A 144,179-nucleotide genomic window follows, 5' to 3' on the forward strand; every position below is an offset into this window, starting at 1 on the left:
AGTCGGGTTGACCTACGCTTCCTGCACTGAGTTCGCTTGTGTGCCTGCAAAAATATCCAACGGGGAACAGGAGTTCCCCAGTAGACCCTCCAACAATCAAGTTAAAAGAGAGGAGATTGATAGTGTGGAGGTGGGGAGAGAATAAAAATAGAGAGCTTAACCTTTGATGTGTCTTGGAAGCCTCCTTATATCCTTTGTCCATCATTTCCTTGTCTACTTCGACTTGTCGTGTTGGCCGAAAGTCTATGCTCTAGCTTGCATTGTTCACGGTGAGGCTGCCGTTCTGATGTGAAGGGGTTATCGCATTTAATGCTACAGGAGCCTCATTAATGGCTGATATGTGATGCAATAACTCTGCAGGATCTTTGTCTGCTTACGTGGCTAGTTCCCTTCTTGACAAGTGTTTAGATGCCATTGGTTCCTGGTGCAGCGTTGGGTTTTCAATGTTGTTGGGCTTTAGTGTTTGAATCGTGAATTGGGCTCTAAGTGGTGGGCCAAAAGCTTTTGTGGGCCTACCAATGTCATTATCCAAAGTCATGAGATTTGGCAGCAAAATTTAGGCTGATAAATTTTGTGAAAAGGCCAAATGTCTGGACTTCCAATTTTGTTAAAAAAAAAATTAATGACGACAAATTTTGTGAAAATGCCAAAAGAATGGACTTACAACTTTTTGTTGCAAAACTTACGTTAATAAATTTTGTGAAAACACCTAACATATAAATTTAGTTTGAAAAATGTTAGGTTTCATAAAAAATGATTTGTGAGGATAGTCATGAAAGAATCTTTATCCTTATATTACATATCGTATATGTAATAAAAAACAATTCATAATCATCCTCATGAAATATTTTTCATAATGCCAAACATAATTGCTTAAAGAAAGAAGACTCTAACAACACCACTACTGGCTCAGTTCTTGATTGCATGTAATATTATTACTTCATGTCCTATTTAAATAATAATGCAACTATTTATTTTCTAATAATAATAATAACTATTATTATCAAACCAAGAAATATTCTCACTACTTGGCATTGCCATATGACAAACTTCAAAGAAGGCATTTGAGAGGCCATAACATAATAAATAATTTGATGAAATTAGGCATTTTTTAGTGGCATCACTCCCTCGACTACGGGGCAAGTGTAACACCCTTCATAACTAGGGCCCCAAAATTGTTCAACATATTAGAGACAGCACACCAAAGGCCATCAGAGTCTTTACTATATAGTGTTCATCCAAATGAATCTCGAAATAGACATGCATAATAGATTCATTTTTTTTTTTTCGAAGTTGCAATTGGTTATATACAAGTATATTAATTTGTTCCCATGAAGTGCAATTCCAATTCTGAACAAATACTAGCTAAAGTGAGATAAAATTAACTAAGTCTTAGTGTTCGGCCCAATGCCAAACCCGCACCAGTAGAGGAGCTAAGGGCTCGGCCCAATGACCAAACACTTTCTCTAAAGTAAGGCAATCAAGGTAGCGGCCTAGTGCTAGGCCCACTCCGAAACGAATCAAGCAACATGTTGGACAACCACTCCGAAGTGGGCCAAGAAACATATTAGACCTCCTGGTTGGGTAAGCAACCACTCCGAAGTGGGTCGAGCAACATGTTGGACCACCTGGTTGGACAGACAACCACTCAAAAGTGGGCCAACTTAGAGAAGACCAATTCACCGAATATTGTTCTTGAAGCTCGCAAGAGACAAACAACTCTGCTTCTCTCCCTCTGTCTGAGCAGAATGTGGAGACATAGAAGTGCAAAAGGACAAGGCACACACATGACAGACCTGTATCTGAGTGTCAGGTAGAGTGGTCGTCCTCCTCCAATGAGAGACGACCACTAATAAGACAAACAAGACAGATCTGCACCCGAGTGTCAGGCGGAGTGTCCTTTTTCAATGGGAGATGACCACGAATAAGACACATTGGACAATGGCGGAGAAAGAAGGTCTTGGAGGACAAGCAACCTTCTCCTATAAAATTTGAGCACTATTCACTCTCAAGGGATCCGAAATCCACGCGCTTAACATATACACACTCTTTGTATTCTCTCTTCTTCCTTTCCCTTAGTCCTTGAGTTTACCATTGGAAGGGTTTCCGACCAAACCCTGGTCGGACAGCCTCACCGTTTGTTACTCTGTGCAGATATTCAATTCCCGAAGCACGCTGTTCATCCACGAAGTTCAACCTTTCTTCATAGTGCAGAAATCACCCTTGTACAATTGGCGCCGCCTATAGGAAATGTTCTCTAATTATTTCGTGATGAACTCCAACGATAGGAATTGAAGGTACTTTGTCATTTAGGATTGGAGAGAAGACTCTAGGAACGGAGAGAACCAAGTAAAAAGGTCTAGCTCTCCCTACTGGGAACGACAACCTGAGGACTATGACAGTCTGACCCTTGATACAGCGGAGCGACGTCACATCGTCGTCTTTCAATCGTCTCAACGTCTGTTTGTTGAGGACCACCGTGATTGCATCATCGACTTGTTGAGTTTGGAGATTGAGGAGCTTCGTGCTTAACTGAGAAAACAAATGATGCCTCCGGCGGAGCCAAGGAAGTTCGGAAAAGGGTCATCACAGCAAATAAGGCACGCTTCACTTCTGCTTCCATAAAAAGAACGGTCCATCCACAGTTCTATTCGTGGAAAATGTAGCCGGTCGATATCAATATGCAGCAAAAGGGCCAGTAGCAGTACAAACTATCCCAGAACGAAGAATCTCTGAGAAGACTCTCGCAAGAGGCAAAAGACCATCAGTCATCACTCGGTAGTCCCTCATTCTACGCACTGAGCAATCGCATGACTTGAGGACATGGTTGAGCAACAACAAGGGGTACGATTGACGGTTGAACAAAGTGGTGGAATAGTGGCTAGATAGGGAAAATGAGTATCTAGATTGGTCTATTCGCTAGATGGAGCATTGTGCTCCGAACTGACTAGTCATTTTCCCACTCTACCTTGAGATTGAAGCTGTGGAAGCTCTCTTGAAGTACAGTCCGTCGAAATTCATCCTCTATAATGGGTAACAGGGTTCTTAATCCATGCCCTAGCCCTAGCCCTAGCCCTTTGGTCTCGAACAGGGCGCCAAGTGGTATAGCTTGGTGGAATTTGTGCCAAGTATCGTTACTTGAAAGCATGGTCCATGGTAACAACTTGCACTCAACAAAGAGCCAATTTACACTCTTCGATGAGTTTCTTGTTCATGTGTTGTACATATTTCACTCGACAATTGAGCAAGAATGAGTTACAGGTCTTACCCTATGCCCTAGCCCGAAAGCTCGACCCTTTAGTCGGAGTAGGGCGCCAAGTGGTATAGCTTGGTGGAAGTTGTGCTAAGTATCGTTACTTGAAAGCATGGTCCATGATAATAACTTGCGCTTTATAAAGAGCCAAGCTACATTCTCCTATAAGTAAAACTTGCCCAAAATTTTCTAAGGCACAAAGTCTAGTCTGTTCGAATAGACGGTCTGCTCGGCCTCGGAGCTTCTGCTCAACTGGGGGCATGCAAAGTTCTTTCCTCAAAATTTTTCTTAAGGCACGAAGCCTGGTCTGACCGATCAGACGCCCCGTTCGCCCTTAAAGCTTCTGCTCGACCAAAGGCATGGAAAGTTCTTTTCTCAATATTTTTTGAAGGCATGAAGCTTGGTCTGACCGATCAGACGCCCCGTACAGTCTTAGAGCCTCTGATTGGATAGGGGGTATAAAAAGCTCTCTCTTCAAAAAATTTCTAAGGCATGAAGCTTAGTTTGATTGATCAGACGCCTCACTCAATCTCGGAGCCTATGCTCGGTCGGGGGCATGGAAAGTTTTTTTTTAAAATTTTTCTAAGGCACAATGCCTGGCCTGTCTGATCAGATGCCCCGCTTGCCCTCAGAGCCTCTGTTTGGCTGAAGAGCACGGAGCCTAATTTGACTGAGCAAACAACCCTTGTTGCCAAGAATCTTCTGCTCGGCCGGAGCCAAGACAACTGACTTTAGCTAAGGCTAAACGGACAATCTTGCAAGGTTCCCCTATTATTGCTCTACCAGAAGAGTAACTCGACTTTTCAAAGGCATTAGATGAAGTTTGATCGAATAACCAACGATGTAGGGCTACATCCTTGATGCTCGGTTTGAGGGCAAACAACATAAACACAAAGAAATTAAAAGTGCAAGTTACAACTCTAACACTTGGAAAATTTCAAAAATACTTAATTAACTTAAAGTTTCATTACAAAAAAAAGGAGCTCGACTTAGTGAAGGTGATACGAAGCGGAAGAGCTACAAAGAGAGATAAACAACAGAAGTTGGTAGGACGCCCAATGCTTGAGCAAAACAACTGAGGTTGGTTGGACACCCAATGCCCACTCTGAAGCGTGCCAAGCAATGGGGGTTGGTTGGACTCTAACACCCACTTCGAAGTAGGCCGAGCAACAGAAGTTGGTTAAACGACCAATGCTTAGGCTGAGTAACAGAAGTTTGTCAGATGGCTGAGCAACAGAAGTTGGTTAGACGCACAACGCTTGGGCCGAGCAACAGAGGTTGGTTGGACACCTAGCGCCCACTTCGAAGTAGGCCAAGTAACAAAAGTTAGTCGGACGCCCAATGCTTGGATAGAGCAACAGAGGTTGGTTGGACGCCCAACGCCTATTCTGAAGCACGCCAAGCAATGGAGGTCGGTTGGACTCTGAACGCCCACTTCGAAGTAGGTCGAGTAGTAGAAGTTGGTTAGACGCCCAACGGTTCGGTCAAGTAACAAAAGTTGGTTAGACGCCCAACGTTTGGGCTGAGTAATAGAAGTTGGTAAGACGCCCAATGGTTGGGCCAAGCAACAAAAGTTGGTTAGATGCCCAACGCTTGGGCTGAGCAACAGAGGTTGGTTGCACATCTAGCGCCCACTCCGAAGTGGGCCGAGCAGCAAAAGTTAGTTGGATGCCCAATGCTTAGATAGAGCAACAGAGGTTGGTTGCACACCCAACGCCCACTACGAAGTGGGCTGACCAAAAAAGTTAGTTGAACACCCAATGCTTGGACAAAGCAATAGAGGTTGGTTGGACGCCCAACGCCCACTCTAAAGCATGCCAAGCAATGGAGGTTGGTTGGACTCTGAATGCTCACTTCGAAGTAGACCAAGCAGTAGAAGTTGGTCAGACGGCCAACGTTTGGACCGAGCAGCAGAAGTTAGTCAGACGCCCAACGCTTGTGTGGACTCGTCTTTTTTCGCGGCCCCTTTCGGAAGGTTTGAAAAGAAGGCCTCACAGTTCGGATTCCCACGATTCTGAATCTAGTTTCACAAGTGCAACGTGAAACTAATAAATACCAAAAAGGCAAAATCTAGCAAATCTTTTTGAAAAATTGATTTTAAATCAAATAATGCCAAAATTGGACTGCTTTGCTAGATATAGAGTAGCCACCTAAATATTTTTTATTTTAGGAAAATTTAGGAAACCCTGACTCGTGCCAAAGGCTACGTGTCCGTTATCACCAAAGTTGCCTCGGCTCGAGAACTTGGATACGAAGGGGGAAGGTCATGAATTGAGCACCCCCGCTCGCCCGATCAAAAAATCAGCCTCTACTAATCATGATATGATTTTTTTATAAACATTATGTGTTCTTATTCCGGTTATTAAACTAGCTTTACTATGTGATGCGCACAAGCAAATATAGACTAGTTGCTCAATTTAGAACAATCCAACTCATGTTTGTTTGCGAAAAATGATTTGAATTTGCCACCTTAAGTGGGCTTAAAGAGCGCAGATTTGCCACCAAACATAGTGGGCTTAAAACATGATTTGCCACTCAACAAAGTGGGCTTAAAACTCACATTCGTTGAATTGTTCCAATTCAAACAACAAGCCTTCATCCACAGGCATTCATGTAGTTTAGCATTTAAGCACATAGCCTTATGGTAAGAATGCTAATCATGGCAACATTCACACTTATGCAAGTATGCTAAATCGTAAAAACTCACCTAGTACTGCAAGCTAGGAAAACATGAGTTAGTGAAATATACATGATTCCTACCTATAGAAGATACCTAATGCAACACATGCAATATGTAATTTAATAGGCTCGGCTACTAATATGGCATATGAAGCAATTTTGATAACATGCGATTAAACACGTATTCAAAGAATTATTGAAATGACAATGTAGTTTGAATGATACGCCGAGTCTCGGTGCATGCAATACAAATGAATGGATACAAGCATGCGATATGCTAAGTTGAAATATGTCCCTAATCTAAAGATTGAAAGCGATAAATAAAAGGGAGAAAGACGTGGAATTGGAAGACATACACACACGCCCGCACACTTGTTACAACATTACGCCCTCGCGAAGGAGGGTCCGAATAAACTAGAGCTAAGCTAATCTAATTAAGCTAATTAGACTAAATATTACAAATCAAATGAATAACTAGCTAAGCAAATTAAACCAAGCTTGTAAAACATTAAACTATGCTACCATTGCTCCGCCTCGCGAAGTGGAAGGTGCATATGCTCGGTTTTGGCCCGAAAGGACCTCCATTTTGCTCTTGAAAGTCTCTGTTTGCAGGTTGAGCATTTCCAGAACCTTTTTGCTCCACCTTATCAAATCTTTGCTAAGGTTTACATCAGTGGCCTGCCGGCCATGGATGGCTGCTTCTGGCCATCTGCCGACCAGGGAGGTGTCCTGCCGGCCAAAAATGATACACTGCTAGCCATAAATGGTGGCCTGCCGGCCACTGATGCACTGGGTCATCATACTGTAACATAGTATAAACAAAGCAAAAGAGGGTTTTTCCAAGGATTTGTTTGTACTGTATCCCTCCTTATCATCTCAATATCTCAAAAGAATGACATATTTGGATCAAAAAATACCAATCAAGCAAGTTCATTGCATGATGGCCAAAGATCCAAGTTGTACAATTTCGATAAATGCACAAATATGACCGACAAGACCACCACCGTATCATGCATGATTGAGGGCAATGGAGACCTAGGAAAGTAGCACATTTCATCAGTTTTGAGTATGAAATGTCCCATTTTCCTTGTGTTCAAATTAACGTCCGATTTGAACACATGCAATGCAACATAAAGACATGCTTATCTTGCCTCTTTTACTTGTCAGTTCTGTTTACTCATTTTAATTACCAAGTCATCCTTTAATCAATTTGTCCATTGGTGAGTGTCCTCTAAAGTGAATGAAGTGTCAACCAAGGGATAGTGTAAGGCAAGAGAGAGATCATGCCTTTGATAATGAACCCTCAAAGAGGATTAAACCATTGAGCATGACCTCAATCTCAAGTTTAAAGGATCCTAAGTTTGAAACAACCCTCTAAAGCAAATGAAAGAATGAAACAAAGAGAGAGGTTGTAGAGATTTATATGTTGAAATTGAGTTATAAAAACACTAAAAACATGCAGCCAAGTCACACCAATGATGTTTAAAGCCTTAAAACAACAAGCTAGTGCAAGGATTTACGCTACAACTACACAAAACAAAGTTCAAATGAACTAAACAGCCCAAAATAGAGCTAAAGCGGGCTATTTTAGCAGCTAAAACATGCTGGACTTGAGCTAGAAAAACATGCTAACATGTAAGGCTAACTAAGCATGCAAACAAGACACAAGGAGGAGAGGCTAACCTCTCCAATTTTGGACATCAAAATGAGATTTTTGCCATTGAAAAACCTCTAAAATTCAGTGGTTAAAAAGCCCAAAAAAGTTGGTTTGAAAGTGATGATCAAAGGTACAAAAAGATTTATAAACTAAGAAACAAGAAAGGTGAACCACTCCCTAACTAAAAAATGGCTCAAACCACCATTTTTAAGCCACAAAAACAGAGCTTTTTATAGTTCAAAACCAGCCCAAAAAATAATTGAAAAAGATAGAAAAACAATTATTGAAAACAAGATAACAAGATTAGTATTCTATCTCTTGAAGCAAAGAACACTTTAGGCACAAGTTCAAGCCAAAACCACCTTCAAGAGCTCCAAGAAGGCCCCAAGTAACCTTAGCTCAAAGGTGAGAGGATTTGGCTTAGGAGATGTAGGCAAAAGTGTAGAGAAACTAGGCAAACACACACAATTTTGCAAGAGAGAGAGAGAGAAATCTAGAGAGAGAGAAAATTTTTATGTCTTCAATTTTTCTAACCCCTACACATGAGAGAGAGGGGTCCTATATATAGAAAACACAAATTTCCCTCACAAACATCCAGCTACACACGTGTAGGAAGATGCATGAATTTGTGCAAACAGCTGGCATAACATATTACAAAATATCTGCAGCAAACAATGGTGGTCGGCCGGCCATCAATAGTGGCTGGCAAGGCTTCATTGATGACAGGCAATGCACATCAATGGCCGGCAAAAGAGAAGTAGTGGCCGACAGCCTCCAAGGATGGCCGGCAGGCCATCAGGAACTTCAGGCTGAAAAGACCCAAGCATGGTCCAAAGATGAGACAAAATGGATGCAGGGTTTGAAATACTCAAAGCTGTGGCATTCTGCTAGATACTTCGAGTGTTCGACAATCAAACAGACTCATCATCGGATGTACCTGTAAGAACATCCAAGTCTTAAAGAGTTGTAAAAAATGGGGTGTCTATAGCCTGGTCCAAACAACAGAAGTTGGTCGGATGCCCAATGCCTAGGCCGAGAAATAGAGGTTAGTTGGACGTCTAGCGCCCACTCCGAAGTGGGCTGAGTAACAAAAGTTAGTAGAATGCCCAATAGTTGGGCAGAGCAACAGAGGTTGGTTGGATGCCCAATGCCCTACTCTGAAGTGCACCAAGCAATGGAGGTTGGTTGAACTCTAAATGCCCATTTCGAAGTAAGCCGAGCAACAAAAGTTGGTTAGATGCCTAACGCCTGGACCGAGCAGCAGAAGTTGGTCAGACGCCCAATGCCTGGGCCGAGCAACAGAAATTAGTCAGACACCCAACACATGGGCTGAGCAATAGACGTTTATTGGACGCCTAGCGCCCACTTCGATGTGGGCCGAGCAACAGAAGTTGGTCAGAAACCCCATGTTCGCTTTGAAATGTGTCGAGCAACGGAGATTGATTAGACGTCTAACACCCATTCAGAAGTGGACCGAGCAACAGAGGTTGGTTAGACGTCTAACATCCATTCCAAAATGGACCAAGCAAAGGAAGTGGGACAAAATTAGCTAAGGCAAAACCAACTTTTAGAGCTCAAGTGAACAACCAAAAAATTAACAACAGACAAAGTGGAAATGCAATGTTCTACCAAACAATTACACTACAAACAACTTGCAAAGTCAGAAGTGCAATGGCCAACCGAACGACCAACAATACCGAAGTCTATATTTTTGAAATCAGAACCAGAGAAAAACGAGGAACAACAAGCAAAGGTCGGAGGTGTGCTGTACCTGACGAGAGTCAATATTATTGAAGTCGATACCAAGACTATAACACAACTATATGCTAGACAACTCTCAAGATCAAAGGTGTTATGGATAACAGTAGCTTGGTGGTAGAGCAACCAAAATAAAAAAAATACAAACTCGAAAGGCCAAATTGTTAGGGCCACCAAATAACTAGAAGACAGACAAACTCACAACGCCAAAGTTGTTAGGGCCGACCAAGCAACTTGGTGATCAAAAACAAAAATTATGCAAACAAGCTGCTATAGCCAACTAACTAAGTGAGGGACAATTCGCAAGCCGAAGGTAAAATGACCGACCAAAATATGAAGAAACAAGCTGAACAAATAGACATGCTAATCACATCCAAACAAAAAAATAGTGTGTGATCCGCATGACCGAACAGTGTTAGCAAGCTATGCTTCGAGACCGAACAGAGTGGAGGGGCAGGACTTAGCCGACCAAGCATTAAGACCAACACTAATTTATCTCCTACAGGTGGGACCAAGCAAAAAGATAGCCAATATGTCTTTCAAATTAGAACAAGGCTATGATAAGGCACACTTGGCTTACTTTGAAGCGCCGCTAAGTTGCTTGGCCCAGTTGACGAACATTGCCAAAAATATATATATATATATATATTATTCTGCATATATATTTTCAAGTTAAGCAACAATGCTCGGCCGATCAAGAAAGCACCAATGATGCACATGTTTAGCTTGGAGGCACCACCAAGCTACGGAATACTGAGCAAAAACCAAGATAGACCCAACACAAACATTTTGAGCTGAACAATAATTTTGAATCCAACACGCGAAACTCAAATCAAGTTGTGACCAACCGACCTTCAAAGCTGGTGACGGAATTGGCTTCCACTTCGCTAAAGGTAAGCACAAGCCAGAGGGGCAAATAAAGTGGGATAAAATTAACTAAGTCTTGGTGTTCGGCCCAATGCCAGACCCGCACCAGTAAAGGTGCTAAGGGTTCGGCCCAATGACCAAACACTTGCTTTAAAGTAAGGCAATCAAGGTAGCAGCCTAGTGTCAGGCCCACTCCGAAACGGACCGAGCAACATTTTGGACAATCACTCCGAAGTGGGACAAGTAACATATTAGACCTCCTGGTTGGGCAGGCAACCACTCCGAAGTAGGCCGAGCAACATGTTGGACCACCTAGTTGGACAGACAACCACACCAAAATGGGCCAACTTAGAGAAGGCCAATTCACCGAATATCTTTCTTGAAGCTTGCAAGAGACAAATAACTCTGCTTCTCTCCCTTTGTCTGAACAGAATGTGGAGACATGGAAGTGCAGAAGGACAAGGCGCACACATGACAGACCGTCCTCTTCCAATGGGAGACGACCACAAATAAGACACATTGGACAGTAGCAGAGAGAGAAGGTCTTGGAGGACAAACAACCTTTTCCTATAAAAGGTGAGCACTATTCACTCTCAAGGGATCCGAAATCCACACACTTAACATATACACACTCTTTGTATTCTCTCTTGTTCCTTTCCCTTAGTCCCTGACTTTACCATCGGAGGGGTTTCTGACCAAACCCAGGTCGGGTAGCCTCACTATTTGTTACTCTGTGTAAATCTTCAATTCCCAAAGCACGTTGTTCATCCATGAAGTTCAACCCTTCTTCATAGTGCGGAAATCACCCTCGCACACTAGCTATCCAACAATACTATGTTGCTATTTGGTAACATACAATTTTTTACTTTATTATTTACAAAAATAGACAAATTTATAGTTATTTTTAGTAAAAAAAAAACCCAAAAAAAAAAAAAAATTGAAATGCACATGTATTTCAAAAACTTGTTTCAAAAACACCAAACAAATTGTTAATTATAGTTTTTAATGTTTTTATAAACATAAATGTTACTGAAACGGTACCTGCTAACCTTACTATCATTAGTTGTGTTGTATTGGTTGGACCAAGCAAGCAACCAGGCACTGCTTTACCCGAACTCGTTCTTGCCGCGATAGACAACAACTGCACACGATCTAAAAGTTACTGAAACGGTATTCATATGCAAAAATCCACCCCACTGACCATTTGCAATCAAAATTGGGTATGGGCTGGTCCAAGGTGCCCATTATAATCATGACTAATTATAAATTCAATAGGGTCCCCAGTAGCATTGTAAACAAGGCAAAGTGTGGAGATTCCAGTACCCCATTCCTTTTTCATGTTCTCCACATATTGTCTAGCATTAGCATCTTTATTCTCTGAATTTTTCAAATTGAGAGCCACACGAGCACTATTTCTTATCTGCATACTTTGGCATTCCCTTTAAAGTTTCATTAGTAATGGGATTGCCAAATACACCATATCGCGATGGCCAATTCCTACACACACATGGTTATACTTCATTTTGAAGATGTTTTTAGATAAGGAATGTGGGTGTTGATTTCCGACCACACTGCCAAAAAGGAACTCAGCAAGAGAGCACATGCAGAATGCATTACGCTCGAACAACCTATCACAGAAAGATAAGACTCCGGTGGTGGTTCGTCCACTCGAGGGCACTCCGACGATCAAATCAATACTCAGTTATCTCTCAAAGATAGCAAATAGTGCTTAACTCATGAGCCAGAATGCAAAAAATGTACCTTAGACCCTCAATGGTGCCTTACTTTTATAGCCAGCACTAACCTGATCCTTGTAGAAGCCTAGCTTCAATGGACTTTGGCTCAATGCTTATCTTGGATTCCTACCTAGATAGAGATAAACCTCTTTAAGAGCTTTATCTTTATCCAAATTGAGGTCCTCCCCCATTCTAGGACTCTTGTTCCTTATCCGCTGATCTCGGATTCCGATATCTCCGCAGATAATCTCGGCTTAGCCGAGATCACCTCGGCAACATGACCAAGACACGTGGCACCTCGGTTGTCACTTCGGTGCCACCTTGGCTACATGTTGTCATTCACAAAATATGTCCCCACAACTGCCCCCTAATGTGAACCTAAGTTTCACTTATATTCACATTAAGCACGTATAATCTTTCGCCGAAGTCAGATTCAAACAAAGACTAGCCGAGGTTATCAACCTTGGTTTCTCTGTTAATCTAACTGAAATGTACTTAGTTCCATTCCAAGTTTAATTCTGCCAACATAGCAAGTCTAATTTCAATTCAACTTAGTTCAACTCTATTATATGTAAGTATAATTCAACTCTGCCATATAATAAGTCTAAGTTATTCATCATGTTTCAATCAGAAACATCTCCAACTTAGTTCAACTCTATTATATGCAAGTAGAATTCAACTCTGTCATATAATAAGTCTAAGTTATTCGTCATGTTTCAATTAGAAACATCGCCAACTTAGTTCAACTTTATTATATACAAAGTATAATTCAACTCTGTCATATAATAAGTCTAAGTTATTCGTCATGTTTCAATTAAAAACATCGCTAAAGGACGGGTCAGTCCTATCACAAAAATTTCAAATTCTTAAAAAATTAGGCTAAAAATTTTATTACTACCTCGGCTAAGAAAATTATGACATAAATTTTGAAAAACAAAAAAGTCTAATGATAGAAAAACTTTAAGTTGCAAGTGTTCTAGGGTCTTGGCAACTCTTTGTCTTCACTGTCCTCAAGCCGATATGCCTAATTGCCGGCGACCGAAATGATTCTATAAGGCCCCTCCCAATTTGGGCCCAGCTTTCCCTCCCTAGGATCCTTCTTGTTGCTGACCACTTTTCTTAGCACCAGGTCCCCAACTTTTAACTATCTTGGGTTAACCTTTTTATTATAAGCCCTAGCAAGTTGTTGCCGACATGCCCCCAGTCGAATTGCTGCTCTTTTCCTTTTCTCCTTAAGTAGGTTTAGATCTCGGGTCAGGAATGCCTCGTTAGTTCCATTCTCTACTCCTTGGGTTCTGATCCCTAGGATGCCAACTTCCGATGGGATAACTGCTTCTATGCCATAAGCCATGGCAAATGGGGATTCCCCAATTGATCTTCTCAACGTAGTTCGATATGTCTAGAGTACATTGGGCAACTCTTCTACCCACTTTCCCTTTGTTACTTCTAGCCTCTTCTTGATCCTATCCAAGATAGTCTTGTTGGATGCTTCTGCCTGATCATTACTCTGAGGGAAACTTGGAATGGAGTAATAGTTCTTGATTTTGTACTTTGCACAGAAGCTTTTGATTAGCTTACTGTCAAATTGTGTACCATTGTCTGCAATTATTGCCCTTGGGATCCCAAACCTGGTGATGATGTTCTTCCATATGAAATTCTTCACACCAGTGTCCTAAATCTTCGCAAGGGGTTCAACTTCTACCTACTTTATGAAATAGTCAGTTGCTACCAGCAGGAACTTCCTTTGTCCAGTTGCTTGGGGTAGTTATCCAACAAGATCCATGCCCTATTGGGCAAATGGCCAAAGGCTAGACACTGGGTTCAAATCTGCTACTGGTTGATGTATCAATAGTACGAACCTTTGACACTTTTCACACTTTCTGACATAGGCTTCAGCATCCTTCTGCATGTAGGGCCACCAGTTCCCCTGAGTAATGGCCCTATGAGCAAGTGATCTGCTCCCAGCATGTCTTCCACATACTCCTTCATGTATTTCATACAAGAAGTCTTCAACTTGTGAGGGATGCACACATCTCAGAAGGGGACCAGTAAAACACTTTCTATAGAGATGTCCTTCTGCTGTCATATTAAACCTAGCCGACTTTAGTCTGGTCTTGTGTGCTTCTTTGCGATCATTTGGCAGCTTCTCATTTCTAAGGAACATTACTATTGCATCCATCCAACTTGGACTCATCTCCATACACATTGCTTCATACTCTGTGATCAGTGGTTCCACACTTGGACTTGACAAATAATCAACCATTATTGTCCTTGCCTCCCCTGATTTCATTGCACTAGCCAGGTTAGCTAAGGCATCGGCATGACTGTTGTCATCTCAGCTAACTTGCTATAGTCGACAGTCTTGAAACAAAGCTAACAATCTAACAACCTCTTTGACATAGGTTATCATTATTTTATCTCGGGCTGCATACTTGCCTGTTGCCTGGTTTACAATGAGCTGGGAGTCACATAATACTACCATCTCGTCGGTTTTCATTGCTGCTGCCAATTTCAATCTTGCGATTAGTGCTTAATATTCTGCTTCATTGTTTGACGCTTTGAACTCCAAACGATTAGACTGCTCTAACATTCGTCCATCTGGAGATACCAACACCACTATTGCCCCCATTCCCTGACGATTTGAACTCCCATCAACAAATAGGCAGAATGAGTCGCCGATGTAGATATCGCAAGGCTTGAGTTTTTCTTCTTTCTTCTGATTTGCTGTGGGATTTTTCATTCCTAGCTAGGTCTCTTCTTGTTCCCCTAGACATCCTAAGTTGTTGCTCATTGGAGCTCGATGTGGGATGACGCCTGGTGTGAACTTGGCCACGAAGTCGGCCAAAACCTGGCCTTTGATTGCTGGTTTGGGTCTAAACTCTAAATCGTATTGGCCCAATACCACTGCCCATCTAGCTACCCTGCCTGTTAGATCTCCTTACTGTAGCAGGGACTTCAAGGGATGCTCAGTCAATACCACAATCTTGTGGGCTTGGAAATAATGGTTCAACTTCTTGGAGGCCATCATTAAGGCCAATGTTAATTTCTCCAGGGGAAAATACCTGGTCTGTGCGCTTGCTAGGGTTTTACTCACATAGTATACTGCCCTTTGTTCTCCCTTTTTTTATCTAATTATCACTGCACTCACTGCATGCTCTGAAACCGCCAAGTACAAGAATAGCTCCTCTCTAGGTACTAGATTTGGGAGAACTAGAGCTATGGTCAGGTATCTTTTCAAGTCGGCCAAGGCGGCTTCGTATTCTTCTGTCCACAAGAAATCTGTGGCCTTTTTCAACAGACTGAAAAATGGTTTACACTTATCTGAACTTTTGTTTATAAATCTATTCAGGGCTACGACCCTTTCAGTCAACATCTGCACTTGTTTTGCCGACGTTGGCTTTTCAAATCTAGGATGGCCTTGATTTGATCTGGGCTTGCCTCAATGCCCCTTCTGGTAACCAAGTACCTCAAGAACTTACCAGACCCAACTCCAAATGCACATTTTGAAGCATTAAGCCGGAGTTGATATGTTCTAAGGATGTCATAAACTGCCTTCAAGTCGACCAGATGATCCTCAGGTTCTTTGGTCTTCACGACCATGTCGTCAATGTATACTTCCACTGTTTTGCCAATCTGATGTCTGAACATCTTGATCACTAACCTTTGGTACGTTGCTCTTGCATTTTTCAACCTGAAATGAATCACTCTGTAGCAACACAACGTTTTTGGGGTGATAAATGCATTCTTCTCCTCATCATGGGGGGTACATTGTTATCTGATGGTATCCCCTGTAAGCGTCCAGGAAGCTCATCCTTCCATGCCCTGAAGTGGCATCCACTAATTGATCAATCTTGGGCAGTGGGAAACTATCATTGGGACAAGCCTTATTCAGGCTAGTAAAGTCCATGCAGACCCTCCACTTCCCATTCTACTTTTTCACAACCACAGTGTTGGACTGCCAAATAGGGTAGTTTACTTCGCGAATGGTTCTGGCTTTTAACAATTTGTTCACTTCTTCTTCAACTGCCTCCACATGGACCAACGTCGGCCTCCTCGCTCACTGAATGACGGGTTTAGCCGACCTGTCTATGTTCAGTTTGTGACATGTAACCTTAGGGTCAATGCTAGCCATCTCGTATAGTGTCCAGGCACACACCTCTATGTTTGCTCGCAAGAATGTTTCTAACTCCCTCTTCTCCTTCTCAGCTAATCTTGAGCCGAAGAGGAAGAAGCACTCTTCATCCCCTTGCTGGACTAGAATTTTCTTCAAGGCTTCCTCGCTTTTGTCAGCTGGCCCTTTGCCAGGACCTCTATGTCTTCGTCCTCAATCTCTACTATTTCTGCCTCTCGCACGTTGCAGGTGGATTTCATTGCTGCCATGAAGCAATTCTTTGCTTGCACTTGATCCCCTCTGACCTCCTCAATTCCATGTTCTGTTGGAAACCGTAACAGCTGGTGCAACGTTGAGGGAACAGCCCTCATTGCGTGTAACCATGGCCTCCCCAAGATAACATTTTAAGGGGGAGAGGGTGTTAATTACTGTGAACTCTGTACTTACCTTCTTGGTGCCTGCCTGCACCTCCAAACTTATTGCTCCCAGGGGCCATGTCGACATTCCGTTGAAGCTGACCATTGGACTGTTGGATTGCTCCAGATCATCTTGGTGAATGTCGAGCTCCTTGTAATATCTGGCATATATGATGTCACAAGAACAGTCTTGGTCAATCGGAATGCACCTTACCTGGCATTCTCCAATCTTAAGGGATATCACCAGAGCATCGTTGTGTGGATGCTGCACCATGTCTAGGTCGGCTTCAGTGAAGGACACTATTAGTCCCTGGTACTCGTCTGCTCTAGGCCTTTTTTGCTGGACCTGACACACATGCTATAAGTGTTTCACCCTCTGAGTCTCCCCACATACCTTGTTCTTATTAACCTTCGAGTGAATAACATTGATCACTCGAGGTCCGTCTACTTGCGGTTGTGGTGCTGGTAGAGGTGGTGCTGCTGGTGCTTGGGGCAACCTTGCTTATTTTTCCCTTGTCCTGGCCTCATCTACCAGGTCCCTTAAGTGACCTTATCTTACCAGATCTTCCAGATGTGTCTTTAGGGCTCTGCACTCCTGAGTCAGGTCTCCATCCTCATTATGGTAGGCACAGTGCTTCCTAAGGCTTCTTCTCATAAATTCGCCAGGGATCTTCTCTGGTGCTCTATAGTAAGGCTGATTCTTGATCCTTTCTAAGACTTTGTAAACTAGGATCCGGAACACTGTGGTGACTGCTTGTGCAGCCCTCAGTCCTGTTTCTTATCTGTTATATCCAGTATTACCTCCGCTTCGCTTCGGCGAGTCGTTTATCTTCCCCTATTTCAACGTCTTTGTCCCTAGTGTGTCTTCTTCGGCTCTCGCATATTTCTCGATCCTAGCCATGAGTTCCTCCATACTTTTTGGCAGCATCTTTGCCAGTGACTTTCGAAACATGCAGTCATTGTTCAAGCCGTTCTTAAAATATACGGCTGCTAACTCTTGGTTGCACCTAGGTTTTCGGTTAAAAACCTGATAATACCTTTGGGCATAAGCCCTGAGGCTTTCATCCTCACCAATTCTCAAAGCCATCAGGGAGTCTACTCTCAATGGCTGTAGTTTGTTTGTAACAAACCTAGCCACAAACATCTCTGCCAGGCCTTCCCAACTTTTCACAATTCCTTTCGGCAACTTGTGAAACCAATCTAATGTGATTTCTCCAAAGGATGAGGGGAACACCTTGCAAAGCAACGGTTCGTTCCCGGTATATAGTGCCATTGAGTTCAGATATAAACCGATGTGAAGGTTAGGATCGGACTTACCATTGTATATTTGGAATCTTGGCATGTAGAACCTTTTCGGGGCCTCAAACTTATCTAGCTCTACTGAGAACGGCGTTCTCGGCTTGACCGGAGATGTGACCTCGGCATCTTGTCACTTCCTCTAGAGGTAGTCCCTCAAATCCTCCTTAGTCCGTCTAAGAGCTCGACTGTCAACGGATTTTAGCCTTTTTGGTGCGCTACTCCCGGTGTTGTTATGAGTCCTCTTGGACCTTCCTCAATTCGTCGTGTCAAAACAAAGCTTCTTCCCCTGAACATGCCAATGTTCCTTGGCATAAGTTTCCTTGGCACGAGGTGTCTTCTGAGACTCTTCTCTCATTGATTCTCCCCGCCCGACGCCCCGTGAAAGCCGATAAGAATGCTTCTTTGCCCTGTCATGTTGAGGGACTGCAAGGATTGCTTTTTGCCCCCCTTTCTGGGCATCGTTCTTAGCCGCTGGAATTGACGTGTCCTCCAATAGGAACAGTGGCTACATGACGTTGTTTTGCATCATGAAATTGACAACCGATTGTAGGTTTGCCAATTTGTTTGCAATCTCTTTCATCTCGCCGTCCCTCTTCAAGCATCTATCTTTCTATACCTGGAGGTCGCTTTTGTTATAATACTCGTCTCGGCTTGCCTTCTTTGGAATGTCTTCCTCTTGGTCGATGTCCTTTTTCCCGGGATTCTGCTTCTGGGGTTTTTCATTACAAGTCTCTTCCCCTACATTAGGATCGGTGTGTTTGCGACTCCCATTAGGGATGTCGTCTTCAATCTTCTCTTTTTGCCCGTTATTAGCCATCTATTCTCCATACGTTCCCACAGACGGCGCCAAATTGTGGGTGCTAATTTCCGACCACACTGCCAAATAGGAACTCAGCAGGAGAGCACAGACAGAATAGATTGGGCCCGAACAACCTGTCACAGAAAGATAAGACTCCGGCGGTGGTTTGTCCACCTGGGGACACTCCGACGATCGAGTCAGTACTCAGTTATCTCTTAAAGATAGCAAATAGTGCTTAACTCACAAGTCAGAATACAAAAAGTGTACCTTAGACCTACGAGGGTGCCTTACTTTTATAGCCAGCACTAACCTGATCCCTGTAGAAGCCTAGCTTCAATGGACTCTGGCTCAATGCTCATCTCAGCTAGATAGAGATAAAACTCCCTAAGAGCTTTATCTTTATCCAAACTGAGGTCGTCCCCTATTTTAGGACTTTTGTTTTTTATCCGCTCATCTCAGATTCTGATATCTCTGGAGATAATCTCGGCTTTTCCAAGATCACCTCGGCAATATGACCAAGACACGTGGCACCTCGGCTATCACTCCGATGTCACCTTAGTCACGTGTCGTCATTCACAAAATATGTCTCCACAAACAAGTAAAGACAATTCTTTCTTGAAATTAACTTTTTCCTTATTTTTCACATGTTCAACATGACTTGATAGCAATAGTTATTTATCTATATATGGGTCACAGTAGAAGCATTCAGTCTTTTGCAACATCAATTTTTCGAAAACATTCAAATATTGACTCTTAACATGCAGAGGATGATGTGCTTTCCACACCGATACTATATCTCATCAATCAAAACATAATTTAAAGTTGGTTGTTCTACTGATAATAACTCTTTTAGGAGTGGACTATTTTAGTTAATTTTTTAATTTTTATGAAAAAATATTTAAAAAAATAAAAAGAATGATGCAATAATTTGTAATAATTTTTTTTTTTAAAACTTTTTAACTAATGTCTTAAGTCCTCAAACGAAGTTAGGAATTTCTTTAAAAGGATCGAATCTAGGTAACACCTCTAAAATTCAGTGGTTCATGAACTCATATGCACCTAAGAAGGACTCTCTAGAAATAATTAAATCCACTAGCACTTCAATTATAGTTATTTAAAAAAAAAAAAATTAACTTTGAGGTACTGTGAGTACACTACAAGAATTCACACATTTTGCGACCACTTTTGCCGACCAAAAAAATTTTGGTCGCAAAAAAATGACATTTGGCGACAAAATATTAATTAGTCGCGAATGATCATTATTTTTGGTGACCAAATATTATTGGTCGCAGAAGGTTATATTTTGGCGACCAAAAAATGAGTTGGTCACAGAAAGTGGTATACTTTTGCCGACCAACTACAAATTTGGTCGCGGAAGGTCACATATTTTTTGGCGACCAAAAATTTGGTCGCGAAAAACTTATTTTCAGCAACCAAAAAAAATTAGTCGCCAAATTAGTACTTTTAGCGACTAATATTTTAGTCGCCGTTGATTGAGATTTGGCGACTAAAAAAATTTGTCGGCGAAAGAACCTGTTTTTGCGACAAATTTGATCTTTTGGTTGCCAAAAGTTTGGGGGGAAATTTGAAACGTGGGGCGGAAATTGAATTTCAGAAAAAAAAAAATTAAAGCCCTGATCTCCCTTGTCTCTATCTAAAAAAAGCCCTAATCTGTGTCTCTCTATGTTGGCCCGCCCCTCTCTCTTTCTGTGTTCTCTCTCTCAATTGGTGCCCACTCTCTCTAGCTCACCGAAGTCCCTCACCACCATTGCTCACGTCGGTCGCACGTCGCCACCGCTGCAAATCGCCATCGCCAATAATTTTCTACTTTACACTGTTGATGCATCAATCGAACCTAGATTGGGGTAATTTGGGTTAATATGGTGATATGTAATAAGTTTCTCCTAATATTGGATCTCTAGTAATCAATTTCCTTTGTTGAGAAAGAACCCAGATTTGATGTCTCTCTCTCTCTTTCCTTTCTCTCCATCGGCATCAATTTTCTTCCTATGAACAAAGATCAATCGAAAACGACGACATCGATCGCCTCCTTCTCGTCCATTCCGATCTCTCCTCTCTCATTCACCAGGTAACTAATTCGTACTTCTAGAGAGAAATGAGATACCAATTTCATATTTGATCGAACAATGGTTTGGAGGAAATTGATTCACTGAACTGCATCATTCTCTCTCTCCTTCAATTTTGTCACAAACTGCATATATATATATCTGCTACGTGATCAGAAGGAAGACTACAGATAATTAATCTGCATATATATTAATCTGATAGATTTTACGTGATCAGAAGGAAATTGTTTTCATCGAGTTCGACGTCTTTTTCGTGATACAGATGATCAATTGCTTCTCTTTCAACCTCTTGGCCTCTAACCTAGGTAATAAATTCCCACCTGAACAATTTGATCTCTTCTTCTTGAACTTCACAACGATTTCACCTAAATATGTTTGGTTTTGCTATTAAAATCATAAAAAATATTTTATGTTATTAACCTTTTCTCTCTATTATTACGTTGCATTCCATTTCAATTTCAAGTTTAGAGTTTGTATCTATGAAGAATTTATATCTACTTCACTGTGATAGAATTTTCTATGGACTAATTTTCTTGTACGTCTAGTTTCAATTTTTCTGTTGATAAACAATATGGGCACAAATTTGTATGAAAAAGGAATTTCCTTATAAGAAGATGAAAATTTTCTCAGCTTTTTTGTAGGTTGTTTTGTGTTCAAATTGAGTTATGACAAAATGTTAATTATTAATCTTTGCATAAAGGGGGTTTCAATGTTCTTCTTTTTTCCTTTTTTGCTCTGTTCTTTGTTTCTATTGGTATGCTTGAATTTTCCTTGTGGTTAGGCCACTGCTTTTCTATTGGAGGCATGTAGTTATGGTTGAATAGAATACCACCTTTTATTGTTGCTTTAGTCTCCACACCAAAAGCTAATTTAACCTACACACCAACAAATGTGGAGCAGATTACAAATTTTCTCTCCTTAGGCACTTTTTAATGCTTGTTTTCTCTTGGTGATTGGATGAAAAGTTGGTAGGAAAAATTTGTATATGTTGCATATAAATAGAGCGTGGGAAAAGCTTTATACTTAATAGTAAGATTACTAATTTTATTTTTTTCTAAATGAAGATCAAATGTATCTACCTTGGGAAAGATTTGATTCATTTTGAATTCTTTAATTTAGAATTAAAAAGCTTATTTTTATTTGTTAAGAGCAGACAATCCATTTCCTGTCTTTATTTCTATTGTATTATATCTCATCGTATCATATTTAATTTAATTATGCAATATTTAATGTTAAATTTAATAATTATGATAGTCTTTGTTGTATTGTTTATTATATCCTCATTATGGTGTCCTTTCTTAACTTGGTTAGTTATTAGATTGGTTTTTAGAGTTTTTACAACTATTGGACTATAATTCCGAATGTAATTCTTTTCATATTTTTCTACCAATTAAAAAAGAAAAAAAATATTCCATGAACATTCATGATTTGTTCTTTAGATTTCATAAGCATTTTAATGTGATAATGGGGATGCATTTAAGATTCACAGTCACATATAGGCTCCATGAATCACATAGCAGAGATTGATATATACGAGCTTTTTGCTTTCAAACATTGCAAGGGAGGAAGGTTAAGCTTGCTCTTTGTGAAGGTAATTTCTAATCTTTGAATACACAAGCTTGCATTGTTACGGAAATTATCTTTGTGAGTTTTTGGTGTAGGCTACGAATAAGAAATGATTGCTGATATTTGGTACTTTCATGTTATGTTAATTGATTGGATCTTAATTATTATACACCAAGATGACTTGGTAGCGAAAGTAATAAAGTACTATCGATACTTGTATGTGCTGATTGTTAGTTGATATTGATATTTGTGTTTAGATTTTTGGGGGTTGGCTTGAGGAACCATGAACCAAAACAAGAGACAAAAGAGGGACAATTAATCAATAGTCTTTCGAAAACCCACAAGACAAGAGAGAGATATCCCTTTTAAGTTGTAAGAGAATGGGCTGGCTTTGATATGGAATTAATGGTCCCATAGGGGGCAAGGAAGCTCTATTTGAGAACTTTGATGGTTTTGTTGAGGGGACATAAGGCAGAAATTATGGTATTCTATTTTATTTTAGTGTATTCTATTTTAGTGCTTTCGCTTAATAGATATGAATTGCTGTAATAATAATTTAAAAATTGCTCCATCAGCTCATCAGCCTCGATAAGAGATTATTCTATGTACAATTCAGAGTTTGAAGAAAGGGAAAGGTAGGGACAAGGTGCCTTTGGTTTTTAGGAGTGTGGGGGTGTGCATTTGAGTGAGTGAAATTTTTTTAAGGATAATTTGGGTGGCTAGTGATTACTAACCTTGGAACAGAGGAGATAGCTATGAATTTATATTTCAACATTGACTGACCAGAATGCCAGGCATACCTTTACGCTGTGTTTGGTTGGGGGATTTGGGAAGGGAAATGGAAATGAAAGGAAAAGGAGAAAGAATTAATAGAATTCTAAATCCCAACTATGTTTGATTGTGTTGGTTATAAAATAGAATTGATGTCCTAAAAGGTATCCTATTTCTTTATTTATTTCTCACCCCCTTTCTTTTCCCATATATTTTTTATTATAACCAAACATAAATAGGATTACATTTCTCATTCCTTTTCCAAATCCCACCTCAAAAACTCCAACCAAACACAGCATTAGTGGCTCGTGAAACCGCGTATATTCTCTTTTAGTTCATGTTATTTATGTTTTTAGTACTGTCTAAATAATTAAGTAGCTTGTCCTAAATAAATGACTAAGGATTCACACTTGGAGTGGTTCTTCATCTTTTTCCCCTATTTAAATTGACAATTTTTTATTTTTATTATTTTATATATACACCAGCTAAAAAGCAAAACAAAATTGAATACATGCACTCTTATTCTCGTTTGCATTTATGTCCAGAAGAGGAAATTGCAGATGAGTAGAGCCTTTCAATATACTGCAAGCCTGTAGAACTTTACAATATTCTTCAACGTCGTACTGGTAGAAATGTAATGAAAATTTTCCTCTTTTTGTTGTTTGATTTGATATAATTGGAGTTTGGTATATTTTTTACAAGATATGGTCATCATGATTGATGCTAGGCAGTTTGCCAATGTACATCATTGCTCTAGTCCCATGGTCTGGTGTAGTGGTGGTGACAATGTCTTCAATGTTTAGCTAGTGCATTGTTTTTTTGGCCACACAAATTTCATCAACATTCCCCTCAGATATTTGGCTGCAGTGTCTTTTTAATTATGCCATTCATGATGATGGGCTTAACTTTTCAGTTCTTTATCTATTTCTATTGTTATTTTGTATACTTTTTGATTTTATGTTTCTAACTGAAGGCTTATTTTTATGCAGCCATTATTTCTTCAAATATGCTTGCCGTACAAAATACAAGCGAAACACAAAAAGAGGTTAAAGTTCTTAGACCTAACATGACTCTGTTTTTTTGACAATTTTAATTTATTTTTATTTGCTAGTCAGAGAACATTATCTCAAAGTATGTGATATTGGAGTTAAATGAGAAGAGTAAGAAACAATTCCATTTCGATGGCAGGTAAGAATTGGTGTTTTTGCAGACTATTATTTTATAGTAGTCAAGGACAAATTAATTCTGTCATATATATGCTGCTTTCCTTTGTAATATGACATCAACATCGATTGTTAATTACAGCTAGAAAGTGCTGCTAAGAAATTTGGGTTAATACTAGATGTGCTTATCTAGTACTGATGCATTATTTGATTGTTGTTGTGCTGAAGCATGTCTGCATTCCATTAATGTTTTTCAGTGGAGTAAAACTATATTGATGCTCCTACACCATATATGATGGGTCTCCATTCAGGTGTTAACACTACTGGTCTGACAATGGATGGTGTAATTTTTTTTTTTTTTTCTTCTTCTAATTTGAGTCTCTTTTTTGTTCTTTTACTTTTTCTCACAAGTTTTATTGTCTTGAGTGTCCAGTATGTCTCTGTTTATTACCTTTCTCATTATAATTTATCATTGTTAATTTGTAGTTTTGTCTTGAGTATGTCATATTTCTAGGTCTTTCATAATAATTGGTTGGGCAGTTCTGGCAATTCTTTTATCAGTTTCTTAAAAACTCTAAACTTCCTGAGATAACACATTTTATTAGAACTTTAGAAGGATTTGTTGAAGTGGATCTGGACTCTTCTGCTACAATGTGCATTAGAATGGTTCTAAGTTATTTAATCTTCCTAGAAACAGTTGGCCAAATAGTCATTAAGCTGAATCATATATTCTGTATAATTGTTATTATTTTGACAAGAAATGACAAAAATCTATCACAAAGGAGGGAATGAACTGAACTATACAGATAGAGGGAACATGGGGATTCTTTCCTCTAATTGTCATTCCAAAACTTTATCTTGCCATTCTTTGGTCAAATGAACAATAGAATTTTTGTTTCTGAAGGTCTCTTTTTCTTGCAAATTTCTCAGCCTGTAGTTTCAGATAAAAAGAAGAAAAAAAGAAATTTGTTTTTTTTTTTTTTTTTTTTGATAATTAATGTTGTAACATACGAAACTACACACACTCCAATCAATGTGCTTAACATGGTGCATTTGGAGGGTGTAAAATTGTGTCATTTTGAAGACCTACAAATGGATATACATGGATTGAAAGTGATGCACTTTGCACCTTTCGTTTTGGCTCTTCTGGAAGTCTTGTGATTCCTCTCTTAATTTTATTGATTTTAGAAGAGCTTAGTTATTACTTTAAGTTTTGCTTCGTAGACGTCTTGACCAAGCTATGCTGCTATTGTTTGTGTGTATGGCCTATCTGCTACTATCTTGAGGCTTAAATCATGAGGCATTACTGATCTTAATGATGGTTGACTCTGTGGCTGCATAGGTCTACTCTGCTGCCTATTGAACAGAGTTGCTATGTTGCTGATTGCTGATATGTTCAAATACAGTCTTGGTTTTTGCTGTGTTGTAATAATTGCTCAGATATGTTTAGGCTATTCTTGGCATTAGGACTGAGATGTCGGTAAATCTGTCACCAATATTTGAAAGGTGAAAGCTGGGCTTTGCAGATTGGTAGTCTCGCTGAGGTAGGCAGCTGGTCTGTTCTGTCTGTGAAGGTAATCTGGCTCCAGTGTTGCTCCATTGGAATGATCTGTCTGCTCTGTCTGCTCTGCTAGAAGTTGGAAGCTGGTCTGGCTCCACTGTTGCTCCCTTGGAATGTTTATTGCAGATTGTAATAGCCTCATACCTTGTTATTTTCTTTGATTTTTTTGTTCTTTTAATTTTTGGTGAGAGCAAAGTGTAGTTTGAGATTGAATTTTTAGTGATTGTTTTTGCCAAATCATAGATTTTACGTACTATTGAAGGTGTATACATGTTAAATTCTTTGGCTGTGTTGAATGGATTTTGTTCCTTAATTGTGGTACGGAAATTGTGAGCAATTTTTAATTTTTTAAATGTTATTGTTCCTTAATTGTGGTTGGGTTGAATGAATTTTGTTCGATATTGGATTGAATGTTTAAAAACAAAAATTCAATGTTCTGAAGAAAAAAAAAATAGAGAGATTTGGTGACTAAAAAATTGGTCGGCAAATTCTACACTTTTGCGACTAAAATCATTGGTCGGCAATTCCTTACCTTTTGGCGACTAAATTGTTAGTCGGCAACTCCTTGACTTTTGGCGACCAAACTTTTTGGTCGTGGAATGTGACAATTGGCGACTAAGATATTTGGTTGTGAAATGTCACAATTGGCGACCAAATTATTTTGGTCGTCGAATGTCACAATTGACGACCAATTCGACGACCAAATTTTTTGGTCGCGAAATGTGTCAATTGGCGACTAAAATATTTGGTCGGGAAAATATAACTTTTTGCGACCAAAGTGTTTTAGCGACTAAATGAATTAGTCGCGGTAATGATATATTTAGCGACCAAAAATTTAGTCGGCAAATCCGACTTTTTCCGACCAACCAAAATTTTGGTCGCGAATTACTTTTGCTGACTCTCAATTGGCGACCAAAGTAGCGACCAAAAAAATTGGCCGCGGATAACTTTTGCCGACCAAAAATTGGCTTTTAGCGACCAATTTTTTGGTCGGCAAAAGTGTTAATTCTTGTAGTGGTAGTAAGGGCAACCAATACATAGAAATAAACTTGGCAAGCAACTCAAAGACATTTCGAGTATGTTTGGTTTGTTTTTGAGAGAGTAATCTTTAAAAATTATTTTGAGGAAAGAGTTTAGAAATTTTTTTAGTTTGTTTGGTTGTGTATTTTAAAAGTAGTTTTGGAGTTTGACAGTTTTGAATGATTTGATATTTTGTTATAATTGAGTAGATGTGTGTGAGAGAAAAAGTAATTAAGAAGGAGAGAGGAGAGAGAAAAAGTGATTGATTGATAGGTAAGAGAGAGAAAGTGATTTTGAAAATTATTTTGAAAAATTTACAAACCAAATAAATTTTTTAAAATTTTTTTCCCAAAATCATTCTACAAATCCAAACCAAACATACCCTTCTACTTCCTATTACATAGGTGAAATCAATTAACAAACTTATTATCTTATAATAAAGCTAACAAACTTAGTATAATTTTTTTATGTTTATCCATCCCAATATTTATCATGAAATTTTGTTATCACTTTAATTTCCACTTATTTCACATGACTCGAGTACATGCATACATTGATGTATTTGTACTGGTTATACAGTAGAAGCCTGGAACCTTGTACAATACTTTTTTGTATAAGAAAAATTCAAAAGACTCTTGACAGCACATAAAAACATGCATAGGATGAAACTATATGACACACATAAAAGACCAAAAATGTTTCATGCCTCCTTTTCCTCCCATCCCCTTTGACCCCCTCTCTCTTTCATTGGTTACATTTTCTTTTCGTTCTTTTTTTTTTTTCTACTCCTCCAATTACCACCCGCCACGTGTCTGTGGGGAGTTGTGAAAGTGGTGATTAAAGGGGGTCTCTATCATGCCTCATAAATGACAATGACACAAAATATAAACAGACATAGAAATAAATATACAACATAAATTTTTTTTAAAAAAAAACACTATTATCAATAGAGCATTATTATTCCAGATAAAAAATTAAACTCAATTTTTAAGTTCAGTGATTTGAGAATTAATTAGAATATTAAAAGTAACACTCTCTTATATCTTCTGTAATTCTCAACTAATCATATTATTTACACAACATTAAATTAAAAAATGGATCTAGAACTTTAATATCGTTTTCCTTACCAATATTCATAAATATGTTGTAGCGTGAACTTGTGAACCCCAAACTCGTACACAAAAAATTATTTAGAATAATAATACGTAGTTGACATATTAAATTTACATTTAGAATGAAACAGAAGTGTATATTACTTTCTAAATATTCTTTTTGTCAACAAAATTTAGAGAAATTTTATTTTCGCACACCTAATTAACTTAAGGCACACACTTAATGAAATATTAATTTAATGACAATTATATTCTAAATAAAAATGACCACAATCTAGTAACACTCATAATATAATATAGAAAAAAATTATGTACACATTTTTTAAGAATAAAAAAATCTCAATGTACACATTTGATTTAAAAAAAATTAAACTCTAATTTTTTCATTGTTGTCACTTTGCTTGAACTAACAATCCAGTAGAAAACCATGCTCCATTTTGTTCAGTGATGAAGAACACATGGAGGAAGTCTTGAACAAACAATCCAGTCAAAAACCTTGCTCCATTTTGTTCAGTGATGAAGAACAGGGTAAGAAATGCAATTTTTGATTTGGAACCCCATATAACTGACTGGCATTTCAGTGGGGCTAGTGGCCCAATAATCCAATCACAAAAAAGACCAAAAAACAGAAAAACTAGAGGTTCAATAGAGGTCTCCTATGCAAGTTTCCAATGAAGGAAATTTTATTTTAGACCAAAGTTTTTTTCAAGGTCGTGGGTGGGTTAATGTGGAAGTAGGATCAATCAAAAGTATGGAAAAAAGGTTAGTGGTGTGTGTACAATGGTTATAAGTGAATAATGTAATTGTAACTTTAAGTGTGTGGATTGAGAAAATTAATTGATAATCAAATTAATAGGTATGTGTATTGAGAAAAGATTTGCCTTGAGTTAATTAGGTGTGTGGAAATAGAATTTTCCCAAAATTTAGGCTTCGTATGAGAAGTTGGGTTGACTATTTTGCTTTTTGATTATTTTAGCCAATGCTAAAATATTTATTTGAATTGACTTTTTTAACTTTTTTTTGAGAGAAAAAGTAAAATGATTATGATTTAGATGTGACATTTTATTTTGTTGACTTTTTAACCTATTTTATTTTTTTTGTGACTAATTTAGCTAAAAAAACCAACCCAACTCAATCACCAAATGCCACCCTAATATTTAGCATATTGATTAGGATATAAGAGAATACTTACACATAGAAAGTGAGAGAAGGGATGAGACTGGTGACTCTTTAAGACAAAACTTGAAAATAGAACATAGAGAATGATCAATATGTGTAGACCTTTTACTTGACGAATTCAAGAGGGTGTTAAGTCCGGGAATTTTAATAAAATTGAAATTCGAAAAGAGTGATTGTTGAATCAATAATGATATATTTATATTTTATACTCATAAATGCATTTACAATGATGTGATAAGGATAGTAAATCTTTTATTAGTGAGCCTGTAACTAATCAAAAATTAATACTTATCAAATTAAATCATTGTAGATTAATAATAAAGTGGAAACCATTATTGTAGTCTCTGCACAATTGAAATCTTGATGCATTTCTCCAGATAGACAACCCAGAGAGAGACAACAACTTATTGGTTTGTGAGCACCCATGCGTGGTGGTGGTGATGGGTTCTTAAATAAGAGCAGCCCCCTCTTTGGATTCCCACAGTCATGCATGTAGCGAGTTTTTTTCCCTCCTTGCAAGGAGCAAGGATCCTTTAGAGTGATTTTTCTCTAAAGTTTCCTAGAGTGTTACATTGTGTGGTTGAGATTTACTGTCAAGTCACATCAATTTTTCTGATGTGACTTGCCAGTAAATCTCAATCACACATTGTAGTACTCTAGGAAACTTTAGAAAAATTTCACTCTAGAGGATCCTTGGTGCCTTGCAAGATGTGCAAGATGGGCTTGTTACCTATTGACTAGTTGGACCACCATCTTAGAGGTAAAAGTCTTGATTTGGACCAAGTCAAGATTTTAACGGGCCAACTTTAAAATTTGTGAGCCCCTCTTCATCTGGGCCATCAAAATCAACCCTTCCAGCCCATTGCTCCAAAAAATGTGAAAGGAAAGAAGGCCAACACTAAAGTTTGGACTGTGAGATGAGAATTTCTCATTAGATGAGAAAACAATAAAAATAATTATGGTTTCTTACCTTCTTATTTGAATAGAATATGATTAAAAGAGTGATTTTTGTTTTTAATCAAATCTCACAGCTTTTGATGAAAAACAAAACTTAAGTTTGGTATAATTTGACTTTCTCACAATTTCTCTTTATTTTTCACTATTACTCACCTCATTAATCATCCAAATTAAGTGTAAGTCAAATAAAGCATTAGACGATTTTGGCCTTTCTCTTTAAGCTTTCCAGACGATGTTTGGAAAGATTTCAAAAGCACAATCCTTATCTTCTTCTAATGATCTGGCCTTCGAATCTTCAATTTCTTCTTCTACTCTATTCACAACTGTAATAAAAGGTTTTGTGGAGTAAGCAATCTTCTATCTCGATCAAGCCGAGTGTGCTCTTCAAGTTGCAAAAGTTTTGGAAATTAATTTTGAAAGTAGAGAGAAAGTATTAATCAATCATTTCATTGAAATGGGTCGAATGACAAGGCAAAGTTCTCCAAAATTAAGAATTGAAAGAAATAAAAGCTTCTTTTATGGATTGTAAAAGGATTTGGGAGGCCAGAATAGAAACGTATGGTAAAAATCTTGTTACTTCTCGTTGTATTAATGCGTTTTCATTGAAGAATCGAAGCTTTTGTCTCTCTCGAACTGGATTGTTCATGAGATTTGACATAAAATGTAAGAATGCAAAATCTAATTATCTCAAATAATTTTATAAAATAGGACTTCCCACTAGATACCTCTTAAATCTAAACTAAGCAAAAATTATCACATGAATTAGGAACATCACATAGTGGTGTGTCCTTCCAATAGTGTTTTCTAGCTTGTGTACCAAATATTGTTGTTTTTCAAACTATGTAATAAGAATTTAATCTATATTATTTGGAGCACACAACAAATATTATATTTTCACATATAGGATAATTACTCTTACACTTTGTTTGGATTGAGGGATTTAGTAAGACAAGATAAAAATAAAAATAGAAAAAAATAAGGTTTCTTATCAATTGTTTAAATGATTAACAAGTTAAGAAATAATGAAAAATGAAGAGAAATGATGAAAAAGGCAATTCGCCAAAGACTTAAATTTTGTTTTCACAAAAAGTGGTGAGATTTCATGAGAAATCAAAATTATTCTTTACAAAAAATTCATAATACCTAAGCTACCCTTTAAATACAATACAGAAGAGATAAAAAGTTACCCTATCCGTTTCAAAATATCTCTTATTCTATTTTTTATTATTTCAAAATATTAGTCTATTTTCAAAAATCAAGAAATAAAATAATATAAATTTACTATTTTGTCCTTCTTTTAAATTCATTAATAACACAAAAAGTACAACTATGGCAATTGATATTTTTAAAAAAATGTACTATCAAAGGGTAATTTTAAAAAATTAACATTTTAAAAATATAATGATTGAACTATCAAAAAAAACTTATAAATTTCTCAAAAGGAATCATTATTTTGGGACGGAGGAAATACATATATTCTTACCTTCTAAAAAAGATAGAAAAGTTTGGAAACCACACTTACCTACCCAGAATTTTTTGAGAGAGTGATTGTGTGTTGGAGATTAATTTGTGTAATATAAAATCTATGTGAAGTGTGGTGGAGGTTAATTTATGAATTAATAAATTTGAGTTTGTATTGTGGTATTACTCAAGAAAAGATACATAATTCTTGCTGTCCAAACAGGGTGTTAAATTGATTGATCAAAAACAGCGCGAACTTCCCGTGAAATTCTATACCTGCCCACGTGGAGTCAGTTACAAAATCACCAGACATGTCTCTTCCTCATTAACGCATTCCATTTCAGTTTTCATCTTCTACCCACAAATCCCTCTCTCTCTCTCTCTCTCTCTCTCTATTCGGGCTTCTAATATTTTGCGAATTCCTTGGGCAATCTTCAAATGTGGGTACGTCTTCGTCTTCTCAATGGACTCTTGGTTTCTTTGATTTTCATAAATTAGATTAGATAGATAAAAATAAAAAAATTAATAAATAAATAAAAAGAGGTTCTCTAGATCCATTGTTTCCGTAAAGACTATCCTTTTTTCAAGATTGCGTATTGAATCAGATCAGATGCTTTGTTCTTCTGTTGTAAATATGTGTATGTTGCTGTAAATGGGGTTTCCTTTGGTAATCTGAAAAGTTTTGTGCTGTGGATGAACAAGAATTAAGGGCTAATGTTGAATTCTTCTAGAATGTAGTTATCCACTTTGACATGCCATCTCTTTGCTATTTCTTTATTTTGTAACCTTATTCATTCATTCTTATCAAAATTGAATTAATTTGCTTTCCTTCTTTGAAATTGAAGAGAGCCATTAAGTTTCAATGTTGTTTTGTGAAGTATTTTTGAGGAAAAAAATATTGATTTTCTAGTTGTTGATGGGAGCAAAAGGAAAATCCAAAATGTATGATCTATGATTTCCTTGGCATATATAGGACCTATGAAGTATGTATGCGGGTACGGGATATGGGATACGGATACGACGATATAACAAAATTTAAAACAACACGATACATGTACGACTATGATAGGTCGAAAAATAATTTATAATTTTTAGTATTATATATTATACACGACCTCAAAGAATAGTGAAATACCATTCTTTAGTATTTTATATTTTTTTAGTGAAGTACCATTTCCTTGTAATTCCCAAAAGTTCCCAAATTGTTACCATTTCCAAGATGAGCAAAAGAACTCACCAAAGTAGAATTTTAATCCTTGGTATTTAGCCAATTGGTGATCTTCTTATTTCGATTTGAATTTCAAAATAAAAGATCAAAAAATGCAACTAAAGAGAAATTCTATGACCCACTTGAACAAGCCAAATTCACAATTATTACTCTTTAAGAATGCTCATAACCAGTGTTTAAAACTTCGACCACCATTGGTTTTGCCTATTCCCGATACTGCTATCTGCTTCTTTAGCAGGGAGAAGTAAATTTACAATGTGATGGGCCGCTACGATATCACTTTAGACAACAAATTGTTTTAAAAGATTTATTTATTTATCAGTTGTTTGTCCCTTCCAATCTATTTTGTTTCTCAGAAAACTGAGTGTAGGCGTCTGAAAAACTCTTACATCTGCAAGATTTAGTCTTCAAATCTGTAACTTTGGTCTCTTGATCTTCAACCCAAAGTTGCCAAGCAAGGTAAGATTAAAAAAGAAAAAATCATTATTTTTTCAGCTGAATGTAGGTAGATTTTTTTAATGTTCAACTTATTTCTACTCTGTTTTAGGTTAGATTTGTTCAACAAAGATTGGATTCTACTCTCATCTATTCATTTTAGGCCCTGATTCTTGAAATCAAGTGATTATTAAGGTAAATGTTTTTCCTTTATTTCATTAGCATAAGGAATATGAATGAAATTATGGAATTCAGAATGTTTGAATTGATTAGTATATTTAAGTGATTTACAGATTATAATTTTATAAATTTTATAATTTATAGCTTTTATTTTACTTTTTATTTGTATCTCATAATGCATGCTATCAACTTATTATGACATATAACTTTTCGAGGGCCTGCTCATATAACACCTAGCTTATTGATGAATTCAACCTTATATGTTACTTTTGTTAGATCGCTAATAATCCCAAAAGGTCAAGTTGTGTGGAAAGAGGCCCAACAATGCATATTGAGCTCTCTGACACCCTCCTCATGTGCAATCCCGTCTTGCATGTGGAGATGAAAACATCCTAACATGTGGAGAAACAAAATGCAAACAAGGAAACAAATGCATATAGAGAACTTGAACCTAAGACCTTTATTAACTTGTGGTTTGGCACCTTATTAGATAATCACCAGTAGTCCCAAAAATTTAAGACCTTAGGAAAGGGGCCCAACAATCATCACTTTGCTCTCCAATACTGTCACTTGGATTTATCCTTGAAAATGAATTTTCAGTTAGTCTTGATGCATTACTGCAGTATGTACTAAGCATTGTAGTCTATCAGGGTTACTTGCACTTTTTTACCCCTTTACATCATTTTCAAGTATGGCTAGTCAGAGTGTTAATGTAAATCATGTATGATGTATCCACTTCCGACTGTGTCATTTACATGTAAGTTTGTGCACTTTTGTGTTATTTCTTCCCTGAGAAGAACCTAATTGGGTCTGTGATGTGCAGGTCCCCATGGATCATACCAATTCAAAGATTGGAACAGATGCACCACCAAGCAGTACTCCAAACTGGACAATTAACGTTTCAGATGTGAGGAAAATGCTTACTAAAAGTGCACACTAGTTGGTGCTTATAAGTTCTTTTTATTCATAAACTGGACATCAGTGTGAATGACTAAACCACTAGTTGGTGCTTATAAGAACTGCTTTTTATGAACTGGGTATCAGTGTGAATGACTACACTTTTGTCTTTAAATTCCTATATTTGGATATGTTTTTCATCTCTTTAAGAACAACAACAATAATAGTGGTAATGGTAATAATAATTTTATGTCACCAAGATGATGAACACAGAATTTTGGACTTTGTTGAAGTGACTGAGATTCTGTCTTGCGTGAATCTATTATCTGCCCGTTTAACCAGTTTTGATTTCTTTAAATTTTGTTTTGCAAGTGGCAAGAACCATGCCCCATTCAAAATTCAGTTAATGCAATTTGAATGTTTCTTTTCCGTAATCACATTTTCTTAGTGATTACATGTACGTAGCTATTCTTTTACTCTTATTTTTTATTATTTTTTTTATTTCATAGGCAAGAACAGTTAAAGTCAGTAATATCTCACTAGCTACCTCTGAGAAGGATATTAAGGAATTCTTCTCTTTTTCTGGTGATATTCAGTATGTTGAAATGCAAAGGTCAGCTCTCTTGACTTACCCAGTGTTAAATTTCTTGCATAATCAATGCTCAATAAAGTTTGTGGCACGTTCTGCAGGGAAACTGAAACATATCAGCTTGCATATGTTACCTTCAAGGAATCACAGGGAGCAGATACAGCTATGCTTTTGACAGTATGTCAATTGATTTCTATATCAGTCTTGATCCCAAATTTTTTCTTTTAAAATAAAAAGATTTTGGCTGAACGATGCAGTTCTGCACAATGTTGTAGAAATCAAATGTATAGGGAAGGCATGAAACCCTAATGCATGAAACATATGCCTCATATTTTGTAAAATTAGGAAATTTCTAAAATATTCAGTTTAACAAAGACATAGTAAGAAAAATACAAAAAGAAAAGAAAATAACAAAACTTTACTTGCGTAGAAAAAATTCTCAGTTAGGGGCTCACTCCTTGGAAATTTTTTGTCATGTGAACCGCAAGGTCTCACCTGAACAGTTTTTTAAGCCTCCTGATGGGAAGCTTGGATGTGTAAGCTTCCCAATCTTTAGAAATATTTTTTATGCAAATGGGTGTTGTTTCAAAATTTCTATTAACCCTTAGATTTATTTTATATTTTTATATTTTTGGCCTTTTTGATTCAGGGATCCACAATAGCCGATCTTTCAGTCTCTATAACATGGGTTGAGAATTACCAGCTGCCCCCTGATGCTCCTCCGCTAACCCCTGTACGTACCACGACTTTTAAAAATAATACTTTGGTATCTGTTTTTATAATACTGTTCTATCTATTCATTCTGAAAATTTATAGATAATGCGAATGTAAAAGAAGTTGAATGGGCTAATGCCACGTAAATTGGTCATGGACCTACTTACCTGATCCTGAGGCCCACATTGTAGTTTTTTGGAAACCCTAGTCGCTTTACTCCTAGAAGGATATAAAACCAAAGAAAATTATCAGAGAACAAGAAAAAATAATAATGATGGTGACAATAACAACAAAATAAATAACTCTAAAAGAGGGAAATGAATGACATAGGAAAACTTCTCGATGATCAAGGTGTGATATGGTGGTAATTGTACAAGACTGAAAACTCCCCTCCTTAGGCTGTGTTTGCTTGAAGGATTTGTAGAGAGAAAAGAAATAGGAAGGCAAAGTAAATAAAATAGAAATTGTATTTTTGTCACATTTCCCTTATTTTTTCCTTTCCCACCACTAATCCCCACTCAAATCCTAGTTCCAAACACAATCTTAATGTCACAGGTTTGCTAGTTGTTGTTCATGTCTTGATGGTCAAAACCTTCTGCTGATTGCAGCAGCAACCAAAAACGGGTCAAACTCTCTGATGTTTTAATCAGTGAAGAAAACAACCTAGAAAACTTTGAAAGTGATTATATATTTGAAACCAGGTAAACTTATAAGGGGGACACACATGTCCATTACTTGGAAAGACATGAAACACATTATAATTTTGAACAAAATAACTTGGAGGATATATTAATAAAAGAAAAAAAACAATATAGATTTATATGTATTAATCTCTCTTCCTTTAAACATAGGAATTAATATTATATTACATTTTTTTATTATGTTTAAATGGGATATTCATAAATATGTCATGTAATATATATATGAACCTATATATTTTGCATGTGTCCCTCATGTATCATGTTCTTCAGTTTTTGACACATGTTCGTGTTCATGTTCATGTCTGTGGATCTTAGACACCCACCTTTTGGTGATTAAGAGAGGCAACCTTTAAGATAACCCATCTATTTAAAATGTACAGGTACAATTATTACACGTTACACTGGAATGAAACAACAGTATAAAAATAACCTACTTGTATAGATGCATATCAACCTGTGCCTTGTGGATAACTGAAATCATGTATGAACCATTCATCTTTGCGTGTAGCAAAGTAATTGAAATAAAATTGGTCACTATACATGTCCATTTTCTGTTAAACCAATGAAATATGTTATTTGAAATAAATTTAAACATGACCTAAGACATCTGTAGGACCACTATGGTTTTGGTGGCACCTCATCACAATTCACATGTAACGGTAAGACTGAATCACATTGAGCCCCATGCAAATTTTCTTTTAAATGGAAGAAGTTAGATAAGACGAAGAGAAATGTTGTTTTTGTTCTTTATACAAGAACCTCTTTGTGTATGGTTTTTTTTTTTTTTTCTTTTCTTTTGTCTCTTATTTTTCCCTTTAGAAGGAGACAAATTCAAGTCCCAGCGGTTCAACTGTTGAAAAGGCTGAGGATGTGGTGAGCACCATGCTTGCCAAGGGCTTCATCTTAGGAAAGGGTACCCTAAATAAGGCAAAATCTTTTGGTGAGCAGCACCACTTGACAGCAAATGCATCTGCTACAGTTGCTTCCATTGACCGCAAGATGGGGTTTACTGAGAAGATAAGCATAGGAACAGCTGTGGTGAATGAAAAGGTGAGGGAGATGGATGAGAAGTTCCAAGTGACTGAAAAGACGAAATCAGCCTTTGCAGCTGCTGAGCAGAAGGCTAGCAGTGCAGGGACTGCTATGATGAGCAATCCTTACGTATCAACAGGAGCTTCATGGTTTTCAAACGCATTCAGTGTGGTTACAAAGGCAGCTGAGGATGTCAGCACTATGACAAAGGAGAAAGTTGAAAAGGCTGAGGAGGAAAAGAAGGAGATTATTTTCAAGGATAGAGAAGCAATAGTTAACGACTTTGCTCGGGTTCATCTTGATGAGCCCTTGGCGGGAGAGCAGCTTGCAGTGGTTATTGCTAAGTCAGCTGATGACAATAATCCTGCAACCATATGATGCTGCAATCCTTTTTTCTTTTCCCTATAGAAACTTGGATTCCTCAATCTTTTTGCTGTGTATGTGTGATATATGGGGAGCAAACAGGTTTTTTATTTACTTCTCTATGCTCTAATAACACCAAGATTGTGTATATTATATATATAGTATAGTGTTTCTTTTTAGTCATTTTACTTAGAAAAATATTTTCTGACTAGCATTCTTTTGGTCCTATTTGTTTTCCCGGATCTCGTTTCAAATAGAAAAATATTTTCCGACTAGGATTTCTTTCGGTTACTTCTTCTGAATAGGAGTTTGATCTCAAGTCAAGCTTATTCTTTTTGTTCTTGTGCTATTTTCCACCAATGATTTTTATTACCCTGTTCATTATTTCATCTGAAGCTTAGTTCTTGACAGAAAGAGCAGGGTTTGTGTTCTCCATTTTAGACACTGGAGACAAGTAAAGGAAGCAAAGTTGTTGCTTGCTACAATTTCTCCATGGTTTCTTACCGGGATGCTCCGGTTCAAGTCTTACCCTTCCACCATGCAGCTTCCCCTTCCCTCAATTTCCCTCCTATGTATTGTAAAAGATAAATAAATTACCATTTTGAAAGGGTCTGAATTTGATAATCAGGGAAACCTAGCATTTCACATAAAGCTCAACATGCTAATAGTGAAAGAGTATGACATTTGGTACTTTCTTGTCAATTATTCAGCAAGTTTTGAAATCATGAATTTTTATTTTCTTTTTTATTTCCATTTTTTAGTAGTTAAGTCGTATTGTTATGCAGAAATAGAATGGGGGTTAGATGAAAGTTGAGGTCAAGTGGAACAAGAGGTCATCAAGCAAAGTGGAGTTTGAAAGAGTTAAGGTCATGTTTGTTTGGACAAACATGGCATTGAGATTAATAATTCTACAAAATATATAATTTGATATTTGACTGAGAAAATTAAGATCCACACTAATATGCATGATATCTCCATTGTGTAGCTGCGGATTGGGTGGTCTCTGTTGTTCTTGCTTATCAGTGTGGTAGTGTAATGATGGTGGTGTTTGGGAAGTTTGTGTTTTGGTTTTTTATTTTTATTTTTTTACTAAAAGACAAATTGGTTACAAAATAAAAAAAAAAAAACTATCCAAACAAAATATCACATCAAATCCCATAATTATTTCACTTTTTCTCTCACAAAAATCACATTCAACCACAAAAAAATCTAACTATCTTTCCAAACACAAAAAAAAAATTCTTCAATAATGTTCTACAACTAAAAAAACTTATAAAAAGAAACTCACTTCTAAAACATCCATGATATTAGTATGATTTTAGTTTGAAATTTTTTTTTCCTTTTTTAAAAGTAAAAAACCTTTCCATCCAAATAAATTTATTTTTCGTTAATTATGAAAAACATTTTCATTGAACTTTAGTTTCCTATTGCAACAAATGTCAAAAAATATATAAAAACATTCTCTAATATTTTTTGTTCAAATAAACAGATTAATAATGACCGAATCAAAGGGACGACACTACTGGCTGTATTTTAAATAAATTAAGGTATAACTTTATAAAATCTAATTGATAAGAGCCTTAGGTTTTTATATGAATTTACATAATTAAATTAATTCAAATAGTGGTATAGTTTATTGTGGACATAACTAGACACAAGATTATAGACAAATTTTGGGAGGTGATGAGACATAAGATACCTTATCACATTGCAATCATATGTCTGATTTGAATTTGCATACTTAAATTAATTTCCGTTACAGTTTATATATATATATATATATATATATATTTTATTGGGGAACAAGAAAATAATTTTCAGATACTCATGTTGTTCATGATATTAATATTGCTAATATTATTACATTGGTTGAGATTTAGCTTGACTAAAGTGGATGACAATAAGATTGGAATTGTTGGGTTTGCTATATGCTTGGATCCGTATTATTAGACTATTTTTTAACGTCAGAACGCATACAAAAGAAGAACGTAGTTTTAATATTTTCTTTTCATTTTTTTAAGAATGAAGAATCACTTTGCAATCATGAGCCTGCTTACCTCGATCATTCAAATGACAATACACCAACCATATCATTTTGAAAGGAAATTAAGATTTTGCAATGTAAACATTTTACATTTATAATTGGACGATTGTGACTTGTAAGCAAATACCTTATTTAAATAGGGTATTCAATTAAGGGGTTGTAATATGTTTGGTTAATCTTTTAGTCACCAAATCTCTCTTAAAAGGAAAATCTTGGGGTAATACTATTAGAAGTGAAATAGGAGATAAGATTAGAAGTAGAATGGAAGACAAGACAGAAGTGCTTGCCAGGATAAAGTGTAATTTAATTCTCCTTAAGGGCTAATCTAATAACTAATTATTAACTTTCGTAAAACTTCATGGACAAAATTAACAAAATTGAAACGGTAAGGATTGTGATTTGAGTTAATGAAACCTAAATTTCATCAGAATTGTTTATGTTAAGCAATCTTTTGGGTACATAATTTGATTATGAAAAATGTTTGAGACATTTAATTTATCACCCCTAAAGACCATTCTTAATGATGTGTCTGACAAATGTCAAATTTTAATTTGTCTAAAATTCCATCACGTGGGGTCTAATCTCAACACTATATTATTAGAAGTGATAAATTAGATGGATGTAGTATTGTTGAATGGTTAATTGAGTACTATCTTTTGCTGTTAGAGATTTTAATGGTAAAGATGGTGACGACACAAATGAGAGCAAAAAGGTTTTTAATGAAGTTAGGGGTTGTTAAAATGTCAAAAAATAATGACATTACACAAAATGTATATAAAATTAAGGTTAAATTACACTTACTCCTCTTGAAATTTGAAAAAATATTGTTATCTCCATACTTTTAACATAATTACACTCATCTTTCTCAAAATTTTGAGTCACATAATAATTGGGCTATTTTTTCATCAATAATTTATTAGTCGTATGTATTAATGATACCAAATCTTCTATTCTCTGGAATGGTGAAATTCTGGATGGCATTCTTATTGAGCGAGGACTTAGACAAGGTGATCCCCCATCACCCTACTTATTTGTGCTTTGCATGGAAAGGTTATCCAACATGATAAACCTTAAAGTAAGTGAGGGATCATGGCATGGAATCCAAGCTTCTAGGAATAGCCCCCCTCTATCCCATTTGTTTTTCGCTGATGATTTTATTTTGTTTGCTAAAGCTGACCACTCCAACTGTGAAACTGTTATGGATGTCCTTAATGACTTCTGTGAGATCTCTGGTTAGAAAATCAACTATTTGAAATCCAAAATCTTTGTGTTCTCCCAACCTCTCTTCTACCCAAGCTAGGTTCCTAAGTAACCAGTGTGGTATCCCTCTTACTCAAGACCTTGGTAAGTATTTGGGATCTCCACTCCTTCACACAAGGACTAGTAAACATATTTTCAATGAAGTTCTCGAGAAACTGAAGTCTAGATTATTAGGTTGGAAAGCTAAAAATCTCTCCCTTGTAGGTAGGATTACTCTCATTCAGTCAGTTACTCCTACTATCCTTTCCTACAATATGCAAACAATGAAACTCCCTAGGAAAGTTTGTGACGAAATAGACAAATCAATAGGAATTTCCTATGGAGTGATACTGAGAATAAAAGGAAAATACATCTTGTCAATTGGGACAGTGTATGCAAAAGTAAAGAGGATGGTGGCCTTGGAATTAGAAAAACTAGAGAGCAAAATTCAGCCCTCCTCACCAAACTTGAATGGACTTTACTAAGTGATAATAGCAAACTCTGGTGCCAAATCCTTCAATCCAAATATTTTAAAAATCATTTTTTCTTTAGCTGGCCCCAGAAAAAGACTTCATTCTATATCTGGAAGAGTATCTGTCACACTAGAGATACCCTCAGAAATTGTGTTAAGTGGAGAGTAGGCACTGGTGATACCATCTCTTTTTGGAATGACTGGTGGTGTGGAACATAGACATTGGCCAATAATTATAACCCCACTCATGCCAATGATTCAACCAAGGTCAGCAATGTTCTTGATAATGAAGGGAATTGGGACACTGATATCCTTGCCAACCTTGTGAACCAATAGGACCTCCAAGAGATCATAAAGATCAATAGGCCCAGATTTGTGACCTACCCAAATGCCCCCTCCTAGAATGTGTCCACTAGTGGTATTTTTACCACTACCTCTGCTTACAAAGCTATCACTACTGAAGAAGGAGATGGCAGAGATTGGAAATAGATTTAGAAATTGCAATTTCCTCATAAATTAAAGTGTTTCCTCTGACTTATTTTGAAAGGCAGATTACCTACCAAGCACTTGAGGCTTGTAAGAAACATGGAATCATCTGATCTTTGTCCTAGATGTGGGCTGCTTAGTGAGGATATGAGTCACCTCCTCAGAGATTGTCCCACTTCCAAAGCTTTCTGGACTGAAATCACTAATCATATCTGGTGGTAGCAAGAATGTGGTCAACCTTTGTTTGAATGGGTTTCCTCAAATTTGAAAAATAAAATGTTGTTTTGTGTTTTTAAATGGCCCCTCATATTTACTGTCACTCTTTGGCATATTTGGAAGGAGCGTAATTCATTGGTTTTTGAAAACATTTTGGTACCCATTCAAACCAGTCTTAAGAACATAAGGACTTATGTTCAAGGGATTGAACATGCTTTCCACTCCCCTCTCCACCCCAACACTTCTCATCCCAGACTAATCCACTGGTCTTTTCCATATGCAAGTTAACTCAAACTTAACACAGATGGATGCTCTAAAGGTGACCCAGGCCAAGCTAGGTATGGAGGGTTGTTGTAGAATGAAACTGGAACTTGGCTATGGGGATACTATGGTAAACTAGGCCACTGCTCTAGTCTGAAAGCTGAATTATGGGGCATATACAGGGGTTTCACCATCTTCTTTCAAAAAGGCACCATGAATGTGGTAATTGAAACTGATTCTGCCTAAGCTATCACACAACTCCAGGATGGACCAAGCCATAACTCACCTTATAAGGACCTTATTGAAGACACCAAGTTTCTCCTGAAAAAATGCAACTGCTCCATCAACCACTTCTTCCGCGAGGGGAACAGAGTTGCCGACAAACTAGCAAATTTGGAAGTAGCCCAACATGACCATGTGGTAGTCTTAGAAGATCCACCTGAAGAAGTGAGATCTCTAGTCATAGATGACATGACTGGAGTTAGTCTTGTGAGGGACTGACTTCTTGAATTGTAAGGAAACTTTAACTTCTATAGGTTTCTCTTTCATTTGAATCAAAAAAAAAAAAAAAAAATTGTTGTTGTCATCTTTCTTCTTCTTCTTCTTCTTCTTCTTTTTTTTTTTTTTTAATTCATAAAAATATATATTTAATTTTATTTATTTTAGTATTTACTAATCATTAATTTTATCGTTTTAACCTTACTAAAAACAAAATTAGTATAATTATGTTAAATTTATGGGACTAATTATATTTTTCTCATACCTAAGGGAAGGTAAGTATAATTTATCATAAAATTAAATACAAAATCATGTGGTTGTTTTGAAATTTATTATTTTGTAACATAGAGCTCATTAAAATGATATCTAACTTAAAAAAAAAAATCACCACTATATTATTGGAAATTTACCTATAAATCCCAGCTTAAAGAATGGTGATCCGTTTAGTCCCATGGATTTTCTTATAGACTAATTAATCCCATTGATTTTAGAAAGGTAGATTTACTATATTATTGGGTAAATTACACTTGCCTCCCTGGAGGTTTTTGATAATTACAGGGACCTTCCCTGAGGTTTTGAAAATTACACTGACCTCCATTTCTTTAACTGACAATATACAAATACCCCATTTCTATTAAGTTTTCCTTAGACACCGTTAATTTTTACAATGAAATGGCCAAAGTACCCTCTATTTGCTCTTTTTCTTATATCTTTTCCTCCACCAACTATTAATTATTTCCCTTCCCAATTTGCAACTATCCTATCCACTGCTTCCTACTTGTAGTTCAATTTCTAAAGTGAAATTAATGTGTTAATTTTTTTTAATATATTTTTATGATAATATTATGCCTTTTTTTTAATCAAAATGTTACCCAATAATTTGGAATATGGTATAATCTATTATGATTGAGTAACATTTTCATAAAAAATAAAAAAATAAATGGGTGATGCTTATGCAAATAATATTTAATAATAAATCATCATCACACTATCAGAAAATTAGCTAATATTTGCTACAAATTTTTGTAATTTTATCAAAAAAAAAAAATAATAAAAAATAAATACAAAATAAAATGGGTAATGCTTATGCAAATTATGATACTTATGGTGCTAATTATCACAAATGTCATAACTAAAAAAAAAAAAAATTGGTTATAATCAAACACAATATAAGGTATAATCAAATACATTTTCGATCATAACTAAAATAATAATCATAATAGGTAACCAACACTATAATGAGTCATAACCAAATTATCACTAACACCAAACGTCATAACTTGGGCATATGATACACACCCCAAACTGGTGTGCATATTATAGATTTTTCCTAATAAAATACATATAATATACACATTTTTCGTATTTTTTTACCATTTTCATATATATATATATATATGGCAAAATTCTAACAGTCTACAAAATATGAGCATACAATTTCTTTCACCCAAAATCACCAGACCCACTATAAAAATTTGATCAATTCAATTCTCATTTTTTAATTTCTTATTCATTTAATTGAGGTTTATCATTCCAAATTTTTTTATTTCTTTATTCAATCAAACATTCATGCTCTATCAAAAACACTAAACCCAAATCACTACAAGAATTTACACATTTTGCGACCACTTTTGCCGACCAAAAAAATTTTGGTCGCAAAAAAATTCCATTTGCCGACCAAAAATAAATTTCGTAGCTAAAAATTCAGATTATTACCGACTAAAATTTTTGGTCGCAAATAAGTAATTTTTGGCGACCAAATTACACTATTTGTCGCCAAAAATCTGGGCGGAGAATGACATTTAAAAGGGAGCTGTGTATGCTACTTTAGCGACTAAAAAATTTTGGTCACTGATACCAAAACGACGTCGTTTTGGTATCAAAATTCATTACCCGACCATCAGTTTGGTAGGGGATAAATTTACTAATTCAAACACACAATGAAAAAATGCTATTTATGCGCCTCTTTCACTCCTCAGACGAATTCGATCAAACCTCATTCGCGCCAATCACCTCACTTTACCATCAACCTTGCCGTCCTCCGTTAGCGCCTCCCTACCATCTGCGCCTCCGTCCCTCTTCGCCATTTCTGTTTCGTCTTGGGGATTTCTGATTCATCTAGGTATTTTTTTCAACTTATAATAGTTTCTCTCTGTTTATATATCTGTGTCTCATTTTTTCTCTTTGATTCCTCATACTCGTCTTGTTCTACAATCTCTCACCCACCAGGGCCCTCACCATCGCGATTTGTCGGAGCATCTTCAACTCGCCCTAAAAATCAATTTCAGGTATAAATCCTCTGTATCACTCTCATGAACTCAGTCTCTGCCTGTGTCTCCCTCTCACTGTCAATGTTTGTGTTGATGTTTGGTACTGGGATATGTCGATTATAAGATTTCGTGTTGTTGTTTGTGAACTCCCCCAATCTGTGATGTTGTAGTGTTTTTTTGCTCCTATTTCTTTAAGTATCCCTGTTTAAAATATACCTAATGAGAATATAATTTTTTGGGTGCTTTTGTAAGTTATTTGTAATTTGATTTCAGAACAAATTAGTTGGTTAATAGGATTTATTCCTGAGATTTTTTAAGTACCCTTAAATGAGGCACAGGCTGTACAAGGACTTACTGTATATACCATCCTTTAGAAGTTGGAGTTGAATTTTTAAGAAGAGACAGGGTAGCACATCTTATTTTAGCCAAGTTGGACTTACCATATATGCTCATCATTTTTCAGTTTGAAGTTTCTTTTCCCATTGTGCTAGCAAGTTCACAGTCATGTTTACTCTTAAGGGAAACGATAATGGTCTAAGTAATACCGTGGATCCGATTTTTTTTCATACCATGGGATGTTCGATAGATTTATATATATTATGAAATTACAGTACTATGTTTAGTAAGAGTTGGGATGGAGGAAAGTTAATCCGACGAGTACTCATGCGAAATTAATTATGCCAAGGCCCTGAGAAATTTAACCCATGGTTTTGAGGGAGTATTAATCTGTCCGCACAACTAATCCCCTTATTGTTGAATCAAATGTGAGACATTACAAAATTATGAGACAAATCCTAAACATATGGGGTCTCATGTTTTTTAGTTTAATACCCTAATCCTGACACAATCATGTCGAAAAGGGTAGAATATGTATATGTTTATCTTTCATCTTCAATGTTGATATGTACAAGATGTTTTGAAGCTTTAAGTTTTCAGCCCTTGAACTACTTATCAAGTTTTTATATTGTTCATCCTATGATTGCTAAGAAAGGCTTGCAAATTGTTTTATAAATTTGCAAAGAAATTTTTACGTAGGAAACAAAAAATGAAAACAATATAAAAGCAATGAGACTTGTCAAACTTCAATAACAACAAAATAAAAATGATAAATTACGAGCAAGTAGTCCTTGTAGTTTGCTCTCTGTAGTTTTAATTGACTGAATTTTAATCCTACATTTTCAATTATGTGTCATTTTGGTCCATCTAAAACTTTAGGTTAAGAAACATTGGATGGAAAATTAGCATGTCATGTGATTGGTTTTCAAGGGCAAGATAGACATTTTATTCTCGCCTTTCTTTCATCTCCTTCCTCACTCACAAACAGAGCCACCAACCCACCACTGTTCCACTGCCATTAGGAGCCGGCAACCAAACAACAATCCCAACATTCATTTTAGATCTGCAAGACATCATAACTATCGAAAATTATAAAACAAAATCCAATTTCCAACCCTAACATAAAAATCGGAACACAAAACAAAACTAACATAAAAATCCTAGCTACCTTTGCCAATTATTTTCAAAAGTATTATTATTATGTAGCTCTCTTTTGGATCCCAGAAAATGGTTGGGTTATGTGTCTCATTAAGAGCTTTGGGAAGACAATTGTAGCAAGATTTAATATATATATATGAGCCATTACTTTACATCTCATTTGGGACATCTAGACAAGATATATAGTTATTATTTATTTTGCCTCATAAGTAAGAGTTCAACTTAGAACATTTTGTCGTGCTTTGAACCGGATTTGACATATTTATATATTTGTATTTTTCATAGCCATTCATAATCTCGTGCTCTTGATTGGTTGTTTTTTATTTTTATTTAATGTGTCGATCTTCATTTCTTAGTTCAAATAAAATGATACGAAACATGATACCAGCAAATTAAGTGTTATGAAGATAATTTTTTATATGCATATTACCTATTTACCTCTTGTAAACTCTCTCTATTGTGAGTGGGAGTTTTGTACACTTATAAAGTAATTAGCATCTATGTTTTTTCGGCTGTGAAGCTGTGACTTTTAGGAAATGATTGCATGGGTTAACAAATAATAATAATCATAATATATAAAAGAAAGAAAGGAAAGAGAAACTATTAGCCAACACCAATAATTGGGACGGACACTAAATAAATAGTTGAGATGAAAAATCAACATATGATGCATTAAAGTAATTAGTAAAAAAACAATTTTAATGATGTAATTTTCAAAATTAGCTGCTGAATTCAAATGGGTGCTCATCAAGTGCTCGAAAAACAAAAGCAAATGGGGTAATGATTTCCACAATAGTAGGTTGTTTGGCACAAAAAATTTATCTCATATTAAAAAATATTACACAGAGAGAGAGAGAGAGAGAGAGAGCATCATTTAGGGTTGTCCCAGTGCTGGGATCTAAGACTCCAAAGGCAATCTAGTTGATAGGTTAGACTTTTTTTTTAGTGTTTCCCCCATTAAAACTGTCATCTCTATGTCCACTTCCCTATCCTTCCTCTGAGCCTCTTTCCCACACAGAGCCTAACCCTCCCAGGCCCCTACAGATCCCAATACCATTACCAACAGAAGATACTGTCAAAAAAACATAATACTTAAAGTCACCAGAAGATGCATGGAAGTTCCAAGCTTCCTTGCTTATTACACACTAATATTTCCTATGATATGCGACACATGTTACCTCGACCTAGATTTGATTTATCACTGGATAATTTTTCTTTTCTTTTTTTTTGCCTATTATGCAAATCAGCACAACAAACACCATGTACACACCATATTTACAAAAATTTATGCTAATGATCACCCAATGATTAGTATTAGTCTTGATATACGTGCTAAATATGTATCAAAATTATAGCGATCCCGGGTTTACCCTTGTTGTACAGTGATCCGGACATGTGTTTGTGGATGTTGGTAGTTGATTATTATCTTGTTTACATCCTTTTACTTCGTATTTGAGTTATAGGATGTGTTGGGCAAGTTTAGTTTAGAAACCAAAACTAGTTGCCCAGATTTTGACATGTCCGCTCGAGCGCGGGTTTTGGCGCTCGAGCGGGAATTGCACCCATCCAGTATTTCCTGTGCAGTGTTGGATGCTCGAGCGTGGTATTGGCCGCTCGAGCGGGGTTGTGTGAGTGCCGCTCGAGCGGGGAGTTGGAAGCTCGAGCGGAGACCTAGTTCTGTAAAAGTTCTGGGAGTGTGTATCCGCCGCTCGAGCAGGATTGTTGACGCTCGAGCGGGAGTCTGTGAGTGACGCTCGAGCGGGGTGTTTGACGCTCGAGCGGGTCGACTGGGTTTAAGTTCCGTGTTTTGACTTTTCAAATCACTTTTTCACTTTCTCTTTTCTCTCCTACTTTTCCAAAACCACCATTGTTGAGCCTCTCACTCTAGAACTCTACCTTCTCTCTAGGTTTTGATCTAGTAGGAGTGATTTGCTCATCTTTGGCCTTTACAAAAAAGTTATTGATCGTCGAGGGCTACATTTTAATCTGAAAATTTCGAGATTTGGAGCACGTTGGGTTTTGTCATCTTCTCCCTTGGAGCTCCGAATTTGAGGTAGGGATATCCTACTCCTCTCTATGGATTTTGTCTTTAAATTTTGGTATTTTGAGAGGTTGGGGTTGGTTTGGTGATTTTGTGAAAGATTGGGACTTTTGTGTTATTTTACAAAGGTTGGGGTTTTTTTATAATAAACCTAGATGTATGTTTGGTATAGAGGAATGGAATAAATGTTGAATCATTGATGAAAATGGGACCCAAGGGTTGTAATGGTAATTATGGAAAATGACCTAATTACATTGTTTGATTAATTGAGATAATTAATTGTGAGAAATGAGGAAATGAAATGGAATTGTTGAGATTGGGAATGTATGGGGAAAAAGGGTGTAGTTGAATTATTTATCACTCATCGAATTGAAATGTCGATTGAATATCCATTGTGCATTTATTTTCTGTTTAGAGATAACTGCTTTGGGCTATCGGTGGAGGATAGTCGTGATTGTTGTAGACAATGCATGATGATTAGGCAAATGAAAACTAATCAATGGAATGTGTCATGGAATTTGACGGTTGATAGAATACATTAACTGTATGTATTGAGTGATTGTATATAGAACCAATGTGTTTGTATACGTTATGTGTAGAGGAGGAGATGGGGGATGTACTCCGCTGTTTAGGGGAAGATAGGGGATGTACCTCTAAACCGGATAGTATTGGGAGAAGATAGGGGATGAACTCCGTAGATACAGCCCATATGCTTGTCTAGAGAAGTGAAGATAGAGCTCTTATGCTTATCTTTGTGAAGTGTGGATATAGCTTATATGCTTATCTGTGAATGTGGGATATTGTTGTTATACATATCTGTTGAGAATGTGGATATAGCTTATATGCTTATCTGTGAATGTGGGATATAGTTTTTATACATATCTGTTGAGATGATGATAGAGCTAATATGCTTATCTGTTGAAAAAGGGAAAATGAAAAGTAACTTGGACTCATAAGTCGTATGACATAAATATGTGATTTATGTGAATGTATCAGTGTTGGCCATCTATCAATTGCTAATCTTTTAGTCATTGTTCATGGTTGGTTTAGTGTATTTCTACTGGGTTGTGGCTCACCCTATATGGGAATATCATTTTCAGGTACAAGTAGCATGCCACCTCCAAGGACATAGCTTGGGAGGCTAGAGGCGGACATACTTTTGTCGTTTTATTTTTGATGTATTACATGTAAATTCAAGCCAAGGGCTAAATATGTAAATGAGTTAGTACTCTTTTGTTGTAACCAAGTGTTAACTTGGAAAGCTGTAAGCCCGTAGGGCATTTTGCTTTTGTTGTTAACATGTAATACTTTTGTAATGAAACTCTGATGAATGTAAGGTTGTGGGACTTTTATATATCAATGCATATTTATTTGATGGGTTTAATGTAGTTATTTTGAGGGCGTTACAACTTGGTATCATAGCGTACCAGGTTCGAATACTTTGGGTACGTGGGAAGTGATTAGGATCACAATGGGTTTGTCTCGCTTGATAAAGACTTAGATGTAGTGTCATATGCTATGTGCTTAATTGATAACATGCTTATGTGACTATGTGGGTATGGGATTTAATTTCTAGGATGTTGATTGGATCCTTGGGTTTCTGGGAGTCTTGTTGGAAAAGCACTTGATCAATGCTGTTTCTAACCGGAACTCTAGTAACGCCTCGGGACTATCATTATCCGGAAATGAAATTCGTAAGTGCTTATGTGTTTATGTGCTTACGTGGAGTGAATTACAGTTGTCCATGCATTAGGACGTGAGTGTTTAGTTTCGGCACATTTATGAATGTGCTAACGTTCTGTATTACCTTTATTAGGATGTCAGGACGAGGAAGAGGTGCTAGGCGTGGTAGGCCTGCGAGGCAGGAGGTACCGTTACCGGAGGAGGTTCCGGCAGTGCAAGAGGGAGTTGGTCAGGCCAATGTGGCCGAGCTAGTGGGTCAGCAGGCCATGGGTGCCTTGGCCAGAGAGATAGCAGGAGCTTTAGGTATTCTTAGAGCTGGGAATCAAGCAGCTGAGGCAGGGCCTTCTTTCTTGAAGAGGGAGTTTTTCCGGTCTAATCCGGATGAGTTTATCGGGGATCCGAAGGAGCAACTGAAGGCTGATGAGTGGCTAGAGCAAATGAGTAAGACGTTCGAGATACTTGGCATCGAGGACGGAGCACTGAAAGTGACCTTGGCATCCTTCCAGCTGAAGGGAGATGCGGGTCAATGGTGGAAGTACGAGAAGGCTCGTGTTGGTGGTACATGGGAGGCGTTTGTGAATGCTTTTCAGGAGAGGTTTTTGTCTGCAGTAGCTAGGGAGAAGCTGAGGGATCAGTTTAGCCGGCTTAAACAGCAGGGCTTGTCAGTGGCTACTTTTACCAGTCTGTCCAGGTTTGCACCTGAACTGGTGGCGTCTGAGGAACGCCGTTGCTATGAGTTTGAGCGGAAGTTGAGACGGGGCCTCAAGTTGAGAGTTGGTGGGTCTTACATCCGAGAGTGTAGACACCTGGTAGATGCCGTTGCTCATATGGAAATTATGATTCAGGAAGAGGAGGAAGAGCAGAGGGGCTCCAAGAGGAGCCAAGATGGCCAGGGTGATGGCAGGAGGCAGAGGGGTTATAACCCTCAGCAGTCTCAGGGAGCAGTTTCTAGATCGACCTTTCCAGTGCCAAGTGCAGGCTCGGGAAGAGGCAATCAGGGGGAGTTGGCTTGTTACAAGTGTGGCCAGCTGGGTCACAAAGTTTCAGTTTGCCCGCAGAAGGGTGGGGGTCAGAGAGCTGCTTCTTCTTCAGCTAGACCGCAGAGTCAGAGTTTGGGCAGAGGGTAGCCCTTGTCTTGTTATCAGTGTGGACAGCCTGGGCACCTAAAGAGGTTTTGCCCGCAGTTGAGTGCCACTTCGGGAGCGTCGGGTTCTAGACAGACGCAGAGTTTTCAGCCAGCTCAGTCTGTGCAGGCCTCGAGGGCCAATCCGGGGGCTTCGTCGTCCCAGTCAGTGCAACAGTCGTATGCTCCTAGAGGTGAGCAGGTAGACCAGGGGCCTACAGGGCGCGTGTATGCTGTTACCGCGCAGGATTTAGTACCGGCTCCATCGGTAGTGAGAGGTACTTTTCTGTTTTGCAACTCGGTTGCTAGTGTGTTGATTGACACGGGTGCATCTCATTCTTTTGTATCTGCTGCATTTGCATCTGTTTTGGAATTGGAGTTAGCACAGTTAGCATCTCCTATTTGTGTAGTGTCACCTCTTGGTGGTGAGTTGATCCTGAAACAAGGTGTTAGAGGCTGTGATATAGAGGTCGCCGACCATAGGCTTCCTTTTCCGTTTGTTGTCATGCCCATGAAGGGTTTTGATGTTATTTTGGGTATGGATTGGCTATCGTCATACCGGGCTGTTATCGATTGCTACCGCCAGAGGGTCACGTTATGTACCTTGAGCGGGGAGTGGTTCCATTTCTTGGGAGACCGGGTTGGTAGTGTTTTGCCACCGGGGTATGATTCGCGAGGGCGAAGTGAGCTTAGTGGTCTACTTGCTAGCTTTGAGAGTGGTGAGTGTGATAAGACCCAGATTGTATTGCCGAAGGTGGTTTGTGAGTATTCGGATGTCTTTCCCGAAGATCTTGTTAGTTTGCCACCTCACCGAGAGATAGAGTTCTCTATTGATCTAGTGCCCGGCACGGCGCCGATTTCTATGGCACCTTACTGTTTTGCTCCAGCAGAGTTGGTTGAGTTGAAAGTTCAGCTCCAGGAATTGCTAGATAAGGGTTTTGTTCGCCCTAGTGTTTCACCGTGGGGAGCACCGACCCTCTTTGCTAAAAAGAAAGATGGTGCCTTGAGATTGTGTATAGACTACCGGAAGTTGAATCGGGCTACGGTTAAGAATAAGTACCCTATGCCCCGTATAGATGATTTGTTTGACCAGTTGAAGGGTTCCCGTTGTTTCTCTAAGATAGACTTGAGATCGGGTTACCACCAGTTGAGGGTCAGGGAAGAGGATAAGGGTCAGGGAAGAGGATATTCCGAAGACGGCATTCCGTATGCGGTATGGCCATTATGAGTTTCTGGTGATGCCATTTGGGCTTACCAATGCACTGGCAGTCTTTATGGACTTGATGAACCGGATTTTCCAGGAGTTCTTAGATCGATTTGTGGTTGTCTTCGTGGACGACATTCTTATCTATTCGCCTTCTGAGGAGGAGCACGAGGAACACTTGAGAGTGGTGCTTGAGTTGCTTAGAGCCCATAGGCTGTATGCCAAGTTTGGGAAGTGTGAGTTCTGGCTGAGGGAAGTCAAATTCTTAGGCCACGTAGTATCCGGGGAAGGGGTGTCTATTGATGCATCCAAGGTAGAGGCAGTGCAAGATTGGGCACAGCCTAAGAGTGTGTTTGAGATCCGCAGTTTTCTGGGATTAGCTGGGTATTACCGCCGGTTTGTGAAAGATTTCTCCAGGTTAGCGTCACCGTTGACTAGACTGACTTGGAAGGGAGTCAAGTTTGTGTGGAGTGAGACTTGTGAAAAGTCGTTCCAAGAGCTAAAAGTTAGATTGACCACCGCTCCGGTGTTGATTATTCCGGAGAGAGGGTTGGGTTATGCGGTTTATTGTGATGCCTCACGAGAGGGTTTGGGTTGTGTGTTGATGCAAGAGGGGAGCGTGGTAGCTTATGGCTCACGTCAGTTGAAAATACACGAGAAGAATTACCCTACACACGACCTCGAGTTAGCGGCTGTGATCTTTGCCTTGAAAATCTGGAGGCACTACCTTTATGGTGAGAAGTTCGAGGTGTTCTCGGACCACAAGAGTTTAAAGTATCTGTTTACACAGAGAGACTTGAATTTGAGGCAGAGAAGGTGGATGGAGTTCATTGAGGATTATGATTTTAAGCTGCATTATCATCCGGGAAAGGCCAATGTTGTGGCCGATGCCCTTAGTAGGAAATCCATTAGTGATGTAGCTAGTATAGCCATCCGAGAATGGGAGATGTTGGGAGCACTTGGGGAGTTTGATTTACTTCTGAGTGAATCTGTTGAGGCTGCGGCCTTGTTTTCTGTTGTTGCGCAGCCTACACTTGTGACACGAGTGTTAGAGGCACAGAGAGGTGACCTTGAGGTAGAATCCCTCCGAGAGAAGATCTCCATTGGGAAGGTTGAAAAGGGTTTGACGGTGTATCCCGACCTGAGTGTGAGATACCGAGACCGTTTGTTTGTGCCGGAGTCTTACCGAGAAGAAGTACTCCGAGAGCTCCATCATTCGCGCCTTGCGGTGCATCCGGGAGGTACTGAGATGTATCAGGATTTGGGTCGCCAGTTTTGGTGGCGGGGTATGAAGAGGGATGTGGCTGTTTTCGTATCGAAGTGCCTTACTTGCCGGCAAGTGAAGGCCGAGCATCAGAGGCCAGGGGGTTTGTTGCAACCCTTGCCTATTGCGGAGTGGAAGTGGGAGCATGTCACTATGGACTTCGTTGTAGGTCTTCCGAGGACTCAGCGGGGTAGTGATGCTATTTGGGTGGTTGTAGACCGGTTGACTAAGTCGGCGCACTTCATTCCTATGCGCGTGAGAGATTCGGTAGATCATCTAGCCGACTTGTATATTCGGGACATAGTGAGATTGCACGGGGTCCCAGTGACGATCGTCTCAGATAGAGATCCTCGTTTTATCGCCAGGTTGTGGCAGAGTTTGCAGAGTGCCTTGGGCACTAAGTTGACCTTTAGTACGGCTTATCATCCTCAGACTGACGGGCAGTCCGAGCGTACTATTCAGATCCTCGAGGATATGCTTCGGGGTTGTGTCCTAGACTTCAGTGGGACGTGGGAGAGGCACTTACCCTTGGTAGAGTTTGCCTACAACAACAGTTTTCAGTCTAGCATCGGTATGGCACCGTTTGAGGCCTTGTATGGCCGACCGTGTAGGTCTCCAGTATGTTGGGCCGAGGTGGGTGATGCACCTTTGTTGGGTCCGTAGTTGGTTAGGGAGACGACGGAGAAAGTTGAGCTTATCCGTAGGAGGCTTGTTACAGCCCAGAGTCGTCAGAAATCTTATGCCGACCGTAGGAGGAGGCCTTTGGCGTTTGAGGTAGGTGATCATGTCTTTCTGAAGATATCACCTAGGCGAGGCTTGATGAGGATTGGAAAGAGTGGGAAGTTATCCCCTCGGTTCATTGGTCCTTTTGAGATTCTCGAGAGGATTGGTGAGGTTGCTTATCGGTTAGCCTTACCGCCGCAGTTGTCCGGAGTGCATGACGTGTTTCATGTGAGTATGCTTCGGAAGTATGAACCGAATCCATCGCATGTGCTGGATTGGACCGATTTAGAGGTAGATGAGGATGCCTCGTATGAGGAGAGACCGGTTCGGGTCTTGGATAGGCGGGATCAAGTCCTGCGTGGCAAGACCATTCCTTTAGTGAAAGTCTTGTGGAAACATCACGGAGTGGAGGAAGCCACTTGGGAACGTGAGTTGGAAGTCCGCGAAAAATATCCGGACTTGTTTGTTGATATGTAATCTTGTATTTAGATTTTGAACTATTGTTGAACTTAAGAGCTTTTGTATATGTCTTAAGTTGTGAAACATTGAAAATGTTTGGTTTATTGGAAGTATGTTTTGGGAACTTGCCTCATATGGAAGTTGAATGTAACATTATATATGTTGAATATATTGTTGAAATTGGAAAGGAAATGCGTAATGTTGATGCATGTTGAAAGTACATATGTTGTTTACATATTGTGAAGTGCCTCTTGTTAAAGGGAGGGGGTGACCGGTAATGGGTCGAATTGTTGAATGTTAAAATGTAACATTGTTTAAAATGGAGGAAAACTTATTTTTGAAAACTTGTGCTTAATTTCGAGGACGAAATTCTTTAAGGGGGGGAGGTTATAGCGATCCCGGGTTTACCCTTGTTGTACAGTGATCCGGACATGTGTCTGTGGATGTTGGTAGTTGATTATTATCTTGTTTACATCCTTTTACTTCGTATTTGAGTTATAGGATGTGTTGGGCAGGTTTGTTACAGGTTGGTTGAGTTTAGAAACCAAAACTAGTTGCCCAGATTTTGACCTGTCCGCTCGAGCGGGGGTTTTGGCGCTCGAGCGGGAATTGCACCCATCCAGTATTTCCTGTGCAGTGTTGGACGCTCGAGCGTGGTATTGGCCGCTCGAGCGGGGTTGTGTGAGTGCCGCTCGAGCGGGGAGTTGGAAGCTCGAGCGGAGACCTAGTTCTGTAAAAGTTCTGGGAGTGTGTATCCGCCGCTCGAGCAGGATTGTTGACGCTCGAGCGGGAGTCTGTGAGTGACGCTCGAGCGGGGTGTTTGACGCTCGAGCGGGTCGACTGGGTTTAAGTTCCGTGTTTTGACTTTTCAAATCACTTTTTCACTTTCTCTTTTCTCTCCTACTTTTCCAAAACCACCATTGTTGAGCCTCTCACTCTAGAACTCTACCTTCTCTCTAGGTTTTGATCTAGTAGGAGTGATTTGCTCATCTTTGGCCTTTACAAAAAAGTTATTGATCGTCGAGGGCTACATTTTAATCTGAAAATTTCGAGATTTGGAGCACGTTGGGTTTTGTCATCTTCTCCCTTGGAGCTCCGAATTTGAGGTAAGGATATCCTACTCCTCTCTATGGATTTTGTCTTTAAATTTTGGTATTTTGAGAGGTTGGGGTTGGTTTGGTGATTTTGTGAAAGATTGGGGCTTTTGTGTTATTTTACAAAGGTTGGGGTTTTATTTATAATAAACCTAGATGTATGTTTGGTATAGAGGAATGGAATAAATGTTGAATCATTAATGAAAATGGGACCCAATGGTTGTAATGGTAATTATGGAAAATGACCTAATTACATTGTTTGATTAATTGAGATAATTAATTGTGAGAAATGAGGAAATGAAATGGAATTGTTGAGATTGGGAATGTATGGGGAAAAAGGGTGTAGTTGAATTATTTATCACTCACCGAATTGAAATGTCGATTGAATATCCATTGTGCATTTATTTTCTGTTTAGAGATAACTGCTTTAGGCTATCGGTGGAGGATAGTCGTGATTGTTGTAGACAATGCATGATGATTAGGCAAATGAAAACTAATCAATGGAATGTGTCATGGAATTTGACGGTTGATAGAATACATTAACTGTATGTATTGAGTGATTGTATATAGAACCAATGTGTTTGTATACGTTATGTGTAGAGGAGGAGATGGGGGATGTACTCCGCGGTTTAGGGGAAGATAGGGGATGTACCTCTAAACCGGATAGTATTGGGAGAAGATAGGGGATGAACTCCGTAGATACAGCTCATATGCTTGTCTAGAGAAGTGAAGATAGAGCTCTTATGCTTATCTTTGTGAAGTGTGGATATAGCTTATGTGCTTATCTGTGAATGTGGGATATTGTTGTTATACATATCTGTTGAGAATGTGGATATAGCTTATATGCTTATCTGTGAATGTGGGATATAGTTTTTATACATATCTGTTGAGATGATGATAGAGCTAATATGCTTATCTGTTAAAAAAGGGAAAATGAAAAGTAACTTGGACTCATAAGTCGTATGACATAAATATGTGATTTATGTGAATGTATCAGTGTTGGCCATCTATCAATTGCTAATCTTTTAGTCATTGTTCATGATTGGTTTAGTGTATTTCTACTGGGCTGTGGCTCACCCTATATGGGAATATCATTTTCAGGTACAGGTAGCATGCCACCTCCAAGGACATAGCTTGGGAGGCTAGAGGCGGACATACTTTTGTCATTTTATTTTTGATGTATTACATGTAAATTCAAGCCAAGGGCTAAATATGTAAATGAGTTAGTACTCTTTTGTTGTAACCACGTGTTAACTTGGAAAGCTGTAAGCCCGTAGGGTATTTTGCTTTTGTTGTTAACATGTAATACTTTTGTAATGAAACTCTGATGAATGTAAGGTTGTGGGACTTTTATATATCAATGCATATTTATTTGATGGGTTTAATGTAGTTATTTTGAGGGCGTTACAAAAATATGTAAAAAGTGCTTAGTATTCTAACTATTTTGGTATTACCTCCCCCTAAAGACAGACCATAAGTTGTCGTTAGCATGATCCGTTGAAAAATAAGAGTGGATCTTTTTATTTTATAGATATGATAGGTCCTATATTTATACATATGGTTCGTACGTAGGAGGTAAAAAGAAAGGGGGGTAAATATTCATGTATCATTGTCTTAGTCATCAAACCAAGACATACTCTCTGAGGATGAACTGTCTAGTACAAAATCTGACTCCATTTTCATTTGGCAGACTTAGCTCTAACAGCATTACACTCTGGTAGGGGCCTCCCCATCAACCATAACTCTGTTGTACCAAATTTGCAGTCATGTGTGAAGAAATTGTTTCTCTAGTCGATTATAAACGTACCTAATTGACTTAAAATAGCAAGAACATCAAGTACCCAAGACAAAATAGAAACTTGGTTGCAAGTTGGTAGGGGCCGCCCCATCGATCACTCTCGGTGAAGAAAGACTGTTGACTAGTTATATACCAAAACACGGAAAAAAATCTAGACTACACATTAATTTTTCTTTATCACTCTCAGTGAAGAAAGACTATTGACTAGTTATATACCAAAGCACAGAAAAAATCTAGACCACACAGTATTTTTTCTTTATCACTCTTGGTGGAGAAAGACTATTGACTAGTTATATACCAAAACATAAAAAATATCTACACCACACATGAATTTTTCTTTACACTTTTCTGTGCAGATAAGTTTCCCATCTACTAAATATGATATAGTAATGCATGAATACAAAATTTATCTTGAATAATAACTAAGGCAAAATTGTAGCACATCCTAGTACATTGATACATCTGCTAAAATTAGCAAAAATAAAAGGCCACAAGGAGGATTGAGAACAAATAGTATTGTGATTGTAACTGGGTGGAAAAAAATTACCAAGGTAAGTGGAATCTTTCTATATTTTATGACTTCTCTTGGAGCACAAAAGGGAGAAAGAATTATTCCCAAAATTATTCTTACAATAAACAGTCTTCATACTAGTTTCACCACTGGTATATGTTTGACTGTGCTGAATGGATCACAACCTTCCCTTTAAATTCTCCTTCCATCCTTCATTTCCTGGGTCATTCTAAAAACTCCTCTTCTCTTACCTCTATTCAAATAGGAACTCAAATATAAATTTATTGAGCAATAAATCAAATATTGTAGAGTAGCTCCTTTATCTTTTGGATCATCTAGGCAAATAATTTTGCTTTTAGTTCAAATACATAGTGTTTATCTGTAAGGATGTTAGGAAGTTCTAAAATTCCAAATTTTTACTTAGTGTCTTATGGATATCAAAGATCTGAATCAGCTCCAACACTTTTTATTCATTCAGTTGTCATGTACCAGTTGATTATTTTACAAAATTTTCAATCATGAGAAGTTGATCATTTCACAATCTCTCCTTTTATACTAGTGTGTGCGTTTTTCCATATAGGGTAGCAACTTTGATGGTGGTTTTGTTGTTTTTTTTTTCAATTGGCAGGTGATTATTGATATCTATGAAGATAATTATATTAAATTGAACAATCATAATTTATAAATAATAGACCAAAAATAATCAATCTTTGTGTTTCGCATAAATTGACTCCCTGACCTTGTAATTAGAAGTATGTAAAAACTTTCAACTAAGCTAGTCCACTTGATTAACTGTCATAGTGACTTCAACATGTTACTAGTCACAAGGGCATATTAGTTATTTTGAGGAAAGCAATGCCAATGGTCCATTTGGGCACACCAGGAAAAGAATAGGTTGTGAAAGCAAATAAAGCACAAACACTTGTGTAAAAAGAGATTGGTATCGTCATAGACTCATTTTCCAAAGGCACAACAAAGAAAATGTGTTGTTCCAAAGAAACACTTGGTAGCTTGTTCTACAATGTTTCCAGCTCCTCCTTCCTCTTCTTCCTCTTCTTCTACTTCACCTCCATTTTTCTTGCCAAACTCTTCCACTATTGTGGCAGTCCAATCTTCCACTATTCTGTTCTGCTGATCTGTTTCCCCTGCTGTTGGGTTCCTCTGCTATGTTGATCCATAAAAGAAAATAAAAAAAAAAACTCAGATTATTGCTGCTACCTTTGCTAGTCTGTTAAAAAGAGGGTCTGAGGGTTGAAGCTGTTAGTCCTGGTAATAGTCTACTAGTCTGCTAATAGTGTTGCTGATCTGTTAGTTTGCCAATATTCTTGGAATTAGTCTTCCATTGAGTGTAGCTGGCTGCTTTTGTTGGGCTACTTGAACTAAATTCTCGACATACATTAAATGTGTTTAGTCTAATTATATGAAATTGCTGAGATATGTTGTATGTTTTCCAAATTAATAGTGTAATTTATTTATTTACAACTCAAATGTTGTTCATGTATGTAGAATTAGCTCTTTTACTCTGCTGATTTTCAACTCTTGGCTGTCCCTTGTTGGTCTGATTGTGCTCAGCAGTGGCTATTGGCTGTTTTGTTTGTTGGTTTTGTTGCTTTGCTTTTTTTGTTGGTTTCTCACCAACTGAAGCTTGGAGCTTGTGCTAGCTCCAAGCTCCTCTTTAGTGAAGGATCTTTTCATACTTTGGTTGTTTTCATCAATAAAGTTTTCGTTTGCTGATCACGTAGCTAAAAAATATTTGTTACGGTATCCATGTTAGCTGTGTTCTTTTGATTGCTTTGTTTCATAAGTGAAACATAAATTGTTTCATTTGGTGTGGAATTGTAGAACCCTAATCCATCAGAAGACCTATTTCTTTCACAATCAAGCATAAATGAGCTACTAACTAAAGCTTTGTTCTGCCAGAGGATCTGTCCCATCTCTGATAAGTGATGGGCAAACAAATCTTCAGATTAATCACTGGGTCCCCAACAGAAAAAAAAAAAGAAAAAAAAGAAAAGGAGCGCAGCTTATCATTTCCACCTTGATCACAAGGACATGTTGATGAAAGTAGCATTAATGTTTATGTGGTTAGTGTATTATATTTGATGAATCTATTTAATGGCTCATGGTTGACCTGGGGCCTGCTTTGTTGCTTCTTGGCTTATTGCCTAAGCTAGTGACTTGATTGACTTCTCCTCACTGTTAATCAATTGATACTGACATATCTGATTTTGTGTATGCATGCAGTGCTGAAAGTGCGAGTGAAGGTTCAAGCGAAGGAAGTGATGCAAATTCTCAAAATGTATGTATTATGTGACATGGTTTTTATAAATGGATGACTTGAGTGCTTGGGTATGTTAGATCCAATAAAAATTTGATTATATTGTGTAGAATGTCTTAAAGTTTGGTGTTGTGCTCCATGAAGTTACATTTTGTTAGTTTTAACGGGTCTTATCTCATAGTATAATTTTTACACCACAAGATCACCACTCTAGGTTAACATTTTATGACAAACTAGTGTCTGCTAAGAGAGTTAGAGAGGCACAATTAGAAGTAACAGATTTGGCATAAATTATGATCTTGAAGGCATGTGTTAGGAATTGTTTGTAACTAGAGGGTCTCACTGAAGATCTAATGCTACAATTGTTGTGATAATTTAAGTGATTTACATACAAAATGCTTGCATAAATAGAAGTATAGGGTAATGTCAATGGTTTCTTACAGCTGAGGTTGCTGTGGTAGACAGAGTCACAGGTTCAAATAATAAATAACTCCATATTTTTTTCTCTACAAAAAAAGATTGCCTTCATGTATTCTGACATTCAACCACAACAACACTTGTTTACTTGTTGCCGCCAAAAAAAGTATCACTACCAATATTAGATGTACTGTATTACATATGGAATTGGACGCATGACAGAAATGCATTGACACAAGGACATGGGCGCAGACACAATGAGGGCAGACAATATATCGAGATATTTTACTGTATATACTTCTATTATGTGCAGTAATTATATGATTCTAATTAATTTATGAAAATTTGTTTGTTTGAGATTGCATAAGATGTTTTAATAAGTAATTTGCTTTTATTAGAAGACCAAACTTAACAAATGTAATTCACAACTATGAAGGTTATATTTATGTAGGTATGCAAATATATATATATGTGTGTGTGTGTGTGTGTGTCTCATTACATTGTTTGGAATGAATCAGTATGCATATGTCTGCTACATAATTGACCTATTTTTGTCATGCTATGATATCAGAATTACTAATAGATTTTCGACATGTTTGGGGTGCGTGCTTTGATTGTTTTCCCATGAGTATTGGAAAAATCTTGTATTGCAAAGATTCATAGAATGACAAGGCTGCCTTTAAGAAGTATTTGTGCCAGATAGAGAACCACACTGGATGAAATAGATTAGACATGCTAATCCTACTACATATAAATTTGTTATCTATTATTTTGGAGGTTGACCCTTCATAAATTCTTCCTTAAAGGCATGTGATTCATACGTACCATATAAGCATGAGGATCATGTCTTCTATGTCAAAAAATTTCACTTTCACATCTAGTATTTTCTATTAATTTTGGGCAGGACTCACAAATGAAGTCAGGATCCAGGCAAGATTCTTTCGAAGGTTTGGCTGTAAGAATGTTTCTTTCAATTTCAGTGACCAAATTTTGCAGTTTTTTTCCGATGATTTTAATGAAATTTTTTTGCAATGCCGTTGTTACAGCTGAAGCATCTCAGAATGGTGGAACTATGCATGGTTCTCAGAATGGAGGACCAAATACACCTCCAATGATGGTGAACCAAACGATGCCCATCATGCCAGTGGCAGCAGCAGGTGCTCCAGGTGTACCTGGTCCCACCACAAACTTAAATATTGGTATGGACTACTGGGGTGCTGCAACTTCTTCCACTCTTCCTGCACTGCGTGGGAAGGCGCCTCCTACTCCAGTTGCAGGAGGAATGGTCACTGCTGGATCACGGGACAGTGTTCAGTCACAGCTTTGGCTACAGGTCTCTCTCTCTCTCTCTCTCTCTCTCTCTCTCTCTCTCTCATTTCCTTTCTTTTCAAGTAACACAAAAAGGGCTGTTGTACAAGCTGTCCGGGTATGATTTAATTTCTTTCATAGTATGTGTGGATTATGGAAGAAGTGCACTTTTCATGTGCATGTAGGATGGGAGTTTGTTTTGTTTGTTGGTTATGAAAGATCCTAAAATTTTAGTTAGACTTGATTTGTCACTGAATGTTCAATTATCTTGGAGGAACATGATTTTCACTTATAATCTTGATAGACAAATTTATTGTTCAGTTTTCAATTTTCGAATGTTGTACTTGAAAGTATTTAGTCTAATCAAATAGGAGGGTATGTTGGTCCTGATGAAATGTGTGATAAAAATCCCAAAGTAAACTCGAACACCATGTCATATCACATTTAAACTGTGTGATTTGTTGTCATGTCCCTTTCATGTCGTGCCTTCTTCTTTTTTTTTTTTTTAGTTGAACTTTTGAATGTGATATGAGATCCACTAAAATTATTACCAAGCTGTTGATTAAAGACTGTAAAAGATCAAGAATGTCTTTAGTTATTGAGTAGGAAAATTAACATGGAAAGTTTTTGTTACATTAGCAGACGTTTGTAGCTTTCTAAAAGGTGTCAAGTCTCTGTACAATGTTTTATACTGCATCTCCTCTAGATATAGAGATGGAAGTACAACAATGACATGTAGTGCCAACATTTATACATTTAGATGTAGGCAGATAGACTGACCCAACATAAATGAACAAAAAGTACACACACAGACATACACATTTTTCGTGAAAAAGCAATTTCCCTTCTAACGAACCTAGAGGACCGGGAAGCGAGGTCCTAAAGTCTATATGTCCTTGCTACTGCATTTTAAGGTAAAGGGAGGAAGGCTAGGGCATCCATTTCAATAATTCTTTGACACGCCCCTTGTCTCTTATTCGTGCTGCTCTTTACATGACCTGTTCTAGCTCTATGTTTGGTCTCATCCAGTTTCCTGCTCTTCAAGGTAACAACTAGATGCTTGCGGTCTTATTACAGAACGAAAGGATGCTTAACACTATACTTGGTTTTTTTCTTCAAGCGGTTCCAAAATACCTTCAAAGAAGATCTACTCCCAACACCACACACACAGAGCAACGGATATATGAGCTGAATAGTTCCAAATCAATAACAAAGAAACCAAATTTCATAACACTTTTCTATGATCAATATACAGAAATATTACTCCAAAAAAAAAAAAAAACAATTTAACTTGAAGGATTATAACCAAATCTCAAACTGAGATAGGAGGAGGATCAAATATATAAATGAGATTACTTAAAACAAATTACATCATTAGAAGGATCATAATTGAAAGCTTGCGCATTGACTGCTCCATTGATCTCTTGTGTGTGTGTGTGTGTGTGTGTGTGTGTGTGTGTGTGTGTGTGTGTGTGAGAGAGAGAGAGAGAGAGAGAGAGAGAGAGAGAGAGAGAGATTGGAATTGGCAAATACAAGGAAGATGGGATGGGGATATATAAGGTTTGTTGTGAGGAGAATTCAGCAACAGATGTGTGTCAGTTTTAAGAATGGGATAAAAAAGGCAAAGAGCTATGCATCAGTGCTCTTATTTTTTGCATGAGTGAGACACCTCAAACAAATGAAGGTTTTAGGAGTAATGGTGGCATTCAATTTGACAAGTGGCATTAGAATCATATTGTCATTTAAGGGGAAAAACATAAAAAATTTAAAAACCTATAGAACTTGAAAACAGAAAAATCAAATCTTACATCTAATTTCAATAAGCAAATCAAGACAATCTGATTATTCATTCAACTCCTTGAAGGATTTCCTTGTTTAGTACGCCCTTCTCCGGCTGTAGCTCTAGATATTCACTATAAATATTTCGTCGTTTTAACCGTGACAACATCGTTTGCAAAAGTATCTTCTTAAATTTAGAATTGTTGAGTACACAATTATCGCTCTCTATGATTGCTTTAAAAAAAATTTTGCAAAGGTGATATCAAATGCCACAAAAGAAGTTAAAAAAATTCTTTCCAAACCTAATTAATTTTAGATAAGATTGTAACACTCAATTGGACACAAGCGTCGAAAGAGTGTATGGTATAATGTACTTAAATATTTTAGCGATACTGATTCATAGGTTCTACTACTTTTGAATCGCAATAAAGATCAAATTAGTTCATAAAAAAAACACACAAAAGCCTCACAACCAAAGTCAGAAAACTATGGTTCACATTACTAGATTGTCAAAAAAGTCTAATTAATTAACAACAACTGCTGAAGATGTCCTTTTAACTGTAATTTAAAACAATGAGAAGAGAAGCAGAGCAGACCATCCAGAGGTTTAACAAAATCCAAAAGAGGGTTTAAAAAACAAAAGCTTGGTATATAGATGGTTTTTGTTATCATTGAAAAAACAGAAAAGGTTCAGCTGGAAAACTATTCCTGCGGCTGTGTTATGGTTTATTTGGAAACAGAGGTATGGCAGCATCTTTAATGGCACACAACCAGATCTGGTGGAGCTGTGTGAGGTCATCAAACTCAGGGCTGCTGCTATGAATTAGCTCACTCAAACAGTGGTTCTTCAGGGCTGCTGTTTTGTGAATGTTCCATGGAAACCAAAATGTGAGAAAAAAGGAAAAAACGAGCCGGTTGGGGCAATATTGTTGGAAACAGCCTGGAAACAACCCGAGATCGTTTGCTTGCACCTCGGCCTAGATCAAACAAACTTGTGAAAGCAAGCAACGCTTCGATAGGACGCATGATTAGTTATGTAGGACATAAACGTGTGACAAAGTAGGCAAAATCGGGGCGTTTGGGGTCCGAAACTGCTCTGAATTGGTTCCTCTCTACTTCATATTTTTCCTTCTTTTCTCTTCCTTTGGTGGTCTGCATGGTGAAGTATTGCATCAATATAATCTGTCAATTGGCTGCTGTCTTCATCAGCAGCAGATTGGTGCATTGTGTTGTGTTGCTGTATAACACTGTGGCAGCAGTGTGGGTCTGCTCCTCTCTATTTCTTCTTTTTTATTCTTTCTTTTCCTTTAGTGGTCTGCATGATCTGTCTGGCTTCATAAAGATCATCCTGATCTGTCTGGATGGGCAGCAGATGGATCTGTCTGCCTTCAGTGTGTGCTCCAGCTATGTCTGGCTTTTTCCTGAGCTGTCAATCATCATGATCTGTCTGGATGCTTTTTTTTGGAGCAAACTGGTGGTATATATTCTGAAATTATATATTTTCACAATTTTTGTTCGAAAAAATGTCGAATTTCACATGCTTTGAAATTACAATGTTTAAGAAACTGCAAAAGTGCACACTTCCTGTAGTGAAATTGAGAAACTTCTTCATTTTTAAATATTGCCTAAGTGTCAAATTTCTAATGCTACACATTAGCAACTCTCCCAAAAATACATTACAAATCATATATCATGGATTGTGGGCCTTATTCAAGATAATATAGGACTGAGAACACCATGCATTCTGTTGTATGCAAATTGTAGTGTTTGTATTTATTTTGATGGAATATGATCTTCAGGTGGTGATGTTAAATTGCATCGTTACAGAAGAAAGAATACAAATTAAACGTCAAGTATATATGGTGGTGACTATCAACACCAATTAATAGTTTGTATTTAGATTAATCATCGATGTATCAAATTTATTAGAGAGCTGCTATAAATTATTTTTTGTTTGCTTGCAAGTTTTTATATCACTGATCAATACATGCATGATAAATATAATATAATATATTAGTGTTTGCTTTTTCTAATACTTATCTCTAAAAAAAACGATTAAAAATAAAACTACCCAATGGTCACAAACTTAACTTTTTTCCAAGTATAAAAAGTTCCGTTTCAAAAGTAGACTACCAAATAGCCCTTTGAGGAGTGAATTGGTTGGGTTAGTCAATCGAATTATATTCTGGGTAGTCAAGTGCCACACCCTTTATCCGATCTTCCAACATTGGCATCTCCCTTTGCCTCTGCTCCAATATTGCCGTGTAATGAAACCTGTTCATCATCCATTCATTCATTATTTATCAATCTATTTATGTAGATTAAAAAATATAGATACTTCCATTGTTCATCCTTTGGTGGTCTGCATGTTACTGTGTAACATTGTGGCAGCAGTGTAACACTCGTTTCATCACAACATGACAGATCAGGAGCCTTCAAAAGCCTTGGCAATATTGGTTCCATTAGAAGGCTTCTGAAAAGCGATTGTATCACATAGCAGCACACACAGCTGGGGAACTGATTGTGGTTGGTTTAGGATTGAAATCCAATTGTCACATGAAAGGTTCATTGAGGATTTCTCGGAGTTATTGATAATATGGATCAATTCCAGTTTCCATGTTGGTTTCTGCTGTGTGGCACTATTTTGGATCTGGAATAGTGGCTGATCCAATTTATTCTATACACATAAGAATGGTATTGTTTTATTTACAATTTGATAATGATAGTCATTGAATTTGCTAATGTGACCTTTGCTTTCATGGACATAATTTGTTATTTGTCCAATTTTAGCTGACATTATTTCTCTTATTTTATGGTACAGATGGATGAACTCGTGCACAAAGCTGAATTGTACAGGACAAATTGGCACTTTTTGGATTTTTGGAAGGATTATATATTTTTGTATAGATGCATATAGAAAATATATTTTTGGATACACTACTAGTTATATTTTTGGATGGGTGTGTATAGAAAATATTTGGTAGACAACTAGTTATATTTTTGGGTTGATGTACATGGATAAAAATTTAAAACGTGTTTAATTTTTATGCTAGATGAAATATGTAGTTTCGAATTATTTGCGGATGTAAACTTATAATAGTTGCTGACTTTAATTAAACAGGTTCAGAAATGGTTGATATATGTATTTTGTTGAATGTTGATGATTCAATTTATTTGTTGGTTTGAATGATTTCTTTTTTTTACAGATTATATTGAATAAATTGGATGAATTATTATAAATTACAGGTTTATTTTGTTGGGTATTGGCGACCAAAATTTGGTTTTGTTTTTATAGTTTTGGCGACCAATTGATTAGTCGCAGAATGTCCCAATTGGCGACCAAAAAAATATTGGTCGCAGAATGTCACAATTGGCGACCAAACAAATTTTGGTCGCAAAATGTCACAATTGGCGACCAATTGATTAGTCGCGAAATGTCCCAATTGGCGACCAAAAAAATATTGGTCGCAGAATGTCAATGTCACAATTGGCGACCAAAAAAATATTGGTCGTAGAATGTCACAATTGGCGACCAAAATTTTTGGTCGCGAAATGTCACAATTGGCGACAAAACAAATTTTGGCCGCAGAATGTCACAATGGGCGACCAAATTTTTTGGTCGCGGAATGTGACGATTGGCGACCAAAAATTTTTTGTCGCGGAATGTCATGATTGGCGACAAAAATTTTTGGTCGTGGAATGTCACAATTGGCGACCAAACTTTTTGGTCAGGAAAATTTTACTTTTCGCGACCAAAGTGTTTTGGCGACAAAATAAATTAGTCGCGGTAATTAAACATTTAGCGACTAAAAATTTAGTCGCAAAATCCAACTTTTGCCGACCAACCACAATTTTGGTCGCGAATTACTTTTGCCGACCCTCAATTGGCGACCAAAGTAGCGACCAAAAAAATTGGTCGCAGATAACTTTTGCCGACCAAAAATTGACTTTTAGCGACCAATTTTTTTGTTGCCAAAAGTGTTAATTCTTGTAGTGAATGGGTTTGATTTCAAAATCACTGTTCAACCTACCATAAAATTAAATCATATTAATTCTTCATTTTTGGTATCAGTTGGCTTGGAGACATAAATTGATTGATACAATTGCCACCGCCACCACACCATTTTCAGTACAACAATACAATTACCACCACCACCACCACCATACCATTTTATTATGTATTTTGTTGAAAAATATTACAAATTTTTGTAGCAAATATTATCTAATTTTCTAATAGTGTGATGATAATTTATTATTAGATATTGCTTGTTAAAACAATTGTGATACAGTTATGTACTTTTATGGTGGTATTATTATTATTGTTATTATTATTATTATTATTATTATTATTATTACTATTATTATTTTATATCAAAATGTTACTAAATCATAATAGAATATATCATATTCTAAATTATTGAGTAATATTTCGATAAAAAAGGCATAACATTATCATAAAAAAATACATAATTGTATCATCAATTTTTTTTAAAACACAATAATTTCACTTTAGAAATTGATTTATAGGTAGGGATATTGGCTAGGATAGTTACAAAGTGGGAGGGGAAATAGGTAATGGTTAGTGAAGGAAAAGAGATAAGAAAAGATCAAACAGAGGGTATTTTTGGCATTTTATTGCAAAAGTTAACGGTGTATACGGAAAAGTTAATACAAGAGAGGTATTTCTATATTGTCAGCTAAAGTAAGAGAAGTCAGTGTAATTTTCAAAATCTCAAGGGAGGTCCCTATAATTGTCAGAAACTACAAGGGAGGTAAGTGTAATTTACCCTACATTATTTGAAAATTGAATTTACGGTTATACCCATATTTCTATTTTGTTTTGTTTTGTTTTCTTTTTTATTTATTTTTTATTTTTTCAATAAAGATTGAGACCCCCTTTGGGGGTCACCCCCTTACCCCCTTTGCATTTGATTGGCTAACTTTTCTTTTCTTTTCTTTTTCTTTTTTTTCTGATCTCCCAATCCCCAACCCCCACGTGTGTGGGGGGGTGGTGAGGATGGGACTTTTAAGGGGGTATGAATCATTGCTCTTATTTTTTTATGCTAGAAAGGTAAGATACACAATCTATGAGAATCAAATTTAGGATCAATTTTTATATAAGAATCTTCTTTATCTGGAAAACATTTCAAAAAAAGTATAAAAATAACTTGAAATATGAAATTCTTCAAACATTCCAAAATGATGCGAGATTCTTCAAACATTTCAAAAGGAGTATAAAAACTCCTTAGTATGCTTTGGAAAAATGTATAATTTCAAATTGTAACACTCAAACGTAATACTTCAAAAAAAAACTCCTTAGTGTAACACTCTAGTGTAACACTCCAATGTAACATACAAAAAAAACTCCATAGTGTTCTTTTCCCAAACGTAACACTTCAATGTAGCATTCCAAAAAAATGATATGGGATTCTTCAAACCATTCTAAAATGAGTACAAAATTGTTTTAGTAAGTTTTGGATAAATGTATATTTTCAAATTGTGAGTGTTACGTTTGGAAAAAGTACACTAAGAAAATTTTTTAGTGTTTTTGTGTGTTATATTGAAATGTGTTACGTTGGAGTATTATGTTTGAGATTACATTGATTGGAGTGCTACGTTTGGTAAAAGCACACTAAGAAGTTTTTTTATCAGCAATGGTTGGTGGCCCGAAAATATATGGCTCGAATGGCTCGAAATACCCAAAACGACGTCCTTTTGGGTGTAAAACGACGTCGTTTTGCCATTTTCGAGTCATTCGAGCCACATATTTTCAGGCCACCAAACATTTTTCTTTTTTTATATGCTATATTGGAGTGTTATGTTTGGAAAAAAATACATTAAAGAGTTTTTTTTGAGTGTTACGTTTGAGAAAAATATACTAAGAAATTTTTTCAGTGTGTTATATTAGAGTGTTACTTATTGAAGTATTATATTAGAGTGTTACGTATTTATTCGCAATGTTGAATTTGGTCCAGAATGTGGGAAAATTCAAAACCTCTATAGTGCGAATTGTCTTAATGTATAATTTTACATTTGGAGAAACCCACTTATTTCCCTTAAAAATTAAACACAAACATGTAAGTGACTATCATTTTATGTAATGTTCACTTTAATAGGACCTTTGAGTTCAAAAAAATAAATAGAGAATTAAACAATTTACAAGATCACATTTTGAGATTTATTAATAGTTCACTCAACATTATTTTAATAGAAAATTTTGCACAAAATTTCTTTGATTTCTCAATGAAAAAGTTCTTTTGTTTTGTCAAGGTGGACCAAATTTTCTAACTTTTAGGTGAGCTTGATATGGCTTCACATGGGTCTTGTTGAGCTATTTATCATTTTCCTATATTGAAAAAAAAAAAAAAAAACCCCTAAAAATCCAGTAACAAAAACTAAATGAAATTTTGTAATTCGTTGTATAGGGCCAATCTAGTATATATACTCTCCATTATATATAAAATATGATTATTTTTTATTTTGATTATTACAAATATTATAACTAATTCTTTTTTGTCATAATTAAAAAACAATAATGAGTTATAACTAGATACCATATAAGGGCCTCGTTTGGGAAGTAGCTATTTTAGTAGGCTATTTGGCTTTTTGGCTATTTTAGTAGGCTATTTTAGTTTTTGTGTTTGGGAAGTTGAGATGAATTTTATTTGAGTTGTTATATTGAAAAATGTGTTGAAATGATGTTTGAAATTAGAATGACAAATTTGTCCCTAAAAATATATTTTTTAAAATTGTTGTCAAGGGATAAAACCGTAATTTACCATTGATGGAACAAATTTTGTAGCTGACAGTGTAGGCACAGCCTACACTGCCGCTGTGCAGTCCTATTTTTTTTTTTTTTAAAAAAAAAAAGCTTGCAAAAGTGGCTTTTTGGCTAAAAAAATTTTTTAGGCTATAATAGCCTCTTTAGGCAGTTCCCAAACAGCGCCAAGGTATAACAAAAAAAGTTTCAGTCATAATTAACACCACAATGAGATATATCAAGTCATAACTAACACGACAATAAATCATAATCAAATATCACAAGCATCATTATTGGGGGACTCAAGGTTGCTGCTCTACACCCCGCACAACAGTCACTATTGTGGCCATTTCAGCCCACTTTGGATCCTATTATGATAATTCAAATCATTTACGTTTTAGAGTACATCAAATACGACAGTTGGTCAAATAGCTCTTCCTTCAAATTACATTTGAATTTGAAAAAATGGATCTCAAGTATGATATTTAGAATAAAACTTAATACAAATATGATTTGATAAAAAAATTATCGATATCTAAACAATTTAATTTTTTACAAGTATGTTATCCTTGATATATCTTAAAATAGTAAATAGTTCAAATTATTAAAACAGAGCCCCAAAGCATGCCCAAACGATTGCACAATAGTGGTTGTTGTGTGAGTTGCACAGTAGCCCCTCTGACTTCCATAATTGGGGCATATGTATTATAGATTTCCCCTTATACAATAGAATAATTAGCTGGTAGCATACGCGATACATGTGTAATTCAAATCAGTAAGAATAAAACAAAATAATATGAAATTCATATTCTAATGTGTACTAAACTTAAGTGGTATGAGTTCTCCTATCTTACCATGGTCAAGGGTTCAAACCTTGCCTTCTTCTTTGTGTAACTTCTTTTTTTTTAAATAAATAAATAAATAAAAATACTGCCACATGATATAAGGAGCGCAAAGGTCCACTACACCAATTGAGACTTTTAGTTAATAATAACTCGTTTATCCATATCGGTTTATACCACTAAGCAGAGAGATAATTTTGTCTATTTACCTACATCTTTCACCATCTCACACACAAAAAGCAATCATACAACATGTAATGACCTTAAACCGTATTTCTTTTTTGAGTTGGAGAGTTGTTCTTGAGCTAAAACCCTTGAAAGTGTTAGATATTAAACTGGACCTTTTATTTCTCTAACCTCAAAAAGTGAACTCCTTGCCATATTAGATCATTTTTTGGTCTAAAAATGTTGTTGATTAGCTAATTTTAAGAAAATAGTAAATTTGAAAAGTTTATAAAAATTGAGGGAAATGGTATAGTTAGCTTAATCATGAGATAAAAGATAGCTTGATTTGAACTTGGCGTTGGTTTGCATGATGGGTTGGGGTGGGTTGGGGCGGGTTGGGGCTAAAATAGTCATAAAAAGATAAAATAGACTTTTTAGTCTTAGGTTAAAAAATGTAACATTCAAACCATAATCATTTTTTATTTCCACAAAAGTCAAAAAGTCCATCCCAAAAGTCTCGTTTGGGATGGACTTTTTGACTTTTTTTGACTTTTGTAAAAATAAAATAAAATGATTATAGTTTGGATGTAACATTTTATAAGTATTCTAGTAGAAAAATGCCTTGGACCCCCAGTGGAGGTGACCCCCCACCACCCTCACTGTTTTTTGATTGGCCTAAATTTTTTTATTTTTTTTTTTTAGTCTTGCTATGAGAGCCCCCACATGGAGGTGGGGGTGCTGGGGGTCCCCGGCATTGCTGATTCTAGTAATAGTTTAACTAGTAGGTGACCTGTGCGATATACAGAGATTTATTTTTAAAATGAAAAATTAATTTTGAGTTTTAATACTTTGTGTAGAAAATTTTAAACTGAAAGTTAAATACAAATAGATTTGGTAATGGCTAATGAAAATTGTTGCCACTATGTGTGTAATCCTATATAAAATAGACTCATAAAAATAATTTCTTTCAAAGTTTTAAAAAAAAGAATGTATTCAACTTGAAATCAAATCCTTATTTGTGTTAATCAAATTTACAAAAAATCATGAATTCCACTTGTACCAAAATATTTTTTAAATTTTTTTTAAAAAAATAATGGAAAATTCTATAATATACAAATTATAACTTAATTATAACTCATGGTGTATTATTTTAGTTATTAATCGAAAATGTCTTTACTAATTTCTTATTTTTTGATTATGTCTAAAGTGGTGCATTGAGTCTTTAATTATATTTCAAGTGGTGTTTGATTATGATCTATCATAATATTTTTATATGACAATATTTAAGTATTTTATTACACAAAAAAGTGTGTAAGGTGGGTTGACTCAAAAGTAGAATTTATATTTATGTCAGTAAGATTGTAACAATTATTCACATTATGCATAAAAAATCATAAGCAGTATCCTCAAAGGGAATCAGATACAAAATCTCTATATCCTTAATAATTTTAGTTCTCAAAGGAGTTCTGATTAATTATGTAACACATTATAATAACTACAAAATTTTATTCCAGCCAAATTATTTGTGCATATTGTTTTTGACAGAGCTCGTGAAGGTGCAGTATCAGTAATACTATATATTCAAAAAATTTATTTAAAAATTATTCAAGAAACATCAATAAGTGCCTTAAATATACACAATCATTTTCGATGAATTATTAGGCCTAATTTGAGAACATATTATTTTAGTAACTTTTTCACTTTTTACGAAAGATGTACAGAAAAGTAGAAAAAGTAATGTGACAACTTCTAATAACTTTTTAGTTTTTTGGATAAAAGTGAAGGTTGCCAAACGAGGCCTATTCTTTAATAATACTCCACACTATTTATTATTTGACATTTATCAATTTATCTTCTAAAAACTTAACAAAAAAAGTATTGAGTTCTATTATTTCAATCAATTAATATCAAGTTGGCGCAATACGTGTATATAAATCACTTCTAGAAATATGATGTCTGACATAAAATTACAATAGAGTTAATTTTAATTAATGTAATGACATTTTATACTATGATGTGTTATAAAAAGAATAATATTAATTTTAATTTAAAATAAATTTTAAATTTAAATTATTTATTTTAATAATCTTAGCCTTATCATTCTATAAAAGTGTTACCTGAATACTTATATATAATAAATTTAGTTAAATTATTTGTTTATTTTGATCATTTTAATTTTATTGTGCTATAAAAGTATAATTATCATATAATGATTTTATATGATATATATTAAATTATAGGATAGTAAAATAAACACTTATTTTGATATTAAAAATAATAGCTAACTCAGAAAGATAAGTAGTAATATAAAACTAAAAGTGATTCTAATTATTTTATTTTATTTTTATATTTATATTTATTTGGAAAATAAAAATTTGTAGAAATAGAACTACACAAAATTTATTTAAAATATTAAATATAAATATGTTGCGATTGGATTAAGAAAAAATTACATAGATTAAATATGTAGAGTATTGATTTTTTTCTTTAATAATCTTTTTGAATTATTCATACATATTTTATATAGGTATATAAACTTTAAATTAAATATAAATGTTTTTTAATAAATAATTTCATGTTAAATAAAAAATTAAATACAAATTAATATTAAGACATCAATAAGATAGACAAAAAAAATAAAAAAAAATATATAAAAGAAAATTAATTGGATCCATGTGAGACACATAATGAAGCACATTCTATCTTATTTATTTATTTATTTGTATATCAAGATATTTTTTTTTCAAATATCATAATAATTAAATTAAAATATCAACTATATAAAAGAAATTTGAAACAACAAAACTAAATAGAAAAATATATGGAAAATAAGTATTCCTCAAATAGAATCTATATAAAATTGGTTATTGTAATTGAAATTGAGTTTGTGTAAATAAAAAAAGGCATATTGATGTGAATTTTTTAAAAAAAAATAAAGTGCCACCAAAGTAAAAGAAAAGCATAATAACTAACTATTAACTTTCACAAAACTTCATGGACAAAATTAACAAACTTAAAATTGAAAGGATTGTGATTTGAGTTAATGAAACCTAAATTTCGTCATAATTATTTATGTCAAGCAATCTATTGGGTACATAATTTGATCCTCAAAAATGCTTGAGACATTTAATTTATCACCCCTAAAGACCATTCCTAATGATGTGTCTGACAAGTGTCAAATTTTTATTTGTCAAACATTCTATCATGTGGGGTCTAATCTCAATGTCATATCATTAGAAATTATTTAGGAGTGATAAATTAGGTGAATGTAACATTGTTGAATGGTTAATTGAATACTATCTTTTGCTGTTAGAGATTTAAATGGTAAAGATGGTGATCACACAAATGAAAGGAGAAACGTTTTTAATGAAGTTAATTAGGGTTTGTTAAAATGTTAAAAAATAATGACATTACACAAAATGTATATAAAATTAAGGTTAAATCACACTCATTTTTCTTGAAATTTGAAAAAATATTGTTATCTTCATACTTTTAACATAATTACACTCATCTTTATCAAGATTTTAAGTCACATAATACTTGAGCTTTTTTTTATCAATAATTTACTAGTCATATGTATTAAAAAATGATGTTGTCATCTTTTTTTTTTAATTTTTTATAAAAATATATATTTTATTTTATTTATTTTATTATTTACTAATCATTTACTTTAATTTTTTTGCTTTAACCTTACTAAAAAGAAAATTAGTATAATTATGTTAAATTTATGGCACTAATTATATTTTTCTCATAAGGGGAGGTAAGTATAATTTATCATAAAATTAAATATAAAATGACGTGGTTGTTTTGAAATTTATTATTTTGTAATATAGAGCTCATTAAAATGGTATTTATTTTCCAAAATATCACCACTATATAATTTTAATTGAAAATTTTGCCCAAAATTTCTCCATGAGTAACAGTTTAATTTCTCAATGAAAAAGTTTTTCTGTTTTATCAAGGTGGGCCAAATTTTCCAACTTTTAGGTAAGCTTGATATGGCTTCACATGGGTCTTGTTGAACTATTTATATTTTCCTTCAAAAAAAAAAAAAAAAAAAACCCTTAAAAATCCAGTAACGAAAGCTAATGAAATTTTGCAATTCCTTGTATGGGGCCATTCTAGTATATATACTCCGAAAAGGTGTGTATAATATAAAAGTTATGATATTTTTTTTTTTTTGATTATTATAAGTATCATAATTAATTTTTTTTAGTCATAATTAAAAAAATAATAATGAGTTATACTTAAAGACTATATAAGGAATAATGAAAAATTTTCTAATTATAACTAACACCACAATGAAACATACCAAGTCATAACTAACATGATAATAAATCATAATCAAATATCTCAAACGTCATTATTGGGGGCAAGGTTTTAAAAAGCGACCGCAACCATTACGTAACGCCGTTACGTAACGGTTGTAGTAGTTACCGCCACCCGTTACGGCCGCTTTTGCAGTGTGACTGAAATGTACAGGTGTGTCGGCCATAGCGGTCGTAACGGTGTCGTAATGGCCTGTTACGCACCGTTACGTAACGGTTTCGAATTGCTTCTATCGAAAAATACAAAAAAAAAAAAAAAAAAGAAGTTGAAAATAGGGGAAGAGAGATAGAAAGAGAAAAGGAAAGATGGAGGAACAAGAGATAGAGAGAGAGAGAAAAGGGAAGATGAAGAATATATTATTGATTTGTTGAAGTTGTAAGATCTATGTTATTCTATTCAGCTGCTATCACTCAACCATTTTGTTTGTGTGTCTCTATCTATATATTGTTTGATAATAATAATAATAATAATAATAATAATAATAATAATAATAATAAGTGTGGTCATTATCTATTTGGCTTGATTAATATATATATATATATATTTAGGCTTTTATTTATTCTTTTACTTTTGTCATTGTTTATCTTATATATAATAATTAGTGATTGATTTTTTTGTATAATATAAAGTCATTAATTATTAAAATAAAATGTAAAAAACTCAGTTTATAGTGATTTAAAAATATGAAATATATTGGATCAAACTTAAAAATTTATAAAAATTGATCAATATTTATTTTAAAACCCAATAAATATGATCATGGAAAAAAAAATGTGTGTATCGATAAGTTTTTTTCAAATTGTGCGAAAAATAAAAAAATTCACGGTTCCGGTTACCGCAACCGTTATGCTACGGCCTTTACACCCCGCAACCGCAACCGCACCACCGCCACCGTTACGGCAACCACAACCGCTTTTCAGAACCTTGATTGGGGGACTCGAAGTTGCAACTCTACATTCCGCACACAACCACTACTGTGCGGCCATTTTGACCCACTTTGGGTCCTATTTTAATAATTCGAATCATTTACTTTTTAGAATACATCGACTATGATAGTTGATCGAATAGCTCTTCCATCAAATTACATTTGAATTTGAAAAAATAAATGTCAAGTATAATTTTAAGAATAAAACTTAATACAAATATGATTTGATAAAAAGATTATCGATATCCGATCAACTTAATTTTTTACAAGTATGTTTTACTTGATATATCTTAAAAAGTGAATAGTTCCAATTATTAAAATAAAGCCCCAAAGCATGCCCAAACGACTGCACAATAGTGGTTGTTGTGTGAGTTGCACAATAGCCCCTCCGACCTCCATAATTGGGGCATGTGTATTATAGAATTTCTCCTTGTACAATAGAATAACTCATGAGTGGCACACACGATGCGTGTACAATTTAAATAAGTAAGAATAAAAAAAATTATAATGAAATTAGTATTATAATACATACTTAGTTTAAGTGGTATGAGTCCTCTTACCTTACCGTGGTCATGGGTTCAAGCCTAACCCACCTCTTTGTGTAATTTTTTTTTTTTTTTAATAAAAAGCACTGTCATGTGACATGAGGATAGTAAAGTTTCACTACACCAATTGAGGCCTTTACTTAATAATAACTAGTTTATCCCTATCCATTTATACCACTAAACAGACGGATAATTTTGTCTATTTACCTACATCTTTCACCATTTTACAGACAAAAAGCATTCATACAACATGTAATGACCTTGAACCATTTTTCTTAATGACCTTGAACCGTTTTCTTTTTTGAGTTGGAGAGTTGCTCATGAGCTAAAACCCTTTAAAGTGTTATATTAAACTAGAGCTTTTTATTTCTCTAACCTCAAAAAGTATACTCCTTGCCATATTAGATCATTTTTTTGTGTAAAAATGACGTTGATTAGCTAACTTTAAGAAGTGTATAAAAATTGGAGGAAATGCTATAGTTAGCTTAATCATGAGATAAAAGATAGCTTGATTTGAACTTGATTTTGTATTGCTATATTATTTTACGAGTTTCACTACTCCTTGCCATATTAGATCATTTTCTTGTAATAGTTTAATGTCTTATGTTTCAAATGACTTAATTAGATTATTTGATGAATTTTGGATAATAAGAACAAAATGACAATTTTGTCTCATTAGGAATAAAATGCCACTTGAGAGTAACTGAGAGGGAAGTTTTTATGTGCATTAGGGCCGAGCTAGGCCAAGGCATGGTAATGGGCCGTTCTGTAGGCCGTGGTAAAAAGGGCCCAGTAAAAGGACCTTGCGGCTAGTTCGGTCCAATTATAGTGGTGGTTACCATGGTCGGCATGGTGATAATTAGTTCGGTCATGGTATTCGGAACCCGGGTATTTGGGCTTATGGTGGACCTTGCTCTCGTTAGCTCGGTCAGAGCTTACGATGGTTAGTTCGGTCTTGACAGACCAAACCAAGATACAAGCGACGAAGGAGAGAACCAAGCTAGTTGGAGCTCGGTCATTTCCGCCGCTCTTGCATGGCCATGTTAGCTCGGTCGTTTTTGTCATACTACCGAGGTAAAACCATCTCACTTGGTTTAAGCAGTGAGGGGGGTGTTGAAGGATAAACATTATCTTTCAGGAGTGTGATTCCTAAGAGGATTCTACATGGAGGGATAAGAGTCCTACTAGGATTGTGCCACGCGGAACCTATAAAAGCTCACAACATCACCTATGGAGAGGTAACACAACTTTGATTCCTGAATTCATAGAGCTTTTGTGTCTATTGTCTATTGTGCTGACTTAGGCATCGGAGGGGTTTTCGGCACACACCCGCCGGTTAGCTCACGTTTGTATTCTCAGGTGGCAAAGCGATGAAATTTCGAGGAGCGCAAGCTTGATCAAGAGGATCATACAAGAAGAATTATTTCGTGCTCATACAATTGGCGCCGTCTGTGGTAAGTCCACAAAGAACAAAACCTCTTGATTAAGCTTTCCTCTCTAATTAAGATCAATGGCGCACAATGAAGACTTACCACAATCCGCTATCAACGGACAAACCCCAGAGGGGGGTGAGAGGCGCGAAGGTTTGCCTTCTATCCTTCCCATGGTGGATTTAGAGCCCCAACGACAGAACCCCCGGAGGGATGCAAGGGGAAGGTGGGGTAATAGCCCCCATCACTCTCAAAGCCCCGAAAGACAGAGACGGAGGATTGAGCCTCAGGTTCTGGAGGATCGCGTGAAGGAATAAGATGAGTTGATACGAAGGATAGCGGCGGACATGGAGTTGATGAAGCGCCAGATAAAAGGAAAAGGGGTGGCGACAGGAGAGGGACGCAAAGGCAGTATGCCTCCTCGCCACTCGAAAAGTCGTGGTAGACACACCACGCCATCACAAGCAGAGAATAGGAGCCTCACAACAGGCGACACTCAAACAAGGACGTCCAGAACTCGTTACTCCAGGTCTGAGAGAACGAGAACTGATAGGTCATATACTTAAGGAAGCATCTATCGGCCCTCGCGCATGCACTAGACGTCATCCAGGCAGACGGAGTTACCCAGATCGTCTGATTTGCAAACTGTGCTTGAAGAAAGGGCATGGTGGAAAGAGGATGTCAGGGCACGTGACCCGCGCAGAGTTTCAGCCCTACAGCGGTTGGCTTCTCGGACGCACGTAAGCGTCGAGGTAGGAATGCCAATACCGCGCGCTGCTTACGAACCAACAGGCAAAGCATTAGCAAGGTTGCATAGTTCGCCGTTCGTTCCGGCAATTGAGAACACGCCGTTACCTTCCGATTTCCTCTAGCCTAAGTTTACGACTTACGAAGGGAAGACAAATCCCTATATGCACCTAAGCCACTTTCGCCAGGTTATGGCAGTATACCGGCGGAACGAGGCCTTGATGTGCATTATATTCCCATCCAGCCTTGGCGACCTAGGCTTAACCTGGTTCGAAAGGTTACCAGAAGGCAGCATCGCCTCTTGGGCACAATTGGCCGAGGCGTTCGTGAATAGGTTCAGAACGAACACCAAAACACCAGTGGATCAGCTACTCTCCATTGACATGGGCGACAAGGAGACGCTGAGATCCTACAACAGTCGTTACTGGGAGACCTTCAACCAGATAGGAGATTGCCCCACCAATCTTGCCATCGCGCAGTACAAAAAGGGGCTACCAGTCGGAAACAAGTTGAGGGATTCAATAACTATGGCGCCACCCCTCACAATGGAGGCCTTGATGGAGCGAGTGCACCAGCATATTCAGGTGGAGGAGGATGACGCTCGTGCTAAAACAAAATCTGGCACCGCAGCGATACCAGATAAAAAGACTGCGGCAAAAGTCAATACGGTAAAACGCCTCAGCAGGAATGGGCGAGGCAGGCGGGCCAACAGAGAGGACTCAGACAAAAGATGGTTAAGAGTCCTCACTCCCATCATAACGGTGTTCAAAAAACCGACCTATCGAATTCTCAGTGAGATACGCGATGAACCTTTCGTCAGATGGCCAGCTAAGTTGGGAGAAGTACAGAAAGACTATGACGAAAGGTCCCAGTGCATCTTCCATGATGAAAAGGGACACCATACTGAAAATTGCACGCTGTTGAGACAGCACTTGGAGGAGTTAGTGGCAGCTGGGCACCTAGACCAGTACATAGAATGAGGGACACAACTAGTCCCCCAGAACCACGACAATCCAAATGGAATGCCGATCGACACCCCACCTCAAGGCGTGATCAACGTAATACATTGGGTATTCGAACCTGAGCGAGTATGTGAGCTCAGTGGAATGATCAAGAAGGCTGAGCACTTAAAGGAGGTATTAAGTGCACAACCCGCCATTAAAAATGGGAGAACAGAGGCCATGAATGTCATATCTTTTTCATACAAAGACTTGGCAAGGATATATTGCCCTCACAATGATGCACTAGTTGTCACTCGCCGCATCAAGGATTTCGACGTCAAACAGATTTTGATTGACCAAAGGAGCTCATATGAGATAATGTATTACGAAACCTTCAAACAACTGAAACTAGATGATAAAGACTTGGCACCTGCCGTATCCCCCCCTGATCGGATTCAATTCAATGCCAAAGTGGCTAGTTGGCAAGATAATCCTCCCAGTCAGAGTAGGAAGCATGACGAAACAGGTGGAATTCTGGGTATTGAAAGTCCCTTCCACTTACAACATAATCTTAGGAAGGACATGGCTGCATGCCATGCGATCGGTAGCGTCAACCTACCATCAAGTAATGCGGTTCTCCAACGAAGCTGGAGTAATTGAAGAGGTCTTTGGAGACCAAATTACGTCCAAACAATGCTTCGTCACAGTAAATGGCAGCCGCGCTGCCAAGGGGTATGTACAGATAGTGGAAGAACTTGAGAGCAATGAGTTGTTCGCGAATGTTGGCAAAGCCGCTGAACAGAAGGCAGTGGAAGACTTGGTACAGGTAAGGATAGATGAAAAGAATTCGGAAAAGTTCTTCTTGCTCGATTCATCTATGTCCAACACTAAAAAAATAAAGGTCATGGAATTCTTGACCTCTAACATCAAAGTGTTCGCCTGGATGCCGTATGATATACCAGGCATTGACCCAAACTTTATCTGTCACCAATTGAATGTCCATCCATCTGCCAGACCAGTTATACAGCGCACTTGTAGATTGGCACTCCACCATACCAAGATAGTGACAGAGGAAGTGGGAAACCTTCTAGAGGTAGGAGCTATCAAAGAAGTGCACTATCCTAAGTGGATATCCAATACAGCGGTGGTGCCAAAGAAGAAAATGGCACTTTTGCATGGACTACAAAACAGTCAACAAGGCATGCCCAAAGGATAGTTTTCCCTTACCCAGGATAGACCAACTGGTAGATCTTATAGCAGGACACAACCGGCTTAGCTTTCTTAATGCGTATAGAGGTTACCATCAGATCGCTATGTATGAGCCAGACCAGGAGGTCGCATCTTTTACAACTCCTAGAGGGCTGTATTGTTACAAGGTCATGCCCTTTGGCCTAAAGAACGCAGGGGTAACATTCCAACGGATGGTCACCAAGATGTTTGAACCATTGTTAGGCAGAACAATGGAGGCTTACATCGACGACATGGTGGTCAAGAGCAATGATGAGAAGGACCATCTTAGGGATCTAGATGAGATGTTCTAGATCCTGAAGAAGAACAAGTTGTGCCTTAATGCATCCAAGTGTGCGTTCGGCGTAGGATCTGGTAAATTCCTAGGCTTCCTAGTGACCAACCGAGGTATAGAAGCAGACCCCTCTCAGATCAAAGCAATTCAAGATCTAGAGAGGCCCAACTCAGTAAAAGAAGTGCAACATCTCACTGGCATGGCAGTTGTGCTCAACCGATTCATAAGGCGGTCGTCAGACAGATGTCGACCATTCTTCCAAGCACTAAAGGCCAAGTTTGAATGGAATGAAGAATGCAACCGCGCCCTAGAGAGTTTGAAAGAATACATGTCTTCTCCACCATTGCTAGTAACCCCAATACCTAGAGAAGAGCTCTTTTTGTACTTGGCAGTTTCACAGCACACAGTTAGTGTAGTGTTGGTCCGAGCGGAAGGAATCCAACACCTGCCCATTTTTTATGTCAGCAAGACCTTGCTGGGCGCATAAATCAGGTACTTGCCATTGGAAAAACTAGCCTTAGCCTTGATGGTGGCATCAAGGAAATTGCCGCATTACTTTCACGCCCACACCATAATCGTCCTCACAGCTTTCCCCTTAAAAGCTTTATTTGAGAGGGCGAACTTTTCTGGGTGAATCTTGAAGTGGACGGTAGAACTGGGACAGTACGATGTCAAGTTTCAACCCATAACCACAATAAAAGTCCAAGCATTGGCAGACTTTGTGGCAGAATTCACCCCAGGAAGCTATCACATCTGCCCAGTTGACTTGATTGGCGCAACCGAAATGGGAATGGAAAGCGCCACAGGAAGCGCGCAACCCCTGAAACAGGATGCCCAGCCTCACCCTGAAACAGATCAGAGTAATGACGAACAGGAAGAGGCGAACCATGCTACACCAGGCAAAGACTCATCAGCAAACAAAAACTTGGCACAATCAGATAGTGAGGGGCAAACAGTAGGTGTGGACTTGGAAGAAAACATCAGCAACACTCACGACCCAAAGACATCATTCGACCCCTTAACTTGCTGGAAGCTATTCATTGGAGAGATGTGGAAGCTTTTTGTGGATGGCGCATCTAACAAGCACGGTGCAGGACTTGGCATAGTCCTCATCTCACCAGATGGCCTATTAGTGGAACAGGCAGTCAACCTTGGCTTTCCAGCATCAAACAACGAGGCGGAGTATGAAGCACTCTTAGTAGGCCTAAAATCATCACTCTTCATGAAGGCCACCGAGCTAATGGTTTACAGTGACTCCCAACCAGTTGTAAACCAAATTTCAAGCGACTACGAGGCAAAGGATAAAAGGATGGCTAAATACCAAGAGTTAGTAAGAAAAGAGATCATAAAGTTCGAAGTAGTGCGGATAGAGTAGATTGGCAGAGAAGAAAACAGCAGAACAGACGAATTAGCAAGCTTTGCTTCAATGGCAGACACATCCATCCCACATCCATTGCTGATCGACTTCCTACCAAGACCAAGCATTGAAGAATCTGAAGAAGTCGAGGTATGTTGCGCGGAATTAGGCCCTTCATGGATGGATCCCATTATAATGTTCTTAAAAGATGGCATCTTACCCGAAGAAAAGAAAGAAGCCAACAAGATTAGAGCAAAGTCGCAGCGATTTTAGCTCTCCCCATCAATAGCCTTGTACAAAAAATCCTTCATAGGACCTTACTTGAAATGCGTTCATCTTAGCAAGGTTGAGGCATTTTTGTTTGAGATACACGAAGGCGTATGCGGAAGCCACCAAGGGAGGAGATCATTGGCTTACAGAGAAATTTCGCAGGGATATTGGTGGCCTTACCTGCAAGCAAATTCAGAAAAGTATGTCAAAAAATGCGAGAAATGTCAGAAGTTCGCACACCAAATACATCAGCCAGCCAGAGAGCTTCTACCTTTAACTAGTCTGTGCCCATTCGCAATGTGGGGCTTGGACATAGTAGGACCACTTCCAATGGGACCCGGCAATAGAAAGTTCTTTCTTGTAGCAACAGACTACTTCACAAAGTGGGTGGAGGCAGAAGCACTCGCATCAATAAAGGAGAAAGATGTGGAGAAGTTCATTTGGCAGAATATCATCACTCGATTCGGCATACCCAAGGCTCTAATATCAGACAACGACATTCAATTCGATGGCAAAATTTTTAGAGGCTTTTGCGAAGAATATAAGATAGAATTCTGCAACTCTACACCGGCATACCCCCAAGCAAATGGCCAGGCAGAAGCATCAAACAAAGTCGTCTTGGATGGATTAAAGAAAAGATTAGAGAGAGCAAAAGGAAAGTGGGCTGAGGAGCTTCCTCATGTTTTATGGGCTTACCGCACCATACCTCAATGATCAACTGGCGAAACGCCATTCTCCTTAGCTTACGGCATAGAAGCTGTAATCCCACTAGAAATTGGCCTCCCCACCATCAAAAGTGAAAATTTTGACCCAGAGTTAAATGGAGAAGCCATAGCATTGGAGCTCGACCTTGCAGAAGAAAGAAGAGAAAAAGCACTGGTTCACATTGCCTCATACCAACAAGAGCAATCTAGAAAATATAACAAGACAGTACATCCAAGGCAATTCAAGATCGGAGATTGCGTGCTGCTATAGCGATCCTGGTTCTTCCTTCTTTGATTGTTATATCCGGACTTAGGTTCCGTAGAGTTGGTTGTTGCATATGTCGTGTTGTTATCCTTTAATTCCATATATTTGAGTTTTTGGATGTCTTGGGTGTGTTTTAAACAGGTTGGTTGAGCTTTAGTCCAATTCCTTGTTGCCCAAATTTTTGGTGGTCCGCTCGAGCGGGTCCTTTTGCGCTCAAGCAGAGTTTACACACTTTCAGCATTTTGTGCCTCTGTAAAACTACTGCAGGTGCGTTTTTCACGCTCGAGCAGATTTTCTTATGCTCAAGCGGCTCGCGCTCGAGCGGACCTCTTGGCATTCGAGCGGGTGTTCATTGTCTGTAAAAGTACTGGACGAGTGTAATCTATGCTCGAGCGGGTGTATTTTGTTTTTGTGTCTTGGCGCTCGAGCGTGTCTTTTTGCGCTCGAGCGGGTCCAGTTTCTTGTGTTTGACGCTCGAGCGTCCTATTCTTCGCTCGAGCGAGATAGTCATATATCAGTTGGCAACTGGGTGATTTTGAATCACTTTTCACTTTTCCTTTCTCTCTCTTACTTTTCTAAACCATCTTTTGAGAGCTCCTCTCTCTAGAATATACCTTCTCTCTAGGGATTGATCTAGCTTGAGTGATCTACTCCCTTAGTGTCTTTGCAAAGAGTGTAGAGCTTGGCTTGGGCTTCCTATCAATCTGAAAATCTTGGGTTTTGGAGCATTCCGAGATTTCTTCATCATCTCCTTTGAGTCTCATCTCTTGAGGTAGGGATTCCTACTCATCTTTATGGGCTTTAACCTAAATGTTGAGTTTTTTGTATAAATGGTTTGGTTTTGGGAAGTTAGGGTTTGAGATATGTTATATTGAAAAGAGGGATTTTTGTTCTTTTGATTCAAACATATGTGTTTTGGGTCTAAAATGGAGGTTATTGATGTTGTTGATAATATTTGGACCTATGGGTCAATATTGAGAAAAATGGGGAAACTGCCATGTTTGGATATATTTGGGTCATTAGTGTAATTAATGACATTTATTATCGGAATATGAAATTGAATTGGAAATAATGTAATTGATTCATTATGAGATAGAATAATGGAGTCGAAATTATTAATCACTCACCTTGGAAATTGTTGATAATTTATCTGTTGGATGTAATTATTATCTGTTTAGAAATAATTGCTTTGGGTTATCGGTGGAGGATAGACTTGATTGTTGTAGACAATGCATGATGATTAGGCGAACTAGAACTAATCAATTGAATATGTCATCGAATATGACAGTTGGAATAATACATCGAATTTATGTGTTGATTGGTTATGTATATGATTTATGCTTATATACATTGTGTTGTATAGAAGGAGATAGGGGATGCATTCCACAGTTTAAGAGAAGATAGGGGATGTACTCCACGGTTTAGGAGAAGATAGGGGATGGACTCCTAAACTGGATATTGTTTGGGAGGAGAAAGGGGATGGACTCCATTGATACAGCAAATATGTGTATCTATTGAAGTGTTGATACAGTGAATATGCGTATCTATTGTGAAGTATGGAAGTGTTTGAATGTGTTATTGATACAGCAAGTATGTGTATCTATTGTGAATTATGGAAGTATTGTTGATATGAGTTATAGGCTCATTAAATTACTGGCTAGGTTCTGAGCCTTATTCATAAATTGAGAACAGGATAAGTAATGAGTAATGAAATGAAACATGGACATATTAGTCATGTAATTAAAAGGAATTATGAATTGATTTATGTGAGTTAAACATTTATCAAATGTTCATGTTTTAGTTATTGCTCATATTATGTTTAGCATATCTCTACTGGACGTTGACACACCCTATATGGGACACCATTTTCAGGTGCAGGTGTTATGCCACCTCCAAGGACGTAGCTTGGGAGGCTTGAGGCTGTTGGACTCTTTTTGATGTTTTTGTTGTATTACATGTATATAAAGCCAAGGGCTTATTTTACTTTTAAGTTTTTCTTTTAAGTACGTGTAATTTTCCTTTTTTTAATAAAACAAGTAGTTTCTTTTCAGCACAATTGTTGTCCGCTGTAAAAGTTGTTTTAGTAAACTAGGGGCATTGTAAGCAGAGTTGGCTGGAATAACCAACTTTGCACTCTCTTCAGCTAAGATTAAGATCTGGGCTGAAGAGGTTGGCTGGAAAAAGCAACACCTCTCCTAAGCCGATGATAAGGATCCAGGTTGCAGGACATTTGGCTGGAAAAACCAAACACTTCTCTCTACGTTGGCCGGAATAACCAACCTGGAGCTCTCTTCAGCTAAGATAAGGATCTGGGCCGAAGAAGTTGGCTGGAAAAACCAACACCTCTCCTAAGCCAAGGATAAGGATCCAAGCTGCAGGACGTTTGGCTGGAAAAACCAAGCACTTCACTCTAAGTTGGCAGGAATAACCAACTTTGAGCTGTCTTCAGCTAAGATAAGGATCTGGACTGAGAGATTGGCTGGAAAAATCAACACTTGTTGCTCTTCAGCCGAGATAAGGATCTAGGCTGAATAGTGATTGGCTGAAAAAACCAACACTTATCGCTCTTCAGCCGAGGTAAGGATTTAGGCTGAAGAGTGATTGGCTGGAAAAACCAACACTTATTGCTCTTCAGCCAAAATAAGGATCTAGGTTGAAGAGTGGTTGGCTGAAAAAACCAACACTTATTGCTCTTCAGCAGAGATAAGGATTTAGGCTGAAGAGTGGTTGGCTGAAAAAACCAACACTTATAGCTCTTCAACCGAGATAAGGATCTAGGCTGAAGAGTGGATTGGCTGGAATAACCAACTCTTAGTACTCTTTAGCCGAGATAAGGATCCAGGCTGAAGAATGGTTGGCTGGAGTGAAACAACTTTTAGTAATCTTTAACCAAGGTAAAAACCTAGGCTGAAGAGGTTGGCAGATATTATCGGAGATTTCAAAGTTAAGACCGAGATAGGCATCTCGGCAAGAAAATGTTATACTGCATTAAAGATTACAATTGAAAAGTAAATACAAGCATGGCATGGCAATTAACTGAACTAACTGTTGAAACAAGAAAAGATTTCATTGATAGTGCAAATCAGAAGTGCAAAAGGTGGGGCCTCAGCCCGGTTACATACTCCTTTGTTAAACAAAGAAAAGAAAAATCAGGAGAAGAGGTCGTCCAAGTCGGCGTCCACAACAACTCGGTCTTCGCCCAAAGGTAGCTCGGTTGTGGCAAGCACATCCAGGTTAAACTCGATCAATGGCGCTACAACAGTTGCAACAGGTGAAGGTGGGATGGAGACCACTGGAGTGGGAGAGGTAGACTGACGACCGGGCTGGGTGTTGTCTTTAGGAGTAGAATCTTCATCCTCCCCTTCTTGCGGAAATTTTTGCTGAATGGCAGCAGCGTACTCTGCCATATAGCTCGGTATGAATTGCAGATGGGGTTGAGGAAGACCTCGGTCTCTAGGCCATGACCGAGCTGCGCCACGGCAGCCTTCCGCCCACATTTAAAGAATATGTCTGTAGCAGCTTCGCATTGTTTGATATAAGGGGCCTCCCCCTCCTTGTAACCGTGGTCCTTCGCGTCCTCGACCTTCTTCTCCAGCTCAGCAATCTCTGCATTTTTCTTGTCCTCAAGCTTGACCAGCTCACGCAGATATTTATCTTTCAGCACGGCCGCAGCCTTCTGCTTATCCGCTTCGGCTGAGTTGACAAGACCGGTCAGGTGGGCCCCCTCGGCCTGTAGCCCGGTGTTTTGCTTCTTTGCCTTGTCCAGCTCTGCCGATTTGGCATTGGCCTCCGCCATGGCTTGCCTTGTAGTTTTTCGAAGCTCCAACACGCGCTTGTGAGCAACGTGGTTTTTCTGCATGGCCTACAAAAGGGTGGTAAGAAACTTTTTAGTAAAACTGAGTAGAAAGATGTACAAATTGGAAAGACAAGCAAACAGACAACTTACCAGCACCATTGATTTGGTTACCGAGCGGATGGCCTTCAGCTCGGCGAGATGATCGTGATGCTCCATGTCGGCTGGAAGGCAAACGCTCTTGGTAAGGTTGAATGCCATCAAATGGTCTTTTTCCACAACCACCAAGTCGGAGTCACGGATAGCACGGTTTTGGAAAGTGATATTGGGTGCCCACTTGGAAGAGCTAGCTCGATCTGAGCGCTCAGGCTGGGGGCTTGGTGGGGTGGTTTGCGGCAGCACAGTCTCATCCTCATCAACAAGGCGTAGCTCGGTTGTGGAGGTCCGAGCACGCTTGCTTGGGTGGGATGATGAAGGCTGATGGGATGGTAAGGCTACCACGGTCTCCTGAGTCTGACCGGATTGTGGTACCTCGGGCTGGTTTGTCTCGGTGATTAGGTCTTTCACTCCTCTCTTCTTCGCCATCTCTTGTTCAGCAATTAATGGGATCAGGCTGATTTGCAGCAAGGTTGGATCAGGTTCAAGAGAAGGCTCCAAGAGGAAGTCTGTCACTCTGGTTTTCCTCCTGCTGCTGTGTCTATACGTCGGCTCAAAGTTGAGTAGCTCGACCCACTTCGATCGAGATATCTTAGCATGACGCGGAGGGTGGCAAGGTTTGGGTAACTATACTGCAACTTTAAAAAGTTTAAGTCTGCATAAGAGAAAATTACAACCGTTAGTGCGATTTAAAGCTTACAATTGAAGTAAAGAAAGCATAAAACTAAGCCGAGGTAATCATACCGGCGACCCCTTTGTTCCAGTTGATTCGGTCGTCCGAGATCTGGGCTTCTTGGTCTTCAAAATTGTCCGAACCCCAGAAGAAATCGTCATCGTTTACATCTTTGTCCGGGGTATTTTTTATTATTTTCTCTCGGCGGCGTCTTATTCTTAAATAACAAACCCAGCCATCTTCGTTTCGGCCTAAAGAGTACTGGTGAAATAGCTCGGCTAAACCGAGGTTCAGGCCAAGGCAGCTATTTAGTTCGGTAATGCCGTTTATTGTCCTATATGAATTGGTGCTAAGCTGGGTAGGGCAAAGATTGGTTTGTCTGAGGAATTCACAAAGGAGAGGCTATACAGGGAATTGGAGTCCGGTTTCTATAATGGAAAGAAGGGTAAAGGGAATGAAGCTAGGATTTCCCCAGGGTGTGGTATCTAGTTCGGCTAAGGTAAGATGGACATCATCAGGGATATGGTAGTCCCTTTGGAACTTGGCCATAGCACTTGGTGAGTTTGCTAAGAACCTATACTTTTCCATATGGGTTTAAATTATGTATAAATTAAACTCAAGTGTTAGCTCGGTACTGAGATGATATGGAATATCTCAGCTGAAGCGTTCAAGGGAGGCCTGGCCAACCTAAGTCTGCAAGGTAAAAAGGAAAAGTGTTAAGCACAGACCAATGGACCATGCTAGTAAACAAAAGGTAAAATAAATGTTGTATTAGCTCGGCTACGTGGAATCATATTCGTTCTTAGCTCGGTTTGAGCTGGAGACTTTAGCTCGGTTAAGTTAATGAGACGTTCGTAGCTCGGTTGTAGCTTATGGTGCAACATTTTTAGTTCAGTTTTGACTAAGTCAGGGAGCTGGTTTAGCCCCCAAGTTATGGCTCGGTCAGTGGTTGAGGCTTTCTAGTACGGCATTGCGCAAACTTAGTACGGTTCGCTAGTTCGGTTAAATTAAGCAAAAGGTACGCAGACTTATTGAAACTACAAGTATGGCGTGAGGTTTTAGTTCGGTTGTTTGGTTTGGCTAAGCTTGTACCTAGTACAAACAATATCCTAGTTCGGTTGGAGTGTGATTTTGGATCAGAGGGAAAAAAATTCAAATTGTTCGTAAGTACGATAGTTCTATTACGTGGGTTTTTTTCCAGAAAAAGGGAAGCAAGAATGGAATGTACTTTGAAAAAATATACAAATAAGCGTGTTATGTATTGCAAAACATGTGCGAAATCGACAGAGAGGAAGTAGATTTGAACCACTTACCAGTTCAAGATGAAGGTAATGAAGATGGAAGTAGCAACAACAAGAAGCACGAGCTCTGCAAATGTAAGGTTGAGGAAAAATGGAGAGAAAGAGAGAGAAGGTGAACAGGGGTGTCTTTGATTCAAAATGGAGGTTTTTCGAATAATGCAAAGAAAATGCGGGACTGTTCAAAAATTTCGGAGTACGAAGATGGCGTGATAGCTATGCTGGGCCAATGACAGTTTGCCACGTGTCCTTAGAATGGGAAACGGTTCAAATGACAGCGTGGCTGAAGAGACGTAATTTGACCGAACCAATCCGTAGCCCGGCGACGTTTTATCTCGGTTGAAAGGCTAAAAGTTTTAGCTCGGCTGGAAATAGGTAATCCCGATCATGCTGTGCAGATGGAATTAAGGGGCAATTGAGAGGGAATTTTTTATGTGCATTAGGGCCGAGCTAGGCCAAGGCACGGTAATGGGCCGTTCTGTGAGTTGCAGAAGGGCCTAGTAAAAGGACCTTGCGGCTAGTTCGGTCCAATTATAGTAGTGGTTACCACGGTTGGCATGGTGATAATTAGTTCGGTCATGGTATTCAGAACCGGGGTATTTGGGCTTATGGTGGACCTTGCTCTCATTAGCTCGGTCAGAGCTTACGATGGTTAGTTCGATCTTGACAGACCAAACCAATATATAAGCGACGAAGGGGAGAACCGAGCTAGTTGGAGCTCGGTCATTTCCATCGCTCTTGCATGGCCATGTTAGCATGGACGTTTTTGTCATACTACCGAGGTAAAACCATCTCACTTGGTTTAAGCAGTGAGGGGGGTGTTGAAGGATAAACATTATCTTTCAGGAGCGTGATTCCTAAAAGGACTCTACATGGAGGGATAAGAGTTCTACAAGGATTGTGTCACGTGGAACTTATAAAAGCTCACAACATCACCTATAGAGAAGTAACACAACTTTGATTCCTGAATTCATAGAACTTTTGTATCTATTGTTTATTGTGCTGACTTAGGCATCGGAGGGGTTTCCGGCACATACCCGCCGGTTAGCTCACGTTTGTGTTCTCAGGTGGCAAAGTGACGACGTTTCGAGGAGCGCAAGCTTGATCAACATGATCATACGAGAATTAATGTCTTATGTTTCAAATGACTTAATTGGATTATTTTATGAATTTTGGATAATAAGAACAAAATGACAATTTTGTCTCATTAGGAATAAATGGCCACTTGAGAGTAACGATGGTATTTTGATGAACCATAATTCCTCGTAGCTTGGAAGTTGGAGTCACAATTTGGCTCAAAACCCATTTGGACAAACACTTCACCAAATCAAAGCGACCTTAGCAAACGTTTTGTAGGTATCAAAGTGGGATTTGACCAAAAATGAAGGAGTTGACTGTCATGATTCTATATGTAGGTGCCAAAGTGAAATTTGGTGCAGTGTAATTTACCTTATATTGTATTATATAATTCACATGTACTTATCATGTAGGACAAAGTGTATTGATGAGAAATATGGATAATTTTCCTCTCTTACTCACATTTCGTAGTCACATTTTTTGTCACATTACTAGATTTTGTTAAATATTTAAAAATGAAGTTACAGAAGAGGGACATTAACACTTGTGTGGGGACTAAAGTGAGACTTGAGTTAAAAATGTAAAAGGTTGATTGTCACGATTTCATGTGTAGGAACCAAAATGAGATTTAACCAAAAGTACAGGGGTTAACTGTCATGATTTCATATGTAGGGACTAAAATAAGATTTAGTACAAAGTGCAAGGGTGTAAAGGGTAATTTACCCTTTTTTATATATACAATAATGCTTATCTGTATGTAGGAGTGGGATTCATCAGAACAGGTCGGGCCGGGTTCAGGTCAGACCGACACTACATAGTAAGGGATTTTGTTTTTACCCAAACTCAGCCTTAACATTGGACCTCTATATTTTCCTAAGCTCTACTCAAAAATAATTATAAATCTCCAACTCATCGATTGGGCTATATATTTAGAAAAATTAAAACATTTCATAGGTAAATTCAATCATACATTATATTTATTAAATAAATATATTGATATCATTATAAATTATTTTTTTTAAATAAATTCAATCACACATCACCGTAAATGTGAATTCAATTAAATCTAAATCCCAACAAAGAATATATATTTTAAAATATAATTAATTAATTTAATAGCGGGCTGGGTCAGACTAAATTGAAAATATAAATCCCAAATCCAACCCATTAATATATAAGGCTGAAAATGTTGGATCAGCCCGGCTTTATAGGCTAAAATAACTTTCCTAAGTCCTAAAAAATATTTTTAAAAAACATATTTATCGTTAATTTTTTTGAAGACAAATGTGATAAAACGAAAATATTACAATTATCGAATCAACCAAATTTCTTTTATGGATGAAATACACTAAAAATCTTACAAAATGAATGATTCAAATTATCGAAACGAAACTCATAATAAACCTAACAAACTGTTCAAATTTTCTTATATTCAAATTTAAGCTTAAAATAAACTCAATTTAATTTGTTATTGATAACTTTATATGTACACATAATAACTATTTATAAGTTTTACATAAAAATAATAATTTTTATTACCAAATTTTAAGGCAGTGTTTGATAGAATTTTAGAATTATAATTTAAGAATAGATATTTATTTTGAGTTTGTGAGTTTTGAAAATATGATTTGAAAAGAGAAAATTTGTTTGGTTATGAGTTTTATAGCGATCCCGGGTTTACCTTTGTTGTACAGTGATCCGGACATGTGTCCGTAGATGTTGGTAGTTGTTTATTTTCTAGTTTGCATCCTCTTTACTTTGTATATTGAGTATGAGATGTGTTGGGCAGGTTTGTTTCAGGTTGGTTGTGTTTGGGAGCCTAGTGTTGCTGTCCAGATTTTTGGACCTTCGCTCGAGCCAGGAGTTTGTCGCTCGAGCGAGAGTGAGGTTCGTGTCTGGTGGGTCGAGCCAAGGTGGCTTCGCTCGAGCGAGTGTTGCGTCTGGTTCTGGACCTGAGAGTTGCCTTTCTTGGCTCAAGCGAGCTTTCTTTCGCTCGAGCGGTCTGGTTTGTTCTTCGCTCGAGCGAGGAGTTGGTCGCTCGAGCGTGCTTCTGGTTGCAGACCTGTAGGGTTGAGTTGTTGGCTCGAGCGAGCATTCTTTCGCTCGAGCGCACTTTTGAGTTTTTGGCTCGAGCGAGGGATTCTTGGCTCGAGCGAGAGTTTCTGTGTCTGGTCGCTCGAGCGACCATGTCTTCGCTCGAGCGAGCGTGTTTTATATCAGCGGACAGTAGCGATTTTAAACATCACTTTTTCACTTCTTTTTTTTGATCAAACCTAGATCCGAGACTCTCTCTCTCTACACTTATATTCTCTCTAAGAATTGATCTCCCTAGAGTGTGAATCTAGCCTAGGGCTTTTGTTAAAAAGATAGAGGGCATTGAGAGCTTTGATTTAATCTGAAAAAGTTTGGTTTTGGAGCACGTTGGTCTTTGAGTCTTCATCTCCTTTTTGGCTCAAACTTCGAGGTAGGGATATCCTACTCCTCTCTATGGATTTTGTCTTTAAATTTTGGTATTTTGAGATGTTGGGCTTGGTTTGGTAATTTGGTAAAAGTTTGGGGCTTTTGTGTAATTTTACAAAAGTTGGGGTTTTATTCATAATAAACCTAGATGCATGTTTGGCATGGAGAAATGGAATAAATGTTGAATCATTGATGAAAATGGGACCTAAGGGTTGAAATGGTAATTATGGATAACAACCTAATTACATTGTTTAATTAATTGGGATAATTAATTGTGAGAAATGAGGAAATGAAATGTTGATTGAATATCCATTGTGCATTTATTTTCTGTTTAGAAATAACTGCTTTGGGCTATCGGTGGAGGATAGTCGTGATTGTTGTAGACAGTGCATGATGATTAGGCAAACTGAAACTAATCAATGAAATGTGTCATGGAACTTGACGGTTGATAGAATACATTAACTGTATGTATTGAGTGTTTGTATATAGAACCAATGTGTTTGTATACGTTATGTGTAGAGGAGGAGATAGGGGATGTACTCCGCGGTTTAGGGGAAGATAGGGGATGTACCTCTAAACCGGATAGTGTTGGGAGAAGATAGGGGATGAACTCCGTAGACACAGCTCATATGCTTGTCTAGAAAAGTGAAGATAGAGCTTATATGCTTATCTTAGTAAGTGTGGATACAGCTTATATGCTTATCTGTGAATGTGGGATATTGTTGTTATACATATCTGTTGAGAATGTGGATATAGCTTATATGCTTATCTGAATGTGGGATATAGTTTTTTATACATATCTGTGGAAATGATGATAGAGCTAGCATGCTTATCTGTTGAAAAAGGGAAAATGAAAGGTAACTTAGACTCATAAGTTGTATGACATAAATGTGTAATTTATGTGAATGTATCTGTGTTAGCCATCTATCAATTGCTAATCTTTTAGTCATTGTTCATGGTTGGTTTAGTGTCTTTCTACTGGGTTGTGGCTCACCCTATATGGGAATATCATTTTCAGGTGCAGGAAGCATGCCACCTCCAAGGACATAGCTGGGAGGCTAGAGGCGGACATACTTTTGTCGCTTAACTTTTGATGTATTACATGTAACATCAAGCCAAGGGCTTAATGTGTAAACGAGTTAGTACTCTTTTGTTGTAACCAAGTGTTAACTTGGAAAGCTGTAAGCCCGTAGGGCATTTTGTTTTGATGTTAACATGTAATACCTATGTAATGGAACTCTAATGAATAAAAGAATGTGGTTAGTTTATATGTAAATGCATGTCTTATCTGATGGGTTTAATGTTGTTATTTTGAGGGCGTTACAAGTTTTGAAAATAGTTTTGAATTAAGTTATGAATCTTTAATGTAACATATGAAATGAGAAAAGTTGTTTGGTTATGAGTTTTGAAAATAATTTTCAAAATTTAAAAACTTAAAACTCATAACCAAATACACAACTCAAAACTCTATTGAAAATTCTATTCAAAACTCATAATCAAACTCTGTTTAAAATTTAATTCAAAAAAATAATTTGTCATTTTGATTGTAAAAAATAATTTCTACATTTAAAAAAGCAATTTTTTTTTTCTTCCAAGTAATAGGTGGCGATTGGCAAAAAAAAAAAAAAAACATTGTTCTGGACAACCGACCAGACGTCCGGGAGGATGACCGAGTGGACTCAAAATTCAAAAACTCCTATGTTTTTTTAGAATAGAGAAGGCGAAGAGAGAGAGTATGTACGAATCTGCCAAACGTAAAAGAGAAATAGATTTTAAAATGTGTGATGTAATCACATTTTTAAAACAACACATGCAAATTGAGGGGTGGAATTATGATTAGAAAATATAACCAAACACAAAACTTTCAGCGCAAAAATTGGGTATGTTTGGTTTGTGTTTGTAGAGTAGTTTTTGAGATAAAAAGTACGAAAAATTGTTTGGCTTGCCTTTTTTCAGAAATGGTTTTGAAAAATTATTCTGGGAGATAGAGTTTTAAAAAAAGTGATTAATTTGATGTGTATGAGAGAGAGGGAAAGGGGTGCCTGCTGTACAGCAGGTACTGCTGTGCGGCAAAACGGCACAATTTTGGTGTGTTTTGCTTCTTTTCTTTTTTTTTAATATAATTTTTCTTTTGTTTTTTCTTTTTTATTGGTGTGTGTCCTGCTATTGGTTAATTTTTGGTTTGAGTACATCTGTCAAAATTACATTACTTTAAGAAAAATTAACAAAAATAATAAGGCAAAATTATTTTTAAAAAAATCTTAAAATTTGATCTTTATAATAAAATAAATTATAAATTTTTAATTTTATTAATTTTAATCTTAATTTTTGTATTTTTTTAGTTTAAACCATTGACCTATTTTCGTTAGCTAAATTGACAAAAAATGATATTTTAGACACTTTATGTATATCTATAATGAGTTTAATGACTAAAATTTTTTTAAAAAAATATGAGTTTTACCTATCAAAAATAGATGAATGGTTTGAGATTAAAAACAAATCAAAATTTTAAAATTTAAGTTAATAAAATTAAAAAATCATAATTTATTTTATTACGTGAGATTTTTTTTTAATAATTTCTTCAAATAATGATAATAATAATAATAATAACAACAACAACAACAACAACAACAACAACAACAACAACAACAACAACAACAATATTGTACTCATTCAGACAAATCAAAAAAATATATATATAAATTCCTTAAAAAATTACTGTTAAATTTACTTGCAACGATGTATATTATTACATATTATTTATTGATTTGTCAAAAAATCAACCAATATACTCTAATAAATATCAATGTTAAATAAAATATAATTAGTCTAATTTGATTTTTTAAAAACATTAAAAATATAATACTCAATAAATAATAAATTTCAACTCATGTGAATTTTCAAAAATAAAATAAAAAATATGCTGGTAGATATTTCTCCTTACTACAATAAATGCCTATGAAGATTTGTATGGTTTTATTTTGTTTTGTTTCAAACAAAAGAAGAAGAAGAAGAAGAAGAAGAAGAAGAAGAAGAAACTGTGTCGTTTTTGCATGCACGGCACACCCTGTTGTGCTTAAACACAGCAGGTACCCCTTGTCCATGAGAGAGAGATTGATTTTGGAAAGTAGGTAATCAAACAAAATTTTGAGATTTTTTTGAAAAAATTTGTTTAGTTTGATTACTCTTAAAAATTTATTTGTAGAGAATTTTTCCCAAAAATTTTTCTAAAAAACAAACCAAACAATTTATTACAATAATTTCTCTTACACTTCTCCAGTTAATAACATCCCCAAGTAAATTGGACGATGATGGTGAAGCTGAGGTCACAGCTTAGGTAAAGCTGAGGTCACAGCTTACGTGGAAATGTTTGACTAATATTTGACTAAAGAGTTATTTGGAATGAACTATATAAGTGTATTTTTTAATTTTTTTAATAAAATATATATATATATATATATATTTAAAATAATTTTTTGATTTTTTATAAAAAAATATGTATTAAAATATTATTGATGCAAAATACATTGTCTAATTCAACGGGCCACGTGGTATGAACTAATTTAAGTACACTGCATTTTAATTTTTTTTTTTAATGGGAATTGGTGGCTTGCATTGTGCCACGTGGTATGGAAGAAGTGAAATGTAAATGCAAAGTACACTGAGGGCCCGTTTGTTTTGGAGTTAAGTAGATGGGAGGGGATTAAGATGGTGGATGTGTTATTTAATGTTGTGTTTGTTTGTAGAGTTGGGGAGGGGATTAGGATGGTGGAGGTGATATAGATAGAGATTGGGGAGGGGATTGAGATGGAGGTTAGGGAGATGGTATTAGAAAAATAGTAAGGGGATTAGAAATTTTTTTATTTTTTTTATTTGTTATATATTGGGAATTTTTTTATAAATATTAATGTTTAATTTTTTATATTTTTTTATTTGTTTTATTATTTTATATAAAAATAATTTAACAATTCCAACACTAACAACTATCATCAAAACAAACACAATTTTACTTAATCCCCTCACTATTAATCCCCTCACTATGAATCCCTTTCATTCTACCTCTGAAAACAAACGAGCCCCGAGTACACTGTTGGGCTGACTAATTCAAATGGACAAAATTATGCTTTTACCCTCAAGCTTCCATCCCACACTTCTTTCAAATAGTATAGATTTTTTTTTGTTTTTTTAATAACTTTTAGGTTTTTTGGCTTTTTTAGGGAATCCCAAACAAGCACTAAGAAAATGTAAAAAAAAATAAAAAAAAAAAGACTTTCAATACTAAACAATTTAATTAAGACCGACAAAAAAAAGAAAAGAAAAAACACGTACAAATCACTGAATAACTTGGATTAGGGTTGTAAAAATGGCCCGACCAAACCCACTTAGTGTTGGAAAAATATGATTTTTATGGGCTTCTTTTGGGCTTACATTGAGCCCAAATTTGAGTGGGGTCCACACGTCTTTTGGGATGGGTCAAAAAATGTGACGTCTTTCTTACCGCATGACAATTCACACGGTGCAAAACGGTTCGTCAAAACCTTTATGAGTTAATGAGAAGTTGATGCCGTTTTCGAGTTCATGGAATCGACAATTAAAGAAATAAAATGTGGGTTTTCTTAAAATGGTTGTCTTACATTGAAACTTAAAGAGAACTTATGTGTATATATAAGTTATAGGTGAGAATACTTGTGTTGGTTCCCAAGAGGCATTCCAAGTTTGTAGAATGAAGGAATTATGGACAAAGTGAGCCTTGGCTCAAACCACCATGTGCGCTGCCACCACTGTCCGTCGAGCTGTGCCGGGCGTGGATATGGGTCGGGTCTGTCCTAATATTAATTTTTTGGACAAAAATTCTTGGAAAAAATTATTTTTTCTAAACGAAATTAATTCAAAATTTTCACCAAATTTGAATTCAATTTTCTATCCAAAACAGTGCCTCCTTCGGTCCAATTTCCAACAATCCAGCAAACAGATTCAAACTGTGCACCGAATAGGTTCAATTTCAAACCATACCTGTTTAGTTTGAACCATACCTGTTTAGTTTGAACCATACATGTTCGATTTGAATTTGTTTCTATTCAATTCAAATTCATACATGTTCACGTCTATCCTAACAATCACCACTTGTTTATAAATACTGGATCACTCTAGCAGATTTCGACATCCAGAAAATTCAATTCCTTTCCTGTTTTGCTCTCTCTTTTGCATTGTTTTTCATACTAGTTCTAGAAAAAAATTCTGAGAGTATAGAACACAGGTTCTAGTTCGTCATACAGATTGTTTGGAGTGTTACTACAATCTGCGTAAAATCATTGTATCTTGGGAGATAGATGCCATTTATCTGTAAGTACCGAAACATGGTGAATCTGTCTTAAAGACAGAGTGTCTCACACTCGACTTGATCAATTTTTGTACTTATTCATTTCGGTAAATAAATTCTGTAAGTAATTTATTTTTAATTGTTTGATTTGGTTTCAAGTTATTTATTTTACACAAAAGATTGTTCTAACACTTAGGCTCGGGCCAGCCCACTGTCGAACCTAGTGAGCTTTCTTCAAAAATTGAGCGTGGGTCAGGATCACAGGCTGGGCCTCAAAACAGATGGCCCAGACCCAGGCCCAGGGTCTTGGGTTCGGCTTGGGCTTGGGCCTGGTCGGGTCTAATCGTGTCGAGCCGTACCTAGCCGCGATGCGAGTTTCGGGTAGACCGCGGGCCAGTGGGCCGATTTTACACTTTCTTGGACAATCATAAGGCGTGACGACTATACTAGTTTAGTTTTAAAAATGATTTATTATTTTAATTATTATTTGTATAAAATTGGATTGATAGTACGATTATACATAATTTTATAATTAAAATGATAAATCATTTTTTATATATACAATAGTGCATATCTGTATGTAGGGGTGGGCATTTGACAGGTTGAGCCGATACTACATAATAAAGGACTTTGACTTGTTACTGGGGTCAAATCCTCAAAATTTTTGTTGTTGTAACTCCTCCATGTTAATTTGAGAGAATTTCAAAAAAATGGAGAGTGAGATTTTTTTTTTTCCCAACTAATGAAGGTATTATTTATATAGTTGAATGCGTAACTCATTTGTACCTTCATTCTTTTGTAATTATTTATTCTTCCTTTTAATTTTATCCCATTACAATCTCCATAATTCCAAAAATATATTTATCCCTAACCTTATGTATTCTCTTACACTCTCACATTTTAAACCCTAACCCCAAACCCACCCCACTACTAATCTCCAACCGCCTCATCCATTAGGTTTGAACTTCTTTCATATTCAAATATGAATTTGAAAAAATTTGAGGGGCTCATGAAGTCCATTACGTGTCATATTTTAATGATCTAAATTGTTCATTTTGTAAAATTGTCTGTATACATTATGCATAAAAAAATTAGGTCGATTTGATATTTTAATCATTGAACTCAATGAAAAATGTACTTTAGACATTTTATATATATACATTGAATTTAATAAATAAAATATTATTTTTTTCATTTATTTTACTTAATAAAAATAGACAAATAGCTTAAATTAAAAATAATTCAAAAGATGAAGATTTAAATTGAAAAAATTGTAAATTCAAGATTTATTTTGTTGCAATACTCAAACCTTGAATTTATTATTATTTTTTTTAATAACTATCCCTAATTTTTATTACAAAAGTTTATAACTTTCGGTACAAAATTTTTTCTTAATAACATCCGTGAGTAAATTGGACAAAACTGAGGTCACAGCTAGTCGAAATGTTTGACTAAGAAAATGTAAAAAAAATGACTTTTACTAACCAATTTAATTAAGACCAAAAAAATATATACATATATATACAAATCACTGAATAATTTGAGCTGACATTACATAATAAATTTTTTGTATTTATCCAAAGTCGACCCAATCTTGACATTGGGACTCTATATTTACCCAAGCCTGGCTTTAAAAATAATTATAAATTCCAAACTCACCAATCAGGGCTATATGATAAAAAAAAAACTAAACATTTCGTAATTAAATTCAATTACACATTATATTTATTAAACAAATATACTGATATCATTATAAATTATTTTTTTTAAAAAAAATTCAATCACACATCATCACAAATGTAAATTTTAATAAAATTAATAAAGATAAAGTCTAAAGCATAACAAAGAATATATATTTTAATAATTAATTAATTTAATAGTTGGTCGGGAGCTGGGTTAAAAATATAAATTTGAAACTCAGCCTATTAACATATCAGGCTGAAAATGTTGGCTCAGCCCGACTTGTGAGTTAAAATAACCTTTCCAAGTCTAACACGTGGCATGACGTGAAAGCTTTCTGGCTTTCAGTTAATAATAATATAAACAGATAAATAATAAATATCACTACAAATAATATAGATATAGATATAGATAGATAGAAGATAAGTAAGAAAGTGTTGGGTTGTTCCGTTTATTAAAAAATAAAATAAAAGAATTAATAATTATTGTAAGTTTTGGGAAGCGGTAAAATTTTATCACCGCTGTTTTTGTACACAAATTTTGTATTAGGCCTTTTATGAAAAATGATTTTTTTTAATATGGTTGGGATGGGTTTTTCAATTTTTTTTAATTAAAAAACATGCAAAAAATTAAAATAAAGAAGAAAAAATCTTTGACTTTATAGTGTAAATAAAAAAAAAAACCTTTTTTTAATATGAATTCCAAATTTATTGACTTATTGAATTTTTTAATAATTTTTTAACATTTTAATTAAATTAACCACTTGTAAATAGGAGTGGATAAACGTCGGGCCGAACCGGATTCGGGCCGGACGGTATTAAATGATAAGGAATTTTGTGTCTGCCAAGCCCGGCCTGCTCCTAATATTGGGTTTCTATATCTTTTCAAGTCCAGTCCAACAAATAATTATAAATTTCAAGACCATTCATTGGATTATATGTTAAAAAAATTAAATCATTTCACAATTAAATTCAATCACATATTATATTTCTTAAATAAATATATTGACATCATTATAAATGTAAAGATTTTGTATATAAATTGAAAGATTTTTTAAATAAATTCAATCACACACCACCATAAATACAAGTTTCAATAAAATCGATAAAGATAAAATTTAGATCCTAACAAAAAAAATATATTTTAATATATTATAAATAAATAATTAATTAATTAATTTAATAGTGGGCTGGGCCGAGTTGAAAGTATAAATTTCAAACTTAGCTTATTAATATTTTAGACTAAAAATATTGGCCTAATCTGAATTTATGGTCTAAAACATGCCTCTCGAGTCCTAAAAAAATAGGACTGAGCCAAGAGGATTAGGCAGCCAACGGACCGATGGAAGGAAGTTTAACTTTGGGAAATTTAATGACTTTTTTTTTTTATATTTTATTTAGATAATGGAAAAATTAATGACTTAAACCTTATGTATGATACGTAAATGTGACATGGCATAAATGTGCAATAGTTACAAGGTATGCACTGTCAAATTGATATATCTTTCGGGAAATGAAAATATTAGAATCTGTTTGGTTTAGTTTTAAAATATGATTCGAGTGTGAAATTATGTTTTGAGTTTTGAATTTTTGAATTATAATTTGAAAAAAAAAATTGTTTGATTATGAATTTTAAAAATAATTTTGAGATGATTTGTACTTTTTTTTTTTTTTTATTGATTGATGTACATAATGTGAGAATGTGAGAGAAGAGATGAGAGAGAAAAAGTAATTGATTGATTGATTAATAATAATAATAAAATGAGTTTTGAAAGTAATTTTGAATTACATTTTAAAAATTTATTTGGTTATAAATTTTGATTCAAATCATGATTTGATAACAGAATTGAGTTTTGAAAATTAAATCAAGCACTACCTTAATTTGTTCAGTTTTTAGATTTCTTTTTAAATTTTTTTTAAAATATTAATTAATTAATTTGATAAAAATAAACATTAGAAATTTATTCTTAAAATTTTAAAATATGAAAATAATGAGTTCTAATTTTTATTTTTTATTTTTTTACCAAACCAAGTTAAAAAAAAATAAAATAAATGCTGAAAATTTAACCAAATCTACATATTATATAAGGAACTAATAAGTTTTGTGTGAGCTCTAATATCTCAATCCTAATTTTCTAATTTTTGATTTAAAAAAAAAATCTTAACACTTATTTACTTCTCTCAAGCCTTTTTGACTTCTCCTATACACACCCTTTTTAACTTTTTTCCATACATGTTTAATTATTTTAGAAATAATAATTATCCCCCTTTTTAACTTCTTCGATACCTATTTAATTATTTTGGAAATAATAATTATCCCTTAATTTATAGATTTCAAATGGAAATATAACAAAAATATTCCATAATCTCTTCATTCTAATTTCTTTCATCGATTTCCAAAGGAAAATATTAAAACTTGCTTTCCTTTTCTCTCCTTAAAAAAGATCAGATAATATCATATTATAACATAACAAAAAAAAATAAAAAAAATAAAAATCAGATATACAAACAGATAAAATTAATAAATATGATATTTATTTATTTAGTTAAAATTTTTCTTTTGCCTCTCAATAGCTAATTTTAAATTTTAAAAATCTTTAAAATCTATTTAAACAAATCTAATTTGAAAATATCTCACACCATCATACTTTAAATCAATAAAACTCACATATTTATCACATATCTAACTCACATCATAATACCCTACCACTCCATAAATTTATTTGTTTTTTAATTTTATTTTTTTTCTTGTATGATTCTTTTTCTCTGTCGTTGGCTTGGTTTTGGTTTTGATTTTTGTGAGATTTATGTATTTGTTTACAGGTTTACATGGTGGAGGAGAATTATTAGTAATGATGGTTGCAATCGAAGTATCTATGCCCATTCTATGCGAAGGATTTTGATTGGATTTTGTTTTTTTTAATGAAAACCGTAAAACTGAAGTAAAAAAATGGGTATCAAATTTTTTTTTTATTGTCGTTTTATTTTATAGAAATGAAAATTTATTGGGAATTCAAGATTGTACTATAACATTAGACTTTTGTATAACTAGATAAATTTAAAAATTTTCAATATTATTATGTTTTTTTATTTCTATCCTATTATATTATTAGTGCTATTCGTTAGTTTTTAATCATAATTCAATTAATTGAAAATGAAAGTTTATATAACTTTTCTTATATATTATTTAATTTGTTACCACTATATTTGTATATAATAGCATACAGGGATAATCTCCAAATATAATTTTTATTTTTTTACGTGATTAAAATAATCCATCTTAAAATAGTATATACAGGAGTTAGATGGCTTCTTTATCCCCAAAAAATCCAATTTTTTTTTTTATTCTTTTTAATTTTCTAAATTCAAACACCAGTTGTTTATGTCCACAAAATAAAATTGATAAACACATATCCAAAAACTACACATTTTTTTCTTTTTCTTTTATTTTTTCTTTTTTTTAATAGGTAGGATATTTACAAATAAAAAATGTTTCACACCTCAAAAAACTTTCCAAAATCCAACTTATAATGATGTGGTCATAAGTAATAATTTTTATACAAATATGAGAATAGAATTAATCAAATTATATATTTCAACCAACCACATATACAAACTTTCACTATATCAAGATGTTATTTCACTATAATTCAAATTAAGAGAATTTTCAACCCTTAATATTTTTTTTATCGAATTATAATTTGATAAAAATTTAAAAAGATGAAGGGTTAGAAATTATTATTATTTTTCTATAAAAATTGATGAAACAAAAAAAATGGATAAGAATGAAAGTTTTTTTAAAAATTGATAAAAATTTAATAAAAAACTAAAGTAATTTATATCAAACTAAATTTTTTTATTTAAATTTAAAATAAAATTAGATAAAAAAATTAAAAGAAAATGATGAAAGGTTGGAAACATTCTAAAACCTTCTTATTCTTAAAGACTAGAAATCTGTGTGTGTGTTATATTCATATTGTATTTTTAATGATGAAATCAAAACTAAAAGAAATGTAATTTAAATTATTGGATTAATAACAGAAATATCATATTAATTATTATTAAATATCACTTCACTTTACATTTAATAATAAAATTGTATATTTGTCTTAATTATAACTTTTAAATTTGTATATTTTTATAACAAGAAGAGATATATCATAACTCATGTAACCTTATTTAATTTGGTTTAACTTTATTTTTTAATAACAAATTATCAAAATTATACTAAATAGACTTAGATATATATTTTTAATTTTTTAAAAATAATAATTTAAAAGTTTATGAATATAAAAATTAATTTAAAATTTTCATATATACACAAGATAAAATATTAAATTATTTTAATATATTTATAATATATATATATATATATATTTTAATTTATAAAATCCCGTACATAATGTGCCTGTTTGGTGCAGCTTAAAAGCTGCTTATTTCAGCTTTCAGCTTAATTTAAGTTATTTTGATGTGTTTGGTTTAGCTTAACAATGCAGCTTATAGCTTTTTATAAGTCAGAAATCAACTTATTCTTTGAGTGGTGCAGAAAATACTTAATTTATAAGTCAAAAATTAACTTATATTTATAATTATAAGGTATAAACTATTAAAACACAAGTTATAAGGACTTTCTCTCAGCTCCACCAAACATGGCCAATACCGGTTATAATTGTGAGGCGGCTCATTATTTAGGCTATATGGGCAGTTGGGTTTGGAAAGTATTTGCTTTCGTGAAAGTAGAGTGATCAGAAAAAGTAAAACCATTAAAATCACATCATGTTCACGTGTAGAAGGGACATTGATGTGACTTAGGTTAAGTTTGATATACATAAAATAATTTATTTTTTTATTTTTTTATCATATCACCTCTTTATTTTTTTGAATATCTTTTCGTAAAAAGACAAAAAATACACTTATTTAACCCATCACAAACAATCCCTTAGTATTTAAGAGCAATAATAAAGATTGATATTTTTAATTTTAAAGTTTTAAAAAGAGTTTTATTCAGGTGATAAAGAGTGGAGTTCATATGTAATGTGATGTAATGTATGTACTTATATTTTTGTTTTTTTTTTCCTTATACCGCATCATTAAAATTTTCTTTAAAATTCTAAAATTAAAGCTCTCCATCATTGTTGTAAGAGCAAAAATGATGGTGGAGAAATTATTTTTCACTCCTGAAATAATATTACAGTGTTTCAACCAAGGCTTTATTTTTCATCTTCTAAAAAAGTTAAAAAGTCACTATTCTATTTAAGTTATATCATCTTATTTAAGTCACATCACCTCTCTATTATATCACTTCAAACCCAACCCATATTTCATAAAAAGTTAAAAAATGCACTTATTTAGATCATTCCAAACCATTCCTAAATATTCATTGGCAAAAATAATAGAATTTGTCTTCATTTGGTAAATATTTTGGGACTAAAAAAGTGTAAAAAAATAAAATAGGCTATATATGTCAATAAAACAAAATATCGCATTCAAATTATAATCATTGCAGTTTTTCTCTTACAAAAGTCAAAAAGTCTAAAAATAAAAATCAAACGAGGCTAAAAAGTCTCAACACAAAAAGTTGGCTACTGTAACAATGCCAAACGAAACTTTAATAATTTTTGTTGAATTTTTGAAAAATTATTTGTAAAATGTCAAGTAATAAATAATATAAAGTAATATTTTAAGATTATCAAACAATCATTTGTGTGCAATAGGTTAACAGACAGAGAATTGACCTCATTTAAGAACAAATTATTTTAATAATTTTTAATTTTTTATTAAAAGATGTAAAAAAAATGACATGATAATTTATTATAATTTTTTAATATTTTAACTAAAATATATTATCCCAAACGAGGTGTCCCCCCATAAATTTGAAAAATAGTTTCCCATTCTATCACTTTTTAAAAAAAATTCATATTTATTTATGAACTTGTATACTTTCCATGTTATTAGGTAAAGACAATCATTTGATGCTATTGAATTATCAGTAATGAATAATTTTGATATTTTAATAGAATATTAATGACATAATAAGAAGAAAAAAATAAAATAAAATAAATTAATACCAAAATATCACATCACAATAAGTGAAGTCCACTGTTAATTCATTAGAGTTGACTTTAAAATTAAAAAATTAGAATTCCAAAGTATTTTTCATTAAATTATTTATGTAAACCTTCCCCCCAACAAGCTAATTTTAAGGAATGGGCCTTCTAGCTGTCCATAATTTCCAATGAATGGCTTGTTGTTAGATCGATCAACTTTATTACAGGTCTTATTTTAATAATTTAAATATTTTATTTTGTAAGATCTATCCTATGTATATTACTCATTAAAAAATTAAGTCAATTTAATAATTATGACATATTTATTATTTTGTTTGTATTCTAAATAATAAATTGAATAAATTAACTTTTTGTGTAAATAAAATACACAAAAAAATCCTAAAAAATTATTTAAATCATTAAAATAAGAATGATGATAATCCTTACCGACATAAATAAGTTGGGCAGGGCTGTAATTTTTGGCAAATTTGTCATACAACTGTTTCAATTTTTGTTTTCCTTCTTTTTTTATGTCATCCTTTTCTCATTTGCTACAAGATTTCATAACACACTAGCTTCTCTCTCTCTATAGAGAAATGTTAGAGAGTTTAAAAATTTTATTAAATATCTTATATGGGTGTGAAACCCATACAAAATGAGTCTCATGTAGATTCCACACTCATATGAGATATTTGATAGAATTTTTGATAAATTTTTTGAAATCTCTAACATTTTTAATATATATATGGATAATTTTGAAGTGTGAAAATATATATCATATATATTTGTATAAATTCTCATAAATATCTTACAAAATCGTATAAATTTTCACAATAATACATAAGTTAACCCATAAAAATTTTAAAAATAACAACTTGCGTATATTTATGATAATTTATGTGAGATAAGCTTATACATATTTGTAAAAACTTATACAAATACATATGATATACACCGTACACACTGAAACACATCCCCATATATATACACATGCGCGCGCAGAGAGAGAGAGAGAGAGAGAGAGTTGTTTAGTCTCATCTGAGAAAACATTTTGAGTTTGGGTTTTGCAGGTAAAGCCATGGCGGATAATATTGTTTTAAAGACCATCCTGCAAAGCGAGGCTCTTCAAAAGGTAAGCCTTTTTGTTGCCAACATATCTATAATAATGTGTTCTTAGGCACATTCTCTGGTTGAATTAAAAGTATTACACCATCAAATTAAAAGTCTCTTTTGTCTGTTCAGCCTTTTCCTAACCTTTTATCTCATACATGCATTTGGATGTTTTCTCTTCTTTCTCCCTCACTCAACAATTCTTACACACCTTTCTACTTTTTTTTTTTTTTTTTTTTGAAAAATCTTCCTTTCACTCCATTAATTGTACTAGAGGATCTAGTTATGATACTTCGACCAGAGGATTTTTTAGAGTGACTTTTCACATGGTTGATATTTTTTTTAAAAGTAATTATCAATACTATTGTACCATTAATTTTCGTATTTTTTGAATTTTTTTGACTTTTTATAAAGTATGGATTGGATTTGAAGTGATGTGGTAGACATGTGATGTAACTTAAATAAGATGATGTGACTTAAATAAGATAGTCTTTGTTTGGGAACTTGGTTTGGGGCTAAAATAGCCACAAAAAACAAAATAGGTTATTTTAGCCACAAAAAACAAAACATCAAATCCAACCCATAATCATTACAATCCTCTCTCACAAAAAAGCCAAAAAAGTCAAAAAGTCAAAAAACCCTTCCCAAACCAGGCTAAAATAGCTCAGGCTAAAATAGCCAAAAAGCCAAAAAGCCAACCCACTTCCCAAACGGAGGCATAGTGACTTTTTGACTTTTTTAGAGATGTCAAGCCTAGCCTCAATTTCAATCATTCAAAAAATTATTCTAAAATTAGTTTACTAAAAATCACTCTATAAGATCCGAATTCGACCAAGGTCTACTTCTTTCTTTTCTCTATTTTTTTGTTTTTTTGGGATAATTATTTATCAATGTTCTCGAGCCCTACGCGAAGTATGCAGAGTCATTTGATGATTCAAACTATTGGACTTAGTTTATGGAGCAAATAATTCATATAATTGATTGAATTGGACATTGATAATCACATAATCAAAAATGTTTGTTTTTTGAAAAATGATTCATAGCTCGAAAATCTTTCGCCTCGAATGGCCTGACTGCCCAAAATGACACGACATCGTTCTGGGTAGTGTTTTTTTTTCTTCCTTCTATTAGATCCTTGAGAGAGGAAGAGAAAGAGAGACAGTGAGAAGAGAGAGGAAGAGAAAGAGAGACAGAGAGAGGAGAGAGAGCTCAACTAGTTTTTTTTTTCTTCTTCTTCTTCTTCTTCTTTTTTCATGGTTTGAAATCGATTGATTTCATCGAAATCGATGGATATGGATTTCACAAAATCGATAGATGTTGATGATGATGATGTTGTTGTTGTTGTTGATGATGTGTTTGATGATGATGATGATGTTGATGAAGTTGTTGTTGATGATGATGATGATGTGTTAATGATGATGATGTTGATGAAGATGTTGCTGTTGATGATGATGATGCGTTGATGAAAATGTTGTTGATGAAGATGAAGACTTTTGTTGATGTTGACGAAGATGCTGTTGATGAAGATGTTGTTGAACAAAAGTCTTCCAATTGCTGTTGATGAAGACTTTACATGTTCTTCCCCAGCTTCCTCTTCTCTGTGTTCTTCGTCTTCAAAGAGAGAAGAGAGGAAAAAAAAATAATAATAATAATTCCAAAACGGCGTCGTTTTGGACTGGGGCCATTCGAGCCGTCTTGGTTTCGAGTTACTAAATGAGACTGTTTTTCTTATGAAATTGAGAATAGATACTACTCTTTTTTTGTGAAAAAATATTACATATAATCTTATTTCTTAGACGCTATTATATTTAAAATTGAGAATAGACACTATTATAAAAAAAGGATAAATCACAAATATTCTCATTGAAATTTGTTTAAAATATGAATTGCTCTATGTGATTTGATACCTTATTGTCAAAAAATTTTATTTAACAGAATTAATTGAAAAAATAAAATTTCTAATTGTTCACTTATACAATAATAAAATTATCTAAATTATTAATTGAAATAAATTTTAATATTATTAAACACTGTTAATTAATTTGATTATTTATTAACAAAATGATCTATTTGTTATGAAATTAGAAACCTTAGGGGGTATAATGTAATTTCTAGAACCACATAGGTAATTTATAATTTAAGTAAATATCAGGGGGAGTGTTTGTAATTTACCCATAAAAAAATGAATGGCTATTATTAAAATTATATTTGTTATCTTTTTTTTTTTTTAAATATGATTTTAATATATAGTTACTGATGTCAAATCATTATAATTTTTTATATGAATATTCTACTCAAAGATTTTTAAAAAGTAAACAGTTTGAATCATCGAAATCGATCATAAAATAGACTTAAAAATTCAAATGCTCTCTCAAATTAAAATTACAATTTAAAACAAATTAAACTCGATGAAAAAAAAAAATTATGTATAGTATCACTTTTTTTTCTTAAGATAGAATTGTGACCAAATGAAATGGTTGGATTTGATTTTTTCATACAAATAATTTATTTGCCAAATTTAACAAAATAATTAATTGTGCATTAAAAAAAAATTTGATTGACAACCAAAATGAACAGAAATAGACCCAGGGTGTGGAGAAGTTATTGGTTGGCCTTGAGGACCGCCACGTGATGCTTCGATGATATTGTGATTGGTAGAAGAAGTGGAGCTCACGAATTTATATTGAATGATTAAAAAACATAATGAATGAATTTTTCCATAAAGTCTCCTCAATTAGACAATCCCAGTCCAATCAATCAAAATAATTTATAATTGATTGTTGAAAGCAGTGGATGGGCTGCATTTAGTTTTATTTTTTATTATCAACTTTCGTAAAAAATTTCACTAAATCTCATAATTTGATAATCTTCAAGCAAAACTTAAAAACGCTCCTTTTTATTTTTCATCTTGATTATTTAATCTATTTTTATCAAATAATTATAAGCAGATCTAGAACAAACTGTCCAACATAAAATCTTTAAAAAATAACAAATAAATAAATAAATAATAAGAATAAAAGAAGAAGAAAAGACGAAAAAAAGGTAATAAACAATTTATTTAAACTAAACAAACTTAAAGTATACCGTGGGCATTATGCTCTGTTTCATATAGGATAAAGGGGTATTTGGTATGGATTATAGGAGTGATTACAACTTATTTTAATTTAGAAATTTGTGCCAGATTATTTAGTGCACCTTTTGTTTGCGGCCTTTTAGGCAGAAATAACTTAAATAAACTGAGAAAAACTAATTATTTAGAAAATGGGTGCTTTTGGTTTTGCTTTTTGATTATCAGCTTTTAGCTTGTAATAAACAATTATGCTACGTAGCTCGAATGCTCCCTTCCCTGAATCCCCCAAATTCAAAACGACGTTGTTTCGTCGTTTTGATATTTTTTTTTTTTCAATAACGCAGAAGAAGAGGAACAAAGAAGAAGAAGAGGAAGAAGAAGAAAGAAAGAAGAGAAAAGGAAAGGAGCAGAGCAGAGAAAGAGAGAGAGATCATCTTTATCATCAACCAAAAATCAAACCCACCCCAACACATCATTATCAACACAGCACAGATACACAGCACAGAGGGCCCAAAAAAAATGTAAAAATCAAAATGGAGATCAATCAAAAAAAAATATAAAAATTTGAAAAACAATTTTGACACAACATCCTCATACACAAATCGAAGGCGGAGATCAGAGATCGGAGGTGGCGAACATCTTCATCAACAGTGTAAGAGGAGCTAATTTGGGCCCACTAAATTAATTAGGCCCAATAGTCCAAGGTTGGTGGCCCGAATTTATCGCAAATCCAAGATTGGTGGGCCCGGATTAATTACCATCAAAACAGGCCAAATCGCTCTAGGTCTCGAAAGGGTTTGGATCCACGAACTTAGAGACCTACTCGGGCTCGGACTCGAAAGGGTTTGGATCCACGAACCTAGAGATTCGAAGCACTTGGCTTTGAACGGATTCAAACACAATCTAGAAGCCGCTCCGTTAATGAGTCCCAGAACACTTGTGGGCTCAAAGCTTTCCAGGATCTACGCACTAGAACCATGGGTGTAATGGAGTTCGAACAAAGGACCCGATCCCGAGGACGGTGGGTGGAGATAAATTCACTCTTCGGTTAAACTAGCCTATACCTAGGTCGAGGTGGCACGACTCCGGGGGGTCCATGAGACTCGGCAATATTTTGCGGCAGGATGTCCTCTGGGACTACCCCTGATCCTTTGGGATGATTGGGGATCATTGGTTAAGTGTGGCTAAGAAGAAGGGTTCGCCGAGAGGTTGATCTCCTCTTCGGGGTTTTCCTCATCTTCGGAGAGGTCACCTCTTCAGACAAGGTGGTTAGAGAGAATATTCCCCATGTGCCTTGCACATGGGCTCCATCCTATATCATGAGGTGCCTATAAATAGCACTCACCCATAGTTTACAAGTGATGGATTTTGGAGAATTAACTCTTGGGAAAGAACTAATTTCCCTTCTCCATTATCAACCTTGAGAGTGAAAATGAGAGATCCATGGGAGAGCCTTGCCATTATTCTCTCTCTAGCTATTTTGCCTTCTTCTTCACCCAATCTCTTATCTCCATCATCTCCTTTACTCTTGTGTTCTTAAGTTGAAACTATTGAAGAATCTAAGCCTCTCACCATCTTCTAGAGAATTCGAAGTTGTTCTTCAAGGATCTTCAAAGATCTTCGAATTTTCCAACTCCTTTCTTGAACCCCATCATACATTTGGCGACTCCACTGGGGAGGTGGATTGGTTAATGGTCTTAACGAGATCTGGAATCCACACAACTCCAACAGGGATGGCGGGAGAAGATGAAGTTCACCAACAAGGATCCCCTAATGGTGGTGATGATAGGACCATGGCTCCAGATCAACCACTTTTGCTTGAGGCCATTCAAGGACTTCAAAATACTCAGCAGGAGATTCTTACCACTCTTCAGAATCTCACTCACACCATGTTGGTGATGAGTTCTAATTTTGCACCGACGCCAAACGAAAATCAAACTGGTGGTGGAGTTATTCCCGTCGAAGCGCAAAATCAAATCCAAGGAGAAGTAGGCCCCAATCAGTCTATGGCTCATGGCAACACGGCCACAATAACACATGCTCAAACCACAGTAGGCGGCAGCAGTTTGCCCATGCCCAGGCTCCATGGCGTGCCAAGCCAAGATCCAATGGTGACTAGGGGAGGTTCTGGTGTAATGAATGGCGCTTCGGCAACTGTTGGTGTCCAGGAAAATATAAGGGGCATGATGGCGCAAAAGGGAGCTCTGCCCGTACCTAATCTTGTTACGCCACCAGTAAATGTTACTCAAGTACCAAGCGGGCCTCTTTTGGTGCCAACAACAAATTTGCAAGCACAACCCGGTATAGCGGCGTCGTGCGGTGGACTTTACGGGCCTTAATTCAATGTCCCATCACCAACTAGCTTGTCTATAGGCGCTGAGGGCCAGTATCGTCAAATGTCCTCACCAATGATGAATTCGCAGCACCAGAATGGCCAAGTTGCCCCTAGCTCAGTCTTTGGGTCCATAAGCCAACTCCCGGGAATACCACCATCAAACTTTCTCCCTCAACAGTTTCTTACTCTCGCCGATGTGCAAGCCATGTTCGATCTCGAACGGGGTAAGAGGACTTTACCCTCTTTGCCTGATTCGGATGTCAAGCCACCTTACCCCATTGAGATGCTGAGCTATCCATACCCTGAGGGGTATACAGTGCCGAAGTTCATCAAATTCGATGGCAAACAAGGAAATGCTCGAGAACATGTTGTGCGATTCATCGAGACTCTAGGTATTCATGGTTCAAACCACGTCCTCCGGCTGAGAGAATTCTCTAAGTCCCTCACCGACCGAGCATATTGTTGGTTTGTTAATTTGGCCCCAAACTTTGTCCGAAGCTGGGAGGAAATGGTTAACAAATTCCACTCTAAGTTCTTTCAAGTGGCGAAGAAGGTGATCACACTTACATTGTGTAAAGAAAAACAGCAGGAAAGTGAAAACATCCTTGACTACATCAAAAGGTTTCAGGACAAGGCCGTGGATTGCCATGAAGCAGTGGAGGAGAGTTATCTGGTTCAAATATGTTTAGAAGGGGCATTGAGCAGGTACAAAATGTTTCTAGTTAATCACAAGCTGCCCACCTTCTCGGCATTAATAGAAACAGCTCGGAACATTAGCATTCCTCAGGCTCAGGAGTCCGGATTTAAGGCCAGTTACAAGACTAGCTTCAAATCGTCTCGTGGACCTATTGTTGCTACTGCCTCTGCCCCAGATACCCGAAAGTCACAAGGAGAAGGTCATAGAGGCCAGACGAGAAAGAAATATCATGGTGAAAAGGGGAATGTTTCTTATCCATGTGGAATCGAGGAAGTAAAAGCTCTAGTTAAGGAATGGGTGGCAGACGGAGAGCTAAAATTGCCTTATGTAGAAGAAATGCCATCAAAAAATGAGCCCTGAATTTTGTGTCTACCATCGTACATTGAAACATCCGATAAAGAAGTGTTGGACTCTCAGGAAAATTTTCAGAGATAAAGTCGAGGCAGACGAATTGAGGTTCAAAAAGCAAGGGACTCAAGATATCCGAGAACAACCATATCCTCAACACCGAGACAAGGGCAAGAATGTTGCTATGATAGCTTATGAAGGCCTGATGATTGAGGCTATCGCCAATCTCGATGACGATGATTATTATCTGGACAACATCCTCGAGCCCGAGGGTGAGCAAGTTTACTATGGAAGTGCTCTCGATCCAGAGGACAGAACCTTCACAACTCATGTCGACAATCCCTTTGATCCAGAAGGAGGAGAAGAGTACTACGGAAGAGGAGAACACCATGTTTATATGGCATCTTATTTTGAAGAGACCGAGGAGACGGTTAACTATGAGCCTCCAAGAGTGGAAAAAGATCCAGATCACTATGCCAAAACCTTGCAAGACTGTGTAAAGTTCAAGCAATTCTTTGACCAGTTTAGACTTTCCAGGGAGGCAAGAACAGAAATCACCATGTCTATTATCAATATAGTTGAGGCACACCATGAGGAATGCATGTCGACCGAGGGATCTATTCCGAGGAAGGCAAAAGAGCAATCTAGTGCCATTACTTTCTCCGAGGCTGATCGGAAGTATCCTTTTTCTCACAATCGCCCGCTTTATGTGACTGCTTTTATTAACGGGGTTGAGTTCAAAAGGGCCTTTCTAGATAGTGGAGCCTCTATCAACATTATGACTCGCGCTACTTTAGAAAAGGTCGGAATCTCTGAAGAACGCATTGTGAAGAAGCCGATAGTCATCACTGGCTTCGATGGAGAAAAGAGAGTTACTATCGGATGCGTAACAGTTGACTTAGCCGTTGGAGAAATTCGCTTGGCCACCAAGTTCCATATTATCGATTCCGAGGCAAACTACCACATCATCCTAGGGAGGACCTGGATGCATAGATATGGGGCTATACCATCGAGTTATCATCAATGTGTTAAGGCTAAATGGGGAAAGAAGACGGTGACAATTCAGGCTACAGAAAGGCCTTTCGAGACCCATGAAGCTCATTACTCTGATGCCATCTACTTCACCGAACTGGCTGTCGAAGAAGTTCCCACCACCTCTAAGCCTCGGAGGTTCAAAATTCCTCGTTGGGAGGATATCAAAGATGACAAGGAGCCAAGGGCAAAATCAAGTAAACGGGTGATGTCTAGACCAGAAAGTCCGTCTGTTCCTTGAAAGGTGATGAAAGTCCGAGAAGGGGCAAGATGGTGTATTATTTATGAAGTTGCGGGAAGTCGGTTTCTTCAGTCACCGACTCCGAGTCAAAAGAAGAGCCTCTTGACAATGACATAGTGATAAAGCTTGAAGTTACTCCAGAATGCATGCAAGATGGGCCAAAGCCTCAACCCGAACAACTTATTGAAATAGATCTAAGTGACGGACAAGATGCACCGAGGTCGATATTCATAAGTTCAAGCCTTAGCCCAGAGAAGAGGGAACAATTGTTAAAGTTGATAAGCCGGTATTCAGATGTGTTTGCTTGGTCATATAAGGAAATGCTTGGACTAGATCCTGACCTAGTCTCCTATTATCTTGATGTGTTCCCAAACCCCAAGCCAATTAAGCAAGCTGCTCGAAAATATCATCCGGATCTCGAAGAGAAGATTAAGGAGGAGATTGAAAAACTTCAACAGACTGGTTTCATCCGGCCAATACAGTACCCCACGTGGTTGGCGAACATAGTGCCAGTAAAGAAGAAGAATGGTCAAATCAAAGTATATGTAAACTTTCGAGATTTGAACAAATCTTGCCCGAAGGATGAATTCCGTCTACCTTACATCGATACCCTTGTGGATGCCACCTCGGGACACCAAATGTTCTCATTCATGGATGGATTCAGCGGATAGAATCAGATTAAGATGGTTGAAGAGGATGCAGAAAAGACTGCTTTTAGAACACCTTTTGGAAACTTCTTTTATACAGTCATGCCTTTCGGACTCAAGAATGCCGGAGCAACTTACCAAAGGGCTATGATTGCAATCTTTCATGACATGATCCATCATGAGGTGGAAGATTATGTTGATGATCTAGTGGTGAAATCCAAGAAAGAAGAGGACCATCTCCGAGACCTTGAGAAAGTATTCAAGAGGTGCCAGAAATTCAAAATGAGGATGAATCCTCTCAAATGTGCTTTTGGGGTAACAGCCGGGAAGTTCCTCGGGTTTCTTGTACATAGGCATGGTATCGAGGCAGATGAAGACAAGGTCAAATCTATCAGAGCAATGCCGTCCCCGCATTCTCAGAAAGAGTTAAAGAAGTTCCTCAGGAAGGTGTCTTATATTCGAAGGTTTATCCCAGCACTTCCAGAGATCTCCACCCATTTTGGCTCATTATTAAAAGGAGATGCCAAGTTCGAGTGGAACCAGGAGCACCAAAAGGCCTTCGAGAGAATCAAGGCGGCCTTGACCTCGCCTCAGACCATGATAGCCCCGCAGCCCGGGGTGCCTCTAATGTTGTACTTAACTTCAACCCCCAAGTCCATAGGGGCATTATTGGTCCAAGATGTAGATGGAGCAGAATGCCCGGTGTATTACATTAGCCGGAAGATTCGAGGAGCAGAAGTCCGATATACTCCGATAGAGAGACATTTCTTAGCTCTAGTATTCACTGCCCAAAAGCTCAAACATTACTTCTTAGCATATCAGATTTAGATTGTTACTAAAAGTGATCCAATCCGATACCTCCTCAGCAAGCCTGCTCTAACCGGGAAGGTGGCAAGATGGTTGTTAGCACTGGGTGAATTTGAGATCACATGTGTAGCCCCCGAAGGCAATCAAAAGCCAAGCCTTAGCTGATCTCCTTGCTCAATTTCCAAGTGGTGACTATGAACCAGTGAATGAAGAATTAAGAGGAGAGGTGCATACAGCTATGGCTTCCCAGAAAGCTTTTGGACATTGAGCTTTGACAGAGCAGCAGCCGGAGGTAAATGAGGAACTGGGATAGTCCTTACAAGCGAAAGTGGGGAAAAGTTATATTTGTCTTATAAACTGGATTTCCATTGTTCGAATAATGAAGCCGAGTATGAGGCTCTTATTTTAGGCTTGATAGCAGCTGAGAAGCACAATATCAAGAAGATTCGAATTCGAGGGGACTCAAAACTGATAGTGAAGCAAGTTTCAGGACAATTCGTCTTAAAGGAGCCTGCCTTGGCCACATATTGAACAACAGTCCAAAGGCTTCTTGACAAAGTTCAGAAGGTCGAAATAGAGCATGTGCCTTGCTTCGACAACAAGTTTTCAGATGCCCTCGCAACATTAGGCGCAAGAGTTGACATTCCAGAGGAAGAGGCGACAATTGTTATCAAGAAAAGAACAGAACCTTCAATAATACCCGAAGACAAAGACCTTCCGGAGGACTGGAGAGGAGAAGTCCTCGAACAACTCAGAAGCAAAGTTGGAAAACTGACTATGGCCAAGCTTGCCCAATTCATAATTATTCAAGGTGAACTTTACTTCCGAGGGGGTACCGGATTCCTAGCCCGGTGTGTTAGCCAACAAGAAGCAAGCTTCCGACTACAACAGATCCATGAAAAGTCTTGCGGGGATGGTGATATCAGTCTGTACAGAAGAATCCAAAGACAAGGCTATTATTGGCCCGAGATGGAGAATGCCTCGAATCAATTACAGAAAGAATGCCCCAAGTGTCAGTCATACATCCAGGAGGATGAGAGTTGCTTTGAAATTGATACCCCTAACCGGAGGCAAGTCTACATTGACTATCTCAAAGGGGGAACACTACCTGAAAGCCTAAGGGACATTGCACACCTCAAGAGGAGAGCAAGGCGGTTTCTTGATCAGAACAAGCTTTACAGAAGAAGTATTGAGGGCACTCCCCTGAGGTGTCTCTCCAAGGAGGAGTCAGATCTAGTCCTCGGAAGAGCCCACGAAATTGAGCATCAAGGAGGGGCTCGGCTGTTCGACCAACTTATACACCTTGGGTATTACTGGCCGACCATGGTGTCAGATACGTCCCATCACGTGAAGAGGTGTCAAACTTGTCAGAAACACGGAAATTTGATCCATGCTCCAGTTGTAGACCTGCATAGTATCCGAACGCCATGGCCGTTCCATACCTGGGCTTTTGATCTAATAGGGCCCATCTCCACACCTTTTAAGGGGTACAAGTGGATTCTCGCAGCTACAGAATTAAGCACAAAGTGGGTCGAAGCAATCCCTCTAAAGAAAGCTACGGGTTCTACAGTCTCGAACTTCATCAAGGAAAATATCATTTGCCGGTTTGGAGTACCAAACACCATCCTCTCGGACAATGGCACTCCCTTCATAAACAAATAAAACACCATCCTCTCGGACAATGGCACTCCCTTCATAAACAAATATGTGAAGAGCCTCCTAGAGACTTACCAAGTGAAGCATCACAAATCCACACTCTACTATCCAAAAGGAAACGGGCAAGCGGAGGCCACAAACAACACACTGATAAGGATTCTGAGCAAGATGATGGATGAATTTGGGGGGACTTGGTCCGAACAGTTGATAGTAGCCCTATGGGAGTATCGTACTTCAAAGAGAAAGCCAACTCAAGCAACTCCTTACTCCCTTGTGTATGGGTCCGAGGCAGTGTTACCTATAGAGTTAGAAACACTATCTGCTCGAATGGCTCTCACCTCGAGGATGGTACTAGAGCCTCGAACCACCAGATTGGAAGCATTAGAGGAAAAGCATGACAGAGCTGCAAAAGTCATGGAAAGGTAATATGAGTCCATCGCTCGAGCCTATAATCAGACCGTGGTGCCAAGAAAGTTCGAAGAAGGTGATCTAGTATGGAAGATTGTAGACCCAATCATGTGAGGACAACCCTTGCCCAAGTTTTCTCCAAAATGGGAAGGGCCCTACAGGGTGTTTTAGGCAAGCTCAAGCGGGTACTACAAGCTTGTAAGGGTTGAAGATGGCTTCCGAACTGGCCCGTTCAATGCAAAGTTTATCAAGCATTACTACCCGTAGTTAGACTCATCTATGTTGAAATTCATTTTCATTTTCTTACTTTGTCTAAAAAGTTGTATTTCCCCTACGTTATGAAGAAGCTGGTTTTCTTTATGGAGTATGTTTATCCCATCACTTGCAGTGAATATATTATACTTTTGTTAAGAAAGTTGAAAATTAATGAGAATATTTTAGCTTTTGTAAACTTGTGCATATGATTGTTCTTTCCATTGTAAATATTTTATCAAGTAGAATGAGAAACCAATGCGAAAATATCCAAACAGCAAAGATTTTTTCATTTCATTGCATTGTCCTAGATAAAACATTTTTTATCGAAAAGGGCAAGAAAGTAATAAAAAAAAACTCTATCTCTCCTAAAAACACCCTCGAAGAAGCTACCCGTCACATCTATATCCGGAGGGCAAACAGCAGAATATGCTTCTAAAGTCTCCAAGGCCCGAGCATAGCCTGACTCAAGCTCACGAAGAGTTGCCTTTGTCTCATCTATAGAGGTCCGATAAGAGGCAAGCACAAACAAAATTTCCTCTCGATGACTGGTGTGCGAAGCTATATCCAGGCACTTCCGAAGCCATGATAAATCCACTTGGTGACGCTCCATGTCAGAGATCTCCTGATACACTGTCTCGACTACTTTCCCATTAAGGTCACACAGTCGTTGCCTGTCCAAGCTATATAAGATAGTGGAAAAAGACTCGAGAAGAGCAGTCTGAATAAGCGGACACTAGCAAGCAAATGAAGCAAAGGTCTCCGGATAACTCGAATGCACAAGCTGTAGAATTGAAGCAAACTCAGGAGCTACCCAATAATGGAGAAATGATACTTTGCCAGAACCCGAAAGAGGAATTAGGGCCGGAAAGCTACTAGTCTCAGGAATCTCCCAAATGTCTATCGGGTTAGATGAACCACCTGGAGGGGTAACTTCCAGTAGAGGTCCTGAGCCCGATATTGCAGAGCGGTAAGGGAAAAGACCAAAAGCATCATTATCAAAGTGGAAATCGCTGAGATTCAAATCCAAAACATTCGAAGGAACTAGCGATGAAGAACCTCTAGCAGTCGTCTCAAAGGCAGGTGTCTCCCCTTGAGAAGGAGAACCACAAGGAGTCACAAAGAGAGTCGGAGCAGAGTCCGAGGCAGGTGAAGGCAGGACCCCGGTGGCAGCTAACACTGAAGAAAAGATAAGGAAGTCTTATTAGGAATGAGGAACAGTAAAGCCATTTGAGTAAAGATTTCTCACAGATAGAAGTACATGACAAATTTCAGAAAGAAAGATTACTAGAGGGAGAATCATTATGCAAAGCCGGAGCAACTGAAGGACTCCTAGCATCAACAAAGTCACTTGGCCGTACAGAGGGCACCTGATCGATCTCAATGTCTAATGAAGCCTGAACAGTAGCAGTCATTCTTGAAGAAGGAAGGAAGGCCGGAGGATGAGCATCACCATAAGTGCTAGAGCGAGTCTCAGAAATTTCCAGCACATCCACCTCCACACCATTCCCAGAGGCGCACCTCATCTCTACATTGCTTCTAGAAGCATGGCCTGTGGCATCAATTTCTGTGGCATCAGTTCCTTCAGCAATCTCAACATCAGAATGGCGAACCCCGACAACCTCGTCACCAAGATAGCACTCATCCTTAGTTACGATAGGACGATGACGACGCATGCGCGGGATAAGGTCACAAAAATGATCGGAGGACTCAGCCTCATCATCATCATCATCTATAACCGCTATATGAAGGGTGCGCATCTTCACAAGTCTTGCAGACAAATAGAGGGTGTCGTCCAAGTCTGAATCCAGCCTAGTGGAGGGAGCATGGCCAGTAGCCATGGTATTGAGAACGTCAGCAGCCGTAGGGTCCTACACAACAGGGGAAAATAAAAAGTGTTCATTTAAGAAAGTCTAGTCGCAAGAAAGAAAGTTACTTCAAAAAAAAAAAAAAAAAATTCGGGTACCTCATGGAGCCTTTTGGAAAGGCGAGGAGCGGAAGGACTGGCATCAGAAGCTCTCTTGTGAGCCATCTTCTTAAGGTGGGTTGTCCGAGGACCAGAGGCCTTATTCAAAGGGACTGGCTCTGGAGAAGTAATTGCCAAGCTAGAAGTAGACGCTCGAGCCGAAGGGTCAGTTGGAGCAGATGAAATGAAGAAACTCTCGTACATGTGATCAGATTTCCGGCTCTCAGGCAGCCGAAGAGAAGAGTCCTTCTTATAGATCGGCGGAGGCAAACATATGGTCGGTCTGCTCTGGACAAATGCAATAAATGTATCGATATTCTTCCGCCAATATCGCCTGAAGGAGAGGGTGAAAGCTCCTGCTCGGCTCAAGCCTGGCATCGTCAAAGAGCCGGATATGGAAAGCATGGTGTGTACAAGCCCGCGACTGAAGCGCCTGTAGCTCTCCGAAAATGATAATAACGGAGGTGCTGGCCCCGGGGCACATTGATCAAACCCGAATTGACATGCTACACGGTCAGGTCTATAAATGGCGCTATCAACGCCTTCTTCATGCCATACCGGTAGCGAACCAGGATGGATCATTATCAGTATATCAACAAAGTGCGCAGGGATGTTCTTCGACAAAGGAAAAGACACCGAGCGGGAGGAACCATGATAAATAAGTGGTGTTGCCACACCCACCAGTGGGCATACATACGGCCGTGCCACAAACCGCCGGGGATCATCCACCAGAGTATTCAAGGATAAGATGGAAATGGTATGTGACCAACGTGTAATCAACGGCTGGAAAGACTTCGCTTTCTCAAATGTCCGAGACCTGTCAATATTGAGCACGGGGATACCATCTTTATCCACTATCTCCCGAAGAACCTCTGCCTCGAATACAGTCGGAGTGGGGGCAAACTTTGGGAACCTCTCGAATAAGAAACAAAACAGGGACTGGCTGTGAATGAAGGAGACAAGCTCATATCGACCCACGGAACAAACCATGTCTCGATGTAGTAGATCTAGCCAGCAATAAAGATTCCCAAGAAATAGCAGAGCAAAAGGAATCCGATCCCCTCTGAAGAGCCTAACTGCCAAGGGGAAGACAAAGGGATTGAGAGAATCCGGAGGTGTGCTCGGAAGAATGAAGAATGAAAAGAAGCAAACCAGATATCCCAAGAAATAAGGCCTAGAGCCATACATCAGACCGGCCTCATACTCCTGAGAATCGGGGTCAGTATCTCTAGCCAAGGGCTGAAGATCCTTGAAGAAGTGGCGGATCCATGCGGTGTAGGAGGCACGGTCCGTCCTCATGCGATTGGTCCTCCTCGCTGAACCATCAAATACGGAACTCCACCGACCACAAGCTTGAAGATTTAGCTTCAGAGATTGGATCAAAGAGTCATCCTCGGGGGGTGTCTGCTCAGGATAGAAGGCATCAGGGCCGGTCACTTCCAGACGCAGCAACATGAACACATCCTCGAGGGTGGGCCCCATCTCGTGCTGGCCAAGTATAACGGTGTGTGTCTCGGTGCTTCACCAGAGAGCCATGGCTTCAAGGCTAGCATTTTTTCGACGGATGGATAATGATCGAGATATTTTCACCGGGATCAATAGCCGGGCCTCCTGAAGTCGCTAACAGAGGCTCCTGTCCGAGAGGACATCATCGACCCACTCCTGCCAACCAAAAGGAGGTTTGAGAAGGCCTTGAACTGAGGATAGCAGTATGGAAAGTCCCCCCGCTCAATCCTAAAACATAGCACCGAAGAAGGAGAAATAAGGGCCTCATATCCAGAGTTAGTGTCCTCAGTGAGACATAATGGAGCTCCCTTCGGAGTCAGAAGAGAAGTGGTGGAGGTAGCCGCCTGCCAGAAGGGGTCCATCCGACCAAAATAAGGAGATTTCCTCCACTCAGATGCCGGAGGTACATCCCTCTCTTTCATGAAAGCCGGTTCTGATGACCCCGGGACAACGGGTTTCTTTCGAGAAGACATATGGCTGAAATAACAGGTATAAATAACAAGGAGTTGACCGTATTAAAATTCAGAATATTGGAATTGAAGCAACACATTCTAATGAAATTTCGGCATCAACTATTCGTTTCTCAGAGAATCCATGAATTCAACAAATTCTACGAGGAATTTTTACACCAAGAATTCAGGCATGATGTCTACTATTCTAAGGGTCGCAACAATCAGTCATTTTTATAATAAGATTTACATGCAATATGATGGGTTTATCAACAAATTCAACCTCAGACGTCATCAACAATTCATTTTCTCGGGTATTCTTCAAGCTTAACAAGTTATAATATCAATGGGTGTATCATCAACATACAGATTTCCAGTTTCTATCATCAATAAGAGGTGCAATGTCATAGGCCGTTTTGTGATGAAGTTCAAGCGGGTCATTAAATAAATAAAAAATAAAAAAAAATCACTACGTTCCATATTAAAGGTCCAATTTATACGGGGCTCAAAATTTGGATAGAGTGAAGTTCAATAGCAAATTTCAGGCCCAAGATTCGAAGTATTTCACATTTCTTATTTCTCATCAGTAGCAAGATTCAATGGATTGTCATGTGAATTACAAGAAGATTCCTCTCAAGTCAATGTTAATTGCTCAATTCAAATGGCAAGTATTCTATTACGAGTGTAAAATTCAGCAGCAATGGTCCAATTTATGCAATAGCCCAGAATTTCTCTGGCAAATTTCAAGTCAGAAAATCCATTTAAATAAATCCCACAGCCTATTTCAAAAATCGCAAAGCCCAACAAATTCAAGCTTCACATTGGAATTTCAAATCACCAATATTAAGGCTTAATGTATTAGAGCATGGATTCATTTTATTTTATTTTTTTTATTTTAAGCACAAAAGTCCATCAAAACAATAAGAATGAAAGTGGGTCTTTACAAGAGTTTCCACCAAAATGAAAAATTAAACAAAAAAAAACTCACCCACAGATTCGAGAGGAGATGGAGAACCACGGCTGGAAACAATGGCAAGACCACAAACGTGAGACGTATACACCCAAGGCCGACGCCGAGCTGAGCAGTGCTAGGCAGGCCTACACACACGTCGCGTTGAAAGGGCAACGTGCGTAGTCGGCGCTGGACAGTTGAATACGAAGGCAATGTTGAAGACATAGCGGAGTCGGCGTCGACGTTGATTAACAAGACTGAGCTAGGCCGGGCAAGACCACACACGTTGCGTTGAGTGGGCGAACGTGTGTGGTCTGCGTTGGAACCGTTGAAGCCAACAGTGATCGGAGGTGGAGCAGAGAGAGGCTGATGGCGGCTTGGTCGGAGTTGGAGCAGCAAGAAGCCGACGGCAGCTTGGGCCACGGCGATGTAATCGTGTGCAAGCAGAACTAAGATCTGGGTAAGTCAAGCTCTAAAAAAAATATATAATATATATATACATCATAATCAATAGATACACACATATATATATATATATTCGAAATGCCTACCAAAAGCAAAGATGAGGAAGAACACTGGATAGCCGAGGCCGGTGGTGAAGTGGCAGTAGAGTGAAGCCAACGCCGAGCTCCGGAGTAGCTGGGCACTCAAGGTTGGCGTTGGATGTGACGACGTAGAGGAGTAGTGACGTTGCAGGGAGGTCAATGTCGTGTTGGTCGGCACAACCGAGCTTCGGAGTGTTTGAATCTCTAGGCCGAAATGAAGCACCTACGGTGAGACAGAGTTGGCGATGGCATAAAATAGCAGCATCTAGGGTTGCGATGTCCGCAGTAGTCAGAACTGGGGCGAGTCAGCAGCTTAGTCATGGCATCTGTGGCAGTCGGAGCTAGGTCTTCAGTGACGACAGCGGCAACGGGGCCTGGAGTCACGATGAAGGTCAGTGCGCAAGCGGAGCCATGTGGTTTGTTAAAGAAGAAGAGCACGGCGGTGGCCTTTGGCAGTGCAGAAACGAAGCCTTCTTGGAGAGGAAGAAACTTGGCCTCTCGGTCTAGAGTAAGAGAACGCCGCAACGGCTATGCTACAAAGAGAATGAAGAGCCACATAATAGGGTTTTGGCCATTTTCCTTAAATAGAAAAAAAGAGAGGCATCATGCTTGGTATATTCCATCACATATTCCTTCATATATATCTATACATAACGGCTTGCTGACTCCACTTGTTTGGCATTTCATATTTGTTCAGAGAATAAAAAAAATATGGGTGCTTTGTTATTATTTGCTTGGATTAAAAATATATATATGAATATGTGTATTTTTCTCGGATGTTATAAAATATATATATTTCAGTAGGACCAAAACAAAAAAAAAAGTAAAAAAAAAAAATAATTTTTTTTGCTTTGTCAAATTTTATCCTTAAATTACAGTGCGTCATCAACTTTATCCATAGGCTCTGTCGAGACAACAATTTTTTTTTTTTGGGACGTGATGCGAAGCAGGGCCGAAGAAATGACAGTATGCATGTCCGAGAAATTTAAAATTTCTCATACACGCAAGGGGCAAATGTAAGAGGAGCTAATTTGGGCCCACTAAATTAATTAGGCCCAATAGTCCAAGGTTGGTGGGCCCGAATTTATCGCAAGTCCAAGATTGGTGGGCCCGGATTAATCACCATCAAAACAGGCCAAATCGCTCTAGGCCTCGAAAGGGTTCGGATCCACGAACTTAGAGACCTACTCGGGCTCGGACTCGAAAGGGTCTGGATCCATGAACCTAGAGATCCGAAGCACTTGGCTTCGAACGGATTCAAACACAATCTAGAAGCCGCTTCGTTAATGAGTCCCACAACACTTGTGGGCTCGGAGCTTTCTGGGATCTACGCACCAGAACCATAGGCGTAATGGAGTTCGAACAAAGGACCCGATCCCGAGGACGGTGAGTGGAGATGAATTCACTCTTCGGTTAAACTTGTCTATACCCGGGTCGAGGTGGCACCACTCTGGGGGGTCTAAGAGACTCGGCAATATTTTCTGGCAGGACGTCCTCTGGGACTACCCTTGACCCTTTGGGATGATTGGGGATCATTGGTTAGGTGTGGCTAAGAAGAAGGGTTCGCCGAGAGGTTGATCTCCTCTTCGGGGTTTTCCTCATCTTCGGAGAGGTCACCTCCTCGGACAAGGTGGTTAGAGAGAATATTCTCCATGTGCCTCGCATATGGGCTCCATCATATATCATGAGGTGCCTATAAATAGCACCCACCCATAGCTTTACAAGTGATGGATTTTGGAGAATTAACTCTTGGGAAAGAACTAATTTCTCTTCTCCATTATCAACCTTGAGAGTGAAAGTGGGAGATCCATGGGAGAGCCTTGCCATTATTCTCTCTCTAGCCATTTTGCCTTCTTCTTTACTCAATCTCTTATCTCCATCATCTCCTTTACTCTTGTGTTTTTAAGTTGAGACTATTGAAGAATCTAAGCCTCTCATCATCTTCTAGAGAATTCGAAGTTGTTCTTCAAGGATCTTCAAGGATCTTCGAATTTTTCAACTCTTTTCTTGAACCCCATCATACAAATAGCAACATCATCACCATCAACACAACATCATCGCCATCAACAACACATCTTCATCTCCATCATCGCCATCACCCTCCTCTTCCTCTCTTTTTCCTTCTCTCTCTCTCTCTCTCTCTCTCTCTCTCTCTGGGTTTGATTCAAGAGAGAAACGAGAAGGGGAAGTGGAAGGGAAAGAAGATTTTTTTTTTTTTGAAAACGACGTTGTTTTCAAAAATTGGGCCATTCGGGGGGAATATGTTTCGAGCTACAAACCATTTTCCTATAATAAACTGCACCAAACAGCACTAAAATGCTACAATGGTCAAATTTGAACACCATAAAATATTTTGTCATCCATATATCATCAACGTATTATGTGGCCCCAGTTTTCATATCTGTTACTAACACAATGGTAACACATGAGGTGAAAAGCACTTTATTGTATATAAATGTGGTAATTGTAACATTATTGATAGGGTAAATTACATTTTGACTCCCTTAAATTTCAGTGATTTTTCACTTTGTCCCTTAATTGTTTTCCAATTTGATCCTTAAAGTTTCTAATTTTCTTCAATAACCAATATCTGACCAAAATTGAATGAAAAAAGCCATGTGGCAGAAATAAGGGTAAATACACTCGGCCCCCTTATGTTTTAGTGTTTTTCAATTTTGGCCTTTAAAGTTTTTTTCCCACTTTCCTTACCTTCTTAATTTTTCTCAATTTAATCCAACAATTAATGTTAGTCCAAAATTGGGTGAAGAATGTTACGTCACCAACTTTGTAGGACCCAGGGTGTAGCTTAAATAGTTTTGAGGATATGTTTTCACTCATTTAAACAAATTTGACCATTGTAGCATTATTGTGTAAAGTATACCTTTGATTCGTCTAAATGAGAGAATCAAACTATATTGGTGGTGTCAATATTTTGAACAGGAAAACTGAGTTTATAACGTTGTATTTTCATTATATTGTTAATTGATTGTTCATTAAAAACATGAAATTTCAAAATGTGACCAAACCGCCACAATGCATAACGGTTTGGTGTGGTTTACCATGACGAATGGTATGTTTTGAATAATATATACACTCCTACTGCCAACCACCCCCTTTCTTTTCTTTTCTTTTATTTTTACTTGTTCCTTTTTGGTTTATGTTTTCCTTTTTCATATATTGTTGAGTTTTTGCTTTGATACTTTGTGCACTTATCCCCTAGTTGATTGATATTTGTCTTAATATTCTGTATACATTGATTCTCATCAATTAAGTTTTTATTTGTTCATCAAAAAAATAAAAAACTTTTTTTAGATGTGGGCAACACCATTTTATGGATTTATATCAATCATTTTGCTTATTGATTCAATTTTGGTTAAATAGTACATCTTTGATACCAATGTATACCCAAGAGAACATGAGCAGCTCAAGAGGATAAGAGATGCAACAATCAAGAAATATGGCGACAGGTTAGGGACTTGCTCACATATGGTTGACAATATTAATAAACTCAAACATCATTTCAAGCAACCTGAAACACATTTTTATAATTAAATTATTGGGCCTAGCTTCTATCTACTCAAAATCATGGACTAAAGGGTGTTGCCTGGATCCATGGAGCCAACCACGGGTTTTGTTTCGATAATTCAAACTGTTCCTTTTGTAAAGTCCTTTGTGTATATCATTCACAAAAAAATTTAAGTCAATTTGATAATCGTAACCTATTCAATTTATCGCATTTGTTAAATCAACTTTCCTTTTTTGTTTTTGTTTTTTTGTGAATGATATACACAAAGAACTCTATAAAATGAATTGTTCGGATCATCGTAAGAAAATCCATGATAATCCCCACAAGCCCAGATAATACCATCCAGTCTAATCATGGACTGAAAATGAATTTTTTTTTTTTTTTAATCGGCCTAGTTAACTTGTTACTACAAGTCTTGGCCGCAAAGCACTACAACTTTTGAATGGTCTTGATTCGGAGTAATGGCCAATGAAACATTAAAGAAAAAAATGTTTTCAGAATTTTGTTTATTCACAACTTATTTAGTTAATTTTTATTTTTGTTATAAAAAAAAAGTATAACAAAATTGCAATTTGAATTGTAGAGCGGAGCTAAGTGTGCCCCCTGATGAAGGATTGTTCTTCTCTATGCTTTTGAAATTAATGAATGCCAAGAAGACATTGGAGATTGGTGTTTTCACTGGCTATTCTCTTCTTACCACTGCCCTTGCTTTACCTCATGATGGCCAGGTTTGTAACTCCCTCTTTAAATTGTAATCAAATTTAAATCAAGCCCAAAAGAGTTTGTTAAAAATTTGGTTTTAACATTTTTAAATCAACAAGTTGTCATTCCAATTAATCCATGCCTTTCATTGCTTTTTTGAAAACAAGTTGTCATTCCAAGTTGTCATTTTTAGATCAACAAGTTTAAATCAACAAGTTGTCATTCCAAGTTGTCAAACTTTTTTGTTTTTGTTTTTGTTTTTGTTTGCATTGCTTTTTTGTGGGTCTATTTTTAGTCAACTAAATTTTTAGCCAAGTTACAAAGGATGACTTAGATTACATGGGATCATTAGTTTTGAAACTAATAATTCTGGAATTACCAATTTTTTGGAATTACGTATCTTATTCCACTTTTGGAATGTTCCTGCATTAGGAAGGAATTATGTAACATATTCTATTTTTGTTTGAAATCCTTAGACATTGATTACATAATGCGGTGGCCATGTTTGCAGGTATTTTGATCTTTTAAACTCATAATTTGGATTGTCATTTTGCATCCTTCTCATTGGGACTCAATAATTCCCAATACGAGGGATATACAATTCAGGGGAACAATCAATCCTAAGACACATTTTATATCCAAATATGATACAAGATTGATCAAGATACATAGTCTAATCTAGTGGTCATGGTCTTATCTCCAAAACAAATACTTCTTTTTTTTTTTTTGGGTTGGGGAATGAGTTAGTAATGAGGTAACTAGGACAAGTACTTGCTTAATATGAGAGACCAAGTTCTACTGGGATTTAAACGTGACAAGCTGACAAAGATTCTAATTAACTACAATAGAAAACTAGAATTAATGTTTTTCTTGTTCCCTCATAAAATGATGTTAAGATTCCAATATAGACATAATCTAAATCAGTCTTTTTGTTTTCATTATTATTATTCTTTTTATTTTTCAACAGATAGTAGCAATGGATCCAAATCGAGAAGCATTTGAAGTTGGACTGCCATTCATTCAGAAGGCTGGTGTGGAGCACAAGATCAATTTCATAGAATCAGATGCCATTTCTGTTCTCAATGAAATGTTGAGCGATGTGAGTTTTTAATTTTAAAGCCTATTTTTTGTTCTCAATTACACAATTAATTATTTTGCACTGTTAAATTTCCTATTTGGGAGTGTAAAACATTTTCCTAATTTGATCTGCCATTCTTTGCCAGCATTGTTAATCACATTTTGTGTGCCAATTTCCTATAAATCTGACTGACATGCTTATATAGAACGCCTACTTCTTAAACTTGGGAACTAATTATATGAATTATGTATATATGGCAGGAGGGTAAGTTGAAAATGGAGTTTGATTTTGTGTTTGTGGATGCTGATAAGCCCAACTACATTAACTATCACGAGCAAGCGATAAAACTGGTGAAAGTAGGAGGTGTTATTGCATATGATAACACTCTGTGGTATGGTTCAGTTGTAAGCAATGAAGAAGAAGTCCCCGAGCGTCTCCGTGCCAGCCAAAAGCCCATAATTGAACTCAACAAGTACTTAGCCTCTGACCCCCGAATCGAAATCGCTCAGATTTCAATTGGTGATGGTGTCACATTGTGCAGGCGCGTACTCTAGATTAGATCGTATCGTATCATATCATATGAGCTTGACTAAATTTGTAATAATAATCATGTTACCATGGATTTTAAGTCATTTATTTTTAAGGATGATCCGTTTATAATGTTGTTATCTTATTCATATCTGTAGATCTTTATGCTTTTTTGTGTTGAAAATAAAAATGGCAATAGCAACCTTGTAGTTGCAAAAGTATTTGAGACTCCACTTTTGCAGCTGATGTCATTTATTGGTAATGTATTTCGTGGTACCACTTGTGGATTGGTTTGAACCTTCAAACTCTCTTCTTGAAGGTGTGCTTAGTTCTTAAATTTTGAAAAAAAATATTTGTGGATGTAACAAAAAATAATGCACCTCAGAGCTGACTTTGAAGGAATTTTCACCAAACATTGTGGTAGTGAAATTATTGATGAATTGTTTGAACATACTCTAAATATTGGGAAGTTTTCCTCCCAATCTGAATCAAGCAACCTGCAAGGAAGCCTTTTGTCTTTGAAGAGCAAATGATTCAAGTTCAAGTGATCTTGGTCTCCTCCTCAGGTGGCATGATTTGGGGGGCCAAGCAGTTCTAGTAAAACAAATGGATTGGATGAAAATCCATCGCTTCGTCGTGGACACAATTGATTTTGGGTGAATTCACTTGTTAAGGAGTCTAAATTAGTTATTTCCATATTTTGTTTAAATTTTCCATTTTTATTAATTTTGTTATTTCCTTTATTTTGTAATGTCAGCAATGAATTGTCTAGTTTGGTTGTTCCTAGTCGGGTAAGGTTTGCTTTTTATTATAAATAACAATTATAAGCCTAAGGGCTAATTTGTTTTGAGAGTTAAAATAAATCGAAGTTGTTGGGTACTCTTTCAGCTTAAATGCCAAAGCCCATTTGGCTACTCTTTTTCCTGTCAAAAACCAACTTTTTAAAGCCAAAAATCATTACAAAAGTAAAAAATATGCCAAACTAACTTTCTAAAGCACTAGTTTATTTGTGGACTTATTTTAAGCAATAAGCAAACTTACTCTCTAATCTGCTCCTATTCCCAGCAGTTTCACCATTAAAAAAGGTAAAAGCAACATATATCATATACATGTCTGCCAGCAATTTCCTTTTGGGTCGCGATATCTGCTAGAAAACTGACCTTTCAACCCAGTTGGGTCTCAAACCCTCCATCCATCTAGTTTCCTGCAGGCTGCTTTTATCTTAAATGCTTTCAAGTTTCTCCTGTTAACCCCTCTCATTTTCATCACATCTCAAAATAGGATACACACACAGGGAAATACATAAATCATGGTGACTCCAAGTACCCAAGAATTTCAAGCCACTCTATCGTAAGAACCACTACCAAACGCTCATTAAATTAGATAAGCTAATTACAAAATGAAATTCATCCACTTATTGTCGTAGAAAACCAAATGTGGTAGATTATGGACATACAATCCAATCCAAGTTGTAGTCTTCAAAGATGCCTAAATCGCAATTAACAAGCAGCAAGAAAAGGAATTAACACTATTTCACACTTCTCCCTATGAAAAGAGCATAGCCATTTAAATAACTCATCTTTCATGTACAATATTTACATCACGTGAGGAAAACCTTATTGCTTTTCAATCACAATGAAGCGAACACCACTTGAATTGATCAGAACAACAATGTTACAAAGAGAAAACCCATGTCACACTACAATGCTACAGATCACCCTGAAAATCAATTACAAAACTCAACCCATTGGCGAACATATAAATACTGCAGCTACTCATACTACAAATTACTTGCATTGTCAAAAAAATGTGAGTTTCTGATCATTTTATACTGCAGATGGAAGTTGCTTCAGCTTCTGCTTAACCAGCATGGTTGAAATTTTCCATCTCATTGGTTTTTTTGGTTCTGATCCCTGAAAAATGTATTTGAAATTATATCAAACATAAATGATTCTATACAAATGCATACTAATTTCCCTTACCTTGATAAACTAAATTTTGTGGAGTCTAATTAACAAAAATTTAATGTCAAGCATTTATTCATTTTATACGAAGATAAAATTCAAACTCCTACAAGCCATAAATGTCCTGCCCCATATCAAATGGAATCGACCTTGATTTATATTCACTAGAAGTTGGGAAACTGCATTGAAGAATTAATTCAGAGAGGCTCACACTGCCATTATCTTCACAACGCAGGAACAACATAATAATAAAAAACATAGTGGTTGCTGATAAATAAAATAAATAACATAATGGTCTAAAATACAAGCTGTGTCCGCTTCATTCATTTCATCATGAAAAAAGACAACCAGTCATAATTCATAGGAAAAATGCATTCCATTCCATCCATAATTCATATGCCTCCTTATGCAAGAATTCATTTTTCACCGAAATGATTGTGATTTGGAAAGAAGCAAGATCAATGCACTAATTGAAAAGAACCGATCACGGTGCTTTTAAGTATCATACCTTTTAGAACCATCTAAATATTCTTGCATCCAGGGTCTCTTTAAATCATAGTCTGCTTAAATGAAATGTTTGTGAGCATCACATCCTTTGTCTTTGGAAGAAATCTCCAATTTTCCATGTCAAGGAACTACTTAGTTACTGTAAGACAAACCAAAAGTGGCATAAGAGACTACCAACAAAAAAAGACATAGGAGAAAAGAAGAAAGGTAGTTGCCATTTGAACAGGGCTAAACCTTGCCAATTTAGTAGACCATCATAAACTAAAAACAAGTTATTTACATTCTACTATATAATAATTAAATAACAGAAATAAAGTAAAAACCAAATTAAATAATAAAAAGAAGAGCCAGTTAGCCAAAAGATCTTCTTGGGGTATTTCCCATGTAAAAATTTTGCACAAGATTGAAGGTTTGTATTTTTAGTTATGAAATTAAAACCAAAAGAAATGTAATTTAATTTGTTGGATTAATAAGAGAAACATCATATCAATTATCATTAAATATCACTTCATTTCACATTTAATAATAAAATTGTATATTTGTTTTAATTATAACTTTTAAATTTGTATATTTTTATAACAAGAAGAGGTCATAACTCATGTAACCTTATTTAATTAGGTTTAACTTTATTTTTGTTAATTACAAATTATCAAAATTACACTAAATAGACTTATATATATTTTTACTTTTTTTTTAAACTAATAATTTAAAAAGTTGTAAGCATAAAAATTAATTTATAAATTTCATATATATCATAATGATGTAGGATAAGATTTTAAGAATTTTTATATTTTTAGTTTTAATATTTTTGATATATTATTTATTAATTTTATTATTTTAGAATTAGATTTTGACTAGGATTTTAAATAGTTTAGAATTTTAGTTTCCTATTCTCTTAGGTTTCCTAATTTGTGTTGATTTAAGTTTCCTAATTTATTTTAGAATTACTTTTCCTACAAGTATTAGGTTTAGTTTATTATAAATAGCTATGTAAGTCTCATGGCAAAGACAACTTTTATTCATTTAATCAATAATATTAAAATATTTTCTCTTTCTTGTGGATTTAAGGTTCCATTTTTCTCGTGGATTCGAGAGCCCTTTTCGTCTACTAGAACGATATTTAGTCCCCGTGTATTCTGCTGCGTCAAGTGATATCAGAGCAAGGTTTCTCCTGACTCGATGTCATTCATCGAAAGAGGAAGCACAAGCTCTATTGACGATGATTGTAGAGAAAGATTTAATAAGATTCGAGTCAAGGGACTTGGCCAAGGCCAACCTGTTAGTCACAACGTTAATAGGAACCACGCTAGGGGATTTACCCAAGGCCAACCCATTAACCACAACATCTTGAGATGATCTTCTTCTTATCAATATGATAGTGACGACGAATCTGAGGATGAGTTACTCATGGATTATGGTGAATATCAATCAGTAAGGTGACAATGAAGATTCAGTAATGTGTTCAATAGCAATAATTGCATCAATCATGACTTTGCAAATTATCAAGTACCACAAAAAATTCCCTATTTTAATGCTTCTTGTCGTACCTAGGATTTTATTTATTGGTTTCGCAAAGTTAACAAATTCCTTGAGAGTATGGAAATCTCTGAAGAAAAACAAGCAAAATATGTCACACGTAAGTTACAAGGTTATGTTTCTACATGGTGGAAACAATTGCAGTATGATCGAAGGCGACAATACAAACAACTCATTAAGACGTGACATAAGATGAAGAAGTTGATGAGTTCTAGATTCCTTCAAACAAATCATGGGCAAATATTGTATCAACAATATTAAAGAAAGCTTGAATCAAAACAATTGCTCCAAGGTAATTTTGATTCACAATATTCTTCGCAATTCAATAATTATTATGCAATTGTGGATACAGATTATTCAAGGAACATGACTATGGTTCTACCAAGTTCGGGTCAATCAAATCTTGTAGGTCAACAAATTTGTTACGCTCAACCACACATTGAAGAAGAAAAGATTTTGAGAATCACAATGTTTCAAAATTTTGAAGACCCAAACAGACATTCAATTGAAGTAGTAAATCAAGTTGATTTCAACAATAGTGAGAACGTTGAAATTGATGAAAGAGAGGTCATTGGAATTACTTTGATTAAGAAGTTTGAAGAAGACAATGAAGAGGTGAAGCAAGAGAAAAACGTTGAAGTTAACCAAAAGCTTCTAATGACAGAACTATCATCTCTTGATTATTATGATGGTTATGAGATCGCAAAAGGAGATCAAGTGGAACTCAATGAAAAAGAAGAAATAAAAGATGAGGTAATAAAGTTGACATGTGCACTAGAAAAGTTGATTGAAGATGCAATTGATATTCCAAGATTGATAATTGAATGTCCAATTGAATCTAAGATAGAGCAGAGTCCAGAGAGTATCCAACATCAATATAAAATACACCTTGTTGATTTTTTTAGTGTGGAGCAATTTAATTTGATTTTCAATGCTTGTCTATTTAATCTTGTCAATCAGTTGAAGTATATAGAGAACTTTCAGAAAGAAAGCTTTTCTATATACAACTTTTGGAAAATGGGCAAGTAACTGAAATATTGAAAATATCTCTTTATTTAGTAAGCAAGATGGTAGATTTCTAATATGAACTCGAGAACGAGTTATTTTAAAGAAGAGGAGTCTGATGTAGGACAAAATTTTAAGAATTTTTATATTTTTATTTTTAATATTTTTGATATATTATTTATTAATTTTATTATTTTAGAATTATATTTTGGCTTGCCCCTTTTCCAAAAGTTGTATGTAGAAAATATTTCTTTCTGAAAGTTCTTCTCTATATGTTTCAACTGGTTGATAAGATTAATTAGACAAGTATTAAAAATCAAATTAAATTGCTCTACACCAAGAAAATCAGCAAAGTGTATTTTATGTTGATGTCGGATACTCTTTGGACTCTGCTCTATTTTAGATTCAGTTGGATATTCAATTATCAATCTTGGAATATCAATTGCATCCCCAATCAACTTTTCTAGTCCACATGTTAACTTTATTACCTCATCTTTTATCTGAGCTGCTAGGTAGCTCGAAAACTGATTGGCCCGAATGGCTCAATTTTTCCAAACGATCACGTTTTGACTTTTTTTTTTTTTTTTCTTTTCCTCTTGCTTCCTCTTCTTCCTTCCACTGAGCAATCTAAAAAATTAAAGAAGAAGAAGAAGAGCCCCAAAAAATCAAACAGTAGCAAAATCTGAGAAAAAATCAAAATCAAAACTCAAAATCAAAATCTAAAATCAAAACCAATTGGTTTTTTTTCCCCTCTTTGCTTCCTCTTCTTCCTTCCCCTTGGGCAATCTGAAAAATTAGAGGAGGAAGAAGAGCCCAAAAAAATCAAACCCAAAATCTAAATCTAAATCTAAAATCAAAACCAATTTCAACAGAAAAATCAGCAGAGCAAAAAAAGAAAGAAGAAGAAAAATAGCACTAATTTCAGCACAAAAACGTCCCCAATTTCATCACCAAAAAGCGCCAATTTCAGCATCAAAACAACACCAAAACAGCAGCAAAACAGTAGCAATTTGGCAAAAACAAGACCAAAACAGTAATTTCTTCTCCTCCTCTCCTCCTCTCCTCCTTCTCTTTCTCTCTTCCTCCTCTATTTCGTCTCTTCCTTTGCTATTTCTCCCTCTCTCTGTTTTGGTTCAACTTTTGAGTGGAAGGGATTAAAGGAAAAGAAAAAAAAGTCAAAACGTGGTCGTTTCGGAAAATCGAGCCATTCGGGGCAATGACTTTCGAGCTACAACGCATTTTCCATCTTTTATTTCTTCTTTTTCATTGAGTTCCACTTGATCTCTTTTTGCAATCTCATAATTAATCATCATAATAATCAAGAGATGATAGTTTCGTCATTAGAAACTCTTGGTTAACTTCAACGATTTTCTCTTCCTTGTGGATTTTAAAGTTCTATTTTTCTTGTGGATTTGAGAGTCCTTTTTGTCTATTAGAATAATATCTAATTCCCGTGTATTCCGTTGCATCACATAAGATAAAATATTAAATTACTTTAATATATATTTTTTTAATTTATAAAATTCCATCCATAATACGGATTATAATTGTGTGGCGGTCTCATTATTTTGGCTATATGGGCAGCTGGCTTTGGAAAGTATTTGCTTTCGTGAGTGATCTGAAAAAGGAAAACCATTAAATCACATCATGTTTATGTGCAGAAGGGACATTGATGTGACTTAGTATTTAAGGGCAAGAATTAAGATTGAAAGATTTAATTTTGAAATTTTAAAGAGTGTTATAGTGATGTGGTAAGGAATGAGACTCATATGTGATGTAATGTGTGTGTCTATATTTTAAAAATGCTAGGGATACTTACAATTTTATTAACAATCTTACTAATAAACTCTCAAGTTGATGTGAGTCTCATACTAAGTGATGGTTGATCTTATCAAAATTTGTGAGTGTGTTAGTAAGATTGTTAGTAAATGTGTAAATATCCCTAACATTTTTGCTATATTTTTGTTTTGTTTTTTCTTTCTCTTACCATATCACTAGAGTTCTGTTTAGAGTTCTAAAATTAAAACTTCCCATCATTGTTGTAAGAGCAAAAGTGATGGTAGAGAAATTATTTTTTCAACAATGCTACGTAGCTCAAAATTTTGTGGCTCAAATGACTCAAATCTGTCAAAACGACGTCGTTTTGACAGATTTGAGTCATTTGAGCCACAAAATTTTGAGCTACCAAACATTTTCCTTATTTTTTACTCCTGAGATAATATTACAGTGTTTCAACTAAATATTCATTGGTAAAAATAATAGAATTTAGTTCTCGTTTGGTAAATATTTTGGGGCTAAAAAAGTACAAAAAGACAAAATAGGCTATATAAGCCAATAAGACAAAATGTCACATCTAAACCATAATCATTACATTTTTTTTCTCACAAAAATCAAAAAAGCCTAAAAACAAAAACCAAACGAGACTAAAAAAGTCAGGTGAAAAAAGTCCCAACACAAAAAAGTTCGCTACCGTAGCCAATGCCAAATGAAGCTTTAATAATTTTTTGTTGAATTTTTGCAAAATTATTTGTTAAATGTCATGTGATAAATAATATAAAGTAATATTTTAAGACTATAAAATAATCACTTGTGTGCAATAGGTTAACAGAAAACAAGAGAATTGGCTTCATTTAGGAACAAATTATTTTAATAATTTTTAATTTTTTATAAAAAGATGTACAAAAAAAAAATGATATGATAATTTATTATAATTTTTTAATTTTTTAACTAAATTATATTATCACAAACGGGGTGTCCCCCATAAATTTGAAAAAAATTTCCCCATTTTATCACTTTTTAAATGTTTTTCGTATTTATTTATGAACTTGTATACTTTCGATGTTATTAGGAAATGACAATCATTTGATGCTATTGAATTATCAGCAAGGATTCAGAGAATTAATTTTGGTATTTTAATAGAGCCTTAATAACATGGTAAGAAGAAAAAAATAAAATAAATTAAGACCAAAATATCACACAGTGAATGGAATCCATTACTAATTCATTAGAGTTGATTTTAGGGTTAAAAAATTAGAACTCCAAAACATCTTTTATTAAATTATTTATGTAAACCTTCCCCAAGCAAGCTAATTATAAGGAATGGGCTTTCCTGGCTGTCCATAATTTACAATGAATGGTGGTGTTGTCAGATCCATGAACTCTATCACAAGTGTTATTTTAATAATTTTAATATTTTATTTTGTAAGATCTATTATATATATTACTCGTAAAAAAATTAAGTTAATTTAATAATTATAACATATTTAAGATTTTGCGTTTGTAGTTCAAATAATAAATTGAATAAGTTAACTTTTTGTGTGAATGAAATAGACAAAAAAACTCTTAAGAAATTTGTTGGCTACATATTTTGTAAAAGCCAGTTACAGTTCGACACGTGGCAGAGTAAGGGTAATAAAGGAAGGTTATTCAAGCCTTTAATCCCGATCGTACACGTGGCAATAAATATTGATCCTCACATGATCTGAGTAACACTAGATCAATAACGGGATGCAAGATGACATATCTTCAACGGTTACTCATATTCAAATTCAAGTACAAGAGGGAAGCTTAACTGCCAGTAATGGCGTAATGGAGCTACTTGTAAGGAAGCATGATCAGCGATCATGGAGGAGCAGTTCGACGGTTCGAAGTGCAGTTCGAAGGTCATCACTGACAAGTATAAATAGCAGGAGAGCCCCCAGAAAAAAGGACGGACTCAGATCATATAAACCAGTCATTTACTTCATATATTTTCTTTTCCAGTCTTTTACATTTCCAGTCTTTAAATACCTGTTCTTTAAATACCTGTTCTTTAAATACCTGCACTTTAAATACCTGCACTGCACCTCGATTCATAGGAGTAGCTTCAAGTAGATTCAAGTAGATTCAAGTAGATTGTTGTTGTAAACCTCTTCGAGGCTGAGTTCGGACCATTGTAAGTGTTCATTTTTATGAAATACTTCAATTGTTCTTCGTATTACTGTTATTTCTCTTACTTTCTCCTAAGTCAAGCCACCAGTAAAAGTCCTCTTCATTGAGGCTGAAAAGAACTAAAACACAATCGTCTAATAATTGGTTGGCAATCACAATTTCTGTAAGGACTGATTGATCCTTGCTGGCACGCTCACATTTACAAAAATACCCTTCGAAAAGCCAAAAAGCCAACATATATTTTTGGCACGCCCAGTGGGACTTAATTAAAAATGGCTAGAAGAAGACGACAAGGAGAAAATGAACGCTTGGAAGAAGGCGTGGAAGGAGAGGTAGAAATACCAGATCCAGAGGATAATGTGGTAACACATCCTGTGGAAACTCCTATATTATCAGAACCTATGGTCGAACAGACCAGTACTTCTGGACAAGGACCATATGTCCATATTATTGGACAAAACCAAGGAATTGGACCATCCACTGTGCCATTTATTCAACCAACAAATCCATGGGATGGTTTAGTAAATGCCATGGGACAACAATTAATGAACACAATGGAAAGGTGGGCAACATCCTTTTTGGATCGAATGAATAACCATCAACCAACAAACACAAGAAACACGGAGGAAGTTGTAAATGTTCCCCAACAAAGATTGGCTAGAGAAAAACAGCCTATGCAAGTTAATGGACATTCTAATGGTCAAACTAGTACCCAAAACTTTGAAAGACCATCACCTCAGTCTTGGTATGAACCTATTTCAAGGCCTATAGCAGGCCAAAATGCCTCAGTACTTAATAATGAAGCCACACAGGTTGGTGGATCTGGCCAAGTACAAGAAACTGGCATAAGAATGGTTACAAATCCCATGTTCGAAGCCATGCCTGGCACAAGGGGGTACACTAACCCCTTATTCGAATTTACACCCGGGGGGTTGGAGGGTTTTCCTACAAATGGCAGAGACACAACACCTGTTCCAGCACCTTTTGCAGGTCCTTTCGCAGGTCAGGCTCAAAGGGGTTACCCACACCCCCAACAGCAACCTGCACCGCAAGGACAACCAGCCCCAAATTTACCACCTTATGGACCAAGAGGACCACAAGCACAAGTTTGTCCACCAAATCCTGTGTTTGCCCCTCCAGTGGTGGTTCAACAGGGACAAAATATGGTCCCTAGAGACCAGATTGCTGATATTGTTAGGGAGATATGTGGACCAATGGCTCGGGGGGTCCAAACTCCTATATACAGAAAACCATACCCAGAATGGGTGGATAGGGTGCATGAATACCCAAGGGGATTCAGAATACCAGCTTTACCCTTTTTTATGGGACTGGAAATCAATCAACGATAGAACATATTGCTAGGTTTGCTGCTCAATGCGGTGAATTTACTAACCATGACTATATGAAACTGAGATTATTTCCAAATTCCCTAACGGGGGGAGCATTTGTATGGTACATCAACCTTACACCTGGCTCCATTCAAAATTGGCAACAAATGGAAGAGGCATTTCATGCCCAATTCTTCCAATTAGAGCCAGAAGTATCTATGGCAGATTTGGCTAGATTGAGTCAAAGGCCTGAAGAAAAGGCTACTCAGTTTATTGCCAGATTTAAAAGGGCTCGAAATAAATGTAGAGTCATCCTGCCAGAGCCAGAATTCGTCAGATTGGCTCAAAATGGTTTAGAATTCAGGCTTCGAAAGAAGTTTGATTCAACTGAATTCAGAGATTTGGTCGAATTGACCTATAAGGTGTCTCGATATGAAGCATTATTAGAAGAGGAACAAGATCGAAATAATGCATCATATAAGACATATTATAGAGATCCTAATTATGAAATAGATGCAGCAGAGATTGTAGGCAAAGAACCTGTAATTTGTGAAGCATTAATTCATAAGGATACAACTATAGACCAGCAGTTTAAAAAGAAAGACTTTCACAGAAAATACTCTTTCGATTTAACAAAAGCAGATGACATCTTTGATTATTTGCTCGCGGCCAATTTCCTTAAGTTACCAAAAGGAGTAAAACTACCATCTCCAGATGAACTGAAAGGAAAAGTATACTGTAAATGGCATAATTCTTGGTCTCACTCGACTAAAAACTGCATTGTTTTTCGAGACAGGATCCAAGAACAGATTCGGAAAGGAAGTTTGAAGTTCCCAGCTAAAACAGAAAAAGCCATGGGAATTGACAGTGATCCGTTTCCAGAAGTTGGAGAAGGCACAGCTAATGTGGTTGTACCAAACTTCCAGAATCTATCTCTGCAAGAGTTGGAAGAGGTCAACGTGCAAATGCATACTGCCAACCAGATAACTGCTAAGAAGGAGGCTAGAAACCCACCAGCTATTGGACAAGGTTTCTCACATCAGGAGGAGCAATCTGACGAAGAAACACTAGATGACAACTCCTTGGAAGCAGCGGTGATGCAGAGAATGTGCCCCAGGTGCAGACTCAGTTACAAGTGGTTGAAGGGGCTTCCAACTGATGGGAAGCAATACTACAGGGATGTTCAGAGACGTCCTAAGTCAACCAATGCTTACAACAAAAGGCCGTATCCGGCTAGTGATAGGCAGAGACCACCAGTGGTTGAGCCTGTGGTGAACAGAATGCATGACAAAGGCAAGAAGCTCTTGCATGAATCCAGGCCACATAACTATTATAGAATGGAGAGTAGCCATTCTGAAAGAAAACTGGAGAGGGGTTCAGTTCATGGAATCAAAGCCAGAGATTGGCCCCTTAGACCAGTTTCACGCAGGACAGAAAATGGTCACCCTTATCGAAGGTCTGAATCAGATTCAAAACATGAGGACAAAACCAAGCACTTACCTTCACGGCCAGTTTCGAAGATGGCTTCGAAGGTGGAAAAGGGCAGTTCAGCGTCTGAATCAGCAAGTTCATGGGTACCTGGAGTCCCAGACTGGTTTGTAATGCAAAACAAACCTAGAGAATTGCCTGTTCGAGGAGATGTTGTAAACCAAGGCAGGATGATCAGGCCTCCTATGGTGGCTCCAAATAACTGGGTGCTGCTTAAACACCCAAAGACAAGGGAACCAGACATGGTCCCAGTCATCTTAAGATCACAGAGAAGAAAAATTCAGCGCAGGTACACCCAGTATCAGAAAGATCTGAAGGAAAGTGGAGAAAATTCTTCACCAGTCAAAACGGAAGGAAGGAAGAACTCAAAGTCAGACTATGCTCCAAAGCCAGTTCCACAGAGCAAAGTGGTCTGCAGCCGAGAACAGTTGGCCAAGGTTCATTCTGAACTGAAAACCAGAGAGAAGGCTAGTTTGGTAGGGTTGGAGAAAGCTCTAATGGAGACAGATAGCGAGACCGAAGAAGAGATTAGCATAAGCCAGAAGAAAGAGGTCGTGGAGGAAGAGATGTTCGAAGCCTTCATGGCTGAGCAAACGTTTCTGACTGAAGAGCCAGTTGAGAAAGATCCTTCGAAGGGATCAGTTAGCAATGAAATACCAGAATGCATCATGCAGGATGTTTCTGAGGGAGTCAACCAAAGTAACCAAGAGGAGGAACAAGTACAGCCAGCCATCCAGTTTGGCTCGTTTCCCCCAGTATCAGTGAACATGGTACACATACTACCACAGGAATTCCAAGCTGAAGATGAAAATCAAGAGGGGCAGGAAGCTGATCCAGTTCAGATCTCTAGTGAAGACTCGCAAGCAAGCATGGTGCAAGATAACTTCGAAATGGTTACCCCGATGGAAGATGAATATGAAAGTGAGGAAGTGGTAAGCATCAATCTATCATATCCATTCAAGTACCCCTCAGATTCGATGACGCAGCACGTCAGGCCATTGTACATCA

General features: G+C 36.6%; 3 protein-coding genes and 1 long non-coding RNA gene across 32 annotated transcripts; all 4 read left to right on the forward strand.

Annotated features, from left to right (window-relative positions):
- The first annotated feature begins 20,224 nt into the window (after nt 1–20,224).
- Nucleotides 20,225–26,036, forward strand: LOC145791018 (uncharacterized). Of its 27 annotated transcripts, none has more exons than XR_014330605.1 (5): nt 20,225–20,664; nt 20,925–20,967; nt 22,144–22,253; nt 23,989–24,044; nt 25,505–26,036. It is a non-coding gene; the product is annotated as an uncharacterized LOC145791018 (long non-coding RNA). The 27 variants fall into 27 exon arrangements; XR_014330607.1 differs by having other exon boundaries at nt 22,162–22,253; XR_014330614.1 differs by adding an exon at nt 23,545–23,633 and having other exon boundaries at nt 20,226–20,664; nt 20,865–20,967; nt 23,989–26,036.
- A 5,743-nt stretch (nt 26,037–31,779) lies between these two features.
- Nucleotides 31,780–37,789, forward strand: LOC114308369 (binding partner of ACD11 1). 2 transcript variants are annotated; one of them, XM_028253941.2, is made up of 8 exons: nt 31,780–31,896; nt 33,037–33,139; nt 33,228–33,310; nt 34,119–34,202; nt 34,702–34,805; nt 34,883–34,958; nt 35,431–35,514; nt 37,016–37,789. In XM_028253941.2, exons 4-8 carry the CDS (start codon nt 34,125–34,127, stop codon nt 37,604–37,606), a joined length of 933 nt encoding a protein of 310 aa, XP_028109742.2. In that variant the 5' UTR covers nt 31,780–31,896; nt 33,037–33,139; nt 33,228–33,310; nt 34,119–34,124; the 3' UTR covers nt 37,607–37,789. The 2 variants fall into 2 exon arrangements, with proteins under 2 accessions (XP_028109742.2, XP_028109741.2); XM_028253940.2 differs by lacking the exons at nt 33,037–33,139; nt 33,228–33,310 and having other exon boundaries at nt 31,793–31,896.
- A 22,534-nt stretch (nt 37,790–60,323) lies between these two features.
- LOC114305579 (bZIP transcription factor 16-like) lies at nt 60,324–67,443 on the forward strand. 2 transcript variants are annotated; one of them, XM_082870571.1, is made up of 5 exons: nt 60,324–60,555; nt 60,716–60,770; nt 62,071–62,113; nt 62,213–62,499; nt 67,075–67,443. In XM_082870571.1, the coding sequence occupies exons 1-5, from the start codon at nt 60,524–60,526 to the stop codon at nt 67,168–67,170; spliced, it is 513 nt and encodes a 170-aa protein (XP_082726697.1). In that variant the 5' UTR covers nt 60,324–60,523; the 3' UTR covers nt 67,171–67,443. The 2 variants fall into 2 exon arrangements, with proteins under 2 accessions (XP_082726697.1, XP_082726698.1); XM_082870572.1 differs by lacking the exon at nt 60,324–60,555 and having other exon boundaries at nt 60,712–60,820.
- Nucleotides 67,444–108,293: 40,850 nt separating this feature from the next.
- On the forward strand, nt 108,294–131,545 carry LOC114295542 (putative caffeoyl-CoA O-methyltransferase At1g67980). The gene is made up of 5 exons (XM_082870570.1): nt 108,294–108,690; nt 128,961–129,046; nt 129,689–129,833; nt 130,775–130,906; nt 131,146–131,545. Exons 1-5 carry the CDS (start codon nt 108,637–108,639, stop codon nt 131,437–131,439), a joined length of 711 nt encoding a protein of 236 aa, XP_082726696.1. The 5' UTR covers nt 108,294–108,636; the 3' UTR covers nt 131,440–131,545.
- Nucleotides 131,546–144,179: the final 12,634 nt, after the last annotated feature.

This window comes from Camellia sinensis, chromosome 5, assembly GCF_055761805.1.
Source record: "Camellia sinensis isolate YWXY chromosome 5, ASM5576180v1, whole genome shotgun sequence".
Taxonomy (NCBI): Eukaryota; Viridiplantae; Streptophyta; class Magnoliopsida; order Ericales; family Theaceae; genus Camellia; species Camellia sinensis.

What these genes read in the sequence shown, in the direction of transcription:
- LOC114308369 (XM_028253940.2), top strand. An exon ending in CAGTATGTTGAAATGCAAAG is followed by an intron (nt 34,806 to 34,882) that starts GTCAGCTCTCTT and finishes CACGTTCTGCAG; the next exon opens with GGAAACTGAAACATATCAGC. An exon ending in ATACAGCTATGCTTTTGACA is followed by an intron (nt 34,959 to 35,430) that starts GTATGTCAATTG and finishes TTTTTGATTCAG; the next exon opens with GGATCCACAATAGCCGATCT.
- LOC114305579 (XM_082870571.1), top strand. Translation starts at nt 60,524, where the DNA reads ATGTTGATGAAAGTAGCATTAATGTTTATGTG. An exon ending in GTAGCATTAATGTTTATGTG is followed by an intron (nt 60,556 to 60,715) that starts GTTAGTGTATTA and finishes GTATGCATGCAG; the next exon opens with TGCTGAAAGTGCGAGTGAAG. An exon ending in AGTCACAGCTTTGGCTACAG is followed by an intron (nt 62,500 to 67,074) that starts GTCTCTCTCTCT and finishes TTTATGGTACAG; the next exon opens with ATGGATGAACTCGTGCACAA.
- LOC114295542 (XM_082870570.1), top strand. Translation starts at nt 108,637, where the DNA reads ATGGCGGATAATATTGTTTTAAAGACCATCCTGCAAAGCGAGGCTCTT. An exon ending in AAAGCGAGGCTCTTCAAAAG is followed by an intron (nt 108,691 to 128,960) that starts GTAAGCCTTTTT and finishes TTGGTTAAATAG; the next exon opens with TACATCTTTGATACCAATGT. An exon ending in CTTTACCTCATGATGGCCAG is followed by an intron (nt 129,834 to 130,774) that starts GTTTGTAACTCC and finishes ATTTTTCAACAG; the next exon opens with ATAGTAGCAATGGATCCAAA.